The 144,179-nt window shown below is 41.4% G+C and overlaps 2 protein-coding genes across 2 annotated transcripts in view; both read right to left on the bottom strand.

The window, feature by feature from the left end:
- Positions 1-22,487, bottom strand: part of LOC113981706 (F-BAR domain only protein 2-like) — a 240,011-nt gene extending 217,524 nt beyond the window's left edge. The window contains exons 1-2 of the mRNA XM_027709262.1: positions 21,963-22,487; positions 19,865-19,956 (exon numbers count right to left, since the gene is read on the bottom strand). Coding sequence (XP_027565063.1) covers positions 19,865-19,956; positions 21,963-22,487 — 617 coding nt within the window. The remainder of the gene's footprint in view (positions 1-19,864; positions 19,957-21,962) is intronic.
- A 17,469-nt stretch (positions 22,488-39,956) lies between these two features.
- On the bottom strand, positions 39,957-127,250 carry LOC113981708 (transportin-1-like). Its single transcript, XM_027709263.1, has 24 exons — positions 127,128-127,250; positions 123,568-123,643; positions 111,417-111,566; positions 85,777-85,883; positions 85,113-85,246; positions 82,633-82,714; positions 81,793-81,915; positions 74,341-74,459; positions 69,347-69,407; positions 68,514-68,682; positions 66,176-66,328; positions 64,815-65,040; positions 63,712-63,883; positions 62,159-62,245; positions 61,273-61,380; positions 60,902-61,060; positions 60,719-60,806; positions 59,702-59,800; positions 59,395-59,490; positions 56,504-56,579; positions 55,544-55,643; positions 54,014-54,088; positions 44,420-44,562; positions 39,957-40,044 (listed from the first exon to the last, which is right to left on the bottom strand). Exons 1-23 carry the CDS (start codon positions 127,230-127,232, stop codon positions 44,455-44,457), a joined length of 2,673 nt encoding a protein of 890 aa, XP_027565064.1. The 5' UTR covers positions 127,233-127,250; the 3' UTR covers positions 39,957-40,044; positions 44,420-44,454.
- Between the last annotated feature and the right edge of the window lie 16,929 nt (positions 127,251-144,179).

Below are 144,179 nucleotides of genomic sequence, written 5' to 3'. Positions count from 1 at the left end.
ACTGTATGTTTCCAGAAGGTGTGGCAAAAGCATTCTTAAACATTATGTTGATGTGACCTTGTCCTGGTTTCAGCTGGGAGAGTTAATTTCTTCTCGGTTACTGGTACAGTGCTGTGTTTTGGATTCAGTAGAGAATAATGTTGATAACACACTGATGTTTTGGTGGTTGCTAAGTCGTGTTTATCCTAAGTCAAGGCAACAAAATCAAATATGTTTGTAATGAAAACATTGAAAAAGCCAAACTGAATGCTTACTGAGCAATCATATTTGTTATGATCTGATTATTAAAAGATGCCTCTGTCTGAATTAAGGTGCAAATGAGACCATATGCCAAAGTCAATAGTACGGATTTTAATTACAATAAATGTGAGGTAGAGAGATAGAAAGAAATAGGAAAGGGGAGGGAGAGAGAGATCAAGCAGAGATATTCACCACCCGGGGATCTAGATTGCATCCCATTGGTCCTTCTTCTTCTGGTCTTCTCAGTGGTCGGGGTCTCAGAGTCGTTGTTCTGGGGTGTCACCTTTATATATCCCAAGTTCCAGGTATCCACAGGGCATAGATGCCGTTCCCATAACTTGGGATGGCATGTGTATAAGCAGTTGCTTCCTTTCCCACAGTTTGCCACAGTGGGAATTTTTGTCTGGATGCATTAACTAGGGTGAGCTAACCAGACTTCACCTCCAATAGGCCTGGAATTAGTGCCTTCCTGTTGCAAGTTCCTCTCTTCTGTGCTTATCTCAACTTCCTGCTGTGGTGGCTTATCTTATGGCAAGTTCCTTCTGTAGCCTTGACAGTTTAAGGCAATTGTCATCCTTAAGTGTCTTACACCACCTTGTGGCTTAAACACTGTCTTCCAGGGACTTTTACTCAGTTCATGGGTTGTCCACGGGGGTGATGCGTACATAGAAAAGACAGAGGAGAAAAGACAGGAACAGCAGAAGAAATTACACAAGTAATCATACAGTGTACAATAGCTATCCCAATCATTAAAAATACAAATCCAATTGCAATCATCAATCCATTTCTCACTAGCCACTGCCCCCACCCCATGAGTCCCGAGGATCAAAATACGGACATCAGCCAGGAACTGGGGCTTACTCCTTGAGGCCAATCTTTGGGTTGGAGTGATTGGAAAAGTTCTGATGTTTGATCAGCGATTTCTTTAATTTTAACTTGGGCTTCTTCAATTGATAATGTTGCATTGTGAATGGTAATATTACAGTAAGATTTTACATTCCACATACCCCTTGTTCCTTTAATAATAACATATCTAACACCAACTGATTTTGTAAAGCCATTTTCAACACTTGATGGACTTGCAAGTTAAGCTCTCTGAATGCATACCTGGTCCAATTATGTACCTGCCATGTAATATTTTCCAAGGCCCATTGGTGTTGTGTGCTAACTATAGAAGGCGTAAAAATTATTTTAAACCCCAAAGCTACCTTTTGCCCCATCGTATAATAATCACATATATTATTGATCCATTCTTGGCTTTGTTCAGGAGAACTTAGATTCCAATGTATCCTTCCTGCTAATGAATAATGAAAGACGCAATTTGGGCAAATGGATGGGATTACTATCCCGCACCTTAGTGAGTTAGGAACATCCCCAAGTGGTGCAGTATAGCTGCTTGTCTTGCAGGTCCAGGTGTCTATTAAGTACATTTGGGGCTTGAAATTAGCCATAGAATTACACCATGAAAAATTAACTTTTAGTACATACGGTGCTTTGCTACCTTAATAGGTGATTGACAAGGAGTCCTATTAGTTAGGGGTTTTGGAATTCAATACATCCCTGGTAATAGTATCTTCAACTAGGCTACCTATGCATACAAGGTACTTATACAAAATACAAAAAGTTCTCATAAAGAAGGTTCTTATGCAAACACATCCTTATATCGGGCCCATACTCTATTCTCCAGGAGATAGAGTACAGCTAAGTTGTGATTTAATCCTGACACAAAACAATAACTGTGGCTTTACTGTTGGTGGGGTCATAAATGAAAATTCCCTTTCAAATTTAGTTGTATTATCCTAGGTTGCTTTTTTCCTTCTTTTTTTGAATTTCAGTAGGCAAATTGCCCTAATCACATTCCTTTACAGTTGCTGCCACAGTAAATTGCACCCACAACTGAGAAGTATGTGTGGTGTGATATTTGAGTTTTGAGATGTAACAAGAACTAATAGTTTTTGCAGCGGAATGTACCATAGAAACTACATATAGCTGAGCCAAGTGATTTAAAGGAACTAACCAAGCAAAGTAAAGAAACAATGAAGAAGGTAACTGAGGCAGCCAGCCAAGCAACATTAAGTTACTCTATAACCAGGTGTATTGTCTTAAAGAAGTTCATAGGCAGTCCCTTAAAACTTTGGGGGGCTCCAGACACAGATGACCACTAGAGATCCTCAGTGAAGCCTTTCAGAGACCTTATAAGGATATGTATATATGCTAATAGGTGTTGGGTAATGTCATGAATATGTAACAGGAATGTGGGGAATGAAAAATGAATAATCATGTAATGTTGACATATAAGCTGTAGTGAAAATCCCTCTGCATGCACTTTGGCAAACTGATTCCCAGGGCACCCGGCATGCTGTGATCATGCAGCGTGTCGTAATAAAGAATGCCTGCCTCCTAAAACTCACAAATTGAGACTCAGAGGTTTCTTTTAAGAGTCGATTTTAGGCAACAGGTGTAGAATGTATTATAGTTACCATATTGATTAGAATAGACAAAAGAAGTGAGGTAAAGTTAAAATACTCTCTTAGGACATGTGGTAGAAAACCCAATAGTTCATCAGACATGTTCAAGTGGGAATACAAGTCTCTAAATTAATTTGGAATGCCTAATGATTGATGACATATTTGGTTCCAAAAATGGTTACAGGTGGAGTTGCTTAAGAGTTGGTAAAAGGCTTTTCTGTATTTTATCCATGTCCCACTGCAATCAATGGCTGTCCCTCCTTCTGGTTTAGGAAGGGGGACTCAACCATTTCCCATGTAGCCTTTTGTTTTGTTAAGATTATTTAAAAATTTAGCCAAATCATAATAAGTCTAAAGCCTTCTGAAGCAGAACTAGGAAGGTTAATACATATTTGTATGATTCCAAATATGAAAAAAATTCTTGTACCAATTCCCAGGCTAAACTTGATTGAATTTTCTAATTCTCAATTGGTTGAAACAAAATTATACATCCATAAGACAAAAGTAAAAGCTTTTCCCATGCCATTCTTTTTTTTTCTAGTAAAAAGACAAAATGAACTCAGCACAAATCAAACTAACAATACATAAAATGGTCTGTCTTATATAACCCAATGTCCTGGTTAGAACGGCTGGGACCAATTCATCACTGGATGGGTGCAACCCAGAACTGTGTATTCTATAGCCTTCCATGCCATTTCCCCAGAAACTGTTGTCAGTGGAGGCCTGCGAGGTGGGGGGATGTTCCTGTCCTCATACCCTTTTATGGAATTCCACGCTCTGATACCCTTTTATGGAATTCCCCGCTCTGAGGGAGGGACTGAGCATTATCATGCCCTTTTATGGAATTCCCTACTCTGAGGGAGGGACTGAGCACTCTCACCTGAACTGGAGAGTATATAACTGGGAGTTTCAGAACCTTGCCACCTCTCGTGGGATCCAGAGGAAGACTGCAGACCACTGCCTTCAACTAGACTGCAGACCACCGCCTTCAACCAGACTGAGACCACCACCCTCAACTGGACTGCAATCACCACTTCTGACCAGACTGCAGCAGCTCTCCCACCAGCAGGTTTATCCCCTCTCCCTTTGCTTTGGACTCGGGGGTGGGCCAAGGTACACCACTTTTGTTCATACCCCAGGGTGCCGGGTTATACATTTGGGTTTTGTGGGTTAAAACCAATTGTCTGTCTGTATACTTGTACTTATTGCATTATTTTAATAAATTGTTATTCTGACTTATAAATCTCTCTTTTGAATTGAGTTCATTTTCCCTTGCTGGTTAACTTTTAAACCAGCACACCCTACCAATATTTTTGTCTCCTAACAAGTCGCTCTTGATGACAACACAAACAAATCATAAACATTAATAAATTGATAATACAAGCAATTATGGGGGCAGTTAAAAGTTCCATTGGTTCCACGCAGCTCGATCTCACCTGTTGGCAGGTTCCTATAACATGAAAAGTGAAAATTCAGCCTACTACAGACCGATTATTAAAAAGAGGGAGCAATCCATCTCTGTTGATTCAGTGCCTGTGTCTACCACAAAAGTAACCAAAATGTTGAAAGGGCCTAAGGGAAAAATGATTATTACATCTTTTGGCTGTTTTCTGTGAGTTTTCTCATGTAAATCCACTGGCAGTTACCCCACTCAACTGGTTCCTTTGATCTTCACTGGGGGGGGGTACTAGCATCTTTCCTAGAAAAAGAAAACAACACAAGCTCCAAAAGGAATTTCTCTGGACAAGTTACCCCTTAGCGGCTCAAATTGTTTAACAGCTTGGACTTGATATTTCTCAGGTGGAATCTCAACCTTATTTCATCAAATGCTTGCGGCACTGCTGTTGTTGCTTCCCCCATCTATTTAGGAGGGGTCTCCTCTGGTTAGCACAGTGTGGGTTAAAGGCGCATTCAATTGCCTGTAATAAAGTGGCCAGATAAGAGAATTAGAAAGGGAGTGTGAGACCACCTCATCACTGCTAAAGCACGCAAATGCTTGTATTGTGGCTGTTAGGTTTGCAATATTTGATACTGAAGCTGTTAGTGGAGCCAAATCAGCTATAACTTCAGAAATTCCATTTTGCGCTGCAGCAAAAATCCAGCACTGTGATACACAAGCAATTCTTGAATCAGGTAGTGCAGTGTCAGGATTTCTTTTAGGGTTAAGATTAGTCAACTTCCACTTCTCACCCAGGAGCCATAAATTAACCTCAGCAGTTCGGCTGATACCGAAAAGTGGCAGAAACAGACTTCTTAACACCAATTTGTAGATGTTAAAAAGGGCATTCTTCTTTATTCAGCATGCTGGATATTCAGAGGATAGCTCCTCTAATCGAACATGCCAAATGACAGATGGACAGGGCTTTTTATTACACATAGTATTTACATATTCATTAGATATTCTCCCTTACTTTATACATATTCATTAGCTTGTTTACATAGTCACACCCCTATTGGAAGTCCTTCTTTGGTCTTTCAGGGTCTTCTTCATTGTCTTGACCTCAGTTCTGAGCAGGTACAGCATCATTGTGTTCCACCACTCAAAACTGTTATGTTTGTTCTTTATTTTATCTTGTTTGGGTACACAGAGCTTAGTTTACTTCCTGTGTGTTTGAGTACACCCCTTATCTAATTCTCTAGGACTTCTCTAAGATTATATTGTTCCTTATTTGGGCACTCCAGGATACTGTGAGTAAAGTTTCTATTTCTTCTATCATGGCAGATAACAATTGATCAGTTTACTCCAGTGATTTTAACTCTTTGTCCTATGGGAAGTACACCCTGCTTCTTGGCATCCCACTGCATGAATACTGAATGGATTTCAATCTTGTCTGATTTATGGCCAAACTGATATCTTGATCACCGTATATGGCACCATTTTAGTAGCAGTTTGCTGACCCTGAATATCATTTGTGGTTTCAGTTTTAATTAAGGGTTGTAATGTTAGTTCCATATCATCAGATGTTAATGCAGATGTTAAGTTTTGCTCTTTATCACAGCAACAGACTCGTTCACCGTCTCTTAACTTCACCACTGAACAAAAGAAGTTTGAGTTTCAGGACTGTGTTTCTGAGAATATTACGGGCTCTACATCCTGCAATTCTTTCCATAAGATTCTGTCTCATGCGCATTTCTAAGCTCTGCCTGAAGCTTTCCAACATGATCATGCTCAGCAACAAGCAGCCTCTCTGCCTACATTTTTTTTCCTTTTCCTCATTTAACTGAAAGTACAATTCTTTCACCAAATCTTGTAAAGATAGTATTTTTTCATCTTCAGATTTCTGAGTAACCAATCGCTCATTATCCCAATTTTCTTGTGCCAACTGAAACCCTGGGGTAGAGGGGCAACTAAAAAATTTATCAAGGAATGACAACAAAATATTTTCTTTATACTGGCCACTCAGGATAGCCATTTTCTCCAAAAGTTCCCACAGAGAGAACCACATAACCTCCCTCAGAGGGAAGCTGTGACAAAGTTTCCAAAAGTTCCCACAGAAGGAGTCACAAGATTTCCCTCAGACAGAAATGTAGTATTGTCAAAGGCACTTAGGGTCAGAGAACAGCATCCCACTTCTGACACCAAAATAATGTTATGATCTGTTTATAAAGGGATGCCTCTGCCTGAATTAAGGTACAAACGAGACTATATGCCAAAGTCAATAGTATGGATTTAATTTAACAGTAAATGTGAGGTAGAGACAAAGAAATAGGAAAGGGGAGGGAGAGAGAGAGATATCAAGCAGAAGATAGTCACCACCCTGTGGATCCAGCGGTGTCCTATTGTTCCTTCTTCTCAGGAGTGGAGGTCCCAGAGTCATTCTTCTGGGGTATCACCTTTATACAGTCCAAGTTCCAGATATCCATGGGGTGTAGATGCCGTTCCCATAACTTGGGATGGCATGTGTATAAGCAGTTGCTTCCTTTCCCACAGTTTGCCACAGTGGGAATTTTTATCTGGATGTATTAACTAGGATGTGCTGAACAAGACCTCACCTCAAATAGGCCTGGAATTAGTGCCTTCCTGTTGCAAGTTCCTCTCTTCTGTCCTTATCTCAAGTTCCCGCTGTGGTGGCTCATGTTATGGCAAGTTCCTTCTGTGGCCTTGACAATGTTTAAAGCAATTGTGATCTTTAAGTCTCGTACAACATTAAAGAAAATGGGGTCTTGTCTAGTCTTTTTTGCTGTTTTTTAAAGTCCTTTACACAGTGATGCTAGAGTTTGAAAAACACAGTCAGATAATGTGCAATAAAGTGTATTATGTTCTACTGTGTATATACCATGTAAAATTATTTTTAAAGTTCCAATACATTCTGATTTTTCGTGGATAAACTCTTCCCTACATTGTTTCATTATATTTTCCTGCACTCAAACCTACATTTTTACATGTCTTTTGGAGATTCAAAATCCAAGGGTCCACATAGATTTCCTCCTTAGAGCCTATGCTGGGGCAATTGCTGTGTAACAGCAGTCACATAAAACGTATCATGGCAGTGGGTCCCCTGCAAGTCCTTCCCTCATCCTTGCCCTCCTATTATTAAGGTTAAGATTTACACTATTTTAACTTTCCATCCTAAATCAATACTCAGTATGCAGTGTCAACTTAGATTTAGAAGCATCCATCCTGGATTTGAGCAATTACTGTAATTTTATTTCTTGATAATCCAAAAGCTTGAAGCAATTTCTTTCCTGCTTTGTTATACTTTTATTCGGGGGTAGAAGAGGAAAAAAAGAGAGATGACAAATTTATCCTTCTCTCAAGTTATTATGACTATAACCATTTCTTGGTGAGGCAGATGTTTTTATTTGTCCTTCACAGAAACACTTTCCAAGGTTTGGAATTCTTGTTTACTGCACAGCAACAAGCACATATGTACATACACCCATGTCCTGGTTTCAACTGGGATAGGGTTAATTTCTTCTCAGTAGTTGGTACAGTGCTGTGTTTTGGATTCAGTACCAGAATAATGTTGATAACACACTGATGTTTTGGTGGTTGCTAAGTCATGTTTATTTTAAGTCAAGGAATTTTTTTCTTTTTGTGTCTCATGTTCTGCCAGTGAGGAGGTGCACAAAAGAAAAAAACTGGGAGGGAGCACAGCCAGGACAGGTGACCTGACATGGCCGAAAGGGATATTCTGCATCATAGAACGCTATGCCCAGTATATAAACTGGGAGAGGTACCCACAAGTATATGGGAGTTACCCAGTGGTGTATGTATTCAGCATTGCAGGCATCTCTGTGCTTTGGGAATCATCTACTGGGAACGACTAATATTCACACTTTTGGCCTTTTCTCCTCAGAAAAACAACCTATGGGGCAGATACGTTCCTACATCTTTCTTCCTTCCTTCTTTCCTTCCTTCTCCTCCAGGCTGAGTGTAAGGTGATAGACCAGTTTAAGGCCACATTGACAGTCCTGAGTGGTTACTGGAAAGACCCTGGCACCTGGAGGGGGCATTCCCAGAAACCCATTGTAAGATGATAAGGCTACACAAAAAGGGACAAAGAGACTCGTGATGGCTTCCCGAAAGACCCCAGCACCTAGGTGAGACTTCCCAGCAACAGACTGATAGGATCAAGAAAGGATGGAATGGTATGGAGATAGCATGGCCTTTCTTCGAAAACATCCTACCTGATGGGAACTCAGGAAGTCAACCCTTAGGCCTATATCATCTGTCTATCACCCCAAAAATTAGTTTATTGACTATAGTCACTCAAATTGCCGAAGAAAAAAAGTATAAAAAGGGATCAGACACCAGCAAAAATCGGGGAGAAGTTCCATCATTTCTGCGGGGGTAACTGACTATGAGAAATAAATAATCTGGTTTTATTATAAGCAAAATGAATTTAGTGGAAAACAAAGGTGGTGGGATTTTCTTTTCTTTCATTTAATTCCAAGGGGTTTTTTTTTAGGCGCATTGTGAAAGCTATAAGGTGGAAGACCCTGTCTGGGCCTGATGCCAGGGAAACTTTGTGGCTGGGAATAGGGAAAGTATAAAAATAAAAATGTACTCTCGGCCACGTGGCCAGCCTTTGTGTGCAGAGAGACCCCTCTGTACAAATGTACAGAGGGGTACGTCACCAATCAATCAGGAGGGAGGGTAACACCTCCTCCTGAGTCTGAGAAATTACCTTTTAAGGTAAAATACCTGTCACCTACTGAATATGTAATAGCTTATGTAATGAAGAGGGTACAAAAAGGCGCGTTTTTCAAATGGCGGGGTGCTTTCCAGGCCCATGTGACAGGATTGCACCCAGCGCTGCAATAAAGAATTTCTTGCTGCAATTTTCCTTGTCCTGCAGGTATTTTTTGCCATTTTCTTAAATTACAAGCAAGGATTTTTCCTACACGATGGGCTGCCTTTTCTCCTTCCACTCCTCAGGACCCTGCAGGGTGAGCAAACATTTTTACATTTTACTTTGTTTATTTTACTTTGCTTTCACCTTTCCTTATATCTTGCCTTCCCCTTTACCCTATAGATACTAATTATACTTTGCTTTACCTTATAGATAGCAATTTTCCCTATACGTTATAGACCACTAATTTTCCCTATACCTTATAGACTACCGTGTACTTTATTGCCTTAGATCGCGTACTCTGACTTGTTGTATGTGGTTTCCCTTAAAGTGTGTATTTCTTGGTCTTGGTGAGTTAAAGTGTGTGCTAGTGAGAAGTGGCTATATTCTTTCCTTTTTGCTTTGTGTTAGCGAGTGCGTTTAGATTTTGTCCTAGTCTTTGTAAATTGGTCTGTCATGGGGGAGGGTTGCTTGAGTTTTGTATTAAGGTGTTATAGTGATCTATTGCTTCTTAGGGAGTTGTGTTGTTTTTTGGAGAGCATGCTTCTGGTTTGAGGTTTTATTAGTTGAGTGGAATATCACCGACAACGCGAATCCTATAAGTTGTCACAGGTTTGTATTAATAAAAGTTATTTCGTGAGCTGCTAAGAGTTAGTCTGGTTTTTTTGTTTTTTTTCGGTGCTGGCAGGCTCGTCGACAGTGTAATAACTCGTAGGAGAAACTTGCTGAGAAGATTCTCCATTGCTATTAAGTGCAGTCCCCATAAATAGGGTATCAAAAGTCCTGTCCATCTTGGTGAATCTGTCAAGCGAAGGGTCTCCCCCCTAAGGAGATGCTGACTGACTGTTTTCGGACTTTAAAGGCTTTGAACTCCCAGAAGGGGGACACTAATAGACAAAAAATATATTAATACAGGTGGGACAGAAAATCCTTTATTTCTGCTCCTTTTCTCGTGATACTGAGGACAGTAGTGTTTGAGAATTTTAAAGATTTTGAATATCCTTTGAATACCCTTGAAACAAACCTGGTCCTTTTGCTAGGAAACAGCATGTTGCTGCATATGGTTCAGGTCTTGTTTAAGGTCAGACAGTTAATTAAGAACACCACCCAGAGATCTACCCCGAGGCTGGATAGTTCGGAGTAGCGGGTTGTGTGGGATAGTATGGGAGAGTACCTAGGCCAGTGGGCACCTCCAATGTGTTTGCATCTTACCCCCAAACAAGTGCAGAATCCAGAAAAACTAGTAAAATATTTTAAAAAGGTGTGCTATCACTCTTACAATCCCAGAGAGACACAAATCACTGCAACATGTTGGGCCCTGGCCCAGGCCTATTGAGCCATGTTCAACATTGCTCAGTACCCTCCAGAGGAAAAGAAGGTCTCCAAATCTGAGTATGAGAGGACAACAGGCCCTGCAACTGCTCCAACCACTGTGACAGACACTGTGGCAGCTTAAACCCCAGAGAGAGGCACTGCCACCGAAACAGAGAATCAACATGTGATGGTGTCAATTGCCCCTGTACAGAAGTAGAAGAAATGTACAAAAAAGTCACCCAGTAAAAAACCTGCAGCAAAGACAGTCAAGGAGGACAAGGAGGTCGGAGAAGGTGGAGAGGATGAAGAAGCAGGGTCATCACAAGGGCCATTTTCAGTGCCATTATGAAGACCATCACAGAAACAGGAAGAAAAGACAGTAGAGACAAGCACGATCCCTATCCCTGAGTGAGCTGCAGGAGATACGAAAATATTTTAGCTGTCATCTACTTGAGCATATTACCACCTGGCTGCTCCGGTGCTGGGACAACGGTGTCGGTGGACAGAAATTGTGTGAACAATTTCTATTGCATTTCTGCGACCTTTGCCTTGGCACGGCTGGGTGCAGATAGTAAAAAATACTACGCCACTAATATGGCTGCAGGCCTTGTGCCAAGGTGAAGGAGGAGTTCTTTTGGCAGGAAAACAAGTTTTATGGACACCTGCTGTGGTCCAATTAGTACTGTACAACACAGTATGTTTTCCTTATGTATCCAATGTAGCCTGGGAAAGAATCACGTCTGTGTGTCATAAGCAGTATATAAGCTGTCTTTCTTCTAATAAAGCTGACATTTTGCCGGTCACATTGACCTGTGAGCATTCTGTTCATACCCCTCTGCCGATACAACGGGGCTAACAGTTTGGAATTAGAGGGTAAGGAAGCCAGGCAGCTGCGATCACTTGCTAAGGAACCTGGCATTGACAAAGTGATGGGAAAAAAGACACAAGCCCTTAGCCTCTGGAGGCGGCTCCTGTCAAGTGTGAGGGAAAGGTATCCCTATAAAGACGATATTCCATGTCACCCAGGCAAATGGACTGCAGTAGAGAAAGGTATCCAATACCTGAGGGAATTGGTCATGTGAGAAATGAGATATTATGACCCGGAAAATGCGCAGTTCCCCACAGATCCAGATGAAGTCCAATGTCTATGACCCATGTGGTGGAAATTTATACAGAGCACACCAACGGCACATGCCAATCCCTTGGTGACATTAATTTGGAAAGATGATGTGCCACCAACAGTGGGTGATGCAATTTGGCAACTGCAGGAATATGAAGACAGTATTTCTTCCTCCCTCATCTTGGCTGTGAAGAAACTGTCCCAGGAGTTCCAGCAATCCAGAGAGGATCTGTCCTACTCCCCACCTGTACAGGCCAGTATCTCAGCACTTGACCACAGGATTTCTCTTTCAGGGTACCCTGTGGTTCTACCTGTGGGACCACAGAGAGGACATGAGGAAGTGGGATGGAAAACCCTAGAGTCATGGAAACTGCTGAAGGAATAGGTGAATTGAGCCAGGTTGCAGAGGTGAAAGCCATCCAGTTGGCCTTAGGCATTGCTAAATGAGAAAAAGGACCAGTACTTTATCTCTACACTTACTCATGGATGGTGGCAAATTCCCTGTGGGGGTGGTTGTAACAATGGAAGCAGAGTAACTGGTAGCATAGAGGTAACCCCATTCGGGCTGCTGCATTGTGGGCAAGATATTGATGCCCAGGTGGAGAACCTGGTTGGGAAGGTACATCACGTAGATGCTCATGTACCCAAGAGTCAGGCCACTGAATAACATTGGAACAACAAGCAGGTGGATCAGGCTGCTAGGATTGAAGTGGCTCAGGTGGGTTTGGACTGGCAACATAAGGGGGAATTATTTCTAGCTCGGTGGGCCCATGACAACTCGGGAAAGCAAGGAAGAGATGCAACATACAGATGGGCTCTTGATCGAGGGGTGGACTTAACCACGGACACTAACACACCAGTTATCCATGCATGTGAAATGTGCTGCAATTAAGAAGGGCAAGCAGGTAAAGTCCCTCTGGTACAAAGGACAATGGCTGAAATATAAGCATGGAGAGTCCTGGCAGATTGACTATCACATTTCCCCAAACCCGTGACAGCAAGTGCCATGTGCTTACAACCACTGAACCACAAAATATGCTGAGTTGGAAGAGACCTACAAGAATCATCAAGTTGAATTCCTGGCCCTGCACAGGACCATCCCCAAGAGTCACACCATGTGTTTGACAGTATCGTCCAAATGCTTCTTGAACTCTGGCAAGCTTGGTGCTGTGATCACTGCCCTGGGGAGCCTGTTCCAGTGCTCAACCACCCTCTGGGTGAAGAACCTTTCCCTAATACCTAACCTAAACCTCCCCTGACACATCTTCAGGCCATTCCCTTGAGTTCTGTCACTGGTTACCACAGAGAAGAGATCATTGTGTGCCCCTCCTCTTCCCCTCATGAGGAAGTTGTAGACTTTGATGAGGTCTCCCCTCAGTCTCCTCTACTCCAGGCTGAACAGACCTCAGCCGTTCCTCATACGGCTTCCCCTCAAGGCCCATCACCATCTTCATTGCCCTCCTTTGGACACTCTCTAATAGCTCAATATCTTTCCTATATTGTGGTGCCCAAAACTGCACACAATATTCAGGGTGAGGCTGCACCAGTGCAAAGTAGAGCAGGACAATCCCCTCTCTCAGCCAGCTGGCGATGCTTTGCCTGATGTACCCCAGGACATGGTTGGCCCTCCTGGCTGCCAAGGCACACTGCTGACTCATATTCAACTTGCCGTCGACCAGGACCTCCAGGTCCCTTTCCGCAGCACTGCTTTCCAGCATCTCATTCCCCAGTCTGTATATACATCCAGGGTTGGTGATTGCCCAGTCCTCTAATTTGTCAAGGTCTCTCTGCAGGGCCTCCCTGCCTTCGAGGGAGTGAACAGCTCCTCTGAGTTTTGTGTCATCTGCAAACTTGCTTAGTAACTCTTCCAGTCCTGCATCCAAGTCATTTATGAAGATGTTGAAGAGATCAGGGCCTAAGATGGAGCCCTGTGGAACCTTACTAGTGATAGGTCGCCAGTCTGATGTTCCCCCATTCGCTATAACCCTTTGTGCTGGACCCGTGAGCCAGTTGCTCACCCACCACATGATGGCTTTATCCATCTGTGTGCTGGATATTTTGTCCAGAAGGATACTGTGAGAGACAGTATCGAAAGCTTTACTGAAATCCAAAAAGATTACATCTACTGGCTTCACTTGATCAACTAGGTGGGTTACCTTGATGGTGGAAGCAACCACTGGATGGCTGGAAACATACCTTGTGTCCCATGCTACCACCTGGAACACTATCCTGGGCCTTGAAACACAAGTCTTATGGTGACACAGTACTCCAGAAAGAATTGAGTCAGACAAGGGAACTAATTTTCGAAACAACCTCACAGACACTTAGGCCAAAAAACATGGCATTTTGTGGGTGTTTCACATTCCCTATTGTGCACCAGCCTCTAGAAAGATCGAACAATGTAACGGACTGTTAAAGACTACACTGAGAGCAATGGATGCTGGGACCTTCAAACATTGGGATACACATTTAGCAAAGACCACCTGATTAGTCAACACCAGAGGATCTACCAATCGGGCTGGCCCTGCCCAATCAAAACTTTTACCTACTGTAGAGGGGGATAAAGTTCCTGCAATGCACATTAAAAGCATGCTGGAGAAAACAGTCTGGGTTATTCCTGCCTCAGGCAAAGGTAAACCCATCTGTGGGACTGCTTTTGCTCAAGGACCCAGGTGCACTTAGTGGGTAACGCAAGAGGATGAGGAAGTCCAGTGTGTGCCTCAAGGGGATTTGATTTTGGGTGAGAATAGCCAATGAATTAAATTGTATGATGTTAATAACTATCTAACACCGTGTATTACGACCTCTATGGTGGCTACGTGTGTATCACCTCCCTGAGCACCTCACAGCATCGATCTTAACCACAAGCATTCTGGGGATCTGAGCCTGACTTCCCTCTGATCGTTGCACTTCCACCAATGACGAATGAACTTTGATAAAACTGAACAAGCAGCAGTACTGGAATCAGAACTGTCTCAAATGTGCAGCATGCAACAATCCAACACCTCACACCATCTTTCCTGCTTGAAAGACTGTTACCAAGGATGGAGGACAAAGTCATGGACTAAATGAATTCAACAAACATTTTTGTGGACATTTTATGAACATTTGACAGAGGTGTTCCATAGACTAAGGGAATGATGTCTGCATGTATATCTATCAAAATAGATACATAGAGAAGGTGATGGGGCACTGGGAAGTGTGAGACCCGGCATTATGTAAATGGCATGGAATAAGGGGTGGATATTGTCCTGGTTTCAGCTGGGATAGAGTTCATTTCTTCTCAGTAGCTGGTATAGTGCTGTGTTTGGAATGGGAAAAATGTTGTTAATCCACTGACGTTTTGATTATTGCTAAATCATAGTTAGCCTAAATCAAGGAATTTATTTTTTTTTGTGTCTCATGCTCTGCCAATGAGGAGGTGCACAAAAGAAAAACTGGGAAGGAGAATAGCCAGGACAGGCGACCTGAAATGGGCAAAAGGATATTCCACACCATAGAACGTCATGCTCAGTATATAAACTGGGGGGAGTTACCCAGAATGGGGGTTGATCTGGGTTCGGGGTCTGGCATCTGTCCACGGATGGTGACCAATTATATTGTGCATAATTTGTTTCTTTCCTTTCCCTTTTATTATAATTATCATTGGTTACTATCATTATATTTTACTTTGTTTCCCCTTATTAAACTGTTCTTATCTCAACCTACAAGTTTTACTTTTGATTCTCCTCCCCATTCCACCGGGGGGGGGGTTTGAGTGAGCAGCTGCATGGTGCTTAGTGGCCATTGGGCTTAAACTACAATGGAGAAAACTTTTTTTAATTACTATGATGAGCAATATATTTTGATTAATTATCAGCAGCTTCTAACGAATTTTTTGTAGATTTGAGAACTCAATGCTTTTTTTTTTTTAACACAAGATTTTTTACCAAAATCCACACCTTTCTTTGCAGCAATCTCCACAAAACTGGAGTTCCCTAACTTACTACATATTATCCTCATACAACAATTCAAAAGATTAACAAGCAAAACACACTGTTGCTGACCAGTCTGGCATGTATATCTACATTTGTTTTATCAACTGACTTCCCAGAGCATTCTGATGTACTGGTAACACGGTATGAACATCTGAGTAAATTAATTTTCACTGATTTGAAAATCTGTATTTGGAGTCTGTTAAGCATTTAAATTGAAATGAATATGTGCATTGTTAATTTCTTCTGATCAAGGACTTTCTTTTTTATGATGCTTATAAACAACTGGTGCAAAAAAATGTTTGAAAGACTTCTGCAGAAAAGCCAACAATACCTATTCAGTTCCTAGTTGAGCACAGTGGTTTCTTACACATAAACATTTTAGGTGCTAAATGCACACAAGACAGTTTACCTACAAAATCTTCCAAGTATTTAAATAAAAAAACAAAACAACAACAAGAACAAAAAAACACTGCAGGGGAATCCCAGTCTTCTTATATGTTAACTCCTTTTAACTCCTAAAACATAATTTCTACATGCTTTATCAAGAATAGAACAAAGATACCTATATTTTAGCAGACAGATATTCTGCCCCAACATTGAGCAGATTGCCTGTCACAAAATTCACTCTTTCAGGAGGCATATCTGAACCTTCTAGAAAGCAATAACTACTGACTAAGTCTTTCCCAATTACGGTAGCAGAATATCTGGACAAAAGGCACTAAAGAACTATAGATCCAAATGTTCCTCAGTTCTTTTAGTACTAGACTACTAACAAACACTCAAAAATGAAAAAGTGAAACACCACAGTTAAAAACTGAATTGGTATTGATTAACTGAACACAGCCAAAGGGGAAACCTGCTCCTTCTAGGGATATCCAGGGGGTTTTTTTCAGATTTCATACAGACGTCCTTTGTGCTTAAGTAGTCTGTACATCCAAATATACTCAACTATCTTTCCTCTCTTGTATGCCACTCCCTTAAAATAAAGCAAATATTTTGGTTATTCTTCTGGAGACTTCAGCAATGCTGACTGACCAGCTGACAACTGTATATACTGTTTGACAGTACTCCAATGTTTTGTAAGTATAATCACTAACTCAGATGTGTCTTCTTTACCCAGCAAGCAATTTTCAGTTTACACTCTCCTCTATCTCCATATCTGAATAAAACTGGCCAATATGTTCAGAAGGAATGGAAGGGCAGATATGAAGAAATTGCAAATATACGCAAGTTTAGTTTTCATAGAGAAGAGCTCAGAAAACGAGGTTTAAGTAGTGCATAAAAACACTAGATCTAGGAGATTCCTCATTGCTCATCCACTTACATATTTCTAGCAGAAAAGAATACTGCACAATAATATTCAGACTACAGGAGGGGAGCAGATAACTGTGAGCAATATCTCTTCATTTCTTTGCAATAAACAAAAATGCAAAACAATACGGTCAAGACAATCAGACTGTTGCAAAACACTGTTCAAGCACTGCCCAATATAAACTCTTTGAGATCAAGAATTTGACCCACATGAATAAATGTGTGCTACTGAATCATATTTATTTTCTGGGAAATAAGACTGACATACTGCAATAACCTCACAATGGTAGTGGAAGGATGTCACTGCCTAGATATGGACACCAAATATTAAAATTCCATCTATTTCTTTGAAACTACAAACTATATGCCACAAGGTACCACTAGCTTAGACTGAGATTGATCAGCAATGCAACCTTAACTTGAAAAGAAGCATATATTTGCCATTCAAATTTTTTTTTTTTATGGCAGCCTGGCATACCTAGATGGATAAAGCAGAGCTGAAGACACAACGGAACAGATCGGATATCACGTTTAATATCTGATGGAGAGAAGTTCACTGGAAAGGACTGAACTTATTGCTGCAGGTCTGCATCACAGAGATATTTTCCAATTCCAGGGCAAGTTGTTCTTAAGGAAGTATACTGAAGCCTTGTCAAATAAATTAAAATTTAGTACTAAGATTCTAGTGAGTCTCAGTGTGTTAACTAGAACTAAAATTTTTCATATATTTGACAAAAAATGCTGTAGATAAGATGGTTGATGGCTGGCTGAAAATCTCTGGCATGTCCTGATCTATTCACAAGAAGAAAAACTACATTTCTTGATCTCTCAGAAGCTTCAGCTAAAACACTTCTAATATGTGGAGAAAGGTCCACATATCTATTGATTGTAAAGGCACATCTCATTTAAAATTTCATTTGAAGAAACTGATGGAATGAAAAATAAACTAGAATGCCACATTCTTTTTGCTAGTAATTTTGCATAGAATGAACTGTCAAGTTTTATTTATGTCACGATAATAAAACAGAATCCAAGACAGATAGAGAATCAAGTTATTTTTACCCATTTATATAAGACCTTTAACCTCAGGATCAGTATTAATAAAATGGAGCATGCCCAAAGAATACAATGTAACGGAGATAAGAAGAGTGAGCAAGCAAACTTCTGATCTAAATATGGAGATGAATCAAAACACAATGGATATAAAACTAATAAAATTACATGTGTCCAGGTGATGTACAGCTTAAGTCTATGACTTATTACTACATATATATATTTTAAAAAAAGACTGATTCCAAGAATTAAAGCAGGTTTCAAAGGAAAGATCCAGGCATACACAAAGATAACACAAGGCAAAGTTTTTTAACAGTCAATATTAAAAGCAGTTTAAAAAAAATATACCATTTTTAGCAGCCTGTAAAGCCCTAAACATTTCATACTAAGCATCAAGAGCATAATGTCCCTCAACTAAATCCGGACACCTGTCTGGCTTCATAATGTGTTCTCTGGAATCATGATGCCTCAGAGCTTTTTGGATTTTTTAACTTTTGTAGATTTCAGAAGTAGTTGTGTAGTAAATGTACATTTTAATGTAGCTGTACTGTATCCCTTACCCTTAACATAGCAGTTTACACATACCCAACCCTGTTACCCCATTTCATATCAATCCCTCTAAATTCCGTTAGTGTGTTTAGTCTTCTTTTCAAGGTAGAATTGCAGAAAAACACCTCTGTTTAAGAACATCGCACCCTAGGCCTGGACCAGGAGTTATCACACAGACGCAGCAACCTTCAAGCCCAGAACTTTGGAGGAACTCCAAGGACTGTACGTGCTTTGAAGAAGATGAAGATGTGGAAGAAGGGGTCCCACACGCCCCCAGACACAGAGGCGTATTGGGGGGCAGAACCAGGGGGTGGATAGATCTGGGATTGGATGGACCTTATTATAAAATCAAAAAACCACTGTCTGGGTGCGCGTGCATCATGTGTATTCCCCTGGGCCTGAGGTCTGATTAAAGAACCCGTTTTTTTTATATTGTCTTATACACTAAATTGGCCTGGAGTCTTTTTCTCCGCGGTCTCTTTAGGCAACACAGGGATTCTTGAAACAACATTCCTTGGTTTGTGTTGTTCTTCCAATAGGAGACTGCCCATCACAAAGGGCCTCTGGAATTCACCTATTTCACTTAGTGGAAAGATTTTTGTCGTTGTCTCCATTTCAACTCACTTAGAAACTATGCAAATGTCAGTGTCACTGAGTACCTGCAGGACCCATGATGGTTACATTTTGTGGAAATTTTTTTTAAAAATTCTTCATTGAGGTCTATTTTGGGCTAAAACTGAAATTTTGATGAAAAATTTCAGAAAACAAAAGCTGGTTATTTTGACAGCTTTTACTGCAAGAAACATTCACTGAAACAGGTCCTCAATTAGCCTCTTGCAAGTTTTTTCCATCCAACATCTGGTATCAGTAACTAAATAAGACAAAATTCTGAAGCAGACGTATCATTAATTTCATCCAGAACAGAAATTCTTACGTTCAAAGTAGCAGCAGCAGTCATCTTCTATAAAGAACATCTATTTAGGAAGTTGTCACATTTGCAGATTTCAGTTCTGTCCTTTCCATACCATAAAGAACAACCTGGGTTATTTTCTGCAAATTATTTTCTTGTCCATAGATATCACTCCCTTTTCTTTAACCAACCTAGTTCCTCAATACCTTAATCAAGAAGGATAATTTTTAAGATCATACTAGAACTTGCTAATACCCTAATTCTATATCTGTGGTCAAATTTTTTCTACTTAACTTATTGCTTTTCTTCCAAACACAATGAAAAATTGTGATTAATTTAAATAAACTGATGGGCACCTACTGTGACATTTCTGGCTTTTTACTAGTTTTTTAATTCAAACCTAAAAATTAGAAGCTTGTTATTAGAAATCACTGTTCAGTGACTTAGGAATCACTATTCAGTTCTCAGCGAATGGAATAAACCTAAATGTTCTCATAGGACATGAGATTTTAAAATGCTTGCCAATTTTTGTTTTGCGTGTTACTGTAATATACATAACGATAAACTTAAATAAAAATCACAAAAGGTATATTAAAGAAGCAGGATTAGCAAGGATGAATACTTACCTTTCTCTTATAAAGTCTGCCAAGTCTTTTGTTGACAAATGTCCATGTTTCATGTTGTGATAGAGGACATCAAAGCCATTGTTCCTTTCCCCCTAAAGATTAATAACAAAAAGAAAACAGAACTATGAAACATAACGTTAAAACAATTACAGAACAAAATATAGAACCTATGCATTTTAATAACTGATCAAGTTTCATGAAGTAAATGATTTCTAATGCTTCGGCTTTTTACCAGTTGCTATTAGTTCCCTTCAATCCCTTATATGTAAAACAAACTACCCTTTGAATGACAACTCTTTGATCACATATTTCTAGACTATATTTAAAGCCATTTATTCTCTAGATTTCTATGGGTGTTCTTTCACTTCTCATCTTATTTAATGCATGCTTAACACTATCTTCCCTCTTCATTCCCTCATATTTTTCATTATTTCCCATGAAGTAAAATTCCCACCTCCTCAATTCTTCATATATCAGGGATATTTCTCTCGTTTTTGTAAAACTGGTAAAAATCACTAACTTCTTCCTTCTCATAGGTAACTTCCCTTTGTCTATTCTTTAGTTTTAAAGCTTAAAACACTTTCCAATCAGTAAGGCATATCTCACAATTAAAACTGAGACACTGCCCTAAAAACTGATTAATAAACTCAGCCAGCTTATCATCTCTGGCACCATGGTGACCTTCCCCCCCCAAACAGAAGAAAGCAACAATAAATGAAAGGAAGGCGAGGCAAGCCACGGCATAACAACATTGCTACTATAAGAGTTTTCCTGTCAAACTATCCATTCCTCTCCTGCCCATCTCTTCCCCAATGACCTGAGGCATCATGGGCCCACCGAGCCAGAAATAATTCACCCTTATGTTGCCAGTCCAGATCCACCTGAGACACTTTAATCTTGGCAGCTCGATCCACCTGTCCATTGTTGCCATGTTTGTCAGTAGCCCCATTCTTGGATACGTGTGCATCTACATGACATACTTTTACAGCCAACTTCTCTACCTGGGCAGTGATGTGTTGCCACAATTCAGCAATATTGATGGTGGCACCACTTTGTGGTTTTGGACTCCAGTTCGTACTGAAGTTCCAGCATGTCCAGCACAGCAGCACTTAGTGGTGGTGTGACTTTGTTCAGGCCATGATAATCTACTGTCAGTCTCCACTCTCCATTGGACTTGCGCACTGCTCATATAGGACTATTAAAGTGAGTCTTGCTGACCACTCCCTGGCTCTCCAGTTCACAAATCATCTCATGGATGGGGGTCACAGAGTCCTAGTTGGTGCGGTATTGTTGATGGCACACTGTGGTGGTAGCAATCGGTACCTGTTGTTCTTTGACCCTCAGCAGAGGTTTCTTTTGAGAGGCCAGGCAAGGTATTCAACAGTCTAATTTCCTCTGTCTCCACAGCAGCTATCTCAAAAGCCCAACAATGGCCTTTTGGGTCCTTGAAATACCCTCTCCTGAGGTAATCTATGCCAAGGATACACAGGGCCTCTGGGCCGATCACAAAGGGGTGTTTTTGCCATTCATTCCCAGTCAGGCTCGCTTCAGCTTCCAGTACAGTCAGTTGTTGGGATCCTCCTGTCACCCCAGAAATAGAGATGGATTCTGCCCCTACATATCTTGATGGCATCAGGGTACATTGTGCGCCAGTGTCAACTAAAGCCTTATACTCTTGTAGGTCTGATGTGCCAGGCCATTGGATCCACACAGTCCAACAGATCCGACTGTCTCTTTCCTCCACCTGTCTGGAGGCAGGGCCCCTCTAGTTCTGGTCATAGTACTTGTTGCTCACTTCTCGTAAATATGAATTGGAACTCCCTTCAAGAGGATCAAAAGGAACATCAGCCCTCCTGTTCTGTCTGAGGACTTGCCCACTGGAAACTGGAGTGGCATTTATCCTTGAAGAATTTCCTGTTGTGGTTCTTCCTTTCAACTCACATGCCCATGCTGCTAGGGCAGAGGTGGGTTTTCTATCCCACTTCCTCATGTCCTCTCTGTGGTCATGCAGGTAAAAAAAGTGGTTAGCTTGTGGTGTGTACCCTCTCTCTCAAGCAGAGGAGCACTTGCTCCCAACAGCAGAGACTCTGGTCCATACTGACGGGGCATGGGACATTTCCTCTCTAGCTTGCTCGAGCCTTTTGAATCTGTCTGCAGTCTTGGACAGTCTTTCCACAGCCGAGGCCCAGATCAATAGGGAGGAAAAAAAGATGATCTTCATATTGCCAGAATCAGGTTCCTGAAGCACTGTTTGTTCTTCTTTCATTGACACCAATGCCAATGAGTTGGCATACAATGATGGCATACTCCGTACAAACTTCCACCACATGGATTGTGTACACTGGACTTCATCTGGATCTACAGGGGACTGCTCATTATTTGAATCCCTATAGATTACCTCCAGTGCAGCTAATTCTCTCACATACTGGATACCTTTCTCCATGGCGTTCCACCTGCCTGGATGCACTGCTAGGTCATCCTTGAGAGAATACTTTTCCCTCACACTTGACAGGAGCTGCCTCCAGAGGCTGAGAGTTTCTGTCCTCTTCCCAATCCCCTTGCCAATGCCCACATCCTGGGACAGGGATCCCAGTTGCTTGGCTTCACTACCATCTAGTTTCATATTGTGGGCCACGATATCCCAGCATCAGAGCAGCCAGATGCTGGTTATTAAAATTATTAGAAATGCCTCTGCCCGAATTAAGGTGCAAATGAGACCAGATGCCAAAGTCAATAATATGGATTTTATTTACCAGTAAATGTGAGGTAGAGAAAGGTAGAGATAGAAAGAAATAGGAAAAGGAGGGGGGGAAGAAAGAGAGTGACAAAGAGATTAAAATAGAAAATGTATCACCACTCTATGGAACTCGGTGGCATCCTGTGGGGTCCTGTTCGGCTGGTCTTCTTGGTGGCGAGGGTCTCACAAAACATAGAGTCCAATGGATTAATATACATTCAGGAGATGCCCAGGAACCTCCCTGGGGGGGAAGGGGGGAGTAAGCTTTGCAGTCTCTAGTGACAGGTTCCAGATTTGTTGCATAACTTGGATCACGTGCAGTCCTCTGGTGGTGGAAGGCCTCAGGAATTCGGGGGAGGAGAGAGGGGGAGCACTTTGGGGGTCTTTGATGGTTTATGACCCCTTCTCAGCTGCCTCTCACGTGAATGTCCCGCATGTACGTGGTCTTCCTAGAGCAGGGGGGTTTACTCCTTTGGTTTGGTGTGGAGAGATTTCACCATCATACACCCAAAACTCCTCCACCACCGATGACCCTTGTTTACTTCTCCTCACACCTGAGATAATTTGACAATAGTCTTATCTCAAGTTCCCCATCCCAGTCCAAATTCCAGTCAGGAGGCATCTTCATCTTCGGGAGGTGGGGGTGCTTCAGTGGTCCCAGAGAGGTAGCTGGTTCTTTGCAGTTTGACAAAAAGTCTATGATTTTGACAATGTTTAAGACATTCAGTCTATCACACCAGATCACCAGGGGGCTCACCCAGATGACAGTTGAAATCTTTTTGCATATCTCGAAGTTCACCTGGGGATCGGGTGATTATCTCTGGCCCTGCCTCTTCCTCCTGTTGTGAGGGCCCTGCTTCCTGTTCATCTCTCATTATGCAAACTGATTTGGTCTTGGATTTCTTCTTCTATATAGGGGTGAGCGCTACTGGTGAGTTGTTCCTCTGGTTCAGCTGCAGTTTGAGTGGTCAAGATGCCTGTTGGTCTGCTTTCCTCCTCCTCCCCCTGAGGGTGCTGTCTAGTGATGAGCAGTGTCCAATAAATAGTAGCCAGGGCCCAGCACGTTGCATAACTTCGTGCCTCTCTGGAACTAACACAGCATTTTTCTCCCACATATTTTATCACTTTAACAGGGTCCTGTAGTTGTTCAGGGGTGAACTTCCAAACCATTGGAGCAGAGAATTTCGCCAAAAACTGGCCCATGTCCTCCCACATTCCATGCCACTATCCTCCCTCAGAGCCGATCTCTGAAAGGCCTTTCTAGAAATCTCTTTGGCAACTCTAAACATGGTGTGGACTGCACTGAGGAGACCTGGCAGACTTAGCAATAAGAACATACTTTCCTTAACATCCAAAGGGAATTCAAAATTCTCAAAAGCTGTTGTAACAGGCCCGAAGGAGGAAAAGGGGGTGAAAAGCTGGGGAAAAACATCTTCCCCTGTTCCCCCCACAGGCTGGGTACTATTATTAATGGACTCCCAAAGGTCACGCCTGAGGTAAGGGTAGGAGAACACCACTGAATACACATCCCAAATGACCCTCACTGCCCTTTGATGTTATCATGTCATAAGCTGATATCACACAGTACAGCAACAAAGCAATCCTGATTCCCCTCCCTGCTCTGAAAAAGAACATCGGGAGGAGCACATATGGGAACATATACAGGGTTAGGTACCACACCCAGATAACAGACCAAGCAACATTGTGACCAGTGGCTTTGTACCTAATACAGCAAATGCTTAGATCAAATTTGTTTCCAACCTGCTCTGGGCAGATCTGTTGTTATCTCAACCCTTCATGCCACACATTGGGTGCCAAATAAGGCTGTTGTGGTTTAGGAATGGTACTCCCCAATTCAGTGCTCCCAATGAGACTCTCCAAACCACTCTGCTGCTCGCTTGTGACCGCTCTGCTCTTCACCCTGCGGTGGGAGAAGAGAACTGGAGGCACAAAAGGCAAAGATCACAGGTTGAGATAAGAACAATTTACTGAAAACAGCAATGAGATAAGAAAACAAACAGTAGCAGCAACAATACTAATAACAGAAGTGTACAAAAGAGACAGTTATTCACACACAAAATGCTCACTGCAGAGCCCTACCAGACCACAGTCATGCTACCCCAACCAGCAGAGACCCCTTCTCCCTGGAAGAGACTCCCTTCTCCCACCCCCAGCAATGACGTGAGGTGGTATAGAATAATCTGTGTCCCACCCATGCCCTCTCCTGGCTACTGCAAAAATTAATCCAGTCCTGGCCAGAACCAAGACATAAGTGCAGTCAACCTTACCAATATCAGGCTCCACCTATGAGTACAAGCACCTGGATTTCAAAATTGTTCAGTTATTTACAAGTTATAAGATCAGGAGTACTGATGATTAACCTGATAACAGTTCTATAAATTACATTAACTTCTGCTTGTATTTGAAAACATATACATACCTACGTCAAAGTATAGTATCTCAGTGCAGAGAGCATACATTTTTCTGCCATATGGACTATCCACAACTACATCATTTAGTAGTTAATTTCATGAAGAGTAGTTCAAACAATTCATACACTGAGCAGCAGTTAAGACTATTTGAGATAAAGACAGAGATGCATGCTGCAGCTGAGAGGAAAAAAGGTAATTTAAGTTACAAAAAACAAGTAATGTATCATCTACATGCACATCAGCCATCACCACTCTGTGTTTTTTTAACCTCAACACTGCTCCTCCCGATATACATTGTATGAAACTGTACATGCAAATTGTATGTCTAGCTAACTTTTCTTTATTATTTGTTTTTATCTGCTCCTTCCTTATGGCAACAGTAATAGCTGGGATCACAAAAAGCCCAATACCAGCCTAGTTAAAAATAAAAACCATTAGGAAAAATCTCCCTAACTATTGTACCAATTAGTCTTTATAGCATGAAATTGTATGAACTTAAGATACATATAGTTTACGTTGTATACCGCATAGTCATGGTTAAGTAAGCATGACTAAAGGACACCAGCTCATTGCAAGGAGAAGGATGACAGCCCGAAGAATAAAGGGTAAAATGCCATATGTTGAGGATGATCTCATCATTACTCAACAGAAAACAACTGTAAAACTGTGTGTGAAAATGCAAAATGTAAGCAGTTCCCTCCCCATATAGGTTCCATGTAATTACTTTGAAGTTCATTAGCAGTTTTCTCCTTTTTCTTTAGAGCTAACAAAAGAGCTCTTCTGTTCTTGTTGAGGTTTCCCCTTTTACACTGCTGTAAGAGAGCTCTTCTGTACATATAGTAGAGACATCTCCTGACAGCAAATCATAAGAGGAAACAAGATTTCAAATACAAGTAAACACTTCACTTGCATAAACCTACAATGAGGCATTACTGACCAACTTTGCAGACAAAATAAATTGTCATGGAAAGAGAGGGCAGACAGTCCTTCCATTTTCCTTCATTGAGAACTAACTGTAATAATTTTCTCATGGAAATTAAAGTAACCCTGTCAGCAACTGTGAAATCAGAGTTAAGCATTTCCACAACTTTTACGTAACAGGAAACAGATTACAGAAACTGTTTTACTAAACTACTTAAAAGATTTTGGAAAATTTTAAGAATAAGTTTGTGTTGCATATAAAAGATGATTCTGAATTTAAAACTTATATTTGGTAAAATAGTCTGGAATTTCTGGGCAATCTGTAGCAGTATTTATTCTCCATGTTTCTAATTTAATTATATAAGTGAAAGCTCAGTGTACCTTAGACCAAAACCATCCAAGATTAACATCTATTCATGTAAAAAGCTAATACTCTCTAGTATAGCAACCTCATTTTACCCAAGGTAAACAAGTGTTTCTCAACTATTAAGGTGATTCTAAAATTCACGAGTTGTTAGATGCATACTACTTCTTGAGCTGGTGTGAGAAGGTGGACAGCTGCAAATACTGATTGCACAGAAAAACAGAGTAGATAAAACAATAAAAGGAACATGCAGTTCTCCAACACATTGTGATTTTCATAGAATCCCAGAAAGGTTTAGGTTGGAAGGGACCTTGAAGACCATCTAGTTCCAACTCCCTGCCACATGCAGGGACACCTTCCACTAGACCAGGTTGCTCAGAGCCCCATCCAGCCTGGCCTTGAACACTTCCAGGGATGGGGCATCCACAGCTTCTCTGGGCAATCTGTTCCAATGCCTCACCACTCTCACAGTAAAGAATTTCTTCCTAACATCTAATCTAACCCTGCCTTGTGTCAGTGTGAAGATATTATTCCCCTTTGTCCTGTCACTCCAGACCCTTGTGAAGAGTCCCTCTCCAGCTCTCTTGGAGCCCCTTTAGGCACTAGAAGATGCTACTCTTCTCCAGGCTGAACAACCCCAACTCTCTCAGTCTGTCTCCATAGTAGAGGTGCTCCAGCCCTCTGATCAGCTTCATGGCCCTTGGTCTTTGGTCAGACTGCAAAAGTTTAATGAGAGAAGTTCAGGCAGTTTGGTGTTTCCCCCCCAAGTTCAGCAAGTAAAGAAAAATTTGACAATAAGTGAATTACCATCATTTCAACCTATGCTTTTATAATGTGCATTAGCACTGGTTAAGCATTCGCAATCATCCTTCACCCCTATTCAACCCTTTAATCAGCATGTTACACTGAAGAAAGCAGACTGATAAATAATTTATAATCAAGTATAGTTTTTAAGTCATAACCTGCTTAATCCTCTTTTTAAAATAGCCTACCAAGCCCACAACTTATTCTCCAGGAAACAGGCAGACAAATATTCCAACTGCAATGTTTGGAAGTGGCAATAATCATAAAAAGTTTAGGTTCCTAATTTACTTCAAAGTGTCATAAAATGAAAACTGGATGATCTCCAAATTAACTTTCCAAACCCTAGTTCAACCTTATAGCTGCTTACAGCAAGCATGATATATCAATAAAATGTGACCAAAAAAGCCATCCCCTCTTGTTAAATGAACACTAAATAGGAAATGTCTAGAAAAGAATTAATGTGAGAAATAGTTACTTGCTTCAGTTTCTGGGGTGAGAATTGAAAAATTTGTATCCTTTAACCCTTGTTTTGGTCAGCTCCAGAGAAGCTGTCCTACAGCTAGATTTACACTTAAAAATACTACCCAAACTATTCTGTCAGATATGAAAAAACCACACACAGTCCTGGCCAACAGATCATGCATGCAAGAATACTAATACAGATAAATGATAATGGTATAAAAGTCCTTTTGGTAGAAAAAGTGTCTGTATCAAGAAAATTTTAGAGCTGTTCCAGAGTTGCACCAATATGCACAACTCCCTCATAAAGGTGAAATAAAGTATTTGCTGCAACTAGGTACAACTTTTTAACAACTACAAGATTTGATTTATGCTGCTTAAAAGATACCCTATTTATTAATTATTTACAAATTTTAGTGCAACAATAGAAACTGGGTGTACATTGCTGTAATTCTAAAATGAAAGTTTCAAATATTAACCAAAACCAATCTTCTCTTTACCCACAAACTTAGAAAGACATATACCAGTCATTATTGTTTGTTCATTTGTATTGTCGACTTCTTTTCATTTACCTAACTCCAGGTAAATTTAAACTCATTTTAGATGCTCTGATAAACATCACTGTCATTTTGTTTAAAACTGTTGCTGCTTGCTGCAGTTTCAAATAAGTAGCACATTTCATACTTTCCACCTAGGCAATTACTTAATGGACTCTGTATACATGAAAATATTCCTCTGATTAATGTTATGGTGTTATATTTTTGAAAGCTAGCTAACAGTAATTTTCAATTACCAAGTGTCTGAAAGAGCTACATAAAATTGAGAGCATCAAAATTTAAAAAAAATAGTCACCTGATGTTTACACTGGCAACATTTCTTCAGTTCTGAAAGTTTTGAGGAGTTTAAACACAAAAGCAACCTGGCAATTTCAGTTTTCTTCTTCCAGCTTCAATAAATTAAATAAATATCATCTCCAGAGAAGCTCTATGCATATGAAGGAAAACAGACATTTTATCTATATCTAGATAATTAAAAATATTTTTTGAACAAAAAGATGAAAAGTTGCCAACTCCTGCTAAATACACACAAAGGGAAGAGACTGAGCAAATATTGCGCAATAGCTCTCTTGAAACAGCATCCAACTGTATGCCAAGCAGAAGAGTAGCACTGTATAAACATGTGAATGGAACTCCAGGTGGAAACATGACAAGTTTCATTATCATTCATATCACATAAGTGCATATGAGAATGTGTCTTATGCTTGTTAGAGTGAGCTTGTTCACAAAGCTAAAGTAATTAACCCTGGACACAGCCACGTGTTACAAAAGAACTTGAAAAGAAAGGAATCTTCCTCACAACCATTTCTCAAAAATCTACAGGTAACACCAGCAATTAAAAAGACAAAATAAAAACAATTCATCAAAACCAATTTAAACACATATTTTTATATCCCAGAACTTCAAGACTTACCATGCACAGCATTACACAGAGACCAGTATCAGCTATATATAGAACTTCCAACAGTTGAACCAAATTAATCTACAACAATTATACTGACTGGCTTAGAAGTGGTTTAAAAGACTCACAATTAACAAGAGTATGCCTGCACCAGTCAGCTTTAAAAAAAAAAAAAATCAAACATGTCAAAGCTTATGCAACACTTCCCAAATAGTGCTAAGAAAACAGTAAGTCAAAGATAATGAATACTTTTTATTGTACTGTACCAGTATGAGTGTACTCAAAGTGACAAAACCTAGCTATGTATAATGGAAATAACTTACAAGAACCCTTACTTTAATATTTCAGACAAACTACAGTCACAACGAAAACAAGTTCCATTTCATGCAAGGATCAATAATCCAAATCCAGATTTTAAGTTTTTCCTCCATGTATAACTATCCAAGTAAAAATATAAATATTTGCACAGAAATTACTGACAAATTCTGTTTCTAAAATAGACTAGAAAGTCTGTAGTTTCTCTAGCTAGCTGCTGTTCAGGCTGTATCTTCTGTCATGCAGATAGAACTGAGTTGTCGGTACAGAAGTATAAAGCTCCGAGACGCAGTTTTGCTTCGACATGATATAACTGTAAATTGTTACAGTTAGTGCCGTTTCCACAAGCAACTGCATTGTATGGGAGGCTTAAGGAAGAGAGATCAGACTGCAGTAGAAGCTCTATCTACGCATCACAGTGGCTGCAAGTGTAAGACCCCCTACCGAATGGTGTCCCGCTCATATCTGCACATCCCTTGGGCCAGCAAACCCTCTCCGACATCGTTTCTCCCTAATGGGCCCCCGAGCACTGCGCGGGGCAGGGCGCTTCCCGCACGGCCCAGCCTGGCCGAGGAGGGGCTAGGCGCGGCAGGCGCAGGAGGCCACCGAAGGAGTCACAGAGTGCCGCGGAGTGAACAGCGGCCACCGTCCCTCCGCCGCACTCCCCGCTGCAAGGCCCAAACCCAGTCCCCAAGGTGACGCAAGAGTCGAGGTTGCTCCTGCGGAAAGTACGCCGGCTGCGCTGCGCTGCACTGCGCCCTGCCCGTCCCACTCGTGACATGGAGGAACCGGCCTGCGACACTTCCTTACCCAGAAGCTCTCCGCGAAGTATGCCATCGTCACGCCGCCTCCACGGCCCTCAGCGAGCCTAGCCTCGGCCGCCGAGACGCAACGGAACAAACAGGCACCGCCACGGCGCACCACCCCTTCCCGTTACGATGGAACCGCCTCCTTCCACACAGCTTCGCCACCCCCAACCCCGCGCATGTACCCAGCTGCCGTCGGGCGCTGCGGCTCTTGCGCAGGCGCGTCGCATTCCCCCCTCTCCCCCCGGGTGGAGGAGCGGCGCGCGCATACCCAGAGAGTACCTGCCCCACCTCAGCTTAGAAGTGCTATCTCAGAAGTGAAGAAACCTTGAACTCTATAGAAATATGAATATACTTGCAGAAGGCAGACACAGAAATTTTGAGCAAAAATCCCTCTAAAATATTCTAAGGAAGGCTAGATGCATATGAAATATTTGACACCCAGGAGAATAGATTCATGCTGTTTGAAGTGGCTTCATAACCAAGCATCTTTCCATCGACATATGATCTTTCAAGGCATCTGATGACTACTAGCCACTTTATTAACAAAGTGTAGCTTACCCTCTCCAGTACCTCCTCTTACAGGATTTTACAGTTTCAGTGACAGGCTCCTAAAAACTATACACTTCATCTAAAGTCAAAGCGTCTGAAGAAACTATTGATTTCAAACCTTTATCATAGAATCAACCAACCAGGTTGGAAAAGACCTCTGAGATCATCAAGTCCAACCCTTGATCCAACACTGCCGTGGTTACTAGACCATGGCACTAAGTGCCACATTCACTCTCATCTTAAAAACCTCTAGGGATGGTGAATCCACCGCTTCCCTGGGCAGCCCATTCCAATGTCTGATTACTCTCTCCATAAAAAATTCTTCCTAATATCCAACCTAAACTTCCCCTGGCAGAGCTTAAGATCGTGCCCTCTTGTCCTACTGCTGGTTGCCTGGGAGAAGAGACCAATGCCCACTTGACTACAACCTCCTTTCAGGTAGTTTCTTTCTAGCAACATTCTCCCAAAGTTTCAGTATATGCAAAGTTTGCTTAGTTGCCAATGCCAAGACAGAGAAAATTTCTGGACTCCTTTCATAGTTAAAACTTCTTTAAAAGTCTCAAGACTGTTAGATCTGGATCTCTCTCTTTTGATAATAGGAATAGGCATGTGTGCTTTAATTTTAAACAATAACAACATGTTATAGGACAACATTCAAGAAAAACTATTTATGTACCTGTTTACTTGACATAAGTAAGAAGCCTGCATTATAATTATCTTAGCCTAATGGAAGATATGACTATACTACTTTTTGCAGCGTGTTGCTATCTGTAAGGATATATACCAGGGCAATGAGACAAAAGCTCCATGATCAGAGCTGAATCTTTGGAATTTTTTTCCATAGAAAATATAAAAATAACTTTCACATGGATGGATACTATGCTATGAAGGAAGAAGAGTCAGGTTCACTTCTACATTTAAGAGGAAGTTCTGATCTTCCACATTTTCAAAAGTATATAGTAATCCTTTATCTAATGCTACACCAAGATGTGAAGCAACTGCTCCAGTGCTGCAACAATCTACCATCACGCAAGTATCAAACCCATTCTCAGGTTTTCAACAACAGCTTTACACAAAAATCAGAGTGAAATGCAAAATCTTAGACTTGAACTTTAGGGCATTCTGCAGTATATATAACTACTTTGATAAAGGATGAAGATCAGGATCAGTAGTTATGTTCTTGTCACAATGGAATTGCCCACAAAAAATTAATTTCTGAGTTGGAAGGGACTCACAAGGACCATCAAGTCCAACTCCTGGCCCTGCACAGGATCATCCCCAAGAGTCACACCATGTGCCTGAAAGCACTGTCCAAACACTTCTTGAACTCTGTCAGGCTTGGTGCTGTGACCACTGCCCTGGGGAGCCTGTTCCAGTGCCCAACCACCTTCTGGGTGAAGAACCTTTCTCTTATATCCAACCTAAACCTCCCCTGACACATCTTCAGGCCATTCCCTTGAGTTCTGTCACTGGTCACCACAGAGAAGAGATCGGTGCCTGCCCCTCCGTTTACCCTCATGAGGAAGCTATAGACTGAAATGAGGTCTCCTCTCAGTCTCCTCTTCTCCAGGCTGAACAGACCAAGTGACCTCAGCTGCTCCTCATACAACTTCCCTTCAAGGCCTTTCACCATCTTTTTTGCCCTCCTTTGGACTCTCTCTAATAGCTTAATATCTTTCTTATATTGTGGAGCCCAAAACTGCACACAATATTCAAGGTGAAGCTGCACCAGTGCAGAGTAGAACGGGACAATCCCCTCCCTCGACCAGCTGGTGATGGTTTGCCTGATGCACCCCAGGATAAGGTTGGCCCTTTTGGCTGCCAGGGCACACTGTTGACCCCCCAGGTCCCTTTCTGCAGCACTGCTTTCCAGCATCTCATTCCCCAGTACATCCAGGGTTGCCCCATCCCAGGTGCAGAATCTGGCACTTTCCCTTGTTAAACTTCATACAACTGGTGATTAACCAGCCCTCTATTTTAATAATGAGCTCTACCAGCAACAAAGGGCTGCTCTTAAACTTTACCACCCTATATTCTGTATGCAGATCTTGAAGTAGCACATAGAGAAAAATCCTTACTAAGGACAGTCCTATTATGCACACTATTCCTTTGGAGACTGGGGTGGTTAAGAAAGTCCTAGATTACTGATTGCCTTGCTTAAAGTGCTGCTGGATATAAAAAGAGGAATATAATACATATATATAAAATATATAAAGAGGGAAAGCAACTTTTTACACAGGCAGATAGTGATAGGACAAGGGAGAATGGTTTTAAACTAAAAGAGATTTAGATTAGATGTTATGAAGAAATTCTTTACTCAGAGGGTGGTGAGGCACTGGAACAGGTTGCCCAGAGAAGCTGTGAATGCCCCATCCCTGGAAGTGTTCAAGGTCAGGCTGGATGGGGCTTGGAGCAACCTAGTCTAGTAAAAGGTGTCCCTGCCCACGTCAGGGGGATTGGAACTAGATGATCTTTAAGGTCCCTTCCAACATAAGCCATTCTATGATTCTATAACATTCTTTTCATTTATTTAAGATGCTAGTACTTACTCTATTCATCTTGTTTGTATGTAGAAGTAGTAATTAATCTCAGACTCAAATTTAGAAGTCATAGTTTAAGATCACGCTCTGAGTCAAGAGTCAAATATTTTGTTCAAGTCTCCCCTTGACAGCAGCATGCTCTATCACAAGTACCCTGCAACAGAACAGGAGTGGTGAGGGCTACTTGAATGAAGACAAAACCAAAACTACACCCCACCTTCCCAGTCACTGGTGTATTCATGTCTTATAGCCAACAGGAACTGATCTCTTTTTTAATCAACTTGGTCTCTACACACCTACACTGCTGTCAACAGCTATTCCATGGCTGCCTCCTCTTTCTGAAGACAGAAATTTAAGTCCTTAGTTAAGCAGGCTTTCAGCCAAGTATGCAGCAATTAATTTCTACTATACATTTTATTATGAATTTACTTAGTAGTTATATCATGATAATGTATTTTATTGAATTTGTTACAATACAGAAGCTCCCTGTGCTAGACATATGTAATTGTCTAGATTGTTTATATGTTATTGACCAACTGTAAATATTGGAAGTGAACATAAAACTGTCAAATCGACATGGGTAGATTTGGTACAGAGAGCTACTACAGTTAGTTTCATACTTTCATTTTAGAGACTCCTGTATCAGGAAGTTATATAAGTTAAAGAACAGACCTTTAAACAGTTTGCATTATCACCCCATAAAAGCTAGATAAAATTAGACTAAGACCATTGCAAGATTTGGTTCAAGGTCTTGAATCATTTTCATTTATTTTTAGTTTACTCCAATTTTTATTCAGATTATTGATAAACACAAAAAATGAGACTGACACCACAAGGCTCCAGCTAGAAGTGAGAACAAGATGACACCATACATCTACCAAACAAGTGAACAGCAGAGGAGGATGGCACCATAAATCACCAAACAAGGAGATAATGCAGGAACAAACTATTGATAAGACGAAACAAGGATTTGGCTTGGACTTCTGTGCTAACCTTAGTCAGATAACCAGCATAGCGAAATTCACACCCATAGGCAGTAGAAGCCCCTTACTCACCTAATCTCCTTCCCCATAAAGTATGCATGGTAAAATAAATGGGTACCGTGTCAGATTTAGCTAGCTAGCATCAGCTGTTTCAAACAAAAATAACAGTCAATGTAACATTTCTCAGTAGTAGAGCAGTATCACCCCACAAACATTAATTTCAGTTCAGGTAAACTTCCTATGTCTACATTTATCGGCCCCCAAGCAGCATAAAACATTTAAACTGATTTGACTTTAACTTATCCAAAGATCATTTTCATTCACAAAAAAATGAAAATCTTCTTTATTCAAGAGACTCCAGAAATTACATGTGTGAACCAGAAAAGTATCCTACAAAACACAAACTGAACATGACATTTTAATTTTTCATTAAAAATTGGAATGCAACATCTATCTTTTAACAACTTTATTTAGTCAAGCAGTGATTAGAATCCACATCTATTATGTCGCATCATACAAATGTAGATACAAAATTACTACAGTACAATATATATTCTCTGCATGATCCAAAATATTTGGTGGCCCCAAAAACTCTAAAATTCAGCATCTTATCAAAAATTAAAACAATATTCAATTTAAAATGAAGTTCTGTTAGCAAATAGGCAGACTTCAAGAAATATCACTCAATTTAGTACAGTTTGAGAGGTTGCAGGAGGATATGTTTGAAGGGTACATTCCAACATCGTGTCAGATACAGAAACATCAGTTTTAATCTTTCAAGCAAAACTCATACAACCTAAGTTGTCAGCAGAAAGATCAGTCATCTTTAATTTTAAATAATTTTCTATACTGCATCCAATTAAAAATTTTAGAAGTGTTTAGTATTAGTAAATCAGACATATATAGCTATCTATCTCTTCCCATGGAAAAGGAAAGCATTACACTGGAGGTTTCAACAGCCAAAGAAACCTGCTTATACCCTCTTTTTTTTCTAATCACTGCACTGTCCCCACAAAAATCACCCAGGCCTTCTCAGTTTTGTTGTTCACGCAAAGTAAGGAATTAATTACCTAAGGTGAAAGTAGCACAATAGAACCAGCTTATAGAAAAGTGACATTATACTATAAGCACTGAATTCTTTGAGATGTGGACTTGACTTACTTAAAAAGTATACTGTAACACCAGACAGGGATCCACCTTTTATAGAGATATTTTAACTTCCCTCACAAATACATTCAAGTAGGTATCCTTATTATTTTAGGAGAATATACTCTACAAGGCAAGCAACAAGAGTATTCACCTCAGAGTTTTCCATTTAAACTAATTACCTAAAACTGGCTTGCTCCAACCATCATGTGCAAAGAGCAAGCATCAGCAGTAGACAAAAAAAAAGTAGACTGATGGATGTGAGTCATTCTGGTGAACGCATAGGTGAGTGAAATACACAGCTACTGATCAAGCTTTATTTACTCAAGATGAGGTACTGGAAATACGTAATATATAACAAATATGTATACAAACTACATCAGCATCTACCTGAAGTAACTTCAGAATATTTTGCAATTTACAGCAGTTATTTCAGTGTAGAGCTTAACCTTTATATAAAAAAGTTACTCTTTAGACCCTATATAGAAGCTTTATGCATTTATGCTCATGAAAGAGAGAGCATTGAAGCAATTACTGTTAATTTGCAACTGTTTTCCTTGACAAAATCTGAAACAAAAGATTTCCAATACAATGTTACATTTAAAGCATTTTTCAAGTTGTTTGAATATGGATGCATTCTCCTCAAGGGAAGAATGTTTTTGCACCTTTATCTGTTAATACATTCTATATGAATAAAATAGGTGAAGCAAAAGTTATTATTGTTCAACAGTAGAAGGTTAATTTAGAGTAAGTTTAAGATAGAGGAGCTGCCTAATATGAAATACATAAACTGATATAATTAAGACATATTTGTGTTCTGGACAAAAAGGGTACAAGAGTATTCACCTGAGATAAAGCTAGTATTTGAAAATTTCTAAGTAGCAATGAGTTTCACTTGAGGAAAACTACTTGAAGCTTTAAAATATACATTTTACTATTATACAATATATGCAGTATAAGTAATTAAAATTGATGCTTACATAAAAGTCCTAAAAAAACCCCCACCAAATCCACAGTGTATCAATAATTTTAGTTACAAAACTTATGCTGCTTCATAACTTTTAAAAATTATAATTATTATGAATTTTAAACTCATTCTTCCAAAACTGATCTTTTGAGTACAATCTTTAAGAAGCAATAAACTAAAGCATAAGAATTAGCTTATTACAATTTAAATATATACATATTCACCAATTTAGAAAATAATCAAGCTTTGGAAAAAAATTTACAAAATTGATTATAATTGCTCACACTGCTTAGAATAATGAACTATTCTAATCAGTTTTTCCTAAATGAAAAGAGTTGCTTCCTGAATGTATAAAGAAAAAAAATTAGTATTGAACTTCTAATTTAACAGCAATTTAGAACTGCCAAAAAGATGCATTTTATAAGGATTTTAAATACCCTTTCTGTTATCAACTTAGGTTGATCAGCATCTTTTCTTCACTCTGAATCCTTCAAAAAGGGAAACTTAAAACAGGAAAAAGGCATATATAAAACCAGTAAACACTGACCTCCTGAGGCTCCTACAACAAAAGTATTCAAGTAGAAAATCTATACCGTTACTTAGCAGCGGCTATTTTTGTAGTTTAGCACACTAACAGCACTTTATTCAGTGTGTAAGGAGCAAATGAAGCTGTGCTTTTAGCATGCCAAGAGGCAGAAACACTGGAATGTAACAAACTCACAATTCTACCAATATAAACATTCAGTCAACATTCAAAAACTGTCAAGACTTTACCACAAGAATTAAAATGCTTTTTATATATCCCATGATGCAATAATTGAATTATAACTGTTAATGCTGATTCAGAACTTTTCTTGCCTCAGATTAAACCCTAAATGGCTTCTGCAAATCTCTGCACTATATTATGCATTAGGAATATGGTTTATTTGCTTTAAAATATACCACAAGAGAACTTACTGATACAACAGACAATTTTGTCAGTACTGTTTATTTCTGCCGTATTTTACTTGCTGTTATACCAGATCAGTTCACATCTGTACAAATACCTATTAAAATACTATGCATAAAAGTGGCATCCTAAGCTAATCTAAGGTGAAGTGGTTTTATTTGGTTAAAGGGCCTTTCTGAAATTTAAAAAGTTTAGTTAAACCCAGATTCTAGCTGTAATGCTACAGTATTATTTGGGTAGGTTTTCTATTCTACAATTTGTTTTATTGTCATTTCTCTGAAACTGTTCTCTAATATTTAAACACACTCAAAATTATAGCCAATTTGTGTCTAAAATAATATCCTACTCATTTTTTTCTTCTTCCAGAATTTGGTTTCAAAGTGGTTTTAGTGACTAAAACCATTACTAATTTTCTTCAGGGCTATTAGTTAAGAAAAAATTTTGTATTTGCTACCAAAGCAATGTAATTTGAAAGGAAGTTATCACATGCAATTTTGACCAAATTGAATAAATACTATATTATTAGCATTACTGAATGTACTTTATACAGTACATGTTCAAACTATTCTTCAGGCATAATCCATTCATATTTGCAAAGCCACAAAAACCAAAAAAGGATGGGGTGAAGAACGGGACACATTTAAAATGTGCATGCATAAAAAAAACCCCAAAACTCTCTAAACAGCATTTATAAGTCCACACTCACACAGCTCAAACTTCAGTGCAATGGCTAAATCATTTAACACTCAAAGAACAGAACCATGCAAAGAGCAGCAAGTTCTTAAAAGACAAAAACCACACAAAAACTGCACAGACAAAACCCCAAAACCCCCACAAACAAACCACATAACACCAAAAAACCCATCCCAAACTGTTTTCCAATATCCAATTTTGCAATGTAAAGGTGTGAAAAGAAATCTATAAAAAGGCTGTTACAGCTTAGTTTTATTTTGCAGGTTAATTATGCAGCACTTGAAAAATGGAAAGGTGCGGTTTCACCTCTGACCAGCACAGTTAAGTCTCTCCATTTTCCTTTATCATCATGGGATATTCTTTAAGCAATCTAAATTATAATAAAGACTTGCCATTTTCAGATGAACACAAGATCAAGTGTACCAGTTAGGATTTCACATTTACAGTACCTAAGAAAATACACATGGAAAGAAAAGTAAAGGATTAACTTAACAAAGATTTATTCACAGGAATACATGTAAGTAGAGAAAAAAAAGAAAAAAAAACATCAACAGAAAAGCTAAACAAATGAAATGAAGAGGATCCAAACCAACTTTCACTCTTTAGCTTTAAACTTGCACCCTTGTGCATTTAATTACATCACAAAGGGCCACCAACATGTGCCAATACATTGTAGATGCCCTGCATTACATCCACTAACTTAAACATCTCTAAGATCATGCTGTGAACAAAAGTAAAGCATAAAAGGTAATACATTGAGTGGGAATAAAAGCAAATATAGTAATCGTCAACAACTTCTACAATTGTCTTTACGTCCCAACTAACATTTATGCAGCCTTTAACGGGTCTTACCATGTAACTCATTTTTAGAGATTCTGCTAAAAATCACTAGCATATAACCATGCAGAAAGCACATCACACTGACAGCACAGAGGCTAATATTTTGCACAGTTATATCAGCTTTTCACATTGTGCAGGTTACACACAATATGATATGAATATTAATCTTAAGAGATCCTAAAAAGGTATTTCAAGGCCTAATTTTGAACTACAGAACTTTATAACTATATTCTTAAAAAAAAAGATCCACAAAATCTCAGCAAAAGAATTTTAAATGCAGGGCTATATTGAATTGGTAAACTGCAACATAAGACTGGGGCAATATAGGTAAATGAATACCAATTTCACTCTATGTGATGCAAGCGTGCTACTTTCCCACTAATTTAAATTACTTCTGATCACTATGAGCCAGAATGCATGCCCGGACCTTAAACTGCATGTTAAGAATAATGCCTTACTCTAGAAATTAAATCTAATTAAGTACAATAACCAAATGATGATACTTTAATTTTTTTTAAATGCAAAAATTAAGATGTCAATCTTTCCTTTGGTGTGTCCCTCCCTTACCCCAAAAATGAAAGGAGTGACTCATTTGGCAGCTTGCAGGTTACTTCATTTCATCCAGATTAACCTCTTTTAATTTACGACAGGGTTTCTATACCGTATACTGCAAGTGCCTGCTCCTAATACTGATACAAGCTGCATTTTAATTTGTTTAGTTATTCATTAACATGCAAATTATCTAGGAATCCCATTAAGCAGGATGAAACAATGTAGAAAATCCTTACTTTTAAAAGAAAAACATAAAAGAAAAAAGAAAGCCTTTTACTGCTTGTGACCTCCATTTGTAGGTTTCTTTTATTGTGCGTAAAATAGTTTTCCTCTTTATGTATCCCTATAGTTGAATTATATGGTTCTTATTTTGGTACAATTCCCCACAACAGTTCAGAATGTGCTGTTTTGTTAATAACTTTTTTTCTTCTTCACATCCAGTGCAGAGTTGTAATAGGAGATTATTTCCACCCACAAAGGCTCCAGATGTTAAAACATTTCCCAACATCGACTTAATACAGTGACAGCAACACCTCCCTCCCACCCCTCCCAGTAGGGTTGGGACTGTACTGTATTCCCTACTGGTTCACCCTTCCCCCCAGTAAAGGGTAACGATTTCCCTGGGTGCAGAGGCTCCCTCATAGTCTCCCAGACTGAAGGACCTGTAAAAGAAAAGACAGAGGTATAGTTAAATCTTACCTTGAACCTTAACTGACAGATCAGTGCATAAACAAAGAGCTTTTTGCCTTTTTTAAGTGGTAGGTGCCAACCTTTAACGTAAAACCAAATTTCTGCCTAGATTTTCCCTTTTAAGTTTGCTTAAGAAAAGAGCCCATTTATACCAGATAAATTAATGAAACAACACCGTATACTTTAAAGCTACACTGACAATTCCACTACTGTGACTAAGCTTAAAGATAAAAGCAGTCCTATACATTCTAACAAGCTTTTACGTTTTTAGTACAAGATTATGAGGTAGTTTGAGAAAGAATATTAAACATACCTTCTACTAACATAACATTTTCACTTTTAGGTGGATTAAACAAGATAGTTTGTACTGAGGATACACTATGGCTGAGACTAATTGACAATTTAACCTCTTTGGATTCCTCTCCATTAGGATGATTACCCCACTAATTTCAGAACTAAAATTCCATAATTTATAAATATATAATGTTTGAAATTGGTTTATTTTTAATCCATTGTTCAGATCAAAAATGTAAATCAAACTATTTCTTATGTCACTGTCTGACAAATCCTAGGCTGGCTTTTTAAACAGATTTGCATGATTCACTCACATAATTTCAGCACAAAAATCCTAGAGCAAGTATCAAATTTATATAAAGACTGAATGAATGAACTTAATTTGCTCCCTTTTTCTGGGTAGTATAATAATCTCTTCACAGTATCACACTACATGTGAAAACTTTGATTTATACATTGTGCACAAAGAGCATACAAAGCAAGGTGGTATAAGAATACAAGTATTCTAGAATGCACAGTCACAGTTCTTTTCTGAAGTTGAATCATTCTCCAGCCAGAACTATAACAATTGTGAATTGGTGCATAAAGTGGAACATGGCAATATTAAACACATCAGCACCCACAAAACATAAAGCTCTATAGCCAGGAGAGTTACAGATTATATACAGCACCAGGCCTACTGACACCTGACAGGATGCATTTTTCTCAGAGGGAAAAGGGGTTTTGCACAGGAGCTAGTTGGGCTCCTTGATAGAGCTTTAAACTACATTGGAAGGGGGAAAGGGACAAAACCAGGCTTGCCAGTGATAAGCAATGGAATGGCATGCCAAAATTTGAGGGACTAAATGCTGGTGGCATCCTTCAATCAGCTCCACAAGGTGTTGGCTACAATGAACCACACTTGAAATGTTTCTATAGCAACACGTGCAACTTGAGGAACAAGCAAGAGGAGCTCAAAGCCTTGGTCTAGTCCCTGAGATATGGCATCATGTCCTAGTTTTGGCCAGGACAGGGTTAATTTTTTACAGTAGCTGGGAGGGGCACATGGCCAGACCCTAATGCTATTTGATACCATTTCAAGTCACTTGCAAGGGGCAGGAGTAAGGGACTCACTCTCTCTCCTTTCAAGTCAGGGAGAAAGTATGGTGGGTGAAAAGGTCCAGTACTGGTTTACTTTTCATGTAAATTGTTTCTTTGTCTTATACCTTTTGTTATTAATATTGTTGCTGTTACTGTTCGTTTTCATATCTCATTGCTGTTTCCAGTAAATTGTGCTTATCTCAACCTGTGGTTGTGTGGTTAAGGAGAGTCTCCATGGGGGCACTGAACTGGGGAGTACTATTCCTAAACCATGACACATTGGCATAAGCAAAACCTGGTGGGATGAGTCCTGTGACTGGAGTGCCATGTTGGATGGTTACAGGCTCTTTAGGAGAGATAGGCAGGGAAGGCCAGGTGGGGTGTGGCATTGTATGTAATGGAAGGGCTGGAGTGTATGGAGCTTGCAGGTGTGTCTGGGATTGCCCTGACCCAGGTGTAGGACCTTACACTTTCTTGAACTTCATGAGGTTTGCATTGGCCCACCTGTTAAGAGTCCGGATTTGTATCTCACTGAGTTGTTTGATTGATGGGTAGAATCAACCATCTTGTCTGTGTGTGTGTGTCAGGGGAGGGGCCATGGTTGGGCCTGCAGCCTCATGGCAGTAAGGCACATGGTAAGGCCTGCAGCCAATATGGCTGAATCTATGGAGCGCACATGGCATGTGAGCCACATGGCTGGGCTGTCAATCAAGGAAGGCCTGCCAGGTAGCCCACCCACACCACAACCCCCGGAGCCTCTGATTGGCTACAGCACCCCTCACTTAGGCTAGGAGGACACTGAATGGTCAGTGAACTGCCTGGAGGGAGTGGCCATGGTAGCCAAACTCTATAAACAGAGACACACAAGGTCTCTATCTTGCCTGCTCTCCTGGAACCTGCCAACATGTGACCTCTTGGTGATAACTATATTTTTCTTTCCTCTTTCTCTCTTTATTCTTTCTTCTCTTAATCTCTCTTATCTTCCTTTACTCTTTTTTTCCTCTTGTGGGTAACTTAAAACCTATTGAGTGGTATTTCACTTAAGTTGTGGGTTGGTGTTTGCTGGGTGCAAAGAAAGTTCCCTACTCCACAGAAATGCCTGCTGGCTTGTAAAACCCTTGCGGGGGTATAGAGGCACGTGGACAATGAGCCGTTGACCACAACTTTTTGTGTGCAGCCATCCAGGCAGTTCTTTATCCAGAATGGTCCATCCATCAAATCCATGTCTCTCCAATTTGGAGACAAGGATGTCGTGCAGGACAGTGGCAAACACTTTGCATAAGTCCAGGCAGATGGTGTCAGTTGCTTTGCCCCCATCCACCAATGCAGTAGCATTACTTTGGGAATTAATGAAAAACACATGAAGGACAACATAGTCAACGGTCACAGCCAACATGGCTTCAAGAGCAGAAAGTCCTGCTTGTCAAACTTAATTTCCTTTTATTACAAGGTAATCCACCTAGTTAACCAAGGGAAGACAGTTTGGGATTTCAGTAAGGCTTTCAATACTGTCTCTCACAGGATCCTTCTGGACAAAATGTCCAGCACACAGCTAGATAAACAGGTCGTGTGATGGGTGAGCAACTGGCTCACGGGTTGGGCACAAAGAGTAATAGTGAATGGGCTATCATTAGGCTGGCAAGCGGTCACTAGTGGGGTTCCACAGGGTTCCCTCTTAGGCCCATTTCTCTTCAACATCTTCATAAATAACTTGGACGCAGGACTCAAAGGGATGCTAAGCAACTTTGCAGACGATACAAAGCTGGGAGGAGCTGTTGACTCCCTCGATGGCAGGGAGGTCCTTCAGAGAGACCTTGACAAATGAGAGGGCTGGGCAATCACCAACCTTATGGAGTTTAACAAAGACAAGTGCCAGACTCTGCACCTGGGACAGGGCAACCCTGGATGTACGTACAGACTGGGGAATGAGAGGCTGAAGAGCAACACCGTGGAAAGGGGTCTGAGGGTCCCCATCAATGGAAAGTTGAATATGAGTCAGCAGTGTGCCCTGGCAGCCAGGACGGCCAACCGTGTCCTGGGCAAAGCATCACCAGCCCATCAAGGGAAGTGATTGTCCTGCTCTATTCTGCACTGGTGCGGCCTCATCGTGAGTACTGTGTGCAGTTTTGGGTGCCACAATATAAGAAAGATATTAAGCTATTAGAGTCCAAAGGAGGGCAATGAAGATGATGAAGGACCTAGAGGGGAAGCTGTATGAGAGCAGCTCATTCAGCCTCCTCATGAGGGGAAGCAAAGGGGCAGGCTCCAATCTCTTCTCTCTGGTGACCAGTGATAGGATCCAAGGTAATGGCAGGAAGCTGTGTCAGGGGAGGTTTAAGTTGGATATTAGGAAAAAGATTCTTCCCCCAGAGGGTGGTCAGGCACTGGAAAAGGCTCCTCAGAGAAGTGGTCACAGCACCAAGCCTGACAGAGTTCAAGAAGTGTTTGGACAATGCTCTCAGGCACATGGTGGGATTCCTGGGGTGGTCCTGTGCAGGGCCAGGAGTTGGACTCAATGATCCTTGTGGGTCCCTTCCAACTCAGCATATTCTATCATTCTATGATTGCATAACATTTTTTATTCAATGCAAAGGTCATATAGTATGTGGTTATGAATGTATTTAACTTCTCATGGCTAAAGTGTCTTAACAAATTTGCTTTCCTATCCTAGGCAAATATGCCTGGCGTAGACCACATCTGTCATCTACTAATACATAAGACATAAGGGAACCTGTAACTTTAGTATGATGGCTTGAGGATTATAATAATCATTTTGCTTATTAAACCTAAAAAAGCACTTTGTTACACCTACATTTCCAACCTTATCTTGATACATTACTGTGTGTAGAGAAAGATAGTGGTTCCAACATATCTGAAAAATTTTAGCCTAGTGAATTAATTATGTTGCATATAATGTAAACAGTGAGGAAGACTTATACAGCTCTGTTTAGCAAGGAAGATTAGTGTGCTTACCTCTAATTATGGGACTGCAGCTAAAGTGCATAAGGTTAAACTCCATAGTAAGCTGCAAGGCGCTCCTTTAAGGGAAGAGGAAACTGGTCAGAGAAACGCCTCCAATTCTCATCCCCAACTTGATTTTTAAATCCATGAAGAATCTACAAATGAGACGGGAGAGAGAAATCAAGATAATCATTAAACAGCAGATACATGATCATTATTTACTAGCAGCATATGCAGTAATCCACAAATTGCTGGATTGTGCATCTGTCCATTTGAATTCCTCAGTTTAATATTTAAATGTTACTAAGAAAAAAAGGAAGTCCAGGGGAACTTCCTAGCCTGCTTCAGCCTTTGAACTAATACCCATTGCTGGTCCTCCATGTGAGTGGTGATGCAGTCACAACACAGAGTCCAAGGGTGATCAAAAGAGACCTTAAGTCTTTGGGACAATTGGTGAGGGAAGCAGGAGCACAAGTTATTTTTTCCTCTGTTCTTCCAGTTGAAGGCAGTGACATTGGAAGAAACAGATGGACCCAGTCTGTACATGGCTCTGTGGCTGCTGTCACCACCAAAATTTTGGTTTCTTTAATAATGGGATGGCCTACATGGCACCAGGCTTGATGGATTCAGACAGGATTCCCCTCTGTCTTTGGTCAAGGGCTAGCAGGGCTTATTGATAGGGCTTTAAACTAGATATGACAGGGGAGGGGGATATCATCAGGTTTAAGGGTGATAAGGTAAGGGATGATATGCCATCTCACTCATACCAGTCAGATGCTAGAGCAAGCAAGAGATGCCCAGAGCCTAGAGGGGGATCAAACGTCAGCAGGACAGAACCTGAAGGGCAGCACCAAGGAATTCCAGCCACTCCAGACAGAAAGTCGGCTTCACTGGGGGCCCAACTTAAATGCCTCTATGCAAATGTACACAGCATGGGGAAAAAACAGGAGGAACTAGAGACATCCGCACACCTGCAGGGCTATGATCTTATTGGCATCACAGAGAAATGGTGGAATGATTCCTATGACTGGAGTGCTGGAATGGAAGGATACAGGTTCTTTAGGAAGAACAGGGTAGATGAGAAGGGGGTGTTGCCCTCTATGTCAATGACCAGCTGGAGTGCATGGAGCTCCACCTGGGATGCATGGAGCTCTGCCTGGGGATGGATGAGGAGGTGACTGAGAGCTTGTGGGTCAGGATTAAAGGGAGGGCAGGGACAGGTGACATTACAGTATGAGTCTGCTACAGGCCACTCAACCAGGAAGACCAAGCAGATGAGGCCGTCTACAGACAGATAAGAGCAGCCTCATGTTCACAAGCTCTGATCCTCATGGGTGACTTCAACCACCTCAACATCTGTTGGAGGGACAACACAGCAGGGCACAGGCAATCCAGGAGATTCCTGGAATGTGTTGATGACAACTTCTTTCTCCAAGTGATAGAGGAGCCCATGAGGAGAGGTGCTATGCTGGACCTTGTTCTTGCCAACAAGGAGGGACTGGTGGGAAACACGAAGCTCTAGAGCAGCCTGGGCTGCAGTGACCATGAAGCTCTGAAGTTCAAGGTCCTTGGGACATCAAGGAGGGTGCAAAACAAGCTCACTACCCTGGACTTCAGGAGATCTGACTTTGGCCTCTTCAGGGATCTGCTTGGTAGAGTGCCGTGGGATAGAACCCTGGATGGAAAAGGGGCCCAAGAGAGCTGGATGATATTCAAGGATGGTCTCCTCCAGGCTCAAGAGCAATTCATTGCTACAAAGAGGAAATCAGGGAAGAACACTTGTGTGGATGAAACAGGAGCTCCTGGACAAACTTAAACACAAACAGGTAGCTTACAGAGAGTAGAAACAGGGAAAGGTAGCCTGGGAGAAATACAGAGAGATTGTCTGAGCAGACAAGGATCAGATTAGGATAGCTAAAGCCCTGATAGAATTAAACCTGGCCAAAGACATCGAGGGTAACAAAGCAAGCTTCTTTAGGTACATCAGAGATAAAAGATCATCATCATGGCTAGGCTTCGCGAATGAAGATTTGGGAAGGGCTCTACCCACATTTGTTACAAGCGCGCTGGTGGCTAAAAAGGCCAATACGAGATAGACACGTCCGGTTGCAAAAGGCACAGCAGAAGGACTGCTTGGGTGGTATATTCTGCAAGACACGATTCTTTCTGCGTTGTCTATTCTCCTCAAGAGTGATCCTGCGTGCTTTCTCAAAAGCATCAGCAGCGTTATAGATAGTGTGTCTCCAGACCTCCTGATTGGAGGTCAGAGTAGACCAGTTATGTTGATCAATATGGCCAAGGCTGAGATGTTGTTTTAGGGAGTCCTTGTATCTTCTCTTCGGGGCTCCTCTCTTGCGGCAGCCGGTGGCAAGTTCACCATAAAGCAGGATCTTAGGGAGGCAGTAGTCCTTCATCCTTGAGACGTGTCCTGCCCAACGCAGCTGTGTTCTCAGCAACATGGCCTCAATACTTGTAACTGCTGCTTGTTCTAGAACAGATGTATTAGTCACATAATCTGACCAGTGGATGTTTAGGATTGTACGGAGGCAGCGTTGATGGATGCGTTCTAAGAGTCGCAGGTGGTGGCGGTAGATGACCCATGATTCGGATCCATATGAAAGAGTAGACAGCACAATGGCTCTGTAAACACTGATCTTTGTACTTTTCTTCAGGTGTTTATTTCGCCAAACTCTTTTATGTTTTCCAAAAGCACTATATGCCTTTGCTAACCTGTTGTCTATCTCTCTGTCAATCTTACCATCCGAGGAGATGAGGCTACCTAGGTAATTAAACTGCTGGACTGATTTGAGCTCTGATTCGCCAATGGTGATATGGGGATGATGGAAGACTTCCTGAGGTGCAGGTTGATAGAGAACTTCTGTCTTCTTTAAGCTGACTTCCAGTCCAAAAAGCTCAACAGCATCTGCAAAGCAGGATGTTAAATGCTGCAGAGCTGCTTCTGTGTGGGCGACAAGGGCGGCGTCATCAGCATAAAGCAGCTCCCGGACAAGATGGTTTAAGGTCTTAGTATGGGCCTTCAGTCACCTTAGGTTAAATAGGCTTCCATCAGTACGATATCGAATGTAGATACCATCCTGATCATCGAGGTCTGCCGTGGCCCTTTGGAGCATCATGCTGAAAAAGATTGTGAATAGGGCTGGTGCAAGAACACAGCCTTGTTTCACACCATTGGTTATTAGAAAGGGCTCAGAAAGTGCATCGCCATATCTGACTTGGCCGTGCTGATCCTCATGAAGTGAGATGATAATTTTAAGGAACTTGGGGGGAACATCCTAAATGTTCCAAAATCTGCCATAGACTTTTTCTGCTCACTGTATCGAAAGCCTTGGTGAGATCAACAAAGGTTACATAGAGACCTTTGTTCTGTTCCCTACACTTCTCTTGCAGTTGTCTGAGAACAAATACCATGTCTGTGGTACTCCTGTTAGCTCTGAAACCACATTGGCTTTTAGGTAGAATTCCTTCTGCTATAGCGGGTATTAGTCTGTTCAAAAGTATTCTTGCCAGGATTTTGCCAGCAATGGAGAGCAGAGTAATACCATGGTAATTTGAACAGTCTGATTTAATTCCTTTCTTCTTATACACGATGATGATGACTCCATCACGAAGTTCTGATGGTAGTTCGCCTAGTTCCCAACAGCGCACCACAAACTCGTGAAATTTAGCATGGAGTGCTTGGCCCCCATGTTTCCAGACTTCGGGTGGAATTCCATCAACCCCAGCTGCATTGCCGATTTTCACCTGCTGTATGGCCTTCAGAGTTTCTTCCAAAGTGGGGGCAATATCCAATTCATTCTTCACTGGCTGTTGTGTGATGGACTGAATTGCTGAGTCTTGAACTACACGGTTGGTACTGAAAAGAGTCTGAAAATGTTCAGACCATCGATTCAGAATGGAGGTTTTATCTGTCAGAAGCATTTGACCATCTGCACTGAGTAGAGGGCTTTAGACTTGGTATGTAGGCCCGTATGCTGTTTTCAGGGCCTCATAGAATCCTCTGTGATCACCCGTGTCTGCGCATAATTGAGTTTTTTCAGCTAGATTGATCCACCACTTGTTTTGGATCTCACGGAGTTTCTGTTGGAGCTTGCTGCATGCAAGATGAAAGGCTGCTTTTCTTACATGACAGGATGGCAGTGCAAGGTGTGCTTGGTGAGCAGATCTCTTCTTCCTCAACAATTCCTGGATCTCTTGATTGTTTTCATCAAACCAGTCCTTGTTCTTCTTGAAGGAGAACCCTATGGATTCTTCAGAGGACTGCAGGATGCTGTTTTTAATACAGTGCCAAAAGAAAAACTGTGGAAAACGTGGGTCCTCTCAGAAAGGATACAGGAGACCTGGTTACCCAGGACATGGAGAAGGCTGAGGTACTCAATGACTTTTTTGCCTCAGTCTTCACCAACAAGCATTCCAGCCACACTGCCCAAGTTGCAAAAGGTGGAAACAGGGATTGAGACTGAGTTCAAGACCATTTAAGGGAACCTGAAGGTGCACAAGTCCATTGGACCTGACGAGATACATCCATGGGTCCTGAGGGAATTGGCAGAGGAAGTGGCTAAGCCATTGTCCATCCTATTTGAGAAGTCATGGCAGTCCAGTGACGTTTCCAATGTCTGGAAAACGGGAAACATAAACCCCATTTTTTAAAAGGGGACTATGGAAGACCTACGGAACTACAGGCCGGTCAGTCTCACCTCGGTGCCAGGCAGGATCATGGAGCAGATCCTTCTGGAAACTATGTTAAGTCACATGGAAAATAAGGAGGTGATTGGAGACAGCCACCACGGCTTCACTAAAGGCAAATCATGCCTCACAAATTTGGTGGCCTTATATGATGAGGTTACAGCAGTGGTGGTTGAGATTAGATATAAGGAAGAAATTCTTTATTGTGAGGGTTGTGAGACACTGGAGCAGGTTGCCCAGAGAAGCTGTGGATGCCCCATCCCTGGAAGTGTTTAAGGCCAAGTTGGACAGGGCTTCGAGCAACCTGGTCTAGTGGAAGGTGTCTCTGTCCATGGCAGTGGGGTTGGAACTACATGATCTTTAAGGTCCCTTCCAACCCAAAACCATTCTATGCCTGGGTCAGGGCATTCCCAAGCACAAGTATAGGCTGGGCAGAGAATGGATCCAGACTAGCACTGGGGAGGACATGGGGGTGTTTGTGGATGAAAAGCTTGACATGACCCAGCAATGTGTGCTTGCAGCCCAGAAAGCAAACCGCATCCTGGGCTGCATCCAAAGAGGCATGGCCAGCAGGTCAAGGGAGGGGATTCTCCCCCTCTACTCCACTCTACTGAGACCCAACCTGAGTACTGTTCAGCTCTGGGGCCCTGTAGTGGGTTTCTGTGGCTGGGTTTTGGTAGCAGGGGGGGGGGCTACAGGGGTGGCTTCTGTTAGAAGCTGCTAGAAGCTTCCCCTGTCCCGTGGAGCCAATGCCAGCCGGCTCCAGGACAGACTTCCTGATGATGGCCAAGGCCAAGCCAATCAGGAGTAATATTAACGCCTCTGTGATAACATATTTAAGAAAAGAAGGCTGTTGTGCAGAAGAATTCCAACCAGGGAAGAGCGGAGTGAGAACGTGGGCATGACAAGGTAGACACCAAGGACAGTGCAGAAGGAGGGGGAGGAGCGCTCCAGGTGCCAGAGCAGAGGCCCCTGCAGCCCGTGGTGAAGACCATGGTGAAGCAGGCTGTTCCCCTGCAGCCCATGGAGGACCATCAGGGTGCAGAGACCCACCTGCAGCCCATGGAGGAGCCCATGCTGGAGCAGGTGGATGCTTGAAGGAGGGTGCGACCCTGTGGGAGGCCCAAGATGGAGCAGGTCCTGCCAGAGACCTGCAGTCCGTGGAGAGGGAAGCCCATGCTGGAGCAGGTTTTTCCCGGGCAGGACTTGTGGCCCCTGTGGGGGACCCACGTCGGTACAGCTTATCCATGAAGGACTGCACCCCATGAAGGAGTGACCCACGGGACAGCAGTTTGGGAAGAACTGCTGCCTGAGGGATGGACTCATGTTGGAGAGGTCCATCAAGGACTGTCTCCCGTGGGAGGGACCCCATGGGAGCAGGGGAAGAACTCCTCTCTCTGAGCAGCGGCAGAAACAACAACTGACCATAACCCCCATTCCCTGTCCCCCTGCACAGCTGAGAGGGAGGAGGGAGAACATAGAAGGAAGGAGGGGTGGGGGGAAGGTATTTTTAAGACTGTTTTATTTCTCACTCTTTGGCTCTTATCCTGTTAGTAATAAATTAAAGTACTATCCCCACTTTGAGTCTGTTTTGCTCGTGAAGGTAATCAGTAACTGACCTCGCCCAGTTCTTATCTCTACTCATGAATCCTTAGCTTTTTTTTTTTCTCTCTTCTCTCTCCTCTGTCCAGTTGCAGAGGGAGAGTGAGAGAGTGGCTTTAGTGGGTACCTGACATCTGGCCAGGGTCAACCCACTACAGGCCCACAACACAAAAAAGATGTTGACCTGTTGAAACAAGTCCAGAGGAAGCCACTAATCTGATCACTGGGCTGGAGCACCTCTGCTATGGAGACGTGCTGAGAGAGTTGGGGTTGTTCAGCCTGGAGAAATGAAGGCTCCAAGGAGACCTTATAGCACCTTCCAGTACCTAAAGGGGGCTTATAAGAGAACTGGAGAGGGACTTTTCACAAGGGCATTGAGTGATAGGACAAGGGGGAATGGTTTCAAACTGAAAGAGGGCAGGTTTAGATTAGATGCTGTGAGGGTGGTAAGACTGGAACAGGTTGCCCAGAGAGGTTGAGGACTCCCCATCCCTAGAGGTGTTCAAGGCCAGGTTGGATGGGGCATTTGAGCAACCTGGTCTAGTGGAAGGTGTGCCTGCCCATGGCAGGGGGGTTGGAACTACAAAAAAAACCAAAAACATTTCAGTTAAGGGTGACATATACAATATAGCTACCCACACAGATTAGCATAAAAAATATAAATATATCTTCTATATAAATATGCATGTGTGTGTATGTAGTTTTAATGACTATGGTGACAACCTAGAGTTAGGCTAAACATTATGTCAATTGACACAGTTTATATGTTAAGATTACTGTGTTCACATTTATTTTTTTAAACATGTAATATGTTCTGGGAGGAAAGATGAGCCAGAACCACTGCCAGCATTTGACAGAACAAATGCCTATAAATTTCTTGCAAAAACGAAAGCATCCTGTGAGAGCTGTGTTTTTTCCATGGAACCTGTAGACAACTATTACTAAAAAGGAAGCTATTAAAATCTTTTGTGTTTTGAAAGAACAGAGCTCCACAGCATAAGATGGGAAGACGGGAAAAAAATAATCAAATCCAGGTTTCAGCCTGGACCCTCCAATGTAATAAATTAACTGAAAGCTACAAAAATTGAATGATACTGTCAAAAACATCTTAGTATTTTAGCTCGAAAACAGCAGGTTAAAAGGCAAACATACAAAGGAATAAAAGCAGATTAAATGGCTCCTCCTAATAGAAAATAGTCTAGAGTCTCTAAAGTTTTGGTTTGTTTTTCTTTTTTAAACTCAAGGATACTTAATTGTGGAACAGTCTGTCATGAAAACATCCTCACAAAAAAGGCAATGCCAAAGTTAAAGCTCATGGTACTGAGCTCAACACAATTTTCTAAGCAGAGCTGTTCTTAAACAGCATGAAGCAATAATAACATTACAGTGTCACGAGTTAATTTATTGCTTTTCTCCCTGAAAGGGACATTCCACAGGCAGAGTCACCTCTTTCCTAACCAAAAGAGTCTGATTAGCCAGCTGCCAAGAAACTACCAAAAAAATCTAAGAATGTTCAGGTACAACAAAAGGAACACTTTAAAAAAATCTTACAGGACAGTTTTAGCAAGTGAGCTTCAGCTACAGTCTTCAGATATCTTGCTTTTATAAATCATGATACAGTTCTTTGGGTATGTATTGGATCTCAACACTGGGAGCTCATGTACCTGTGCTCTTGGAAGGGGTATTTTCTCTCTTAGCTCTAGTGCTCCAAAACCAACAAACAAACCAACCAACCCAACTACCCCAAAACCCAAACACTGGACAATGCACTAGCAAAAAAAAGGCCTCGTGGGACTACAAATTTTTTTTCCCATTATTTCTAAAAGGCATAATTATTGTTGGAAAATATGTAACTGGACTACAGTAATCATGTATTCAACTAGCATAAAAACTCACTCCGATAAGGAAATAATCTAAAAAATTTGTATGTCATCACTTGAAGAAAGCTTTGTCTCTGTCCTTGCATGGCAAAAAGCACAAAAAATACACTTAAGAAAGCAAGGATGTCCTTATGCCAAGTAACCAAGAAACAGTGTCTAGTTAGAATGCATTAGATCCCATGTGGATATCCTGGAAAGAATCTGAAAAAGAGGAGCGTAGCTTATTGAAGCAAGTATTGAATGCTGAAGGACCAGGACAGTAACATGTACTGAAACTGCTTTGGACAACCACCACAGACAGCATCCTGGACTTTCTTTTAAGCTTGTATTTCTTGTTTTTTTCTGCCGATGCCAGAATACTCACAGTCATGCATTTCCTGACACTGATGTTCCTTCAAAGCCTCTCAGATAATTGTTCTCCTGACTAGGACAGCGAGATTTTTGTCTTTGCTCCTCAAGATGGGATTCAAATGTTCTAGTCCATTCTGATGTGCACACCTGGCATTACTTGAAGAGGAAGTGCCAATACTGACCCATGATCCATGTATGTACTTAGAAATATGCTCCATTCTAGCTTTAAGAGCACTGTCAACTTTTGACATACATCCTTCCTAAAACCAGAGATTTCACTTTACAACATATGAGGAAAACCACACTACTGAACAGTAACAGCTGTAACTGAAATAAGTTTATTTTATTCTGGTTTTTAACTGAAGACACTAGTGTCAAAACACAATATATTACTTTCTGTGTGTGTGTGTTTTTTTTAATTTTACACAAGACAAACAGTCTTTTTGCTTAAATTATATTGACACTTTGTCTAGGGACGCGTTCTTGGCTATCACTGTTCATTAGTTTCTTGAAGACTTGCTTATCCAAGAGGGTTAAGCAGTCCCAAAAACTTATTTGCAGCCGAAGCAAGATAAACAGATCAGGATTCTACTGGAATATTTTTCGTTTTCATTTTTCTAGATATTTCTAAAAAAAAATATGCGTCTTGGGGTGGGGGGCAGGTCTTAAACCACACAGATCTCATTTTCTAGAAAAGAAAAAAAAAAACAGAAAAAAAAGTCTTCTATCTTGTATAAAACCCCCTGTTCTTCCAAATGCAGTCAAAATGTAGGAGGCCGGACATTATGAAAAGCTCTTTGAGGATGATTATCCTTTCAAATAAGATCTCAAGTGAGCTTTTCAATGCTTTTAAAACGAAAATCGGAATAACCTGAAAGCATGTAAGAAAATATAGATCAAAAACCTTTTATTATTTATATGATGTTTTGTTTGAAAGTTTATGACTTTGCAAGAAAGCATTCATGACCACAAATACAGTAAATGCTAATAATGGAAATAAAAACAAGAAAGAAACAAAGGATCCAAAGCAACCAAAGTTCAGATATACTGTCAATATTAGAAACATTACCTTACAGAACATGTCTCGGAGATCATCTTTTGGGTTAATCCATGATGCAACAGCATCGCAAAAAAAAATAAAGTCCTATAAGAATTAACAATCACATAGGTTAGAAACCTTAAATTTATATGTCTGAAAACAATGCTCAATGTTCATTCTATGAACTATGCAGGGTATTTGATCCTAATTCACAACTGCTTCTGGTTTTAGGCCTTTATTTTCCAGTTAATTCAGACAATAATGGTAAGTTATTGTATGCTTAAGTGTATGGAAACAGAAATGGCTGAGCGTAGGAATACCTTTGTTTAATCAGATTTTTTATTAAATTGAACCACAGTTAAAAAAAACCCCAAACAACAAACAACTCCTCCCCTCCCATACCACATTTGTTTAACTAATTCTTTCAGTACACATTCTGAGTTTGAGATCCAATCACCTTAATAACAATGGACAAACTCATGACCATACTTGCAACTTACTCTCATGTACTTTCAGTTAGGAAAAAAAGCTGTTGTATTTCTTTAAGTAGAGCCAGAAGTTGTTTCTGGGATACACGGAATGTTTATCATACTGGTTCAAAACTAAAGCCACTCCAAAATCATTATGTTTAGTTCATCTGCTATTATGCATTACCTCCTACTATACCATTAAAACATCAATCTTAATGATGAAGTTGATAATGCACATGTTTTTGGATAGGAACTGAGGATCACAACTACATAGGAGGAGAGCTGGGATAATGAAAAGAGACCTTAATTACTCCCTCCCTTTAAGCTGTGTGAAAGAACAGACAGCAGAAGGAAATGCTAAGTACAAAATAAGGGATAAGTGAAATGAACTGTAAAATTCAAAACAAGATAGAGGTTCAATTCTTGTGTTTCAGGGAGAAGGATTCCAGGCAGAGGAGAGGGAAATTCACTTTCATTTTCCTCTTAGAAAATATTACCTTTGTATAGCTTTACTTTGGAGCTGCAGAGACTAAAGAGCAAATCATATTCTATTCTTGAGATGTACCATTTATTTTAAAGAGATGCATCGTCCTTGTCGTATTGACTATTTAAGCAATATATCCAAAGTTCAAAGAGAATCTTCCCTACCCAAGTTTTAAGAATGAAGGGGTGGTTATTGTTTTTGTTCTGTTTCTTTTTTAAAAGCCTAGATTGTATCTGAAAAATAGGGTTTAGCATATCAACTTTTGCCTTGTATCCTCAACATAAAAAAGACTGATAGAAGTATCAAAGTACAGTTAATCAAAGTTCATTATTTACATATTCCTTGTAAGTAAAAGACAAAAAATGAATTTAACAATACTGTCTTTTCCTTTCCATAAGTGATAATTACTGAAGCAGAAATTCTGAAGTATCATGATATGTATCATTTGAAATATAAACATTTCGGTCTCGATGTCTAAAAAGCAGTTACAGCACATACTACAGGGAATCAATATCAAGCTACATTTTTTCATACTCCATATACAGCTTTCACTAAATTTCACATGAGTAAAGAAAAAAGAAGTTAAGATCTATTTATGTATCTTACTTGGACTACTCCACTGGGGTTGACTGAGATCATGGTACATATCCCACGGAATGCTGAATCCTTTTCCTCATTGTCTCTTATGTTTCGCAGAGAGGTGCACCTAGTAAGTTGGAGAGCAAAACTTAGCTAATTCTATTACTTTTTCATTCAATCAAGTCAGGACTAGATTACAGCATTTGATGGAATAAGTCACACTGATAAAATTATCTGAAACTATTTTGAACACTTAGAAAGATACTTGTTGCACACAGTCTTTACTAGTATATTCCCATTAGGTATCATCTACAGAATCTTGCTTTCCTGTTGTACTATATACAGTTAGAAAGTGTGACCTGTATTCTATTAAATACAAAAGAAACATGTATATAAAATATTTATAGAAACTATCATTATTAGAAGTGAACATTATATCAGATACCACTTAAAGAACAGTTATTTAACCTTTACAGCAGCAAGCAAGCTATTTTATACATAACAAGTCTAGAAACATATTCCTTACAGCAATTCAAGCCTCCGACTGAATTTTAAGTAATGCACAGTTTAAATTTTACAGTATTTGCATGCATTGTATTATCATTCTCATGGATTTTAAAATGCTCTTTCATAGTCAAGCTTTAACACGCAAGCATGTGACAATCTTATCCCATGCATAAATTAGTCGTTAGCCACAACATAAAGAATACATGACAGTGCTACTAAAAACTCACAAACCTGATAGGACAAGATTAGTCACATGGTTGGCAATGATTAAGGATTGAGATTTTGTAACCAACTGAAAATATATCTAAAAGTGAGATAGAAGAAAAAGAAAGGAGAGAAAGGGAAGGAAGGAAGAGAGGGAGGAAGGAAAGAAAGAACGAAAGAGAAAGAAAGAAAGAGAACAAAAGAGAAAGAAAGAAAGAAAGAAAGAAAGAAAAGAAAGAAGAAAAATGAATTAAAAAAAAATTGAATAATACACACCAGGGTCTTATAAACTGCTGTAGCATGGGGGCCACCTCTTGAGGACAAACGAAACCAAGACGACCAATTGTTATTGCTAAGGTAATGCAATCACGGTTATACACCACCAAACGCCAACCAAGACATGAGCAAATGAGGGGGGAGGAGAAAAAAATAAAGAAAAAAACAACAAATAACTCAGAAACAGAAGGAAACAGAATCTGTATATGATAGTAAACATTAGATTTCACCAGTGCTATTAATTACCACCCCTTGAATAAGAGGCAGCAACATACATGGTATACTCTCCAGGGTAAAAGAAAAATTAAAGAAGTAAATGAGAGAACACCAAAAAACACAATTTAAAATGCAAATGCTTTTTTGATCTAAGCAGTCATTCTGCCCTCTTCACTAAATTTACCTACCATACACTTCAAAGTTTTTAATAAAAAGTACTATTATGAATACTATTGACAGAAAGGAATTAACCATTTTCAGTTTTAGTATCAAGTAGTGCTAAATACTTTATTTTTCCAATATTTAGAATTCAAGATTTTAATAGGTCTACTATCTATCAGTAAAAATATATTTATAAACACTTTTACATTGAATACATTGTGGTCTATCTAATAAACACTAAATAGATTAAACACTCTCGAAGAGCCCCAAATATTTGCTTTCTTCATAATCTTGTAGAGAAATTAAAGGGGTTGCTAGCTCACAGCAACTGACTGGAGAAAAATAATTTTTTAATCCCAATATTTCTCCTGTTCAGAAAAACTTCCTCATAAAACTTGTATAAGAATCTGACTTCTGATACAAAAGCATAAGGACACATGAAAAGCAAAACTGCTTCTCTGAATGATTAGGTAGTCTGGTCCTTGGTTCTGAGGGCCAGACTGAAGAAAATATCATCATGCAAGTGTGTTTTAATGATGTTTGCTCAACTCACAAAAGATTAATCTTTAGAAAAAAGAGAAGGTGGGAAATAATGTATCAGGATTACTTGAAGCAAAATACATGAATAATACTAAAATCCATCAGATTTATATGAAGCAGAGAAAGGAAACCTATGTTTGAGGGACATACTATGCAACACTAATTAACAAGCATTTGTGAACAGTTTCATGAAACATGCAATAAAGCAGATGATGCTTTCTCCAATAAAAGTTTAGTGTAGGATACACTAGCAGTTTGAAATGTACCCATTCCATGAAAGCTGCAGCTCACTGGTAATGTACTATTTTGCCCAGACATTACTTGATTTCAATATGCAGTGTCAAATTTTTGGCAGATCTAACATAAAACTGCATTTGAAGTGATACTTTCAAATGAAAATGCACTTTTAAGGTTTACCTGTAAATTCTCACAGGTAGAGTCTGTACAAAGAATAGTAATTTCTGTCAAAGCTTAACTTTTTGGCATGTACTCATTATTTTCTATGCAACTACTTTTACTTAAGCTGGTCTCATATGTTTCCATAAGAGAAGTGTTTTCATAGCTCATTACATAACAACCTAGAGCAGAAAACAGTAATACCCTTGCACGTACCAATGGCATGCAGCACAATATTCCACAACAAACTTAAAAGTATACCAACCACACTCACAATTTATTTGTAGTTATGCATCTGCATTTAAAGTAACTATTAAGATACAAAAAAAAAATTAATGTTTGGATACTTAAAAAAATTCTCTAGCAGTGATGGAAGTAAACTTTTAGGTACTGGATGTTTCTCAGCTACAGATATTACACATCCATCAGCGCAGACAAAGAGGGTTGGGGCAGGGGGAAAGAAAATTAATTTTGCTATACTATTCCATGGTGCATTTCATAACAAGTAATTAGTGTGAAAATTATCTTTTCAAAAAGCAGCACCTATAATATGCCAGACAACTAGGCAATTTTTCCTTCAAGTTCACCTTCCATACTAAATAAGGGGATGGGGTGTAGAGAATACTGAAGGAAAAATATGCATAGAAAGAAATCCCAATTTATCTCATACTTAGCTCAAGGCCAAATGTAACTAGCACTGAATTTGCATCATTTTCAATTATGTCCAGTATAATGACTAAACTATCATCTTTTCTTACAAGACAGTTTTCAAACAGAAAAAAAGTAAAAAGATTCTCAATCAGTAAAATAGTAAATCAGAAAATTGTTAAATTATTAATAAAGTTTTGATGAAGTATGGAAGGTGCTCTTCAAACCAGAACATGCCCTCTATAAATGCAAAAGAACCAGTCTCAGAAATTCCAGTTCAATAAGGCATTTGGGGACTGCTCCCAATTCAGAAGGCAAAGCAGCTGGCCAGAACATAGAAACGGACATGCCACTGTTAAGATTTCTTTTCAGAAATTTGTTATTAAGTGATCAGGTAATAAAATTATACAGAATTTCAGTTATGTTGTGGTTAAAACTGCCATCACAGATCTATATTTTTGTGCATATTACTACACATTAATATTTTTTTTAAAAGCGCATTACTGCAAATCCAACGAGTTAATTATTTCTTATATATATGCCAATTACATTTGTTTCAAACACTAGACATAGATACAGTACACATGTGTAAGGACACACATATATTAAAATCAGTGTAAAGCCACTTTAAGTGTTACTGCATACATTTGTCATATTGTATCCATAAATAAAATTGGAAGAATACTTAAATAGACGATAAATAAATATAACATGTTATAAAGGTGAGAAAGTAATAACTTTAATAATCTAGATATATGACATGTTTTTCTGCAAGACTGAGACTTGTAAGAACTTCTGCAAAACAGTTGTTTTTGCTTATAAAAGCCAAATACATAGCAATAAAAAAAATTCTATTCGATTTTTTAAAATCATTATAGAAAAAAACCCCTCTAATTCCCTTCACCATAAATGGTTCAATTTTTGGATACCTGTGTTCTCTAACAATGTCTTTGGTGTGTTGGGTCTGTTAATTATTTCTACAAGCTGGTGCAACACCATTGGAATATAAGGCTGCATCTCTATACCTGAAACAGCCAAAAAGAAACATTCAGAAGAAAATGACCATTAATATACACAATTTATTTAGATCTGGTACCTTGAACTTACTGTCAAGGACAAGAATGTAAAACTTAATTTAAATTTTTCACATGAAAGCATCACTAAAAATAATAAAAAAACCCCAACCCAGACAAACCATTCTAAATATGCAAATATTCAAAGAAAAAAAAATCTTACCCATCTGGATGGAGATTTCTCCAATAGCCCAGGTGGCATTGTTACATACAGAAATGAATTCAGGGTTTAGATTTGTTCCCAAAATGGGCATGAAATCAGCTAGAAAGAACAACATTTTAAAATCTCATCACACAATACAACCATCTTGTTCCTTTATTGTAAGGTCACGAGGGGAAAGAGGTTTTTTTAAAATCATTTAAGCATATTTAAATTCTTGTAAAGCATTACACCTGAATTAATAAGAGCTGTATTTTTGCTATATATCAGATTAATCTAAGCAGATCAATGCAAATCTTTTCAAACTATGATTTAAAAATATTTTGAATAGATTTTACATTTATGTAACTCTAAAACCCTTTTTTAATCCCCTTCCCAGGAGTGGGGAAAAAAAAGTACACCTGGATAGCTATGTATTTAGCTGTGCTAAAAAAAAAAAGAATGACCAACCCCCTCTCCCCCCAAAACAAACACAAAACAAAACAAACACACAAAAACAAAAAAACACCAAACACAACACCAATCCCCCCCCCAAAAAACCAACAGCCAATAAAATGAAGCCTAGAAAGAAAATCACAACCTTGATTAAAATGTATTTGGCAGATGTTATAATCTATCTTTGTGGCTAATATTTCACTAAAATTTAAATTCCAAGCCTATCCAAGCATTCATGGATTCTAGTAGAACAAAAAAACCCACAAATTCTAGAATTTACTAAAGAAAGCAACTGTTCTAATTGAAGTACATCTGTTTTGCTGTATTCCAGCAAAACAGGAAGCATGTTACATTATAAAAATCAAGAAGCAAAATCAACTTTTGCACTGTATACAAAAAAAACAACACATCTTTAACACACAATTCAAAGGAGAAAAGACTACAGACCCTTGCTAATAAAAGAAAATGAAAACTTACAACACCATGACAGGGCAAGCCACAAAAAAGGGAACTTAACAATGGCTAAATAAGCCTCTTATCAGTTTGTAGAACAAGTTAAGTATTTAATATGTAAAAGAAACATACCGATGCAAGGCTTAACATGCTGAAAACACGCCTTTGTCAGATCACCTAACAATGCAAAGGAACTCTGCCGTACCTCAGGCATTTTATCCTAAAGAGAGGAAGAAAAAAACCTGACAATTCTAGAAGTGTTTCTGATTCTTTTAAGAAAGAAAATTCTTGGATTAAACAGGTTTCTCATCTCACCTGCATGCATTGGTACATTAGTGTCAGGATATTGCTGCAAGCCACTAGCTGTTCAATGTTGCCTCCAAGTCCTTCAGCTAAACCACTGAGTAAATCAAGAGCCACAATCATGAAATCTTTATCTGGAGCCTCATATTGGTCTGGCTGAGCATTGTGCAACTGCAACAAATAATTATGCATTTTCAAAATAAGTATTAGATTTTCTCAGGGGTATGCATAAAAGTAAAAACAAACAGTTTCAGAACTGCAGCTTCATTTAAATATTCAACAGTTAATACTACTAATCTCCCTGCAAACCCCTAACTTTACATAGTTAATACATTGGTTTAAGGAGATATTCAGAAAACATTGGAATAGCAATAGAAAAATACCATGGCTTGTGCAAGAGTCTTCTGCACCAGATTTACGCAACGCTGGTACACAGGCTCACAGTACGGAAGAAAGCCAGATTGCAAGGCAGTAGCAACTGACGACAGGCACTGGAATAAAATAAAGAAGAAAAAAAAAGCAAGAGAGACACTAACTTTCCTCACCTCCCCCAAGTACCTTTTACTTGTGTGAGGTAAATTAAAAGCCTTTTAAGTATACCCACAAGTAACTGATTAAGTAAAACCAACCTGGAAAGGTAGTACCGATTAGCTGAGACAAGGCAACTGTCAGCTAATTCTTACTCTCTCCTACATATGTCAATTGAGAAAACTTCTCAGGAGCAGAATCTTCTTTGAGATGGCCAAGACAGTTTATATGAAGGCTACTATAATTCAGCTAGCACTTACACTAAACTTCAGTATCAGTATCCTGACAATGTATAAGCCCTAACATTATCCAAGAATTATGAAACTAATTTCTCTAGAAGTGTTTTCCTGCTTCACACTTGGAAAGTACAGAGAATAGACTACATTGTCTGGTTCATAACTTCAGCCTGTTGGTAATTGTTTTAATGGAGGGACAAAGAGAGAAAAAGGAGAAAGAGAAGACAAGAACAACAGGGATGGAACAATTAAAAAAAAAAAAAAAATCCCAAAGAAAACAATCAAGAATGGCAGGAAAAAAATAAATCTTAAAGATTTCTGCTAAAATTAATGACATTTCCTCAGTCACAAAATTTTCTCACTTATTGTTGTAACATTTTCTCCATAATGGGAAATACCTAACACTGACAGCTTTCATAGTCACACTTCCTAGTAGGAGTATCCTTAGTAAAAGGTGTAATTCCCAAAAGAAGTTGATAAAACACATTCAAATTTTAACATTTACCTCTAATAAAGGGAAGAGATCTTTATCTTCATCCTTCAACATATTCCACTTCTGGATTAATGGAGGCATTAGCATCTGAATATATTCCTGTTTAAGATGAAAATGCATCAGCTACTGAAACACTCAATTGCATGCTAGTTTATTTCAAAGCTAGAAAATTGATATATTTTACTTTTTCAGCAAAAGAAAATTGATATACTGTAATTCAATCATTGTTGCAATATGTAGAAGTAGTTTAATATTAGAACTTAAAATTTATGTCTTAAGATTTTTTGCTGAGGCACATAAGTACCTTTGCAGAACAAATCTTTCCCTCCAGCTTTGGCTCCAGTCTAGCAACTTTTAATAGCTGCCTGGGTTATTACAAATCTATAGGATTGACTCAGGGGCTACAGAAAACATTTTTACCAGCAATGCAATCTGGCTGTGCATCTGCCACCTGCTTTTCTCAACCATCTCCCATTGCCTTGATGCCACAACCCTATCCCCCCAAGTTCCTGAAACCTCTTCCTCAATCAACTATCCATCCATAAAGAAAGTAATTTTCTATCCCTCCAGAAGGGCACATTTAGCAATTCCATATAAAATGTTGCATTTTCCCTACCACTGATGTCACAGTCATAAGGACATTAAGCAAGGCATCCCTGTAGTACTGTTGCTTCCAGAAAGTATCCAGAGACAACAGATGCTGCCAGCTAATGCTATGTCCAAAGATACAATATTCTAAGTGACTGAAGAAAGTCCCACCATCACCAGGAGCTCCCATTTAGCTTCCTCCTGGTGCTGTCAAAAGTCAAGCTGGCCAGGGCCAGAGAGAGATTGGAAAAGATGTCCTTTGATAGTGTGGAGTCTTGAATGGCAAGTAAAATGCCATGGCAAGAACCCAAATTGTTTTATCCTAGTTTGTCTATGTCATGTGAAGCACTATAAAGAAATAAAGCAAATTTAAACAGCCATCATAAGATGCATGTGACATGTATGTATATCCTATTAATGAACATGCACACTACAAAAACCCCACTACATCTGTCTGTGTTATCATTGCTTTGCCCAAAGGATTCTGTGTTTTTAGATATAAAATGCACATCAGTCCCACTCTTGGATAAAGCAATTTCTAATGATGATGTGCTTTGATGCATTGGAAAGGCACTCAGAGCAGCTTAGCTATACTGAATGAAAGTGGTTACAAACAAAACAAAAAAAAGTCATTAGAAATTAGCACACATATTCCACCAATTTCTTTAAAGTCCCATTTCATATCTCTATTGATATATATATCCTTTGAGATGAAAAATTATGAGAATGAGGGGAAAAAAAGTCACAATAAAGAAAAGCAAATTTCCTAAGCCACCAAACACACAATTATTTATTCAAAATGGGGAATATTTGTGTAGTGGGAAAATTACATACAGTCTGTGTATTTTACATGTAAATATTTACTATTATTGAACCCAGAATTTATGTTTTATAACATATAAAGCACACTACAAAACCCACCAAACCAGCTTTTCATTATGTGATGAGTGTTTCTACAGACCATAAGGTATACTCACTGGTTTATTTAGATGATGTCCTACAGAATCTGCTAGAGTTCCTATAGCATCATAAAGAATGAGCAGGTTTTTATGCTGGTATTTACTAAATGCGAAGACCAAAGTGTCAAGTATATATGCAAGATAAGGAACAAGCTCTGTACAAGCCTCCTCTTCTAGAGTAGCAAAGGCACTGAATGATAAAAAACCCCCACCATAAATAGAAAAGTCAGTATCTTGGAAAGAACAAAACAAGACCACCCCAAAATGCCCCACACTACCCATTCCTGTTTAAACGTAGAACTGTATTTAGTCTTTAAATTCATCCAAGGTATGTTTTCAAAATGGTATTACTGAGAAACCCAATCTATTTTGATTGACCACAACGACACACAGTGGTGAGCAAAATTTAAAAATATTCCGTTAAAAACCTTTTATGTATATATGCTACAGATCTAATCCTGCTTTATGAAGAAACTTTCTTGGCAGTCTACTGTGTACACTCTTGCCCCACACAAACTGACATGTAAAAGCTTTATTTGCTGAGCTTCCTGCACAAGAGGTGTACCCATTCCATTAATGGTGTGTCCATTTTTTTAAATATCAGCAGACAAGGAAGAGAAGGGAATCTTATCTCCAAGGATTTCCTTTCAAGAGAAAGGGAATATCCCTTGAAATAATTGTAATGCAAATGTTTTGGTAATCCTGAGTTAAACATAAACATTGCTAATGCAATGATAGTATAGTTTTCCAATATTGACCTCATTCATAGGCCTATAAAAGCCAGATTTCTGGTCAGTGAAACCTCAAATATTGAAAAAAAAACAGGTGTCACATGCAGATAATTTCTTTTACTGCAATAGATTGTTTAGTTTGATTATTCATATATTCTAAAAACAAACTGGACAAGAGAAAGACAAATTGTCTGTTTTGATTTTACTACAACTCAGAGTTATTTGTGATGACTTCAGAAGAAGTTGAACCTACTCCAATTTAAAAGGAAAAAAATAAAATACATTAAGAGCTAGAAATGAAGTTATACATTCATCAATAAAGGAATTAAAATATTTTCCCATGAAAAAGCAGTGTCATGGATAGTACTTTTTGTTTAAGCTTTGGCTCACCTGCAGGCAGCTTCTTGTACTCTCTTGTTGCTATCCAGAATGCGCTTTAGCAACTCAGTCATTAATGGCTTCAAGTATGTGTCTGGGGGTTGACTAACTACCCAGTGTGCATAGCGACTAAGAGTCCAGCAAGTAATGGAGCGCACAAGAGCCTTTTTATTAGAAAGGCACTGAATAAGGTGAGGGATCAGCTCAGGAAGATATGGAATCATACCCTGCATGCAGCCTAGAAAGAAAAATATAGCTATTACAGTAGGAAAATTAGAAAACATAATAGAACTTTTTGTTATTTCCTAGAAGGGACATATTTTCATCCTCTATTATGTAGTAATACATTTTACCAATATACAAAGCAAGTCTACCTAATTTATGTTGTCCTAAAAAGAAACCACACCATAAACAGTAATTAAAATCCCCAATGAAATTTACATTCATTCCAACTACATTTCTACTTCAGTGCTTCCCCAATCCCCATAAATTCTGCTTTATTAAATGGAGTATAGCAAGAACATCCAAATAAAATTAGTTTATAAAGCTCGGAAGTCTTATGCCAGCCTACTCAGAGTGACCAAGACAACAAGTAGAGAAAGATTAGGCCTTGATAACAAATCATCATATCATTAAAAAAGATTCCTTAAGAAATTTAATTTTCTTCTTGTTTTCTCCTAATATCACACCAATACTGATGCAAATAAAAGCTACACACTTCAAGTCATCAAGGGCAGTAATACACTGAGATTTGCCAGAAGTACTAGCTTTTACCTTGCTTGACTTGAAATCAAAACCAATAAAAAATGCTTTCTAGCAACAAAGAAAATATATGTTCGCTAGGCACTGTAAGAAAAGATAGATAATCCAGGCATGGACCCAAACATATTCCTTCAGTTTGCAAAATGGATAGAGATGATGAAAATACAGGCAAAAAGCCAAGATTGTAAGTAAATACAAAGAAATGGAAGTTATCACATTTAAATCAGAGAACCATCCACAAAAAGCAGCTCAGGGCACTGAAGTCACAGGTCTGGTCTTCTCCATTTCTGAAAACACTGAATGAAATGTAAATATTCCTGTTGTATCAAATCAAGGTAGTACTTCATGAGAGACCAATAAATATATGCTACAGTTAAGAAAGAGAGGAATAAAAGAAATTATCTAAGTTATTTAAGCCTTTGCAAAATGCAGATTTGAAAATTAAACAAGTAACTGCAGTCATCAACTAGTAGATGTAGAGATTAATCACTAAAAACAAATCAGCTAAGGATGTATACTTGTTTACACAAGTAAATTCACCCTGAAAGGATGACAGAGCTGCTTTAGAACCAATCAAAAATTCAGCAACCTGATATGCACTATTGCCTTACCTTCAGCAATTGCTCCAAGAACAAGGATACCAGATTCTTTAACTACCCATTCGGGATGGAAAAGCAATTCCTTCAAAAGGGGCAAGATGTGTGGCAGAAGTTCATCACGAAATACATTAGCCAGGACATCTAGAGCAGCAGCAGAACATTTCCCTGAAGGGAATTAACAGTGTTAATCTGCTTATTATATTACTATTATACAAGCAGTTGTAGTTAGACAGTATGATCCTCATTTTAACTTTGAGCTGGCAGGGCATCAGGAGGAAAGATACTTTTATTTCATTACAATACACAGGGATCCATTGTGCTCTGGTACAAAGCCACAGCTCTTAGAAAGCCAGTTCTGCAGCATTTTTATAGCTACTAATAGGACTTATACATTAGGGATATTAAAATACTCACTGACAGGAAACACACCATGTAAAAATCCTAAACTGGATCTAAACTAGTGGGCCCAAACAAGACACATAATTTTTCAGCTGGAAGATAGTAACTACTAGAATAGATAACAAATAGAAAATTTTTTTTTACTCTGCTTCTAGATGATGTCCAACAAGCTTGAATAAAACCAAACATGAGCCCTCAACTCAGAGCAGATCTTCACTGAAAAACAATAACAAACAGTACAGACTCCCAGAGACTAGCACCTTAGAAAAAGGTTCTTCACCCAGAGGGTGGTTGGGTACTGGAACAGGCTCCCCAGGAAAGTGGTTACAGCATCAAGCCTGACAGAGTTCAAGAAGCATTTGGATGATACTCTCAGGCACGTGGTATTACTCTTGGGGATGGTCCTGTGAAGGGTTAAGAGTTGGACTTGATGATCCTTCTGGGTCCCTTCCAACTCCGCATATTCTGTGATTCTATGATTCTGTTTCAGCTTTCTACTAGAAGAAAAAAAAATGGGCTTCCATATTTAGTTACCAGGTCTCATTAGTAACCAATGCTGCTGTCAGGATGTGCTGATGTTTCTTCTTTGTTCAAATTGGAAATCAAATATAGAACACTGGATAATAAACAGGGCACACAATTCTGAAATTCAGATAATCTGAATTCTCTCAAGTCCAGATGACATACATGAAAACAGATTTCTTAACTATTCTGTTCTCTCTCTTTCCTAGTCAGCTTTAGTTTCCTCATCTTCTTAACCAAAACTGTGGACCACAGAGCACCCTCTGTCATTTCAGCTATGTTTTCCGGAAAATATTGATTTAATTCTGGAATTTCTACACACAATGACTACAAGAACAACATTATGAATTTAAAACTATAAAAAGATACTTTACAAAGGAAACATATTTGTGCTTTTTGTCTTCTAAAATAATAATTACAATAATAATAACATTAAAAGTTTAGATATGTCTCAAAGTTGTTTGATCCATAAGCTTCAAGGTACATTCATCTGTACAACATCTGAACTACTGGTAATGGTTGCCAGTAGTATCATGTTCAAATGGAGGGAAAAAAAATCCACACACAAACCAGATTTAGAGGGAAGACTGAAGTAAAAGAAAGCATTATTAAGCTGAGAACAATGTGTAAGATTGTATTGGGTCTGGCTGAGCTGGAGTTCGTTTCCCCATAGCAGCACTCACAGTGCTGTGCTTTGCATTGGTAGCTAGAAGGGTGTTGATAACACACCAGTGTTTTGGCTACTGCTGAGCAGTGCTGGCACAGCATCAGCGCTGTCTCTCCAACATTCCCCCCATCAGTAGGCTGGGGGTGGGCAAGATCCTGGGAGGGGACACAAGTAGGCCAGCTGACTCAAACTGAACAAAGTTCCATACTATATGATGTCAGCTCAGATATAAAAGTTAAGGAAAGGAGGAGGAAGGGGGGGCATTCATTATTTGCAGTGTTTGCCTTCCGGAGCAACTGTTATGCATGCTGAAGCCCTGCTTCCTGGGAAGTAGCTGAACATCGCTTGCGGATGGGAAGTAGAGAATAAACCTATTTTGTTTTCCTCTTTGCATCCAGCCAAGGTCAACCCACCACAAAGACTTTTTTAAAAAACGGTGATACATGTTTTCTATTATCTTGTAGAATTAAAATTCAAAATCCAAAACTTCTGTCGAATTGCATCCAGTAGATGTTTTCAGCTCTATTGGTCATATTCAAAATAAGTTTAAAGGTGGCTAGATTTTTCAATACAGTTATATAGCCAAAACATCACCTGAAAGACTCCCCCTCTGCCCCAATCACCAATTATATCAGCAGATAGTTCTTTTTCTATTCAAAAGCAAAGCTTCAGTATTTCTATACACAAACTTCTCTTTTTACTGTTTCTTGTATTATGCAAGTAGCTATATTTTAAAACATTTTACACATTACTTTGACATACTTAAATTCCAGTCAGAAAGAGTATCATCATCATCAAGATCATTGTCATCATCATCATCTTCTTCAATACGATCTTCTTCATGTTGCTGAGCTACTGTCCGTGAACGATGAAAACGAGGTCTTATGTCCTGTTCACTATCTGGAATAGCTTCATCTTCTTCAACATCTCCCTGCCAAAAAATGTTTTATCAGATAAACTAGTGCAACTATATTGCTCAAGGAACTAAGAATGTAGTGTCAATTTTAGTTCAATATATTTATAAACGTGAAAGATTCACATCCCACTTGTGCTGCCCTGCTAACTAAAAATGCCATTGTTCCTGCATTCTGCTACAGTATTTACCAGAAAAAAATCAGGAAAATAGAAGCAACAGAGGTAATCTCACAGAAAAACACAAAGTACCCTTCTTGTAAAGAAATTACTCTTGATGGGAAGGAATTAGAAGGAAGAAAAGATAGAGAAATTCAAGTACACGGACACATTCTAAAATGTTGTGATGGAAAAAGCTGTGTAGTTCAAGCTAGAAGGGCATTAAAATTAATTCTGATAATTTCTTTTCAGGATGCTTTGCTGCAGTAATTGATGGGTAAAAGTATCCCAGCTCTGCCAAAGCTGGGTGGAAGGGGAGAGGGGCAAAGCAGGAAAGCCCACAGATTATTTTCCAACAAACATGGCAGCAGTTGCATTTTGTTTTTGGAACAGCATACCTTGCCCCCAAAAGCTCCATTGAACAGATGGCAGACCAGATCTGGCCTACCAGCTCAACCATTCTGATTTACAAGTCAGAAGTTAACCAGATATTCTTACTGAGTAGAAAAGAAAGGAATGCTTACCTTTAACAGAATAATATCAATCTCTGAATATTTCATACCATTTACCAGCACAGGTATCAGTCTACAAAGAAATATTGATACATGTCAAGAAGGAAGACCCTGGTAACTACAGGCCTGTCAGTCTCACTTCAGCACCTGGTAAAATTATGGGGAAAGTTATTCTGGGACTTATTGAAAAACATTTGAGAGACAACGCAGTCACTGGTCACAGCCATGGGTTCACGAGGGGAAAGTCCTGTTTAACCAATTTAATTTCCTTTTACAACAAGGTCACCCATCTAACTGACCAAGGGACACCAGTAGATGTGAGGTTTTTTTGATTTTTAGCAAAGCCATCAATACTGTCTCTCACAGTATCATACTGCACAAAATGTCCAGCACATAAGTCCATAATAGATTGGGTGAACAATTGGCTAATGGGTCAGGTTTAAAGAGTTGTAGTAAATGGGGTCACATCAGGCTGGCAACTGGTCACCAGTGGGATTCCCCAGGGCTCAATTCTAGGGCCAGAGCTCTTTAATGTTTTTATAAATGATCTGGAAGTAGGAATCAAACGTATGGTAAGTAAGTTTGCCAATGATTAGACTAAACTAGGAGCTGTTGACTCCCTAGAGGCAGAGAGGTCCTGCAGAGAAACCTCAACAAATGAGAGGGCTGGGCAATCACCAACCTTATGGAGTTTAACAAAGACAAGTGCCAGAATTTGCACCTGGGACAGGGCAACCCTGGATGTATGGACAAACTAGGGAATGAGAGGCTAGAGACCAGTGCCGCGGAAAGGGACCTGAGAGTCCTGGTTGATGGCATAGTCATATGATTTAGTGTTAGATAGTTCTGTGAGGAGCAGGGAGTTGGACTTGATGATCCTTATGGGTCCCTTCCAACTCAAGAGATTCTATGATTCTATGATGTCAAAATAACACATAAATAAAGCAAGCTGGTTTTCAGTTACCTGGTCCATAATTTTGGCTGTAACCATACTCTCCCCAACAACACAAACAAACAACCCCAGACAAAAACTTAGCCTGATAACAAAAGTTAGTACCTTAACCATACTCCATTTCATGAGGTTCATTAATACTTTGTCATCTGAAAAAGTGTTAATTTCTAACTAGAGGTAGCCAGATGGCACAACTGTGTTTTACATTTTAAAAACAGGATATTCTTCCATATGATTAAATCTATTTTGAAGTCCCTTTCAGAAATTAAGTCAAATTCTTTTCAGTAAGAATTCACACTTCCAAAATATGCTTGATAAACAAGTTATTAAGTTGGTTCTTGTATACTATTCGTCACTTTACTAACCTGTGGCTGAAGACTCTACCTCACTACTCTTAAGGATGGAAGTCTACCTACATTGAGCTCTCCTATCCTTTTGTGATTACTTCAAGTACCACCCCTTAAGACAAGTCCTTGACATTGCAGAGATCTTGACATTAGTCAAGTCATTAGTCTATATTAGAACTTTACTTAGTTATTAAACTGGTTATGGCCATGGGTCTCCAATGGTATTGATGTATGGCAAAAAAAAAAAAAAAGTACCAGGGGAAAAAAGTCAAGTATTTTATATATAAACACATTCGCTACAAAAATAAATCCATAAAAACAAATATATGTATTAGAAGCCAAATCAAGATAATACTGAAATTACCATGGACTGACCGAGCACCAGCAACAGACTTAATCTCTCTATATTCTACAGCTGAGGAGTATTGTTTCTGAAGGTATTCAGGCCAGCAATAATATTCATGCATCTCAATGGCAATATGCACTAAACAAAAATTTCCCTCAAATTACAACTGGAAACTGGCATTAACCTGTGTATAGGCACAGAGGCAAGAGGCAACCACACCAACACTCTGTGGAGCAAGAGAGATTGATTTTAGTCATGGGGGGATTGTGGTGGTGCACACACACCCCACCCCCCCATCCTCGGGCCTGCTCTACAACCTCAGAAGCTCCACACAAGTCTTGACTGAACCAGTTGAGCGCTGAAGCACCCCTTTACCATACCAGTTGGGCACTGAAGCATCCCTGACTGTGCCAGGAGCTCTTGCATGATATAGGTGGGAATTACACTGACCATATCAGGAACATCATCTGCTTGACCAAGGTGGGGAACAAAGGAAAGGCAGTTATTCTTGTTAGCCTTGGTAAATTATTTACCTCAATCGTAGCCCGAGTGAAACAGTATCATTGTTACTGGACTTTCTGGGAAAAAAGACCAGCAGTTACTGACCTGGGTCATGGCTAGGATGGAAACATACTGATGACTAAAGCCAACTCTCTTGCGACCCTATAAACAGCGGTCCTAAGTGAGGCCCTTTGAGCTCTCCTGGACCACAACGGGCTATGACCAGCAACCTCCCTCTGAGTGAGACACCTCTCAGAGCTCTCAAACCCTCGAGTTTGTGATACTTGAAGGACCATCACTGACAACAAGGCCTAGGCTGATATCCCCCCCACTATCTCCATGCTCCTCCAGGTGCAACCCTTGCCTGTTGGGAAATGCAAAGGGATTTGACTGAGTATTTCACTGAACCTGAGGGGAATTGTTGATAGGTACATTTACACACATAGAAATAGGTGTACACATGGTTTTACCTGTGTGCATGTGAATTGATTATGGTATGAATGCTGTTATTGTGAATCTATAATTAAGTCACTGTTATAACTGTAATAAATCCTACTGAATTAATTTTTAAATGCTAAATTAGTCAATGATTAAGTGCTGCTAAGCCCTTCTGCACCCTTATCTTTTGTATCCATATCCTTTGCACCCTTACCCCCTTTTGCATTCCCAGTCTTCATGTAAATCATTCTAAATTGATTCTAATCTGATTTTCCTATGTATGCTTCGTCTATGTAGTAAGTAATAGAGTGAGCCTTGCCATCGAACTCTGTTAAAGTCACACTTTCACAAATACATATTAAAACCTGCTTTTTGCCAATACCTTTGATGGTGACTTTGAGCAGCTGAAATTACTCGTTCACAACAATTACCTTCTGAACTTTCAATAAAAGAATAGTGAGTATTTGGATTAACACCTATTACTTGGCATTTCCGCAACATACTTCATGAAGTATGAAGGAGCTATATATTTTATAAAAAAGCCTACAGGATCAAAATGGAACAAGATACTAAACAAACAGGTTTTTAGATCTTGTCCCACTTAATCTAATATAAAAGAATTATCATCAAGAACTGGCAAATTTATATAGCTCCCTAGTCAAAAAGGACTCACCAACAAAGTTGCTTTCAACAAATATGACATTGAAAGATAAGAGATATGTAATGTTACTCTTATCTGTTTTACTATAAATATAAAAGCTCCTTAAAAAACCCACAAAAACTGAGGATGAAGCTGTTGCAATGTCAATGGTCATGGTGATGCCTAAAATGGAAGAAAAAACTCTCCAAACAATATTAGTATAGATAAGGTAGAGAGCAATTCTTTAATGAAAGAGGCCAGAAGAGTTTTACAATTTATACTGAGAAGGTGACTAGTATTAATATATGTGTTGGGAGGGAGGGAGGTAGAATCAAGAACTGTGCTATTATTCTTTTTTATTTTGAGTTATAAGAGTAGGATTTATTAAAAACATTTTAAAACTTCAAAGTAATTTCTCATAACACTGATTCTTCTGTTTTCAAATCCTATTCCTGTACTGCTACAGCAGGTGTTTTAATCTCAATTCTCTGTTTTCTAAATGCTTATGAAAACTGAAATTTGGAAACCCCTTCCCTTTTTTCTTTTAATTGCTTTACATCTAAAATGGTCATTTTTGTTGCAAATAATGTGTCTCATCTCTCAACATTTTAACTGGAAGAGCAGAATCACAGACAGAACTGCTCTAGCATTTTCTAAAACCTTCCATGCATATGTCAAAAAAGGGTCTCCATTTATTGGGAACACTGAAGAATTTGTTTCCTATTGCAAAAGTCTTTAGATTAGTCTGGAAATAAGTTATTGGCACTGTTGCAGACATGTAGATGTTTAAATCTCAAATATGGATATTCAATTCCTGTTCAATCAAGTATCTACATTTTAAGGCTTAGGAAAACTTTTTGAAACTTAGAAAAAAGTTTTTGAAGCTTAAAAAACTACTGTCAGTCTGAAGAAGCATGAAGAAAAACACTATACATGCTTTCAAGTTTAAATTGCCATGGCAATTGATATGAAATTGATTCCAAAATCTAAATGACCATGTCATTTTGTTATGTTCTTCATAAAGATGGGGAACCCCTGGCATGACTATGCACATAGAAGCATTGCACAGAAATGCTAGTTGTCAAGACAACGTGTTCATGGTAATAATATAATGGCCAGTCTTCGCGAACGAAGATTTTGGGAAAGGTCTTTTACCTTTCCAGCCTGCGCAATGGATTTTTTAGGTGAGACACAGCATGCGCTGAACTGAGCCCACCCTTTAATCCTAAGGTTCATCTGCCGGGGCCAAGCAAGCTTGGACAATGGCAGTGAGGTCCTCAGGACGTAGGTTTGTTTAGAGTGACCTTCTCATAGATGGATGGCCTCACAGGGCTAACGAGTTCCATCTGCCCGGGGGACTGGGGAATCGAACCTGGGTCGCAGCAGTGAGAGTCCTGCATGCTAACCACTAGGCCACCAGGGGTCCACGTGTTCATGGTACACCAGATATTACAGGTAATGTCACATGAAGATATTTGTTTAAGCTTAAGCGCATGATATACCTTTATATCAATCTGATACTTAACAGGCTGTTAAGGTTGAGGTAGAGCACCAGTGATACAGTTTAGGTTGCTTCTGGAGCCAAGTCTGAAATCCTCAGAAGTCTTTTCAGTGACCTCTGTGCTACAGCCATTTTTAATATGCACAAGAACTAGCTACAAGAAACTCCTCCTAAGCATACAGCAAGCTAGATACGATCTCTATAAGAGTAACCAGGAAAAAGTCAACTGAAGTTTAAAGATGACTATTGCAAAATAACTAGTTCTAATTCTTAATACTTACTTAGTAAGATGTCGACATAATACATCTTTACAAATTGGCTGTTCAGCCAAAGTCAGCCAAAACTCGCAAGCCTCCAAAGCAACATTTTCATCTTGGTCCTGGGTCCTTTGAAGCATATACTACACAAAAAAAAAGCCAATCTTGTATAAGTTTTAATTGAAGAAGCTATCAACATTGCAAAGCATGTTTACAAAAACAGACTATGCTCCCAGAGTAATTTTGTTTCTTTGGGGCAAGGGGAAGAAACAGATATAAGAGACTACTTAAGGCTATGGTGAGAATAAGCCAAGAGACATTTCTCAATGCTAGATGATTCGGATTCTAAGATTTTCACTGTTTAAGTGAGAACATTATTACCAAGAAACTATAGAGACCCATGATAGTAAACAGTTTCCTGAGAATAGTTGTTTTTTTCTTCAATTATTATTTTAACACTCCCCCCCTTTCTCTTTTTGAATAAAACTTACTTTTGAATAAAACACTTAGAAAGATGGAAATACTTTTTATATCCAGTGCCATAAAAAAGCTTCCCTTTAAAATCTTGATTACCTGACTGGATGCAATTAAGTAGAACCCATAACAGGGGAAAAAAAGTCTCACTTTTTTCTAGCATGAATGGTAATTCAGAGATTCAGTATCAAATCTTTAGGCTTGCTGTTAAAATTTAATCCCCCTTAAACAAAAAATAATCAAATACCCGCATAAACAGAAAGGCTAAGTATACCACAGATACATCAGTTTTTTGTACATGACTGCCAAAGCAATTTAGGGAAGACGCTTGCAACTTCCCAAATAGTAATTTCTGCATTCTTCCATGCCAGCTCTTATTTCTGAAACAGTTGGTTCTTCCACTCATTTTAGAAGCCTCATGGAAGTCCATGCAGCTACGTTTCCTCACACATTCATTTAAAACAAGCAAAAGAAATCCTCCTTCAGAATTACCATTTTGTTCTCAAAATTAAATAGGATGGGACAACCTATATTATCCTTATGCATTTCAGGGATCCAAGATTTGCAACAAACATATCCCTTCCTACAGAACTGTATTCCTACAGGGTTGCATCAAAAGAAGCATGGTCAGCAGGTTGAGGGAGGCGATTCTCCCCCATCACTCCGCTCTGGTGAGACCCCACCTGGAGTATTGCATCCAACTCTGGGGGCCCCAACACAAGAAAACCATGGGCCTGTTGGAACAAGTCCAGCAGAGGCCACTAAGATGTTCAGAGAGCTGGAGCAACTCTCTTATGTGGAAAGGCTGAGAGAGTTGGGGTTGTTCAGCCTGGAGAAGAGAAGGATTCGAGGAGACCTTCTAGCACCTTTCAGTACCTAAAGGGGCTCCAAGAGAGCTGGAGAGGGACATTTTACAAGGGCATGGAGTGACAGGACAAGGGGAAATGGCTTCAAACTGACAGAGGGCAGGGTTACATTAGATATTAGGCAGAAATTCTTCACTGTGAGGGTGGTGAGGCACTGGATCACGTTGCCCAGAGAGGTTGTGGACTCCCCATCCATGGAAGTGTTCAAGGCCAGGTTGGATGGAGCTCTGAGCAACCTGGTCTAGTGAAAGGTGTCCTTGCACGTGGCAGGAGGCTTGTAACTAGATGATCTTTGAGGCCCCTTCCAACACAAACCATTCTATGATTCTATGAACTGCACGAAATCGTGTCATTATTGTGATTAAGAACTGACAGCAGCAAAAATACTGCTCTATTCTGACTTAGGAACAGATTACAGCTTGGAAAAGTTGAAAAATGTCCTATCCATTCCAAGCAAGGTTCATTAACGCAACTGAAGTGATTTGGCATTTTTCTCTAGAGGGCTTGAAAATCCACACTTTTCTTGTGTCCAGTTATTTGTCACAAAGACAAACCAGAATGACAAAAAGTAATTTCTGTTTCAAGGTGCTCCTCACACTGTCATTTTCTCTTTAAGCATGTATTATAATATATGCTCCATGAAGTTAGATAGCAGTAGATTGAAAAGGCTACTTATATTCAGTGGTATAAGATAGGCATCTACGCAGCATGGAAATCAGAGAGAGGTTTGGGTTGGAAGGGACCTCAAAGATTATGTAGTTCCAACCCCCCTGCCATGGACAGGGACACCTTCCACTAGACCAGGTTGCTCAAAGCCCCATCCAGCCTGGCCTTGAACATTTCCAGGGATGGTGTCATATGTTTGCTTGTTTTAAAGAAAAAATCCGGCTGGGAATTTTTTCCCCCGTCCCACTGTGAAAGAAAGATGTTGTCGAGAGAGGGGGAGGGGGTAGCTAGAGTGATTCACACACACAAAAGAACTAGCCAGCAGCCCCACATTCCAAGCTAATGGGCCTCAGAAGACTGTGGGGGGAGGTGAGTTTTTCTCCTCAGGAAATTGCATCCTTTTTTACCTTTTTTTCTGAGACTCGGGGAGTATGCAGGGTGGAGAAGCAAGCTCCAGGTTCAGTTTGGTTTTTTTTCCTCCTCGGCCGGGTCGCCGGTTCTTCGGGCCCTGAGGGAGGTCCCAATTTCGCCTCCGACCCCTCGCGTACTGTTTTGCCCACGGCCTGTGTACCCCCCCCGGAGCTGCCAAGGATCCGGAAGCTGATAGCAACTTGTGAGTTTTTTCCCTTTCTTCCTGGGTTTCCCTGCCCCTCGTTGGACAGACTGACATCCCTGTCCCTTGCTAGCTGCCGCTTTCGTGGCTGAGGGTGGGGGACACACCTTGGGGTCTTGAACCACCTGGCACAGCTGAGATCCGCCATCTGCCACGTGGGGTTCGTCAACAGCGCCCCCTGCCGACCACCACAGAGCAACTGCAGGCTCTGCTCCTCCAGAGATCCAACAGCGCCCCCTGCTGGTCGTGCTTAGAATTGCGCCAAAAGGAGTAAAGAACTGTTTTTGGGTGGGAATTTGGGTGCAGGATTGTTGTTTGTTTTTGTTCTTTTGGTGTGCTACCTATACACATATATCCTTTAATAAAAGGCTGTTAATTTTTTGTTTCTTTCTCCACATTTCCTCGACTGGAGCCTCTTAATTTCAGATTTACAATTGGTTAGAGGGGGAAGCTTGGTCTTCCTCATAAGTCACCCTCCTTAGCAAACACTTCTGTCTCGTTCAACTGAGACAGATGGGGCATCCACAACATTGCTGGGCAACCTGTGCCAGTGCCTCACCACCCTCACAGGGAAGAATTGCTTCCTAATATCCAATCTAACCCTACTCTCTAACAGTTTAAAACCACTGTCCCTTGTCCTGTCACTACAACTCTTGATAGAGTTCTTCCCCATCTTTCCTGTAGGCCCCCATAATAACAGTGATACTAGTAGCAAAGCAAACTGTGGGAAATATTATTTGAAGGCTTTTAGGCTTTTTTAGTATTTCCCAGAATATTCCGAGTTGGAAGGGACCCACAAGGATCATCGAGTCCAACTCTGAAGTGAATGGCCCATATGGAGATTGAACTCACAACCTTGGTGTTATTAGCACCATGCTCTAACCAACTGAGCTAATCTCAGGGTTGTTCTTGTGCCATACTTCAATAAGTACTTTCAATGATAAGCTAAAAAATTCTACTGACTTTAGGCAGTGGAAATAGTTGCTTCATAACAAAAAATTACAAAATAGCATAGGAATATTATTCAGAACTGCTTTGCATACTCTGTAACAATGTTGTGTTAGTCTTGCTATGTCAAACTATTGAAACAGGAGCCAGACCTAAAAGAGTTAACTGAGATATCTTGGCCCGCAAAGAAACCCCAAAACCTGTGTTGCTAGAAGAACATTTTAGGAGCACTGGTTAATATCATGTTCTGTTCTGCTCACTGGACCAAAGGCCTTATTATAGAAAGAATAGGAGTAGTACACACACAGTAATAAATTAGGTAAACTAGACGTTTCAATAAGATCTAGAAGGCCCAGAGCCAGGATTTTGCAAGCTTGAAGAATTCAGGTCACCTAATCGAAGAGGTCAAATTGAGGAAGACCTCCATGGCGACCACCAGAGGGATGAAGGCTTGAGGAGAAGACCCCCACAGTAGAAGACTGTGCATGTCTGGAAAGACTCCGCCCAGAGACTAGCCTACTTATTAATATGTATAATAAATGATGTAACCATGTATCAAAAGTGTTTAAAATAGCTTGCTTTTGCACTTTCAAGTTGAGCAAGTTTGTCCAGCGTGAGCTGGTTTGCTCCCAACGTTGAATAAACAAATACCTTGCTGCTTAAAGATAAAAAAAGACTCTGAGCAGTTTTTCAGACCGAGTTTTTTGGAATCACTATCAAGAAAAGAAGAGCGTGATGCACAAAGCATTAAGACATCATTTGAGCAGTAACAGACATCTATCTGAAAGCAACAGGACGCACACAATCTTATTACTTCAGCAACAAGCTGAGTTTCTGTGTTATAACTTCATACTATCAACATCATTAATTAGAAGTAATCGCATTATGCATTGTTGAGGGAGGAAGGGGTTGAAAACAGAAAACTGGCAAGGAGAAAAGAGAATAAGTTGGTTTTAGAATTGTTTTCGCCCAAAGACCAATCTTGCAGCTGGGAATTGCTAAGAATATTGCTTCAGTGTGGGAATCTTCACACCCTGTGTTTCCTTTTGGTTGTTTTCTGTCTGTTGAAAGAAATGGAATTCTCTCGAGGAAGATGACAGAATGTTGTTAAAAACTTAAAAGCATTCTTTCCCGAAGGCTTGGGGGGAAGGGAGATAAGAGAGAAAGTTTAGAACTGTAAAAACAGCCTTGTGAGCCACTTGCGCATGCATCAGGCCTTTGATATGTAAGACAAAGCCCAGACCCGGCTGGTGCTTTTTGCCCCTGCTACACTTTGCGCTTTTTGCCCCTGCTACATTTTGACTTAGCAGTGTGTGTGTCCCTGCAAATGATGGAATAAATCTATTCTTCACACTTCAGCTGTGAGTCATGGTCATCTTGGTTAACCTGCATCTATCAATTCTTACAATTGTACTACAAAAAGTCAGGACTTCTATTGACAAAAATCTTAGCACCCACGTGTCTGGCTAAATATGCTCTATGAACATACAAGTGCAATCTAATAACTGAAATCTGTTAGGTCAGTCTATTCCTGACATATCCTGTTGTCATGTTCTCAGAGAAAGAAAAGAGAAAAAAAAAACCACAGAAAAATACATATCTGCTTCTTCTCACCTGGAAGTACACACTCAAAAAACCTACTGAAATCCAAATTCAACCATCCCTGTATCCTCCAGGAACTTGTCAAGAAAGTTAATACTAAACCTGTCTGGTTCAAAAGCATGATGCTGGCCAAGACTTTCTGTCTTAGAATCACAACTGAATCATTATTATTCTTAACTACTTTAAAAGTGATTCTTCATAAGTATAAAAAACCCTATCATGTGGATAATGTTTCGCTTTTTAAGAATTCCTTCAGTTAGATCAGCCACCATCAGCAACATTCAAGCTTCAAAGGAGCAAAACCAGACTCATTTGAATGTTGAACATTCTGGGATATTCTGGAATATTACATTAGCACATACCAATATGTATACAGAACTGGGGAAGTCAATAATAGTACACAGTAGTCCCAAAACTGGGGGGGGAAGAGGGGGAGGGGAGGAAGTATAAACTTTGTTATAGAGCAAAAATTCACTACTACTTTCTTTTATAGAGAAGATGCCTTTTAAGTCTTCCCAACGAAAAAAGGGATACAGTGAGGATACAATATTGGATCTTCTGGTTGCTGACATCATTTCTACCTGCAAAGTCCACAAGTTCCTTACTGATTTGTTTGCTGACAACCCCAAGTTGTGTGGTGTGGTCAACACTAGAGGGAAGGGATGTCATCCAGAGGGACCTGGACAGGCTTAAGAGGTAGGCCCATGCAAACCTCATGAAGTTCAACAAGGCCAAGTGTAAGGTCCTGCACCTGGGTCGGGGCAATCCCAAGCACAAATACAGGCTGGGTGGAGAATGGATTGAGAGTAGCCCAGGGAAGAAGGATATGGAACTGCTGGAGCAAGTCCAGCAGAGGCCACAAAGATGCTCAGAGGGCTGGAGCATCTCTGCTATGGAGACAGGCTGAGAGAGCTGGGGATATTCAGCCTGGAGAAGAGAAGGCTCCAGGGTGACCATAGAGCACCTTACAGTAATTAAAGGGGCTCCAAGAGAGCTAGAGAGGGACTTCTGACAAGGGCCTGGAGTGAATGGCTTCACACTGACAGCGAGCAGGGTTAGATTAGATATTAGGAAGAAATTCTTGACTGCGAGAGTGATGAGGCATTGGATCACGTTGCCCAGAGAAGTGGTGGATGCCCCATCCCTGGAAGTGTTCAAGGACAGGTTGGATGGAGCTTTGAGCAACCTGGTCTAGTGGAAGGTGTCCCTGCCCATGGCAGGGGGCTTGTAATTAGATGATCTTTAAGGTCCCTTCCAACCCAAACCTTTCTAGGATTCTATGATCATAGGAGGGTGAAGAGCCAAAGAAGTTATCACTTGCTGACAATATAATCTCCAAAACTTTATTCTATCTCTCAAAAATAACCCCAAACCAGACCAAACAAAAGAAAAAAAATACCTCAAGTACCAACAATCCCTAATTGTCCTGTGTTACATGAGAAGATATCTGCCAGGGTTGGTGTCATGGAATTCCAGACAACACTAGACAGATGTTACAGGTAATCTCAATTTTATGCCTCTCTAATGCCTTTGTCCAGGAGTAAAAAAAAAAAAACAAAAAAAAACAACTTAGCACCTTCTTCATTTTGTCTGGATTTAGCTCATATGGAATTTGACACTAGGTTATGACCCGCTTGTTCATATATGTGCATGAGAAAGATACTGATCTTTGCTATATTTCCAATCTAGCAAGTAGCGTATGTAAAGACTGCCTAGAAGCTGCCAGTATTTCCCAGAAATATGGAAATTACAACTCAGTTGAGCAGACAAGTACTAGTTGATTGGTCCTCTGGTAGGCAAGTCTGCACTAATCTAGAATGATAAAGGAACTATCAAATGACACCAACCTGTAAAACTGAATGCAATGGCAGGCAGCTTTTTTAGTAGCTCAAAGAGCATCTCAGATATATAAAATTACATTCCTTATCCTTGCTGTGGTCAAAAGATCCAAAAAGGTGACAGCTTCAATGTGTAAACTGCAACAGTATCAGCACCAGACCTAAGATTTTTAACATGATCTTCTCACTTGTGGTCAGACAATGCCTGGCTGCTCCATGGTATAGCTGATCCTGGCCATTTCAGGATTAAGTAACTTAATGAAGAATGAACAACTGCCATACGCATTGTCTGTCAAATACAATGTCATGTTGGCAATTAGCTAAAAAGAAACTTTTGCAACCTCAAGCATATAATGAAGAGTAGGTAAGCGCAAGAGTAACATACCTATTCTGATGTATGCTTTTAATTTGCTATTATTTATGCAATCCCAAACATGTTTCAGTATGCAATTTGGGAAATAAGACTCACCTCAACTATACTAATCATATGAGGAAGCAGGCGATCCATTCGAACTTCCAGCAACATTACCAGAGCACGACAAACATTTTTGCGTACTTCAGGCTCCTCATCACCAGCCAGTGCAAAAAGATTCTATTGGAAAGTAATACCAGTTGAAAAGCTTCAATTGATCTAGTTCAACTTGTATTTAAATTGGCATTATTGGCAAACTAAAGTATGCAAACATGTACTTCTGTACCCTCCCACCTCACACCTCAGAAAATCGTATTATTTCCTAAACACACGGTTTAGTAAATGAACTCTTCGAACTTTCAGTGTGTATTGTTACCCAGTGTTTTGGTCATATGTACATTAGACACAAGAACATTATTCCCTGAATTTTTTTTCCCTAAACATTAATGAAGTTCTGAAGCTAGAAAATGCCTTCAGTACATAACAGCAGCAAATAAAATACTCTGGATAACCCAAAATATTATCCTTCTAATCCACATTCAGTAGTAGTATTCAGAGACCCATAATCTAGACTCAGTGACATGATGATCCCTGTACTGAACTCTCAATCACAGGGAAGTGACAGATTGCTGTCAGTACCTCTATGCAAGAAGTTTCCTCTATTTATGAAAAGGAAGCATTTTTCAAAGTACTAATTTCTTGTGCTGGGAGAGTTCTTAGATTATTCTGAGCATAAACATGCAGAATCACCTTCAACCCACGGGGATTGAAGCTAAGAATGGGAAGCCATCAATGTGGAGTTTGGGGGTAGTGGTGGTTGTAAAACATTATTCAAAGCTCTTGATAAATTAGATATGTTATTTGACTTAACCCCCCGAACCAAGAATTCACACTCACCTCAATAAAAGAATCTATGTGCAACATAAGAGCTTGAGTTCTGCTGATGATGAATTGATTGACACACGCAACAGCATGAGACCTACAAATGGAACAGTTAAAATATGTTTTTCATGACTTAAACATTTTCTAAACTGCACATAGGCATCAAAAACATTAGGAAGTAAATCACACTGTCCAAGCATTTTCTAGAGGCAAGAGGGAACAAATCTGCACATCAATATTGTTACCAAGAAAAATTACTAAACCACATTTTTAAGTACCACCTCCAATATATATAATAAATAATTTTAAATTAAGTATTCAGTAAATAAAAAACATAGCAGGATGACTATACCTGGCACATTCATTCCAAACAGTATGCAAGGTTGTTCTTTTTCATAATAATCATAATATATTATTATGATTATTAATTTTCTCTGATAGTAACAATTCCATACAAGTCAACATGGTGACATTTTAGCATGCCCTTCTTCATTATTAAGTATCCTCTTCATTATTAAGTATCCAACTGCCTTGGCAAGATTTTTATAATTTAATGAGACCAATATGCATCAGTAATATAGTTGTAGCTTAGAACAAATACACACTTGCATTAGGATATATAATAAAACACTTGTGGTAGAAACAAACTGAAAGTGAAGAACTGGTTCTTCTATTTCACTTCATGCAAAGCCACTGCTTACAAGTCTTTTTCATTCTCAGAGATACAAAAGCCAAATTATATAAGTAAAGGCACAAGATAAAGCTACCTTTAAAAGCCTCTGAAGATCCATTCAAGTATTTTTACTAACATAACTCCAAATATCTAGTCTGTTCAGACATTTCTTGGAAGAAAGTCTCATAAAACAGTGTTCAAAAGTTGTCTCGACAGATTTAAATACTGTTAATATTTAAATACTGTTAAATACTAATAGTATTTTACTGACACTACAAATATTCTTCATACTTCAGTGCTATGTACTGAAACCAGGCCACAGATCAGCAGGTGATCTGCTTTAAAGATGAAACTGGTTTAACTATCTCAATGCCAAAGCTTATCTTTCTACAAGTGCTAGTTCATGCTTCATTATATATTTTACTTAGTGTGCATCTATTTTAGGTGAGTTTTTAAATCTTATTTAAATCCTATCAAGATATATTCCTAGTTATGCTCTTTCTTCTAATCTTCACCATCTACTACTGCTGGCAATAATTGAACCCTCCAAGTCGTAAAATCTTTCAATATAATTTTCAAACAGGAGACAAAAAACACATTTCAGAGAATCACACAAGAATGGTTGAGGTTGGAAGGGTCCTCTGTAGGTCAGCTGCTCAAATAGGGCCACCTACTGCTGGTTGCAGAGGACCACATCACGATGGCTTTTGAATATCTCCAAGGATGGGGACTCTACCATCTCTCTGGGTAATCTGTGCCAGTGCTTGGTCATCCTCACAGTAAAAAAAGTGCTTCCCAATGTTCAGAGGGAACCTTCTGTGTCTGTCTGTGCCCATTGCTGCATGTCCTGTCACTGGACACAAATGAAAAGAGGCTGGCTCTGTCTTCTTTGAACCCTCCCTTCAGGTATTTACACACATGGATGATGTCACCCATGAGCCTTCTCTTCTCCAGGCTAAACAGTCCCAGCTCTCTCAGTCTTTCCTCATAGGAGAGATGCTCCAGTCCCTTCATCATCTTTGTGGCCCTTCACTAGACTCTCTCCAGTAGTTCCATGTCTCTCTTGTACTTGGGAGCCCAGAACTGGACACAGTTCTACAGGTGTGGCCTCACCTGGAGGGTGAGGGGAAGAATCACCTCCCATGCTGGTAACACTCCAGCCCAGGATACCATTCACCTTGTTTGTGGCAAGGGCACATTGTTGGCTTATTTCAGGGTAAAAGCTACTGTTCTTGTTGATAAATATTAGCAATAACAAGTTAAATTTGGAATTTTTCTTCTATTCTATACTTCTGTTACTTTGGAAAGATTAATACTGTATTAAAGTAAAAAGATGTTGAACCCATTTAATTTTATCTAGCTGAAAGATAGAGTTTTATAAGTTTTGGTGCAGTTAAAGCAGAAAAATATTTTTCTGCAAGAACTCAGAAACTATTATCAGCAAATAATTTTTTACTCTCCCATTGCTGCAGTCATAACAAAATGAATGCAAGACAGTTGTTTCTAATCAGAATATGAAATTTTAACCACAGCATTGAAATTTTCATAATAATATGCAAAATATTAAAAAAAAATATTTTCAAAGTCAGAAAGATTATAGATTTGGAAGATGTATAAAGAGGCGAGGTTGATTTATTAACTAAACAGATAAGTGTGGAAATTACTGATGCATGAAATTTCTGTGCCTTCGCTTCTCACATTTGCATATGCAGGATTGTTTAAAAAAACTAAGCATGTTTTAAACTGATCTACAAAATATCAACCTTGCTGCTCATGTAAAAAATTTTTTAACAGATAACTTTAGTATAACACCTACACCTACCTTATTTTTGGACTGCTGTGTTTGAAGAATTGCAAGAATTTAGGTATCATGATATTGAGTGGTCGGTCCAATACATCACTATCTAAAATTTCAGCAGAGTCTTCACATATCTTCTGAAGAGCACCAAATGCACCCTGTTTAAAAACAAACAAAACCCAAAAACAACAAAAAAAATCTGTTCTTTTACATTTTGAAGAAAGTAACATTTCAGGTTTCGTACCGAACATAATTTTAGCAAAAGACCACAGTAAATGTAGCTAATTAACAAAGTAAATGTAGTTGACTAAATATGGAGTTAAATTAAAATAACCTTAAAGACTTTTTATTTAAGCACTTTATACTATCATCTGTAACATCTCAAGCTGGATGAGTCTATAACAGGTAAGTGGTAATTTTAATTTTAACATTCAATGCTCATTTATTTATTCATATTATTAAAAATGCTTAAAAGCAAGATTTTTAAAAAATCAGACAAGACTTTTTCTCTTCATAGTTTAAAACAGGCTGGTATTTATTTATTTTCCTTCATAAACACTGAACAAAAAAGATTATATATGTGCATATACACACATACAAAATACTATACATATATATAGTATCTATGAAGAGAGACAAAAAATATTCAAATTTAAATAATAATCCATTTCAAAATAAGCCTCCTTACCTCACAGGTATTGTAATCTTCAGAATCCAACAGGCTGCAAAGCTTTGGTAAGAGGTCAGGCCAATTCTGTAATTCCCCTTTTGAAGCAATGGTTGTTATCAGAATGCCTAAATGAATCAGAGGAATAAAGGAAATGAGATCTCATATATCTTTACAGGTTTCACACCAATTTTTCTCATTTTACTCTTCTCAAAGATCTAAGGAGTTAAGAAATGTCTTGTTTTATTAAGAGCTGGCCAACATAAAAAGAGGAAGTACATTTAATTACAAATGGTATTTAAAGGGCTTTGAAATGCAAAGGCAGGTTGATCCTTCCTGCTATCATGAAGGGCTCAGATGTGAGAAGTCAAGCACAAAGTAATTCCAGTTAAGGTAATAATCATGTCCAAATACTCCAAGGAAGGTTCTGCTCTACGTTTACTAAAAACTGTACAAATCTTGACCTCCAGTAAACATAGAGTAATATCCAGCTCAAGTCACTCCCTCTTTATTATGATACAAAGGCATGAACACTGAAAGATGTCATTCTAAAAATTATAACCCATTGCTAAATTATGCGTTCACAACTTTACTGTTTACACAAAACATTAAGAGCACGTGCTGATGTCCAGGTGTTAGAAAGATAAATTAACTTCTTGGTAGAATTGCTTTGTTAAGGTTTAGGGCTGGACATGCTTCAGTGATCTCAGACCTAGGGGGAGGTTAACAAAGCTTGGGAAGAAGGATGTACCACTCATAGTGGACACAAAGAATGCAGAATTTATGGGCCACAAGGACATCTGGCAGAACTCCCAAGATAAGGAAGAAACTAATAAAGCCAGCTCAGCAACTGTACAGAAATCAGCTCCAACTGGGTAAAAGATAATTCTGGCAGGGGAAGATTGCAACCACTGACTCATGGACCAACGACCCAAGAAACCCACTGACCCAAAAGAAGAGGAAGACTGAACATGCGGACTAATTAGCATGGGAAGTGAGAGAATCATTAAGCAATAGAAGATAGAATACTAATTAATAAGAGAACTATGTAACTTGTAGCCAGTGAGCATTAATGCCTTTGTTAAAATGTATAAATAGTTTAAGGTTTTGATGATTGGGGAGCCAGCCTTTTGTGGGTTACCACTCAGCTCCCTACTTTGCACCAACTAGAATAAAAAAATAGAAATACCTCACCTCAGTGTGTGAATTGGTGCTGTGCACAGGGCAGCAAGCCCACACTCAGGACAACAATTCTAAGACATACCTACTAAGAGCTTACACACTATGGCAGGTCATCCAGTGATCAGCTGTAAGGGTTGGCTGATTCAGATCCAGCAAATAGAGAGGATGGCCCAGAGAGTCACTTCCATTTTCAACACTGTAGTGGGTTTCTGTGGCTGGGTTTTGGTAGCAGGGGGGGCTACAGGGGTGGCTTCTGTTAGAAGCTGCTAGAAGCTTCCCCTGTCCCATGGAGCCAATGCCAGCCGGCTCCAGGACGGACTTCCTGCTGCTGGCCAAGGCCAAGCCAATCAGGAGTAATGGTAATGCCTCTGTGATAACATATTTAAGAAAAGAAGGTTGTTGCACAGAAAGAATTCCAGCCAGGGAAGAGCGGAGTGAGAACATGGGAACAACAAGGTAGACACCAAGGTCAGTGCAGAAGGAGGGGGAGGAGGTGCTCCAGGTGCTGGAGCTGTGGCCCCTGCAGCCTATGGTGCAGACCATGGTGAAGCAGGCTGTCCCCCTGCAGCCCATGGAGGACCATCAGGGTGCAGAGACCCACCTGCAGCCCATGGAGGAGCCCATGCTGGAGCAGGTGGATGCATAAAGGAGGCTGTGACCCTGTGGGAGGCCCAGGATGGAGAAGGGTCCTGCCAGAGACCTGCAGCCCGTGGAGAGGGAAGCCCATGCTGGAGCAGGTTTTTCCCGGGTAGGACTTGTGGCCCCTGTGGGGGACCCACGTCGGTACAGCTCATTCGTGAAGGACTGCACCCCATGGAGGAGTGACCCAAGGGACAGCAATTTGGGAAGAACTGTTGCCCGAGGGATGGACTCACCCTGGAGAGGTCCATCAAGGACTGTCTCCCGTGGGAGGGACCCCATGGGAGCAGGGGAAGGACTGCTCTCTGAGCAGCGGCAGAAACAACAACTGACCATAACCCCCATTCCCCATCCCACTGCACCGCTGGGGGGGGAGGGAGAACATGGAAGGAGGGGTGGGGGGGAAGGTGTTTTTAAGAGTGTTTTATTTCTCACTCTTTGGCTTTTATCCTGTTAGTAATAAATTTAAGTACTAGCCCCACTTTGAGTCTGTTTTGCCTGTGAAGGTAATCAGTAAGTGACCTCTCCCAGCTCTTACCTCTACTCATGAATCCTTAGCTGTTTTTTTGTCCTCTCTCCTCTGTCCAGTTGCAGAGGGACAGTGAGAGAGCAGCTTTAGTGGGTACCTGGTATCTGGCCAGGGTCAAATAGCCCAGGAAAAACTAATTAGGTGACAAGAATGGGGAAAGCTGCTTATAAAATTGGACTGACTATGAGTCCATTTTGCCTCAACTAGTAATCTCCCAAGTGACAAGTGATGAAAAAAAGCTTTCCTAAGCTTTTTCATTGAGCTAATCACCCTATATCCTTTTTCTTTGGAATAAAATGTTAAAACTGTTATTAAATATACAAGAATACAGGACCATATTACCTCCTAAATAGATGCATTTATTTCCTGGTGTTATAGGTTATAATCTGAGAGAGGAATTTTTCTTTCCCTGCTTCCCTGTAAGAGAAACAGAGTTCAAACAGGGAAGGGGGAAGGGGAGGTCATTAGCTTTACAAAAGATTTAGCCCGCTGAGCTACATTCTTAGCTAATGGCCCATTTTCGAAGGCTGGCTCTGCTCGGAGGGGAGACAGGCTGTCTGCTGGGTTCTTTTTGGAGTACGGAGACAGGGTCTGTGTGCAGGGTCTGTGTGCGGAGCATTTGGAGAGAAGGTCTGGAAGCCTGTTTGTCTGACTGCCCGTCCCGGTCAGCCCGGACTGCTGACTTCAGCTTGGCCTGGGAGCTGTCTCTTGTCCCCAGCCCGGACCTGCTGTGTTTCATTGGAGAGTCTCTGTGCTCGCTGGGAGAAAAGGAGGAGCTTTTGGGGCACCATCAACTGAGAACCACAGTGAGTCCTGTTGGGGGTGAACTGCCTTCCTTACCCCTTCCTTCCATTGAGGGTAGGGTCCCCCATCTTCTTTTCGGCTCCTCCCGCGACCCGAGACCAACCCCCCAGACCCCTCTTCCCGCGTGGTGACCTCCAGAGCCCAACAGCGCCCCCTGCCGACCTCCACAGCAAACTGCAGGCTCTGCACCTCCAGAGCCCAACAGCGCCCTCTGCCGACCACAACAGAGAACTGCAGGCCCTGCACCTTCAGCGATCCAACAGCTCCCCCTGCAGGCCACGATTAGGACTGCGCTAAAGGACAGAGAAGTATCCACTCAGACCCTTTTTTTCTAGGACTACTGTCTAGTTTGGTTTTTTTGTGTTCTGTTACTGTTTTTGCTAACATACATATATCTTTTATTAAAGGGTTGTTATCTCTTCTGTTTTCCACACTTCCTTGATTAAAGCCCCGTAATTTTTTAATTCACAATTGCTGAGACAGAGGAGTTTGTTTTGTCCCATAACTCATCCTCTTTAGCAAACCTTCCAGTCTCTTCAAACTGAGACACCTGGTAAGTTTGTGGGTCTTCAACATATGCAACTATTTTTTGAAGTTGAATCCATATTTCAGTGTTGGCACAAGGGTTTTTAAAACCTGTACCGCACAGCACAGAGAAGTTCCACAACGTTACTCATTTCACAATTAAAATAGAGAAAGCCTAAGTAAGGATACAACAATGCGCAGTTATCATTATGTCTCCAATCACAGTTCTAAAATAGACGCTATTGCCATCTTTATTGTCCTCAGTAAGGTGACTTCTGAGAAAGAGATTAATAAGCCTGCTTCCAATCATGGTCAAAAGGTATCAGCTTTTGTCTGGTTATCAGGTGCCAGAGACCACAAAGGCTGCGTTACTTCTTCCCTGATGCTATTTTGATGTACTTGCTCATCTTCCTCTCAGATTCCAGAGATCTTATTTGTGATTGGCTCATTAAATTGTCAGTGCTTCAACAGCAATAATATCACAGAATCACAGAATATGCTGAGTTGTAAGGGACCCACAGGGATCATTAAGTCCAACTCCTGGCCTTGTACAGGACCATCCCCAATAGTCACACCGTGTGCCCAAGAGCATTGTCCAAACGCTTCTTGAACTCTGTCAGGCTTGGTGCTGTGACCACTTCCCTGGGAAACCTGTTCCAGTGCCCAACCGCCCTCTGGGTGAAGAACCTCTTTCTAATATCTAACCTAAACCTCCCCTGATACAACTTCAGACCATTCCCTCAGGTCCTGTCATTGGTCACAAGAGAGGAGATCAGTGCCTGCTCCTCCTCTTCCCCTCACGAGGAAGTTGTAGACTGCGATGATGTCTCCCCTCAGTGTCCTCTTCTCTAGGCTGAACAGACCAAGTGACCTCAGCCACTCCTCATACAGCTTCCCCTCAAGGCCTTTCGCCATCTTTGCTGTCCTCCTTTGGACACTCTCTAATAGCTTAATATCTTTCTTATATTGCGGTGACAAAAACTACAAACAGTATTCAAGGTGAGGCCGCACCAGTGCAGAGTAGAACAGGACAATCCCCTCCCTTGACCGGCTGGCGATGCTGTGACTGATGCCCCCCTGGACACAGTTGGCCCTGATGAGTCATATTCAACCTGCCATCAACCAGGACCCCTAGGTCCCTTTCTGTGACACTGCTTTCCAGCATCTCATTCCCCAGTCTGCACGTACACCCAGGGTTGCCCCATCCCAGGTGCAGAATATAGCACTCTCCTTTGTTGAACTTCATATGGTTGGTGATTGCATATCTATGGTGGTTTGACCCTGGCTGGATGCCAGGTACCCACCAAAACTGCTCTGTCGCTCTCCTCCTCAACTGGACAGGGGAGAGAAAATATAACAAAAAGTTCATGAGTTAAGGACCAGAAGAGATCACTCACCCATTACCGTCACAGGCAAAACAGACTCCAACTGGGAAAATTAGTTGAATGTATTAACAATCAAAACCAGAGCAGGATAATGAGAAGTAAAACAAATCCTAAAAAACACCTTTCCCCCATCCCTCCCTCCTTCCCGGGCTTAACTTTATTCTCAGTTCTCTACCTCCTGTATGCAGCAGCACAGGGAGATGGGAATGGGGGTTATGGTCAGTTCATCAAACGTTGTTTCTGCCACTGCTTCCTCCTCGGGGAGACTAGTCCTTCCCCTGCTTCAGCATAGGTTTCCTCCCACAGGAGACAGTCCTCCACAAACTGAAATGAGTCCTTCCCATAGGCTGCAGTCCTTCACAAACTGCTCCAGCGTGAGTCCTTTCCATGGGGTGCAGTCCTTAAGGAATAGGCTGCTCCAGCATGGATCCTCCATGGGGTCACAAGTCCTGCCAGCAAACCTGCTCCAGCATGGGCTTCCCTCTCCATGAGGCCACAGGTGCTGCCAGGAGCCTTCTCTAGCACAGGCTTCCCACAGGGTCACAGCCCTCTTTCAGGCATCCACCTGCTCTGGCATGGGTCTCCTCCACAGGCTGCAGGTGGATCTCTGCATCCCCATGGACCTCAATAGGCTGCAGGGGGACAGCCTGCTTCACCACAGTCTGCACCACAGGCTGAAGGGGAATCTCAGATCCAGCACCTGGAGCACCTCCTCTCCCTCCTTCTCCACTGATCTTGGTGTCTACAGAGTCCTTTCACATATTTTCACCCCTCTCTTCTCTGGCTGCAATTACATCTGTGCAATAACTCTTTTTTTTCCCTTCTTAAATGTTACCCTAGAGGCATTACTGCTATCGCTGATTGTCTCAGCCTTGGCCAGCAGCAGGTCTGTCTTGGAGCCAACTGGCATTGGCTCTGTAGGACATGGGGGAAGCTTCTAGCAGTTTCTCAAAGAAGCCACCCCTGTAGCCCCACCTGCTAGTAAAACCTGGCCATGCAAACCCTTTACAGCATCCTAAAGAGCAGCTATGACTAACAAAGGCCAACTCATATGCTAACAAGGCAGCATAGGCAGGTAGCAATATTTTTACACCTAGTTAGTATGAAGAGACCAGTGAGTACTGGACCAACCTCACTATTAAGACACAAGCCTACATGGATCCAATACTTAATTACTTCACATAGGAGGGTGAAAAAATAATAAATAGCGACTCTTACTATGTAAGCATACAATTAATCAGTTGGTATGCATCTTCAGAGTTCAAATATGCTTGAATAATCTTTGTAAGGACCACTCGAAGCTCAACAGTAATTGAGCTACGAATTCAAAAATGTTTCCTCAAATCAAACAATAAAATACTCAAAACCAAAATGCTCAAAACACAGCCTGCAACCGGCCGCCTCCCCTAGCTGTCACCACCACCAAACCACCCTAAGAGAGCAATCCAATCAGAGCTGTTATATATTCTCCTGAGGGAATTGGCTGATGCAGTTGCCAAGCCACTCTCCTTGATATTTGAAAAGTCATGGCAGTCAGGTGAAGTCCCAGGTGACTGGAAAAGGAGAAACATTGTACCCATCTTTAAAAAGGATGGAAAGGAAGACCCAGGGAAGTACTGACCTGTCAGCCTCACCTCTGTGCCTGGGAAGATCCTGGAACAGATCCTCCTAGAAACTATGCTAAGGCACACGGAGGACAGGAAGGTGATTCGAGACAGCCATCACAGCTTCACCAAGGGCAAGTCCTGCGTAACCAACCTAGTGGCCTTCTATGAATAACTACATTAGTGGACAAGGGAAGGGCTATGGACGTCCTCTACCTGGACTTCTGTAAAGCCTTTGACATGGTCTCCCATAACATCCTTCTCTCTAAATTGAAGAGAGAGTTGGATTTGATGGATGGACTGTTTGGTGGATAAGGAATTGGTTGGACAGTCGCATCCAGAGAGTTGTGGTCAACTGCTCAGTGTCATGAGGAACATCAGTGACAAGTGGTGTCCCTCAGGGGTCTGTATTGAGACCAGTGCTATTCAGTGTCTTCATTAATGACATAGACAAAGGGATCGAGTGCACCATCAGCAAGTTTGCAGATGACACCAAACTAAGTGGTGCAGTTGACACGCCTGAAGGAGGGGATGACATCCAGAGGGACCGAGACAAGCACAAGAAGTGGGCCCATGGGAACCTCATAAGGTTCAGTAAGACCAAGTGCAAGGTGCTGCACCTGGGTCGGGGCAACTCCCAGACTGGGGAATGACCAGATAGAGAGCAGCCCTTCCGAGAAGGACTTGGGAGTGCTGGTGGATGAGAGGCTGGACATGAGCCAGCAGTGTGTGCTTGCAACCCAGAAAGCCAATCATATTCTGGGCTGCATCAAAAGCAGCATGGCCAACAGGTTGAGGGAGGTGATTCTGCCCCTCTACTCTGCTCTGGTGAGACTCCACCTGGAGTACTGCATCCAGCTCTGGGGGCCCCAGCAATGGAAGGACATCAACCTTTTGGAGTGAAACAGGAACCAGGCCTAAAAAAGTTAACTGAGATATCTTGGCCTGTTTAGAAACCCCAATACTTGTTTTGCTAGAAGAACATTTTAGGAGCACTGGTTAATATCATGTTCTGTTCTGCTCACTGGACCAAAGGCCTTATTATAGAAAGAATAGGAGTAGTACACGCACACAGTAATAAATTAGGTAAACTAGACGTTTGAATAAGATCTAGAAGGCCCAGAGCCAGGATTTTGCAAGCTTGAAGAATTCAGGTCACCTAATCGAAGAGGTCAAATTGAGGAAGACATCCATAGCGACCACCAGAGAGATGAAGGCTTGAGGAGAAGACCCCTACAGTAGAAGACTGCGCATGTCTGGAAAGACTCCACCCAGAGACTAGCCTACTTATTAATATGTATGTTAAATGATGTAACCATGTATTTAAAGCGTATAAAATAGCTTGCTTTTGCACTTTCAAGTTGAGCAAGTTTGTCCAGCGCGAGCTGGCTTGCTCCCAACGTTGAATAAACAAATACCTTGCTGCTTAAAGATAAAAAAAGTCTCTGAGCAGTTCTTCATATCGGATTTTTCAGATTCAGGAGCGAGTCCAGAGGAGGCCACCAAGTTGATTAGACAGATGGAACACCTCTCCTATGTGGAAAGGCTGAGAGTATTGTTCAACCTGGAGAAGAGAAGACTCCAGGTTGACCTTATAGCAGCCTTCCAGTACCTGAAGGGAGCCTACAAGAGAGCTGGAGAGGGACTTTTTACAAGAGCATGGAGTGACAGGACAAGAGGGAATGGCTTGAAACTGACAGAGGGCATGGTTAGATTAGATATTAGGAAGAAATTCTGGACTGTGAGAGTGATGAGGCACTGGTAGAGGTTACCCAGAGAAGTGGTGGATGCCCCATCCATGGAAGTGTTCAAGGCCAGGCTAGCTGGGGCTCTAAGCCACCAGGTCTAGTGGAAGGTGTTTCTGCCCATGGCAGAGGGGTTGGAACTACATGATCTTTTTGGTCCCTTCATACTCAAACCATTCTGTGATTCTATGATATTCTTATATACTTCAGTCATCTCCATTGTACTTCCCCGACAACTTCTTTGATCAATCAATCAAGCACAACTTTCTACAACCTTAAATCACTACTGTCCTTAAGGAAATGGAGCATAAATATAGTTCACAGCAACACAAATTCACAAGGGATGAGACAGCAGGAAAAAGCAAAGAGATGCATATTTTCCTCTACTCCAAAGTCCTTAACCCAGGTGCCTGGAGAAAGAATCCTATAGAAAGAGTAAAGGATTCTAAAGGAGCAAACACTGGTAGATTATTTGTCCTGGTATCATCTGGGAAAGAGTTCATTTTCTTCTCAGTAGGTGGTACAGTGCTGTATTTTGGATTCAGTATGAGAATAATGCTGATAACACACTGATGTTTTGGTTGTTGCTGAGCAGTGCTTACCCTGAGTCAAGGGATTTTCAGTGTCTCATGCTCTGCCAGTGGGGAGCTGCACAAGAAGCTGGGAGGGAGCACAGCTGGGACAGCTGACCCGAACTGGCCAAAGGGATATTCCACACTATAGAATGTCATGCTCAGCATGTGAACTGGGTGGAGGTGGCTGTGAGGGGCTAATTGCTGCTCAGGGATGTGCTGGGCATCAGTCAGCAGGTGGTGAGCAACTCTATTGTGCATCACTTGTTTCTCTTAGCTTCTGTTACTCTCTCTCCCTCTCATGACAATTATTATAAGTATTATTAGTATATATTTATTATTAATATTATATTGATGCCTTAGAATTTTTAAGATCTTTAGCAAATATGGATTTTAGTATAGCTGTAAAGTTTCTCACACTTTAGAATAGTAGTTGACAGTTACCAAACCTATTCTTATGCTTCATATCAAATTTTCTAAATTCTTTAGGTTTGTTTAATGTTCTTCTCAAGGAAAGGGACTCTTGCAAGCACATCTTCTTTAAGGCATATGCACCTGGACTGGAACAACAAGATATCATTGTAGCCAAAGCAACCTTGAAGGCCCAGATGACCCTCAGTGGTCTGGGGTGAAGGCTTCAAACCTGTAGCTGTCATCAATATTTTGTTTCAATGAATATGTATAAAGTAAGTGAGAATATCTAATGAATATGTAAACAGTATGTCTAATAAAAAGCCCTGTCTATCTGTCATTTGGCACATTCAGTTAGAGGAGCTATCCTCCAAGTGTCCAGTGCACTGAATAAAGAATCCCTGCTTTTTAATAACTACAAATTGGTGTTAAGGAGTTTGGTTTTGCTGCTTTTTGGTATCATTTTTGGCAACCCAGATGGGACCCTCTGCCTGATCTGCCGTGGATCCAAGGGATTTCTGGATCTTCACTCCAGCACCAGGACTTTCCTGGAGAAGACCACAGATCCCCGGACCAGTCTGGGACACGGGTAACATCCCATTCGATAATAAATCATTCTTTTTGGAAATTCTGCCCATATAAGACATGTGGATCTTCTAGCGCATTGGGTGGGTTATTTGGTATTCCAGAATTTGGTATCTGGCTTTCTTTTATTGATCAATATCTGTTTTGTATTTGTTTCTGTATTGTAACATTTTGGGTCTACATTTCAGAGATGAGTAGTGGACAATCTAAAGGGAGCACTTTGAAAAAGTCCCCACTTGGCTGCATTTTGTGACACTGGAGGAAGATTGGCAGACCCCCTGGGGAACAGCTACCAGGGAGAATTGAATTAAGTATTGTAATCAAAGGCAGCCATTATATAAGCTAGACTCTGGAGAAAAGTGGCCACAAAATGGAACATTAAAATACAATACATTGTTACAGTTAATGTTTTCAAGACGGGAACAGAAGTGGGATGAGGTTATGTATGCCGATAAGTTTTTCACTTTGTGGAACCATCTGGAATGGCAGAAAGATTGTGGTGTGAATCCAGTCTCCTCAGATCCCTTAGTGTTAGCCCTTGAAAAGGAGAATCAAGGGAAAGGGTTAAAGCACTATTGTTCAATGTGTAGCATAGGAAAAACATCTCCCTGATAAGGAGGATGACTTAAATCTTATGGTTAGCCCCACTCGCAGGATGGGTGGGGGAACAGATAATCAAGCTGTAGAAACTGATCTTGCAAGAGAAGAGGCAGATTTAGCACGTCTAGAAGAAAAGATGGAGAGAACGATAGAAAGAATGTGTGAAACAGAAGAGAGTTTCAGTCCAGTTGCAGGAAGAACTAGAGCTAAACAAGGAGGGGTGGTAGTGGCCCCCCTACATCAGGCGGTAGGTACAGATGGTCCAGTTATGGTAAAAGTGTCATTTTCAATAACAGACCTTAATAACTGGAAATCGATGGCGGGCACTTACAGAGATTACCTAGACAAAATAGCAAATTCATTTGAAATTATGATTAAAACCCAGGATCCAGACCGGAAGGATATTGATACTATGTTAGAAATGTTTGATAGTACGGAGAAAGAAATAGTTGTTAAAACTAGTAGGAGGTTTGAGGAAAAGCAGATTTTAACAGGCAATGTACAGGGTACATTGGATGTTAACTTTCCCACTGCAGATCCTGAATAGGATCCTAACATCCCTATTTGTAGAGAAAGGTTAAATAGATACCAGCAATGGATATTATATGGAATTAAACACGCCATGCCAAAGGCAATTAACATGTCAAAATTATTTGAAATTAAGCAGGATCGCAGGGAATCACCTACTGATTTTTTAAATCATCTGAAAGAAACAGCACAAAAATATATTAATATCAGTCCTGAAACAGAGGAGGGAAGGACTCAACTAGCCCCTATATTTGTGGGGCACTTCACAGATGACATTAGGAGGAAATTACAAAAAGCTAAAGGACAAGATCAGTATCATTTAGGGACATTGTTGGATATTGCCTGGGCTGTTTATTGGAACAGGGAAAATCAGCAGGAAGCAACTAAGCAGAAAGCAATTGCAGTTATGGAAGGAATCTCTAAGGGAATAGTGCCCCTAGGGAGAGAAGGAGGATGAGGATGTGGACAGCCTACCTTGAACTCCCCCAGGGAGACTTGGTGTCAGTCAATGTGCATACTGTAAGAAAGATGGACACTGGAAATGGGATTGTCCACAAATGAAACTTAAGAACCCTCTGAACCCTCTCATGGCCATCACCGATAATGACTATGGGGGACTGGAGGGTTCTTCCCCAGCAGAACCTCTGATTACAGCTAAGCTAGGGAATGAAGAAGTAGAATTTTTAGTAGATATGGGAGCTAATTACTCTGTGTTAAATACAGTAAAAGGAAACTTAAGTAACAATTCTGTAACAATTGTTGGTGCGACAGGGAATCGCGAAGCTTGGTCATTTTTTAAGCCCATTGATTTTAAATTAGGAAAACAGTGGATGACACCAGTTTCTGTATTCATCTAATTCACCAAAGCCTCTCCTTGGGAGAGATCGATTGGAAAAATTAAATGCTGAGATCAAATTTAAAAATGGAAAAATACAGGTTATTATTCTGGAGTCTAATTACGTGGAAGCTTCTGTTTTTGCATTGCAGTCTCCAAAAGCAGAAGTGATCCATCTGCAAAAATCACTTGAGGATGCAGTGATTCCGATAATATGGGCTGGAGAGGTGCCCAGGCAATCCAAAAGAGTAGAACCCATGAGAATTAAATTGAAACCTGGACTGGGATCAGTAAGGCAAAACCAATACCCTTTGCAAATAGAAAGTCATAAGGGATTATTACCCCTTGTAGAAAAATTTATGAAATTTGGCTTGTTAAAAGAATGTGATTTTGCCAGTCAAGAAGGCAAATGGAAGGGATTACTGGTTGGTATAGGACCTTAGAGCTATAAATAAAATAGTAGAAGGTATACATCCAGTAGTAGTGAATCCTTACACCTTGCTAACTACCCTAAATGAAAGTTTAAAGTGGTTTACAGTATGATATTTGAAAGATGCCTTTTTCTGTATCCCTCTGAGTTCTGAAAGTCAAGAGCTTTTTGCTTTCGAATGGGAAAATCCAAACACAGGGAGGAAAACTCAGCTGACTTGGACAATCCTCCCACAATATTTGGAAATCAATTGGCAAAAGAACTAGAGGACCGGAGAAATCAAAACCCTACTGGAGCCTTATTACAGTATGTAGATGACATTTTGATAGTCACTGAAGCTAAACAGCAATGTTGGGATCAGACTGTGGCACTATTGAATTTCCTTGGACTGAGTGGATACAGGGTATCCAAAACCAAAGCACAAGTAGTCCAGACCACAGTAACCTACCTGGGTTTCGAAATTCTCCAAGGACAATGGAGGTTGGGACAGGAATAGAAAGAAGCAATCTGTCAACTCCCACAGCCACAAATGGTAGGAGAATTGCGTGCATTTCTTGGAATGGCTGGATGGTGTCGACTGTGGATCAGCAATTATGGGTTGGTAGTGAAGCCACTGGTATGAGCTCTTAAAGACAGCTCAGAAGGAATTTATAGTCTGGACTGATAATTCACTAGCTGCCTTTTTGCAGCTCAACCGAGCCCTTATGCGGGTCCCTGCTTTGGGACTTCCAGATTGAACGTGCCCATTTGAACTATTCACCTATGAAAGACAAAATGTAGCACTGGGCTTATTGTCACAGTTTCTGGGTGATCAAAGGAGGGCCGTGGCCTACTTGTCAAAACAGCTAGATAATGTCAGTCAAGGCTGGCCTAGTTGTTTGAGGGCAGTGGCAGCTACTGTTCTCTTGATCCAGGAAGCTCAAAAACTGACTTCAGGACTAAGTATTGTTGTTTATGTACCACATATAGTGCAGTCAGTACACGAGCAGAGAGGGGGCCACTGGCTATCTCCTAGCCGGATGTTAAAATACCAGGTAGTCTTGCTGGAGCAATTTGGAAAGAGAGAAGACTCCTGATAGCACAAGGAACGCCAATCAAAAATGGCAAACAAATCTCGGACTTACTTGAAAGTATCTAGAGACCAGCAGAGGTTGCTGTCATGCATTGCAGAGCACACCAAGGGGGTAAGACCAAACCAGAATTGGGGAATCATTTAGCTGATAAAGCTGCCAAAGAGGCTGCAGAAAAAGGTTTGTTAGAGAATAAAGTTTTGCCTTTAATATCTCTAACAGAGCTATCTCTCCCAGTAGAAAAACCTGAGTATAGTGCTAAGGATTGTCAACTAATTGATACCTTAGAAGCAAAATTTGATCAACAAGGCTGGGCAGTTAATCCAACCGGGCAAATAATAGTCCCCTGTCCTAGTTAGAACAGCTGGGACCAATTCATCACGGGATGGGTGTAACCCAAACCTGTGTATTCTATAGCCTTCCATGCCATTTCCCAGAAACTGTTATCAATAGAGCATTTACACCCTCTGCCCAGAGCAGCCTGACTCCTCAGGCGATAAACTAGGCATTAAGAGGCCTGCGAGATAGGAAGATGTTCCTGTCCTCACACCCTTTTGTGGAAGTCCCCGCCCTGAGGGAAGGACTGAGCATTCCTGCCTGAACTGGAGAATATATAAACTTGGAGTTTTGGAACCTTTTTACCACTCGTGGGATCCAGAGGAAGACTGCAGCTCACCGCTCTCAACCAGACTGAGACCACCACTCTCAACTGGACTGCAATCACCACTTTTGACCAGACTGCAACAGCTCTCCCACCAGCAGGTTTTTCCCCTCTCCCTTTACTTTGGACTCAGGGGGGCCCAAGGAACACTACTTTGTTCATGCCCCAGGGTGCTGGGTTATACATTTGGGTTTTGTGGTTTAAAACCAATTGTTTGTCTGTATAATTGTACTTATTGTATTATTTTATTAAATTGTTATTCTGACTTATAATCTCTCTTTTGAGTTGAGTTCATTTCCCCTGTTGGTTAACTTTTAAACCAGCACATCCCCAAACCAGTCTTGCATGAACTAGTGGACCGGGAACATGAGGTCACTCATTGGAATGGAGAAAAATTATTGAAACATTTACATAAGCCGGCTATAGGTCCAAAAATGACACAAATTGTACAAGCAGGTAGCCAGCAATGTGGCATGTGTAAGAGAAATAATCCAAGCATGGCCAATAAAGTAGTGATAGGAGCTATAAAATCTGGAAATGTTCCAGGTAAATATTGGCAGATTGATTTCACCTGATTGCCCAGAAAAGGAGGGTATAAACATCTCCTAGTCTTGGTAGATACCTTCTCTGGGTGGCCAGAACTTTTCCTTGTCCCACCAACCAGGCTAGGGAAGTGACTAAAATACTGCTAAATCACATAATACCTAGATTTGGGGTGCCTTTGGGAATATCATCAGAGAGAGGTTCCCACTTTATCGCAGAAGTGGCACAACAAGTCAGGAAAGCCTTGGGAATAGCTTGGGATCTTCATACCCCTTATAGGTCCCAGGCTAGTGGCAAAATAAAGCAAATGAATTATGCAATTAAATTGCAAATAGGTAAAATAAGCCAAGAAACTTCCCTGACATGGGTCCAAGCTTTGCCTATTGCTCTACTTCGAATTAGAATTCAACCACGGGGCTCCAGCAAAATAAGCCCCTACGAGCTGCTATATGGCCGACACTACTAAGTACCACACATTCCTGAAAACATAAATGTAAAGGGAAAATTTGATCTGAATAATTACCTCATTTCTCTTAGTAAAACCCTACAGGATTTTCAGCAAGCAGTGGTAATCTCAAGGCCAACATGACTGGACACACCAGCGCACGAGTTTCAACCAGGAGACTGGGTCTACTTGAAAGACTGGGAAATTGCTTCACTCCAACCAAAGTGGAAAGGCCCTTTTCAAGTACTATTGACAACTTTTACTGTATTAAAACTAGATGGAGTAAAATCATGGATACATTATTCCAGAACTAAAAAGGCCGAAGCCCCTTGGGTAATTGATCGGTTGTCTGAGAAGAAACAAAATGCTCAAGTCTTGTTCTGCTATCCTGACAATAGTTAATTCAGTCTTGACTTGGGAGCAAAATTTACATCTAGTTTTATTAAAAAATGTGACCCAAGTGTTGCATAAAAGTGATTGCTGGGTGTGCACTCATTTACCTGAAAACACAATGAAGCCATTAACCATTTATGCATTTCCAATACCAGGAGAAATTAATACTAGTCACTTGCTAAACACTTCCTGTAACACACAGATAATATAGAAATGCCAAAAATAATGTTTCATCATTGTTTCTGCCTGTCAAAACTTCCTACCAAAAATTCTCTGTCAGCTTTCTGCCAGAAGTTCTCACCAGAGCTTCCTGCTGGAGTTTTCCTGCCAAAAGATCCTGCTATTGTTTATGGTTATCATATCTCTTCGAACGTCTGAATAGGGCTACGTGCCAAGAAACCACGTACGACCTCCTTTGAACACTATAAAAGTTGAGGAAAAATTTGGGAAAAAAAGGGGAGAGCAAAGGGAGAGAGAACTGGTTACTGTAGCCGACAATCTCTCCCCACCTCCCCCTCACCTTTCCTCTGCCACCACATGCTGCCTTACCTGCCACCGGAGACTGGAACTCTGCCAGGCTGGAGAGGACTGAGACCCACCGTGCCACATGCGTGAGTTATATCTTATCCTTCTACCCTTATCATATTTCTGTGGGCCAAAAGGTGCGGCTGAACGGGACCCTGCACAGTTTGGGACACGGCGCGGTGAAACCACACATCCTGGCTGCATTCCAGAGAACTAAAGCTGTTAAGACACACACCCACACACCCACACCCACACACACACCCCGAAGCTAAAGAGATAACATCGAAAAGCAGCAGAGACAGAGGAAAAAAAAAAAGCAGAAATTGCTTCTCCCCCCCACACACCAGCTTGGCGGAAAGGTAGTTTGGTGGTATCTTTTCTCTGCTTCTAGAACTAATCTTAGCCTTTTTTAACCTTTTCTTATTTTTTCCTCTTTCTCTTTGCATCTCTTAGCAATTAATAAAATCAGTTTTGGTATCAACAGATAACTTGTATGAGTTTTAATTTTGCTCAAGGGAATATTCAAATCTGAAGTTCTTTCTGCAACATTTAAGCAGATTGTAACATTTCTTTATTGGCGCCACGTGACAGGATTCCCTTGAAGCAAAACTGTTCATTCCAAAACCTGATAATTTTTAATTTTTGTGATCGATCATTTTGTGATAGACAAACAGAGTAAGGTACCTTCCTTTTTGACTTTATGACTGTGTGACTTTAGGACTTTGACTTTACAAGTTATTTTTCAGTTTTTGTTTTGTTTTTGAAGTTAATGTGCACACTGTAACTTAGTGCTTTCTGGGGAGAAAGGGGTGAAATTTTGGAAATTAACTTTTATGAGGGGCCCTCTGGATAAGCTCACCCTGCTTTTGTTTGTAATGTAACTTTTAAGAGGTAACTCTCCAGAGGAAGGAGCAAGACTTTGGGAAATTTGCTGTAACTTTCAAGGGGTGCTCTCTGGGGAAGATCACTCCGAACTTGTAACGTAACTTTTAAGAGGGGCCTTTCCAGGGAGAGGAGTGAAGAACTTCGGAAATTTGCTGTAACTTTCAAGAGGTAACCCCTGGAGACGTATTCACTCCAAATTTGTGGTAACATGGAAGATAATGTGCAAGCGCTTACTAATCTATTAGATGAATTTGGTGCCAGGCCATCTCCTCCGGGAATGGAACGGGCACAAGGTAATTGGTATAATATTCAAGCAATTGTTGATCGAATCTCTACCCTGCAGGCAGGGGCGAGAAAAGGTAAAGGAAAACCTATCGTTTGTTCAGTATTAGGTGCAGCTGTAATAACTGCAATTAACAACAAAGAACAGCAGCTAAAAGCTCACATGGAAGTTGAAACCTCACTGCAAGACTTGGTTAAATCTCTGCAGATGCAGCTGGAGGAACAAGAGGCTACTGTCAATGTCCTCCAGGAAGAGATAAGGAATGAAAGGGCTACAGCCCATGTGCTCCGAGAGGAGCTGTATGCAAGATGAATGAGAGAAGGAAAAAAAAAGTCAGAGCTGGAGTCATCTAAAGAAACATACCCCCTCTCTGACTTAAAGCCTTTGCGTGACCAAGTGGAAAAGCTGTCAGTGTCGCTCCATCCCCTAATTAAAACAGAATACACATGAGGGCTTGGATGACGATACACCTCAAATAACTACACAAGAAGTTCCTTATACAGCAACTGAATTAGCTAAGTTAAAAAAGTAATATAGCAGAACCCCTAAAGAATCTGAGACTGAGTATGCTTGGAGAGTCTCTCTTACTGGGGGTGACCAAATTTTGTTATCAGAAAAAGAGGCTGAAGGTTTTTGGGGAGCCGGAGTTTTCCTGACCACAGGAGATAATCGTGCACCCTGGTCCCTTACCCAAAGAGCAGCCTATTGGGCCAGTGGACTCAACCCCCTAGAAAGGGGAGATCCCCTGGCTATGGTGGGAAATGTTAATCAGATTGTGGAAAGTGTGCAAAAGGCTGCTTGTTTACAAATGAAGTATGATAGGGAATTAACACCAAGATGTGAATCCCCTATGTTGCTGCCTGTAGACCATGAAAGAATGATTCCCCTTATCCGAGGTCTCCCTGAGGCTATGAAATCCATTGGCATTCAGCTAAAAGGACAAATAGAAAGCCTCACCAAAGGGGAAAGAACTGCAGCCACCTTAGAAGCAGCTTTAACTCCCAGTTACCATGGAGAAAATAAGATTTGGACCTGGGGGGAGGTAGCACAGGAATTAATTATTATGGAAGAAAATATGGTCCAGTACCTTCAATTACTACTGATCAATTCGGTGCACAGAATGCAAAACAAGTATTCCTCCAGCAAGCCTCCAAAAGGTAACATTCTCCCCTGGACAAGGAGGACCCACTAACACTGGAGGACACAGGGAAAAAAGGAATACCCTGTGGATTGCGGGTTTGCAAAAAGGAATCCCAAAATCCCTAATGGATGGCCAACCCATGGATAAATTAGAGATATTAATTCAAGAATGGCCAGCAAAGGAGGGATCCCTGAAAGCTGTCCCTGCTACAGCCCCTCCCCTGGAGGGATCACAGAAAGGGGAGGTGACGGGAAACTCCTCTCTTCGTCCTCAGTAGGTAAGCCGGGGGATGAAGGTTGGTTTTACATTAGACGGCTTACCAAAAATTCCAAGGGAGATTTGTTAATAACCTGTCCTATTGGTCCCCGCAAAACCCCTGTAACTTTTTTAGTAGATACTGGCACTTAAGTGTCTGCCCTGAAAATTGAAGATGCATCTGCATGTGGAATCACTCCCTCACGTAAAGGCATATTTGTTGTGGATGCTTTCAGAAACATACAACCCCAGATAACAGCAAAGGTAAGATGCTGGTTACCAGGGGAGGAGAAAGCAGTTGAAACCCTAATGATTTTGGGTAAACTTCCTGCCAATTTACTGGGGCTAGACCTCCTGAAGGGAAGGTCTTGGACTGATGAGGAAGGAAACAAATGGGCTTTTGGAAAAGAAATCCCACATCTGTGTTTACTAAGTCCTGCCCCTGTTCTTCCTCCTTCCCTAGTAACCAATGTCAAACCTTACCCCTTACCCTTGGGAGCCAGAGAAGGAATCACTCCAGTTATTGGAGATTTAAAAGAAAGAGGAATAGTGATTGCAACACATTCTCCTTACAATTCTCCTATATGACCCGTCCATAAGCCAAATGGTAATTGGAGGCTAACGGTAGACTACCGATGTCTTAATGAGAATATGGGGCCCCTTACTGCAGCAGTCCCAAATATAGCTGAGTTAATAGCTACCATCCAAGAACAAGCCCATCAAATTATGGCCACTACTGATATCAAAGACATGGGTTTTATGGTTCCCCTGCAGGAACAGGATCAAGAGCACTTTGCTTTCATGTGGGAGGGCCAGCATCACACTTTTACCCGTCTCCCACAAGGATTTAAACACTCACCCACTCTAGCACATCATGCACTGGCACAGGAGCTGTCACTCATTCCTCCTGCACCAGGAGTAAAAGTATACCAATATATTGATGATATTTTAGTAGCAGGAAATGAAATTGCACCTGTGCAAACAACCCAAACAGACATTATCAGGCATCTTGAGTCCCTGGACTTACATATCCCTCCTGAAAAGGTACAACCTCCTTCACAAGAAGTAAAATTCCTGGGAATTTGGTGGAAGGGAAGAATGGTTTGTATTCCCCCAGATACACTTACCTGCCTAGACCAACTTGAAACACCAGAGAATAAAAAGGATTTGCAGCACGCTTTAGGCCTGCTGATTTTTTGGAGAAAACACATCCCTGATTTTTCAATAATTGCACGGCCCTTACATGATTTGTTGCGGAAAAAAGCAAGGTGGAATTGGACCCCCCTTCACGATGAAGCCCTACAACTCCTGATTTTTGAGGCCAACACATACCACTCACTAGGCCCCACACACCCTACCGATCCAGTACAAATTGAGTGGGGATTTGCAAGCTCCGGACTGTCCATACACTTATGGCAGAAAGGACCTGATGGTCCCACCAGGCCTATAGGGTTTTATTCATGCAGTTTCAAAGATGCTGAAAAACTATATTCTATCTGGGAAAAGGGCTTATTTGTGGTGAGCACTGCTTTTCATGAAACAGAAAAAATTGTCCGTCAGCAATCTAATTTTAAGGGGACCCTTTAAAGTCATCAAGCCTGTTTTGACAGGAACCCCACCCCCTGATGGGGTGGCCCAGCTAGCTACTGTTCAGAAATTATATGCTCAAATTGAACATTATTGCACCATTCAGGTAACAGAAGGAGCTCACAAAAATCTTCCCTTACAAGATGAGGTAACTTTAAATAGCACAGCTGATTCTCCACCCTCTGTGATTCAAGTTGCACCCCCATACTCAGAGCAATTGCAGAATGTGTGGTTTACTGATGCATCAGCTAAGCGGGAAGGTAAAGTTTGGAAATATCGTGCTGTAGCTTTACAGGTACATACAGGAGACAAAATAGTAACCGAAGGAGAAGGCAGTGCACAGGTAGGAGAATTAGTAGCAGTTTGGAGTGTATTTAACCATGAAGCTGAAACCTCTGACTCTGTATATGTTTACACTGATTCTTTTGCTGTGTTCAAAGGGTGTACTGAGTGGCTCCCCTTCTGGGAAAAAAATTACTGGGAAGTGAATAGAGCTCCTGTTTGGCAAAAAGAGAAATGGCAAGAAATTCTTGCTATAGCAAAGAAAGGGAATTTTTTAGTTGGATGGGTAGCCTCTCACCAGGAAAATGAAACTCCAGCTAGCCGCTGGAGCAACAAAGTAGATGAACTGGCCAGATTAGCCCCTCTAAGTGTAAAAACTCCCACAGAGAACTGGGACAAACTGTTAGTGGTTGCATTTAAAGAGACAGCACACAGGAGCACAAGACCTATACAGAGAAGCAGGAAGCAGGGGATGGCCAGTAACTCGAGAGATGTGCCACACCTGCATATCCTCATGTGAACAGTGCAGAACTCGACTCGAGCGTCACCCTTTAGAACAATCCCCCTTACATATAAGAGACAGAAAAGGGCTGTGGGACACATGGCAGATAGATTATATTGGACCCTTTCGAAAGTCTGAGGGAAAACAGTATGTGTTAGTAGGAGTGGAAGTTAGGTCAGGATTAGTGCAAGCAGAAGCTTTCCCTTGGGCAACCAGTACAAACGCTCTAGAAGCTCTGAAAATGTGGTTCAGTTTTTTCCCAAAACCTGTATCTATCCAATCAGACAACGGGTCACACTTCACAGCTGCCATTGTCCAGGAGTGGGCCAAGGAAGAAGGAATCCAGTGAATATTTCACACACCATATTATCCACAAGCAAATGGCATAGTGGAAAGAACAAATGGCCTGCTTAAACGATTTCTAAAACATCAGAAATCCAATTGGACTGAACAACTACGGAATGCTGTAAAAATGGTGAATGATCAGTGGGGAGTAAATGGCTGTCCCATCCCAGACTCATGGCTTTTTATCCACAGCCTCCCTCTCTGATACCAGCAACATCAAAGCCTGAGAGTAATCAAAAACCCTCTCACCTTCCTGGACAACCTGTATTAGTGGAACTACCTTCTGTAGGAGCTGTACCAATGGTACTCGCCACTCCCTTGAACATATACACCTGGAAAGCAAAAGATGCTTATGGCAAAGAACACAAAATAAGCTCTCAGTGAATTGTTCCTACATTTTAATGTTGGGCCTAAAAGGGGTCGGACAGACCTTTTTCTTTTCTTTTACAAGTAACTGTTCAACGGAGAAAAGTATTCAGAACTGTGAATGAATAACCTCATATTTGGACTATGGTTCAGTTTACTGGTAACTGTAGTTATAATTTGTTAGCTATGCTTGTATGGTTATTTACCTTGTACATGTGCTCAGCAGAACAGACTGTTAAAAGTGAAAATCAAAGGAACCTCGCCTGGGAACTAGTCAAAGGGTTTGCGAAAATATGGAATCATACCGATCAAGGTATATGTGTAACTTTACCCGAGTCTGCTGAACAAGGATTGCGATTTTTTATGGTACCATTGAATTTATCTTTTGTTTTTAACATGGCTAGTGTGACAGCCCCATTACCCCTACCTGAAAAGTGGACAAACAAGACCAACAAAGACCAAATACTCTGGAAAGGTATTCCTATAGTGCATGGCCTTTACCAAACTTACACCCCACCTCCTAATATGACTCAGGACTGGATGTCACACCGCAAATATTGTAAAACTATACATCCAAAAGTAAATGTAACCATCTTATCTCAAATTGAATCCCGTCACCCATCTATTAGATCAAGTAAAGGTGAATTTAAACCTGGAATGATAACCTTTGGGGAATATAATGATAGACAACCCTGCCTTATTTACTCATGGGACCCACTCTTTGACCCATTATACACACCAGATATATAAGAAAGTAAATATGCCACAGTTTTTAGTCCTTCCTGGTGTGTACAACTTCCTAATACAAAAAATATAACTCAAATTAACCAGAAAAACTTAATGTGGGCATGGTCTGTACAAGCATTTTTTGAATCCAAATTTACAGAACCTAAATTTACCGTGCCTCAAGTAGAAGATAGTCCTTTATTCAATTGCTCAAAGGTTATAATATGCAAAGAAGGACCAGGAGATCCTCCAGAAACGTGGTTTTTGCTTAGAATTAGAACACTGATAAGGGACATGAGTACTTGTTGGAGATACCCCTCTAAAGGCTGGAGAAATCAGGATGAATCCTGTAACTCAACCTACAAATATCTTCCATATCACGGCAGCTTTTAATAGTGCTATACTGCTATAGATGCTTCAATATTGCTATGATGCTTTAATAGTGCTGTATTGCTATAGAATGATAACAAACACTCAAAACGGCAACACACTCTTGAAACAAAATTGTTCCAAAGTAAACCCTACATATATATGTTTACAAACACCGATTATTCAGTGTAGTTTCACTCTAATCCACCCCAAGGGATTTATTAATAAGAACTTGGGTTACCCTCCCCTTCTGGGGCAGGTCGCAACACCTAGAAATAAGTAAAAATAACACAAATATCCATGTTATGGAAGAGGTGTACTAAAATACAGTATTTAGGAAATCAGAAAAACATTCAACAAAAACACTTGTAGGTGATATTCTGATCGCCACACTTTATCTATGTTTTCTGAAAGAAGCTATTTAAAAAACATAAACTCATTATGTTAATGTATGTAACATCTGTTGTAATGATTCCCTGAAGAGGTGTGCATTTGGGGGAGCAAAGAGGAAATCAGCTAACAGAAGTGTTTCACTGATGTAAGTGGAGTGCTGAAATAGTTCTGAAGTCAGACCTTTACATTATTCCTGGTTTTAGGTATAAAAATTGGCAGCAAGCTGAATTTTAGTAGATTCAAGTAAACTTATGTTCAGTCACATTTAAAGAGATACGAGCTGAATTGCTAAATCAGTTTTAAGAGAACAGGAAGGAAAAATATATTTGTATCTTCACACAGAAGATTAATATCAGAATCAAAACATGGTGTAGTTGTGGCAATTATCAGAAGCAAACAATTTTAGGAGTTTAATAACTCTCACTAGTGCAGCTCTCACTTGTATCAGTAACATTTTCAGTGTGCAAAAGACAGCAATAAGAGTAAACTATGAGAAATAAATAACCTGGTTTTATTATAAGCAAATGAATTTAGTAGGAAGATGGAAGGAGGTGGGGTTTTGTGTTTTTTTTTAACCAAGGTGTTTTTGAGCCGTACTGCGGAGGCTGTAAGGTGGATGGTCCTGTCTGGACCTGACGTCAGGGAACCTTTCACAGCCGGGAATAGGGAAAATGCATAAATAAAGATGTATCCTCTCTGCCATGTGGCAGCCTATTGTGTACAGGGGGACCCGTCTGTACAGGTCCAGGGGGGTTGTATCAGGGGTTACTGTATCAGGGTGAATTTATGCTGATACTTTTGGTCTGTGTTTGGCCCCGCCACCTGTGAAAGTTTTGCTCTTTCCCTGCCAAGTTTACTGAGAAAACAGTAGCTTCGTCCTTGGAGAGAGAGTTTCTTGTATAAACTATATTAATTGGCGTTCTGTGATTGGTAATTGTCCTCCAGGGTTGCTTGAAGGAGAGATTGAGGAGAAGGAGGATGAAGGCTCGACCCTCGACTCAATTAGGAAAGACCCTCAAAGCATACTGCGCGTGTGTTAGGGGATTTCCGAAGTTCTCACGCATGTGCAGAAGAGATGCACTTACATAACCAGGGGGTGGGATGGAGGGCCTCTGGCTGGGCGGTGATGGCCAAACCTGCGGAGGTTGTGGTCACTCAATTGTATAAAAGCAGATAGCTCTTTCTTGGAGTGGAGCTAGCTTCACACCAAGGACAACGTTGCCTTTTGGCAGGGACGCCTGCCAGTTTGTGAACATACTGACTCTCCAAGGATGCAGCTTCTGCTATGGGTAATTATAGGCATGCTAGGTCGGTAAGATAATTTTATGGGCAACAGCTGGGTAACTGGGGAGGTCATGCTGGGGGCTTATTTCTCTCCTCCTTCATCCCTTTTGGGTTTGTTCCGTTTTGTTGGCCACCTCTTGGTAATAAATATCAGTTTTGTTGAGCTTGCAACAGTGTCATGGTTTTCAAGCTTCAGTATGTTCGAACCCCTCCCTAATACAGTTACTTACGCTGATACTTTTGGTCTGTGTTCAGCCCAGCCACCTGTAAAAATTTTGTTCTTTCCCTGCCAAGTTATGAGAAAACAAGCACTGATAAAATGGGAACTTTGTCCTTGAAGGGAGTTTTTGTATAAACTATAATTGGTGTTCTGTGATTGGCTAATCATTCTCCATAGTCGCTTGAAGGAGAAATTGAAGACTATAGTGATGAAGGACGCTCCCAGACTCATTTGGAAAAGATCCCCCTGAGTGCAGTACGCAGGTGCAGGGAAAGCCACACGTGCGCAGAAGAGATGCACTTACATAACCAAGGGGGTGGGACGGAGGGCCTCTGGCTGGGCAGTGATGGCCACACCTGCCTAGGTTGAGGTCACTCAGTTAATTGTATAAAAGCAGATAGCACTTTCTTGGAGGAGAGCTAGCTTCACATCAAGGACAACGTTGCCTTTGGCGGGGACGCCTGCCAATTTGTGAACTTACTGACTTTCCAAGGATGCAGCTTCTGCTATTGGTAATTATAGGCATTCTAGGCCGTTGAGATAACTTTATGGGCAACAGCTGGGTGACTGGGGGAGGTCATGCTAGGGGCTTATTTCTCTCCTCCTTCCTCCCTTTTGGGTTTGTTCGTTTTGTTGGCCACCTCTTGGTAATAAATATCAGTTTTGTTGAGCTTCCAATGGTGTCATGGTTTCAAGATTTCAGTATGCTCAAATCCTCCCTAATACAGGGGTATGTCACAATCAATCAAGGGAAAGGGTAACACACCCTCCCGGGTCAGAAAAATTACCTTTTAAGGTAAAAAACCGGCGGTCAATGAATAGGTAACAGCTTATGTAACCGAAAGAATACAAAAGGCGCGATTTTCAAACGGTTGGTGTGCTTCCAGATGCGAGTGGCCTTGGAACACATAGCACGCTGCAATAAAAAGATTCTTGATACATTTTCTTTGTCCTACAGGTATTTTTGCCATCTTTAAAATCTAAAGGAAGGATTTTTCCAACATAAACTTACCTACAGTAGCTCTAATTAAGGGGGAGGAATCACCAATGTTGTTCAAACATTCACTTTTAATGAAGTCGGTTACTCCATTTGGAAAGTTGTGAAAATGTGCTTTAACATTATTCTTCAAGATGAGACCACTCAAGGAACGTGTTGGCTCATCTGCAACAGAAAATAATTACATTTATAACTTCGATCAGCTCATAGGATAAAGTGAATTTCCAGAACAATGCAACAAGATCAAAGTTTACAATGATAGATATTAATCTTTATTTCCTTATCTCTCTTTCCAAATACACCCATCAATTTACATAGCAAAGTTTTTTAGTTTCAGAGTTCACTCATGAGCAGACTCATGTTTAGTTCTTCAACCAAGGGCATGAGTAACTTGGTATTACTTTTGAAACATGCTGAAAGTGAGATGTGGATGTTCTACATAGAAAGGATTAGTTTATAGTATAAGAAAATTTAAATTTACAGTCTACAGCAATCCTAATCAGCACATGAAGCTAATTTTAATCAGCATTTTAGCCTTTGGTCAGTTGTGCACCCCCAGCCTACTCACTGGTGGGTTGGTATGAGAAGCAGAAAAGGCCTTGGCTCTGTGTAAGCTCTGCTCAGCAATAATAAAAACATCTCTATTATCATCACTGTCTCCAGCACAAATCCAAAACACAGTCCCATATTGTAAAAAAAATTAACTCTACCTCAGCCAAAACCAGAAAAGAAGACCTGATTTTGGCAAAAAGTAAGGATGTTCAAAGTTCATTTGCACCAAGAGTTACAATTTACACACAGATCTGTTCTAGGCCTTAAAAACCATTAACATCTCAAAAGAAATATAAGCAAAAAAAGAGATATAACTTTCAAATATAAAGTATTTTAAAACTAAAAGTTACTGCATCACAACACAAGGACTCTTAGCATACTCATGATGATTGACTGAGGGCCATTAAAAATACTTTCTATTGTAATCAATGCTAGTTGAACAGAAATGACACTTTTCAAAAGAGGGGCTATAGTTAAAATTAATTTTAATCCACTGATTATGAGTTCCAAAACCAGAATGCTGTATATAAGCATAAAAACAAGATTAAAAAGTATATTTCACTCTTCCTAAAGAAGCATTAATTTTCATGCTCTGTAACTATAAATGTATTGATTTACAAACATAGTTTTTACATAGAATTCAGTAACTTCAAAAACCAGGAATCCATCCTATGCATATATATTTAAAAGAATTCTATAACTTCGCCTTTAATACAGGTTTTAAATACCCACCAACTTCTAAAAAATGTAAATATTAAAGTTCTTCCACTTGCACAGCACTGCATTTCAAAGGCCAACAACTTTTCTGGGAGAATGGACTTATGATTTTAAATAAAAATATTAAAAACTAGATGAGCAGACGTCTCTCAACTACAGAATCTGGTTATGAGATGTGACAAGTATTACTATCACTATTACATGGCAAGTCAAATGAAGTAATTCTATCATTTTGTTTAAAATTTTTAAGATGTCAAGAACAAGAATTAAGAAAGATTTGGCTGCAATTCAGAAGCAAACCCAAATTCTACATCAGGTAATTCTCGATGATGTCTCACTGGGCTTTGGAGGCATCCTTCACAAACTTACTTCATGGTTACCGAACTGGACCTGGAGAAAACAACTGTTTATATTAGTGATATACATAGTTAGTATTTGTGTAATAGCTCATTGCATGAATCGATGCTGTAGGTGTTGGTCATCCCTTTGGTATAATGCTAGGTATAAGTGGTAGAGATTGGACAAGATTGAGTTTTGTCCATCTCTAAAGGGGGGACTGATGCCTCAGAGCTTTTTTTGGATTTTTTAACTTCTATAGATTTTAGAAATAGTTGTGTAGTAAATGTAGATTTTAATGTAGCTGCATTATATCCCTTACCCTTTATCAATCCCTCTAAATTCCGTTAGCATGTTTAGTCTTCTTTTCAAGGTAGAATTGTAGAAAAGCACCCTAGGCCTGGACCAGGAGATATTGCCCAGACACAGCAACCTTCAAGCCCAGAACTCTGGAGGAACTCCAAGGACTGTATGTGCTAAGAAGAAGATGAAGATGAGGAAGAAGGGGTCCCACATGCCCCCAGACCCAATTCCCGAAGGGGCGTGTCAGGGGACAGAACAGGGCAGAACCGGGGGTGGACAGATCTGGGATTGGATGGACCTTATTATAAAATCATAGAACCACTGTCTGGGTGCTCTCTGAATTCAAAGTAAAATCTCTCCATTCATTATTACACCAATTTAATATGTCCAATTACGATTTCCTTGCATATCTATAATCCACTGATAGATATGCACATATCCAAGAAATCCAGTCTTCCATAAGCAGTAATTAAGAATAAGGGCTATTGGGGACCTGGTGTTTTCTTAACCACAGGAAATAAAAGAGCTCCCTGGTCCCTCACCCAAAAAGCCACCTACTGGGCTGGAGGGCTGAGTCCCCTGGAGAGAGGTGATCCAATTGCCAAGGTAACTTCTATGGATCAATTGACTGAAAGTGTCCAAAAGGCTGCCTGTCTCCAATTAATGCATCAACACATATTGGAACCTGATCAAGGTTTCCCAATGACCATGCAAGTGGATCCAGACCGCTTGACCCCACTAATACACAGTTCTCCCAGAATCATTAAAGAATCTGGGAATTCACTTGCAAGATCAAATCCACTCTGCTGTAGCTGATGGCAGTGAACACTCCACCCTCGACCAGACATTCTCAGGCAGACCAAGGGGAAAAATGTGGACATGGGGGGAAGGTTACCCAGAAACTGATTAGTTATGGCAGATGTTTTGGACCCCCTAACCCAGCACCTTCTAAATCTAAGTCCAAGACTGCAATCTGCCAGGCTGAGTGGCAAAGTACTGCTGCTGCTCACCAGGGAAAGGAGGTGAGAAAACCCCTCCCCAGGGGAGCACAACATCAAAAGGAACAAACACTAGCAAAAGGGGAAAGACATGCCCTCTGGATTAAAGGCATACAGAAGGGCATTTCCTGAAACCTTATGGATAACCAGTCTAACACAAATTTGAAGGCATTAGTTGAAAACTGGGCAAATTCTCCATCCAAGGCAAACCCTCCGCCATCCACAGGTTCCCCCAAGTCTGTGCCTTCCATTCCACCTATTGGGACACCTTAGAAGGCTCACAGAAAGCTTATCTGGGGAGAGGATGACAACCTTTCCTATAGGTCTCCATACTTACTTGACACAGGGGCACAGATATCTGCTTTGCACACTGATGATGCTGTGCGGTGTGGCATTGTGTCTGATAAAAAAGGACTAATAGTGGCAGATGCATTTGGTAACCTGCAGCCACAACCAGCCGCTAAACTAAAGTGTTGGCTACTGGGAGAAGTCAGCATCACTGAGACATTAATGGTCATTGGTCCATTCCCTGTTAATTTGCTAGGCTTAGACATCTTAAAGGGCAAGTCCTGGACCAATGACAAGGGCAAGCACTGGACTTTTGGTTCAGATTTTTCATTACTTCACCTGCTGCAAGCTGCCCCCCTCTGCCTCCTTGAAAGGTAACTAATATAAAACCATATCCTTTGCCTTTGGGGGCCAGAGAAGGTGTGGTGGTTTGAAAAACCTTTTCTTTGGGGTAGCAATGGTTTGCCCCACTGATAATACTGGACCAATCAAAGGTTCATATGCGCCCTACGGAAATTACCTACCCACAGAAATGGAAGAGAAGGTGGTGAAGATAGTTTAGAAGGTAGGTAGCCATGATTTGAGCCAGGAGGAAGCAGGGGGCCAGTGAGCCCCTCGGCCCCCAGCCCCAGCTGAGGCTACGGGAGACCCGGTATAGTGTCAAAGCTGGACCGGGTCCCGTAATCAAGAGCTGGAAGAGTTTCCTTACTGTCAGCAGCAGCAGAAGACATTGAAAGCGACAGTGGAGCAGCCCTGAACAGAGACAATGGTGGCTGAAAGCCAAAAAGATAGCCAGTAGCAGCGAGATAATGTGAAGCCGGCTGAGAGATGCAGAGATGTTCCTGCAGGAGGGAGAACCAGCAACAAAACAGAAAAACTCAGCAGAGCTGTTTTGGGGTAAGACTGTATCACTTTCCCAAAACTCAGAGACCTCCTGAAGGGGAGGGGTGGGCTTCCAAACCCATAGGGAGTCCTGAAATGCAACAGCAGCTGGAGAGAGAGAGAGAAAGGAGCTGAAAAACCCGGAGTCGTCCTGAGAGCTGAGCCAGGACGGAATGCGGAGGAGGTGCCCATGCCCTCTGCTGCTGCTGCTGCTGCTGCTTCTATCATGCTGGCGAGCTGAGACAGAGCAAAAGAGCTTTGGTAAGACTGAACTGAAAGCTGCCTTCAATGTTCTAACCCAAGAGGAGTGAAGATCTACAAGGAGATCCCCCAAAGGCTCGGGCTCGGAATTTCCACAAAGTAAGAACAAAAATCCTGACTGCCATACTTAAATCTGCTGCCTTGGGAAACTGAAGGACACTAACCAGTGCCACAAAAAAACTGAAACGAAGGAACTGCGGCCTGTGCAGTGACAGAAAGACTTTTCTCTTTTTCTTCTTGGACTTTTATTGAAGAAAAGGAGAAATTTAATTTAATGTAAATATATATGTGTGTGTAAATAAACCTTTGTAAATATTTTCCCCTTCCCCCAATAACGAATAGTTGTGTTTTGTCTGAAAACTCTCCACATGAGGTGAAAAAGATATCAAGTCCATACCATCACTAAACCCTCTCACAGGGGCAAATTGTGGGAGGGGGGCTAGAATTTGGAAATTGGATTCTTGGGAGTTTCAAACTACCACAGAAGGGATTTCCCCAGTAATATCGGACTTAAGGGAAGATGGGATAATTGTTCCCACTCATTCCCCCTACAACTCTCCTGTACGGCCCATAAAAAAGCCAAATGGGAAATGATGACTGACTGTGGATTACAGGAAATTAAATGCCAATACAGTGCCTTTGACAGCAGCAGTGTCTAACATTGCCTAATTGATTGCCACAATACAGGAACAAGCTCATCCAATTTTAACCACCACTGATGTTAAAGATATGTTCTTTATGGTCCCACTTCAGGAAAATGACCAAGAATGTTTTGCTTTTATTTGGGAGGAATACAATACACGTTTACTCAATTACCACAAGGTTATCGCCACTCTCCCACACTGGCACATTATGCCCTGGCCCAAGAAGTGTCTATAATCGCAATAGACGAGGCAGTAAGGACCTATCAAAATATCAGTGATGTACTAATCGGAGGTCCAGACACAGACAGGGTAGGAAATACTCCGAACTGCATTATTAAAGAAGCACCACCATATAATGAGCTACCAGAAAACAAAAGAGGCTATGCTCTATTTACTGATGGATCTTGACATGTGGTAGGAAACCATCAGAGGTGGAAAGCTGCTTTGTGGAGTCCCACACAATGGGTCATTGAAGGTGCTGAAGGAGAGGGCGAGTCAAGCCAATTTGCAGAAATGAAAGCCACCCAACTAGCCCTAAAGATTGCTGAACAAGAAAAGTGGTTTGTGCTATACCTCTATACTGATTCCTGGATAGTGGCTAACACCCTATGAGGGTGGCTACAGCAATGGAAGAAGGACAATTGGCATCGCAGGGGTAAACCCATCTGGGCTGCTGCATTGTGGCAGGACATCACTGCACGGGTGGAAAACATGACTCTGAAGGTGCGTCATGTCAATGTTCACATGTCCAAAAGTCACGCCACTGAAGAACATCAGAACAATGAGCAGGTGGATAAGGCTGCCAAGATTGGAATAGTCCAGGTAGACTTGGACTGGGAGCAGAAGGGCGAGCTATTTATAGCCCAATGGACCCATGAAACATCAGGACATCTATGAAGAGATGCGACATACAGATGGGCTCGTGATCAAGGGGTGGACCTGACCACGGAGGCCATCACACAGGTTATTCATGAATGTGAAACGTGTGCGGCAATTAAGTGAGCCATGCGAGTAAAATCTCCCTGGAATAGAGGGTGGTGGTTGGGTTTGTAGTATGATGAGGCCTGGCAAATTGACTACATTGGACCACTGCCACAAACACTCCAAGGCAAGAGCTACATACTCACCATGGTGGAGGCAACAACTGGTTGGTTGGAAACTTATCCTGTAAACCAGGCCACTGCTCGAAACACCATCTTAGGCCTCGAGAGGCACATTCTGTGGCAACATGGGACCCCAGAAAGAATTGAATCAGATAATGGGACTTACTTTCAAAATAATCTTATAAGCTCTTGGGCAAAGAAACGTAGCATCGAGTAGATCTATCACATCCCTTATCACCCACAAGCCTCTGGGAAGATTGAGAGGTATAATGGACTGCTGAAGACTATGTTAAGAGCATTAGGTAATGGGACATGGAAGCATTGGGAGGTAAATTTAGCTGAAGTCACTTGGCTGGTCAACACTAGGGGATCTGCCAACCGCCCTGGTCTTGCCCAAACAAAACCCCTACATGCTGTGGGAGGGGATAAAGTCCCCGTACTACACATGGGGAAGTGTCTTGGGAAGTCGGTGTGGGTTTCTCCTCCCATGGGAAAAGGCAAACCCATACATGGGATTGTCTTTGCTCAGGGACCAGGATGTACCTGGTGGGGAATGCCAGAAGATGGGGAGACCCAGTGTGTGCCTCAAGGAGATCTAACCTTAGGGGAAAAATAATCTGTGGGGTAAGTTGTATGTTGCAGGAAGTAAAGTAGCAGGACAATGAAGAGTGAATTCTGTGAGGAGCAAGAAGAGTGTGACAATGACCCGAGCCAGGCTGGTGTTGGTGCCCAACGATCGATTGTGTTGCTTCTCCTGTCCTGAGTATCCATCCCAATGGAATGGAGCCCAAGATCTGGAGGGGTAGAAGAAGGTCATAAAACGAGATATGTGCAGGCGCGGCAGATAGTCAGATATGGGATCTGAGTATGACATAAATGGTATGGAATAATGGGTGGAGATTGTATTGGGTCTGGCTGAGATGGTGTTCATTTCCCCACAGTAGCCCTCACAGTACTGTGCTTTGCATTGGTAGCTAGAAGGGTGTTGATAACACACCGGTGTTTTGGCTACTGCTGAGCACAGCATCAGCACTGTAACATTCATTCCCCAGTTGAGGGCAAGATTCTGGGAGGGGACACAAGTAGGCCAGCTGACCCAAAGTAACCAAAGGGATATTCCATACCATATGACGTCAGCTCAGATATAAAAGCTAAGGTAAGGAGCAGGAAGGCAGGCATTCATTGTCTCCAATGGCTGCCTGCTGAGGAACCGTTACGCGTGCTGAAGCTCTGCTTCTGGGAAGTGGTCGGCCATCACTGCTGATGGGAAGTAGAGAATAAACCTTGTTATCTTTCACTTTGCTTTTGCACATGCAAGATTTTGCTTTGCTTCTGCTTTAATAAACTGCCTTATCTCAACCCACGAGTTGTTTTCCATCTTACTCTCTCCCCTCTCTGGCTGGGGAGGGGAGTGATAGAGTGGCTGGGTGGGCACCTGGCATCCAGCCAAGGTCAACCCACCACAAGGTGGTACCTCCAAAAGAACAACTCTGGGACCCCCACCACCGAGAAGACCAGGATGAAGAAGGAACAGCAGGACACTGCAGGGATTCACATGGTGGTGCTATCTTTTGCTTAATGTCTCTCTCTCACTCTCTTTCTCTTCCCGCCCCCTCCCTATTTCTCTCTCTACCTCACATTTACTGTTGAATAAAATCCATACTGTTGACTTTGGCATATGGTCTCGTTTGCACCTTAATTAGGGCATAGGCATCCCTTTATAAATGCATCATAACATTCCCACATTAGGATTGGGTTAAGCATCAGTCACTAGAATACAATCCAAGATCAGGATCACAAGGACTTTGTATAGCTGCAACAGGATAGATAACTATGGCTATATGGGCCAGCAGAAAGCAATGAGGAATACCGAGCATTAATCTCAACATATGTTCCCATTAGCCTAGGTTCCGCCAAGAGCCCAGCAACACTCCTAAAGGACAGGTCAAAAGAAGCCAAACTCAAAACTTTACAAAAACTGTGTCCAACTTATCCTTCTTAGACAAGAGATAGAGGACATGGTTAAAGGTAGATCTGAGAAAGGACATATGTTTTGGCATTAACCATCTGACGGTCTGAATATAGGCATAAACATTGTAGAAATAGTCTGAAGAGATTACAAAGTCACAGTTTATCTTTAGAGTTCAATAGAGAAATGCTACAAGGTGTCAACACAGTAGTCTCTGCTGATGCAAGCATCATCTCAGTGCACGCTGATACAGCCTTGAATCAACAAAATATTATGGCAAGATTATGATAGTCATCACACTCAATACTCCCTAACTGACAAGTTGAATTTCCAAAGACTGGAGAATATTCTTGATGAATGACAACGGCTATCATCTTTTGATCATTTAGCATATGCCACATCCACCTCTCATTCACAAAGTTCAGGATGCTGTGTGAGATAGCACGTGCGGGATGGAGAGGTGGTTGGTGTCAGCTGGAGGCTGAAAGAGGTGTAATTCCAGGTTAAAAATAATAAGAAAGTCCCAGAATTGTCCTACTGTAGTGGCTTTTTGTGGAAATGTCTTTAGTAGCAGATGGGCTGCAGGAGTGGCTTCTGTGAGAAGACACCAGAAGCTGTCCCCATGTCCAACAGAGCCAGTTCCAGCCAGCTCCAAGATAAACCCGCTGCTGGCCAAGGCTGATCCCATCAGCGATGGTGGTAGCACCTCTGGGATAACAGATTTATCAAGGGGTAAAAACTGCTGCGCAACAGCAGGCAGAAGATAGAGCAGTGAGAATATGCGAGAGAAACAACTCTGCAGATACCAAGGTCAGTGAAGAAGGAGGGGGAGGAGGCGCTCCAGGTGCTGGAGCCCATGGTGCAGACCATGGTGAAGCAGGCTGTCCCCTTGCAGCCCATGGAGGTCCATGGGGGAGCAGAGATCCACCTGCAGCCCATGGAGGATCCCACACCAGAGCAGCTGGATGTGCCTGAAGGAAGCTGTGACCCCATGGAGAGCTCACACTGGAGTAGGTTCCTGGCAAGACTTGTGGCCCTGTGGAGAGAGGAGCCCACATGGGAGCAGGTTTGCTGGCAGGACCTGCGAGCCCGTGGAAGGGATCCACACTGGAACAGTTCATGGAGGACTGTCTCCCATGGGAGGGACCCCATGCTGGAGCAGAAGAATGTGAGAAGGAAGGAGTGGCAGAGACAGTGTGATGAACTGACCACAACCCCCATTTCCCATGTCCCTGCACTGCTCAAGGGGAGGAGGTAGAGAAGCTAGGAGTGAAGTCGAACCTGGGAAGAAGAGAGGGGTGGATGGAAGGTGTTTTAAGATTTGTTCTTATTTCTCATTATCCTGCTCTGGTGTTAATTGGTAATAAATTCATTAAATTTGCTCAACTTGAGTCTGTTTTGCCTGTGACAGTAATTACTGAGTGATGTCTCCCTGTCCTTATCTCGACCCATGAGCCTTTTTTCATATATTCTCTCCCTTGTTCAGTTAAGGAGCAGGCACCTGGCATCCAGCCAAGGTCAACCCACCACAAACATATGAAATATAGAAAGTGATCTGAGAAGTAGCAGCACCAACACGCACACACTCCAGAAAATAACTCATTAACAAATGAAGAGAGGCCTATAGGATTCTGAGTTCAGATCAGGGGACATTAAAAAAAACCAAAACAAACCCAAAATAAAACCCCCAAAAAACTAAAGCAGGGCAGTGCTACTATGTTATACGTCAGGTTTTATGCCTACCAAACCAAAAAGGAACAGCTACAGTAACAGAGCATCTAAATGATAATTTTAATTTACAAAGAAATTAGTAAAAACGAACTTCTTTCATTACCATATTTTTCAGTTAATCTGAACTAAGGAAGATCTCCTAGCACCATGCCTCCTGGGAAGTACCTTCTAGATTCCTATACCTCAATCTTTAATGGCTTGGAATCATATTTTATTCTATCAGCTTGCCTACTATCTTACTTCCTGAACCTCTGCCAGTAAGGAACTGCATAAGAAGCTGGGGTAAGCATGGTCAGGACAGCTGACCTGAACTGGCCAAAGGGATATTCCACACCATAGAATGTCATGCCCAGTATAAAAACGGGAGGAAAAGCTGGCCAAGAGCCGCTGCTCGGAAACTGACTGAGCATTGGTTGGTGAGTGATGAGCAATTGCATTGCACATCACTTGCTTTGTGTATTCTAATTATTTTATCATTATTATTATTTTCTTCCTTTTCTGTCCCAATAAACTGTCTTTATCTCAGCTCACCAGTTTGAGTTTCCCTATTCTCTCCCCCATCCTGCGGAGGAGAAGGGGGGAAGCAAGCAGCTGTGTGGTGCTTAGTTGCTGGCTGGGGTTACGTTACAACAATGGTATAAAGCATATTAACAATTAAAGTATGATAGCATACTCATTAACAACTAAAAATTGAATACTTTATATCTACATTAGCACCTTGCTCAAAGATTTAATATGCTGGCCGATTCAGGTCTTCAAAGTGCTCTCTCAAACTTGAAGCATTCCCCCAAGGCCTTAAAGATTATCAGATTTCCTACATAGGATGCATAAAAACATTTGGATATATTCCAGCCTTCAAATATTAAAATATACTTTCTTCCTCCTCCCTCTTTCATTTTTCCTGAAGTAAGCTTACAGCACAACCAAAACACGAGTTCAAACATAATATATATGTTCTTGATAATGCTCTAAATGTTACAGGGCCCACATGTAAGTAAAATCTAATTTAAAGTGAAAAAAGCAAGCATTCAAAAACTCAGAGGTCAAGCATTAGAAGGCAGAAAAAGCACTAGTAGCAGGACACTAAGGAAAAAACCAACTCCCCCCCAAATCAAACACATTAAGTACAACCAAACATGAAGACACATGCCCAAACATGTCTCTTTCACTGGCAAAGACCTCAGAAATCTGTAGCTGTAGTACACTGGAAAGGAAGTCTTTCACACATCCTGATCATTACTAAGGAACTACCTGAATTTACCAACCGGAAGAGGCTACACAGTATGCCATAAACAGTTTGTACTAACGTCCATTAAAATAAGCCAACAGTAAGTAACTACATTTTATTAGAATTAAGATTTCAGAATGAAGATTCTACAGACATAATATTTGGACAACTCTAGTCTGTGATTGTCCTGGTTTCAGGTAGGGTAGAGTTAATTTCTTCTCAGTAGCTGTTACAGTGCTGTGTTTTGGATTCAGTATGAGAAAGGTGTTGATAACACACTGATGTTTTGGTTTTTTGCTAAGTCGTGTTTATCCTAAGTCAAGGACGTTTTTTCTTGTCTCATGTTCTGCCAATGAGGAGGTACACAAAAGAAACTGGGAGGGAGCATAACTGGGACAGGTGACCTGAACTGGCCAAAGGGATATTCCACAACATAGAAAGTCATGCCCAGTATATAAACTGCGTAGAGTTATCCAGAAGGGCGGTCGATATGGGTTTGGGAAGGGGGGTCTGGCATAGGTCAGTGGGTGGTGAGCAATTGCATTGTGCATCACTTGTTTTTCCCTTTTAATTATCATTATTATTAGCATTTACCATTATTACAATATTTTTTGATTATTAAACTGTTCTTATCTCAACCTACAAGTTTTACTTTGATTCTCCTTCCCATTCCACTGGGGCGGGGGGGGCGGGAAGGGGGGTTGAATGAGTGACTACCTGGTGCTTAATTTCCAGCTGGGCTTAAACCATGACAGTGATCTTCAAAATATTTAACAGATTGATTACTAGGAAGATCAGTCACAACTGGATTTAGCAGCATATTTTATAACATGTATAGTCATGATTCATCACCATGAAGTGCAAAGTTATTCCACAATTTCACTATAGTCTGATAGAAGTATGATCTTCCCACATTATTTTTAAGATTTCATTGGACATTTAGAATGGAATCTATTTCAAGACTGAAACTACAAGCACCAACATGTTATCAGATCTTTTTCCACAAAGATTCCCAAGAGGATAAAAAGTTCTTCTACATGACTATGGAGATCAACACACCAGCACACTGAGTATAGAAATCAGCTCCCTTTTTCTTTCAAGCAAAATAAAATAAAATTAAAAAAAATAAACTAGACAATGTCTCAAAAATTTACCTTCAGACTTCAACTTTGTAAGAACAAAAATCAGGTAGTTGTTGAAATCTGGATACTGATTGAGTTGTTCTAGTTTCTGAAGAGAAAAACTGTTAAGGAAATTAAAATCACACACAGCATTTATAGCTTTCTGAATACTATGATTGAGTTATGCACTACTGCATCATTTCAAAATGCTATAAGCTCACAACATACAGAGTATGAACATTCTGAAAACAATTGCTGTAATTTTCATACTGAAGCAGTAGCTTTTTAGTTTTGTTGAAATCTTAGAAAAGAATCCAGGAACAGACACAGAAATCCCCACCCTCCCAAAATCCCCTATGTTCCTCTGTACAGTTTTAGATGTCAATATTTACACTTAAAAGCCAGTAAAACCTAAGGAATCCACTGAGACACAATCACATAATGCCATTTTTTTTCTCCACAATAAATAAAAGCATTTCAGCATTAAAATACAACAGCTATGATGATTTTGATAAGTTACTCACTTTAATATTAGTCATATACCTTTTTTATGATGCTAACTAGCCACAGTCTGAGCTTTCAGCTATGAGAAGCTGTTTAATTGTAAATGCCCAGATATTTGTACAAAGAAGTTCATGTTTATCCATGGTCTCTTTAAAACAAAAATACTGTACACAAACCAATTTTCTAGAGCGACACTTCTCTGAATAAGTATCTTACTAGCAATACCAGCCTCTTCACTATGTTCTCTGGGGCAACTGCAAGAAGAATTATTATGTTTCTGAACAGTTAGAAGGTACGTAGCTGTTTTTATAAAATTTGTCATTACTTTTGCCTCAAATTTTTAAGTATTCTGCCACTGCTTGGCTAGAACAGCAATCTGGCATTCTCCTTGTATCCTGTTCTCACACCCTGGTATTAATTACTATTATGCTCAACAATATTTTAAATCATAAGCATGCAGTGCCAGCTTTAAGTTACTAAACCTACTAGATATCATCAGTATGGCAAACAATGAAGACATTTAACAAAAAATTATTTTTAGAAGTAGTAAGATGATTTGCTTCATAGGCATTTACTTTACTTGCTGTACAGCTAAATCTCTAAATATTCAAAGTTGCTAAACCCTAGCCAAATATATTTATGTTGACATTGATGGCCCTTCCAATGATCAATGGCCAGTGTCTCAATCACAAACTTAAAAAACTTCATTTTTAGATATTTAGGCTTCTTATATCAAGCAGTCTAGAGAAACCTGCCCTCTTTCCACTTAATAAGACAGTAAAGTGTACTTATCACAGCCACAAGCTCCTTTGCTGTGAAACACACGAGATGAAAGGTAAACAGGATGGTCACAGCAAGTGAAAAATAATACAGAACATTCTACATGGCTCCTAGAAATGAATAAACACATATCCAAAGACTGTTGCCAAAGATGCCATGCCAAAGAGCTCTTTCAGAAACAGACAAGATTTAGGGTAGCATATTTCAAAATTTTTTTTCTTCTTCTCCCTCTAATTGATCTAGGAATCAAAGAATAGCTTATAGGCCATATTTTCTCATCATTTTCTTCACCCACTTGAACTTTTTCCTTTTTTATTCCAAGAAACATCTATATCTTCATTTGAAAAATGTTTGAAAGCCTTACCAATTCATAATTTGTTAACAAAGGGTTTGGGCTAACTTATGCTCCTCACTTTATTACATTTCAGTTCTAAACACCTAAATATGCCAAAATTGTGTCACAAAGAGCATGAGAGTCAACACATTGATAATCTTATTTTAAAAAATTATGGACTGGAAGCACTTCAAATTTGAAACCATTTATCGCCATCCTAATTAGACATACTACTAAAGTAGGATTCCACAATACAACAGTCATCACAAATTTTTGTGGAAACAATCTCAAAGGAGACTTTTTTTTTTAATTATAGGACATGGTCTATCCAGTTGTATTAGAACATTTTCCCAAACTGATAATACAGCGGTAAAAATGTGCCACTTATCTAACCTTTACAGGCCAGCATATGAGGATCTCCTTGAAAGCACAGGTATTTCAGCACAGCAGTGAGTTACAACTGCCATTTAAGAATTTCAAACATCAGTTAACAGCATTTTTGTTCAGTAAATTTTTATTCATCTTCAAGATAGACAGCATCGCCTATATTGTCCATCCTACACATACACTGCTATTTTTCAAAAACAAACCAGATGCCATTATTTGAAGCAGACATTTAAAATGTAATTTTACATGAAAGCTATACTATAATCACTGCTGCTATAAACACTTTTGTATTTGAAATACTAAAGAAGAGCACCTGTTTAAGTTTGGGGCATTATCAGAACACTTAGCCACTTCTGTATATCATTTTTCAAAGGAAGCAATAGCATCTTAAGAATCTGAAACATAGCTGCAAAACCAAGGTGAAAACTACCTCCACCTTTCAGGTAAGAACAGAAGCTTTCCAAGGTTTGACCACATCTGCTAAGAAAGCCTAGAAGTCAAGCAAATTTGGCTTCAAGCTAAACTCCTAACATAACATACATACATATTCTTACCTATGTAAATAAGTTCTGTTGCCTTCTGTGAAGACCTTCAAGCAAATGCCTTAAATAAAAAGGGATCAAGATGCTAAACTCATATTTTTCAAAGGACAATATCCTTTCAGGACTTCTAAATATTTTAAAGTACCTCTATAGTTAGCTCAAGGAGCAGGAGACAGTAGATGAGAGCTTTTCAAGACTTATGCGTCTATTAGTCTTAATGTACAATTTTCCTCTCTTGACACCCAAACAACACTAATACAAAATGCACTGCAAAGCTGCACAAGACACATACAGTAGATTTCACTCTTCTTGTGAAACGTAAAAAGCCTAACGAACAGTATTTCAGGCTCAGGATTCTAGGCAGGCAGAAACATCCTCACAACGTAGCAAAATACAGTGTCAGAGCCAGCAAGCCAATGAGAGCATGCAGCCAGCGGCTCCATCAGGAACATTCCTCCCACCAGCTACGGCTTTCGCAGTGAATCCCAGCGCCGGTTAGTTTAGGAAGCCCCTGATCGTCCCTACTTTGCCGCCGGGGCGACAGGTACCTCGCGCCGCATTATCAACTCAGCTTGGAGACAGAGGCCCCCGCTCCCCCGCCCCAGCCCTCTAGGTGGGATCCGCCGAGGATGAGGGCTAGGTGCTGGCAGCGGCCCAGCGTGGGGTAATCTGGAAAAGCAGCAGATACCGAAGCAGCCACACGGAAACCAGGGCTTAAAAAGAAAAAAACCGAACCTTAGCTCCGGGCTCGCAACATGTCCCCGGACACTCGGCAGGGGAAAATGGCCTCGCGGCCCATAGGCCGCCTCGGCGGTTCAAACGCCGCGCCACGGCCACCCGCTCAAGCGGTGGCTCAGCCCACAGTGTTCGCTGTGGCGGCTCCCCAGGCAGGTCCAGCCGCCGCCTGCCTGCCTGCCACAGCGCCGGCCTGCGGCCGCGCTGCCCCTAAACGGTGCCCCCAGCCTCCCCAGCGGTCGCCCGGACCGCCGCGGCCCCGCTCTGCCTGCCCCACCCGCCCGCGCGGCGTAGGCCTCGACCAAGGATACTTGTTGCACGGCTCTCTGCGTGGTGGTGTCCGGGGACTGGGATTCCTTGAGCAGCTGCAGGATCTGTAGAAGCCCCTGTTCGTCAGGCTTCCACTCATGCTCCATCTTGGCTTGCTGAAAAAACACCAAACAAGAGGCCACGATTAGCGGCGCGGCAGGCCCCGGGAGGGAGGGAGGGAGGAAGGGAGAAGCAAGCAAGCAAGATAGCTAGCTAGCTAGCTGCGTGACGACCGGCCCGCTCTTACCCGAGCCCGGCCCCACAGATGGACAGCACTAACCTGCCCCTGTACGCGGACTGAGTCACGGAGAATTTGCGCTCTGGCCGTAAGAGCCACCTCGCGTCCTCCTGGGTCCTAGCGCCGAGCACGCCCCGCCCGCCCGAGCCGCCTCGGGCGCGCCGGCACCGCCGTCAGCCGTTCCCTAGTGCATTCCACACCGTCAGGAGCCTGGGGGCGACAAAACGCGAGCCCCTCAATTCCGGGCGGCGGAAAACCGGGCGCCTCGTCCACAGCCCTTCCCCACCACCACCCGAAACAAGAGAGAAAGCTCCAGCAGCCCCGACAGGCAAAGGGCGAAACAAAGCCCCAGCCCGGCCTCCTCGGGAGAGCTGCGGCCCCGCACCCGCTGCGCCTGGCAGCCCACGGAGAAGTGGGGATGCGAATGCAGACCCAAGAGTTAGGAACGTGGTACCTGCTTTGCTGTCTGCTTTACTTCTACATGATTTAGTTTAATGATGGATAGATTTCATAAGTTCTCGATTTCACGTGTAAAGAGGGAATAAGACCAACTATGCAAGAAGGGGGAAAAGAAACTCAAAAGAAACTACTTTCAATACCTAGTGTATCTTATCCTTAGCCTCAAAATACATCAGAGGAAATCTCAGGTCAAAATTAGCAATTTTTGTGTATATAGAATAGAATAGTTCAGTTGGAAGGGACCTACAACGATTTTAGAAAAAAATTTCTTCACGGAAATGGTTGTCAGGCATTGGAACAGGCTGCCCAGGGAAGTGGTGGAGTCACCATCCCTGGAGGGATTTAAAAGGCTTGTAGATGGCCTTGGCAGTGCTGGAATAATGAGTGCACTTGATGATCTAAAGGCTTTTTCCAACCTAAACAATTATATTCTATGATCATCTAGTCCAACTGCCTGACAGCTTCAGGGCTGACCAAAAGTTAAAGCATGTTATTAAGGGCATTGACCTAATGCCTCAAATGCTGACAGGCTTGGGGCATCGACTGCCTCTCTAGGAAGCCTGTTCCAGTGTTTGACCACCCTCTCGGTAAAGAAATGCTTCCTCAGGTCCAGTCTGAACTTCCCCTGGAACAGCTATGAACCATTCCCACCCATCCTGTCACTGGATCCCAGGCAGAAGAGCTCAGCACCTCCCTCTCCACTTCCCCTTCTCAGGAAGCTGCGGAGAGCCATGAGGTCACCCCTCAGCCTCCTTTTCTCCAAACTAGACAAACCCAGAGTTCTCAGCTACTCCTCACAGGACATGCCTTCCAGCCCTTTCACCAGCCTTGTTGTCCTTCTCTGGACACATTCAAGGACCTTCACATCCTTCTTTAATGGTGGACCCACAACTGCACACAGCACTCAAGGTGAGGCAGCACCAATGTTGAATAGAGTGGGATTATCACCTCTTGACTGGCTGGTTCTACTGTGTTTGATGCCCCCCAGGATGCATTTTGCCCTCTTGGCTGCCAAGGCCCACTGCTGACTCATACCGAGACTGCTGCCGATGAGCACCCCCAGATCCTTTTCTGCAGGGCTGCTCTCCAGCCACTTCTCTCCCAGTTGAGCCTGGTGTTACTCCATCCCAGGCGCAGAATCCAGCATTTGGAGTGCTTACATTTCATGCCATTCATTAATGATTTCCCAATGTTTTTATATATATAAATACATTTGCATTACATACATATTATATATGTATATATCATATATATGCTACTGGGCAAAATAAGAACATACACTGATTAAAACTGGTCTAAAATATGAAAATGAAAAACAGTAATTACTTAGCCTTTTACAATCTTATTTTTAGTCACTGTGTTTGCAATCATCCTGCTTACATCCCCCTTCAACTGAAAACTTCCTGCTTCCTCTCCTGCAGCACAGTACTCAATATGAGTGCCACACATATGCTGCACATCACAGCCTTAACAACTGTTCAAAGGCACTGAGGACAGGAAACATTAGTGGTTCCTAACAGTGTGGCCCAGGTAATTTGCTGTGTGGTTCTTTATCTCCCCTCCTCAATGCTTTCAATTAAATCCATATTTAAGTTACAGTCAACTGTCCAGTCTCAGGTGCTAACATGTGTCCCAGAGACAAGTGTCTCCAGGTGCTAGGAAGTGTCCTGGGAGAGTAAAGGCTTGCCACCAGTTAATGGGAAAGGACAGGCACAAAAGTTTATATAAGGTTTCTGTGAGCAGTCCCTCTAGTACAGAAAAGTGTCAAGCAAAGGATCTGGGTTAGCCAGGCTCAGGCCATTAAAACCTATGCTCGTGGCTCACAACAATATGGGCAGAAGAGTTCTCCATACTGATGCTTGCACAGATGGAGCAGATGGAAGGTGAGGTCCAGCAAATCAAGGAAGGGCTAATTTGGGTCTCATTACCCTAACCACTGCCTTGCCAGGAAAGCTGTAGAAATTTGATTATCTTTGAGACTTTTGGACCACTGTCAAATTTGGTTGAAATTGATTAGAGCTTCAAAAGTTACTATTCAGAAATTATGACACAAGGATTACATCCGTCTAATTTTATCAGGAAACCAAGTGCACTAGACAAAAATAAGATTAAATATAGAAAACAAGGGAATAGAACCAGAAAGGAAGGTTGAGACAGAACAGGAAAAAGCAGGAAGAGAAGCAGGCCATAGATCCATAACTAAGAAAAACTGACATAGGTTTCCTTTCCATGAACATGACCAGAATTAAATCCCAGAAAGATCTTTCTGCAGTGGAAAAGAGAGAAAAAAGCCTGGAAACAAACAGGACCCCATGGGAGCAGGGAAAGGACTCCTCTCTCTGAGCAACAGCAAAAACAACTGACTATAACCCCCATTCCCCATCCCCCTGCACCGCTGGGAGGGAGGAGGGAGAACATGCAAGGAAGGAGGGGTGGGGGGAAGGTGTTTTTAAGATTATTTTACTTCTCACTCTTTTGCTCTGATCTTGTTAGTAATAAATTCAATTAATATCCCCACTTTGAGTCTGTTTTGCCCGTGATGGTGATCAGTAAGTGACCTCTCCCAGCTCTTATCTCAACTCATGAATCCTTCATTGTTTTTTTTCTCTCCTCTCAAGTTGCATAGGGGAGTCAGAGAGCGGCTTTAGTGGGTACCTGGCATCCAGCCAGGGTCAACCCACTACATTAGGAGAGACAAACCAGGAAGGTGCAGTGATGGAATTGCCCTCTATGTGAGGCTACACTTGGAATGTATCAAGCTCTGTCTTGAGGTGGATGACAGTCAAGAGCTTATGGGTTAGGATAAAAGGGCAGATGAGTAAGAGTGACACCGCTGTGGGTATTTGCTACAGGCCAACTGATCAGGAGGCCTTCTACAGACAGCTTGATGCAGCCTCACAGTCTCAGGCCCTGGTTCTTGTGGAGGACTTTAACTATCCTGACATCTGCTGGAGAAGCAACACAGCAAAGCGCAAACAGTCCAGGAGGTTCCTGAAAAGCATTGATGACAACTTCCTGTCACAGGTAGTGGAGGATCCCACAAGGAATGGTGTGCTGTTCGACCTCATACTAACAAACAGGGAAGGCCTTGTTGGAGATGTGAAGGTTGGGAGCAGCCTTGGCTGCAGTGACCATGAGATTGTGGAGTTCAGTATTGGGTGAGGAGAAAGCAGGGCAGCAAGTAAGATTGTAACCATGGACTTCAGGAGAGCTAACTTTAGCCTCCTTAGGGATCTTGGAAGAATGCCATGGGAACAGGCCATGCAGGGAAGAGGGGTCCAAGAGAGGTGGTCAATATTCAAGGATCACTTCCTCCAGGCTCAAGAACAATGCATCTTGATGCGCAAGAAATTGGGCAAAGGGGGCAAGAGACCTGCCTGGATGAACAAGGAACTCCTGTCATTACTCAAGCACAAGCAGGAAATGCACAGGAGATGGAAGCAGGGTCAGGCCACTTGGAGTGAATTTAAAGAGGTGATCAGAGTAGGTAGAAATGAGACAAGGAAGGCCAAGGCCTAGAATTAAATCTGGCCGAGGATGTCAAGGAAAACAAGAAGGGCTTCTTCCAATACATCAATAACAAAAGGAAAACAAAGGATAATGTGGGCCCATTAGTAAATGGAGAGGGGTCCCTGGTAACAGAGGACGCAGACAAGGCAGTTACTGAATGCCGTCCTTGTATTGGTCTTCACTGACAAGACCAGCCCTCAGGGATCTCTGACCCAGGAGACCAGGGCAAAGAAATGTTGGAAGGAAAACATTCCCTTGGTCAAGGAGGATTGGGTCAGAGAACACCTAGGCAAACTTGACATCCACAAGTCCATGGGCCCTGACAGGATGCATCCATGAGTGCTGAGGGAGCTGGTGGACACCATAGTGAGGCCATTCACAATCATCTTTGAAAGGCCGTGGCAATCAGAACTGGAAGAAAGCAAATGTCACTCCGGTCTTCAAAAAGGGCAAGAAGGAGGACCCAGGGAACTATTGACCAGTCAGCCTCACCTCAATCCCTGGAAAGGTGATTGGAGCATCTCATTCTGGAGGCCATCTCTATCCACATGGAGGACGAGAAGGTGATCAAGAGTAGTCAGCATGGATTCACTAAAGGGAAATCATGCTTGACCAACCTGATTGCTTTCTATGATGAAACAACTATTTGGATGGATGAGGGGAGAGCAGTGAGTATTGTCTACCTCGACTTCATCAAGGCTTTCGACACTGTCTCTCACAACATCCTCATAGACAAACTCAGGAAGTGTGGACTAGATGAGCGGACAGTGAGGTGGATTGAGAACTGGCTGAATGGCAGATCCCAGAGGATTGTAATCAGTGGCACAGAGGCCTGTCACTAGTGGTGTCCCCCAAGGTTCAATACTGGGCCCAGTATTGTTTAACTTATTCATTAATGACTTGGATGAAGGGGCAGAGTGCCTCCTCAGCAAGTTCACTGAGAACACAAAGCTGGGGGGAGTAGCCAATGTGGCAGGAGGGCCTACGCTAATAAGGCCTAGAATCCGGTCAGAGAATGCAAACAATGCAAGCTATCTGTGGTAAGTTACCGGTGTGTGCTAGTTTAAAAGTTAACCAACAGGGGAAATGAACTCAACTCAAAAGAGAGATTATAAGTCAGAATAACAATTTATTAAAATAATACAATAAGTACGATTATACAGACAGACAATTGGTTTTAAACCACAAAACCCAAATGTATAACCCAGCACCCTGGGGCATGAACAAAAGTGGTGTTCCTTGTATCCCCCCCGAGTCCAAAGTAAAGGGAGAGGGGAAAAACCTGCTGGTGGGAGAGCTGTTGCATTCTGGTCAAAAAGTGGTGATTGCAGTCCAGTCGAGGGTGGTGGTCTCAGTCTGGTTGAGAGCGGTGAGCTGCAGTCTTCCTCTGGATCCCATGAGTGGTAAAAAGGTTCCAAAACTCCAAGTTTATATATTCTCCAGTTCAGGCAGGAATGCTCAGTCCTTCCCTCAGGGCAGGGACTTCCACAAAAGGGTGTGAGGACAGGAACATCTTCCTATCTCGCAGGCCTCTTAATGCCTAGTTTATCGCCTGAGGAGTCAGGCTGCTCTGGGCAGAGGGTGTAAATGCTCTATTGATAACAGTTTCTGGGAAATGGTATGGAATGCTATAGAATACATAGGTTTGGGTTACACCCATCCCGTGATGAATTGGTCCCAGCTGTTCTAACTAGGACACGGTGGCACCATGGTAATGTTTTCAGTGTTGAATTATGCTAAAACCAGCCTGGTTCACCAAACTTCAAACACACATCCTGCTTTTTGAAGTAGGATTTGACAGATAAGATGGTGACTGGCCTGTAAATTTGTGACTAGCAGTCAATCACTTTATACTATAAAAGTCCAGTCCAAATTTCATACAGTCAGGTTCTTCTAACATAACCCTTCTTGGAGTGTATGTGTGGAGATTCTTCCCTTGGGTGGGGACGCCCCCCAAGGATACTCCCTGAGGTTGAGAGAGATTTCCCCACAAGCGTTGGTATGGGTGAGTTACATCAAATCTCTACTTAATAATTATTTTCTTTTTGCCACCTTTAATATAATTGCTTCAGTAATTGCTTTAATATAGTGTGCTATCCTATCTTATACTATACTACTAGTAGTTTTAGAGTTTATACTGTGTAGTAAATAATTCTGATTAAAATCTTTTGTCTGATCATTTGTAATAATAAATGATTAATTTTATATACATTTTCTCAGTTTGCCATCATTAAAACCTGCAGGACATAAGTGGTTCAATCACACCTCTATAATTCCTTAAATTTAAACCATTGACAAAATCTGAGGCTAAGATTGGATCCAACTGCACCTAGGCTCCTCTCTGAGTAGTTTAGAAAGCAAGGGAGTCCTTTCTGCATCTCATGACTCAACGGCAGGGCTTCTTTAATAAATTTTGTCTAAGCCTTCCACTCTCACCCACGACAGCCAATACCCCAGAAGGCTGTGAAGCCCTTCAGAAGGACCTTGACAGGTTGGAAAGATGGGCAGAGAAGAACCATATGAAATTCAACAAAGGCCAATGCAGGGTCCCTGCATCTGGGGAAGAATAACCCCAGGCACTAGTACAGGCTGGGGGTGACCTGCTGGAAGGCAGCTCTGCGGAGAAGGACAACAAACTGTCCAAGGGTCCTGGTGGACAACAAACTGTCCATGAGCCATCAGCGTGCCCTTGTGGCCAAGAAGGCCAATGGTATCCTGGGCTGCATTAGGAAGAGCATTGCTAGCAGGTTGCGGGAGGTGATCCTGCCCCTCTACTCAGCCATGGTGGGGCCACATCCAGAGTGCTGTGTCCAGTTCTGGGCTCCCCAGTATAAGAGAGACATGGAGCTCCTGGAGTGGGTCGAACAGAAGGCAACAAAGATGATTAAGGGACTGGAGAATCTCTTATGAGGAAAGGCTGAGGGAACTGGACTTGTTCAGCCTCAAGAAGAGACAACTGAGGGGGGACCTCATCAATGTCTATAAGTATCTGAAGGGAGGGTGTCAAGAGGATGGAGCCAGGCTCTTCTCAGTGGTGCCAAGCAATAGGACAAGAGGCAATGGGCAGAAACTGATGCACAGGAAGTTCCACCTGAACAAGAGGAAGAACTTCTTTACTGTGCAGGTGACCGAGCACTGGAACAGGTTGCTCAGAGAGGTTGTGGAATCTCCCTCACTGGAGACATTCAAGAACCATCTGGACACCATTCTATGCAATGTCCTCTAGGATAACCCTGCTTGAGCAGGGAGGTTGGACCAGATAACCCTGCTGGTGGTGCCTTCCAACCTGAACTGTTCTGTGATTCTCTGATTACTTTGAAGTTATTCTTATCCATCTCTAATCCTTAAAATTCTGTGAGGAAGTGGGAGAGGGGAAAATAATTTAACTGAGCGAGTCAAGAAAAAAAATCAGATTGAAAACAAAGACCATTATATAAAAAAATAGGAAATTGTTTCTTTCCGTATCCTTTGTCTTTGTTTCTTAGTACCCTCAAGCAAGAATCTTCTTGTGTAAAAAGGAAATAGGAATCAATGTTAAACTGAGTACCAGGCAGAAGCAAAAAAACTACTCATCAAAACATATGATGGCTTAGTTCAGCCCACTCAATCAGTAGAATGCACCAGAAATAAATTTGAAACATTGCCTCTCTCTCTCTCTCTATATATATATATATATGTTAAGAAGACAAATGTTCACTGAAGACACGAGTCTTGAACAAATGCTGAGGCTAATCTCTGATTTCTCTATTATCCAAGCTTCAAATGTCACGCACTATCCAGAATCCATTGGTACCACAACAGTGCATAATATTAAAAGATTATCAAAAATCCAGCAAACAAACTAATCTATATCTTTAATTTCTCTCTCCACAAACCTTGTCTTGTTCTACTCAAGTATCCACAAATAGCCCACAAATAAAATTTTTATCTTTGGTTTTGTTGCCAATACTTTCATCCCTTTACTTCTCAGAACGTTCCATTAGATCAGGCTGAAATGATGCATTACTAGCATTTTTCATACAAGGAAACAAAAGGAATGGCTAAAATATATAGCATTGCTATTTCATTCAAAATCCAGTATTTAGAGTACTAGCTCTGAATGCACAAGGCAGGCTTTAATTCTTGCTTCTTCCTAGGGTGATGAACTCAATTTTTTTCTGAATGTATCCTTACAGTGTACTCAGTACTATGTCTTTTAATCTCTCCTGTTGTTTTCCATTATATTATAAAAAATATTAATGAGAACTTGGATTAGAAATTTTCCTAATCAGCATCCTGTATAATAATTGACAGTTGATACTTAAAAGACAAATGTAGACAGCACAAATAGTTAGGAGACTTATAACAGAATACCCTCCCCAACCCTCCTGTAGTCCCAGTGCACTGAAAAGAGAAATAGGACACTGGTGCAAAACCCTCCCAGAGATTTGAACTAGTAGGAAGATGTCCCATCCCTCAAATGCCATAGCCTCCATAGCCTACCTTTGGGAAGTACAACTTATCGCTTCTAGCAGATTTGAACCTAGTTTTAAATAATTATTCTCTAATCAAAATTATTTCTCAAATCTGTCCTAATTACAGAATTGTTAGACAGTCTCAGCCACTTTATCATTTAGAAACTTTTTCCCTGTCTTTTACTACATTGACAATATTGGATTTGTATTTTTTTTCTTTTAAAGAGAATTCTAATGCACTCTCGGTGTAAACTCTCATTTCAGATGGACATGTGAATTAAGCTAAGCAGAATAAAAGCTCTTATAACACAGAATAAATGTGTCTGTGTGAAGGAGCTCATGCAGAATAGTTATACCTGCATTATTTTGCAATGCATCCTGCCTGTAGACGTGCCCTAAGCTTTGATTTAAACAAATACCGTTAGTCCTCACACCCAGCATATCAAATGAGAATCCATTCTAAAACATTTAGTGCAGTCTTCCTGAGTTCAGCCATACGACACAATATCATTATTTATTACATAATGACTTCATAGAATCATAGAAAGGTTTGGGTTGGAAGGGACCTCGAAGATCATCTAGTTCCAACCCCTCTGCCATGGGCAGGGACACCTTCCACTAGACCATGTTGCTCAAAGCCCTGTCCAACCTGGCCTTGAACACTTCCAGGGATGGGACAGCCACAGCTTCTCTGGGCAACCCATGCCAGTGCCTCACCACTCTCACAGTAAAGAATTTCTTCCTAATATCCAATCTAAATCAGCCCTTTCATTTTGAAGCTATTCCCCCTTGTCCTGTTGCTCCATACCCTTGTAAAAAGTCCCTCTCCAACTCTCCTGGAGGCCCTTTAGGTATTAGAAGGTGCTATAAAGTCTCCCCAGAGCCTTCTCTTCTCCAGGCTGAACAATCCCAACTCTTTCAGCCTGTCTCCATAGCAGAGGTGCTCCAGCCCTCTGAGCATCTTGATGGCCTCCTCTGGGCTTGCTCCAACATGTCCACATCCTTCTTATGTTGGGGACCCCAGAGCTGGATGCAGTACTCAGGTGGGTTCTCACAAGAGTGGAGTAGAGGGGGAGAATCACCTCTCTCAACCTGGTGGCCACACTGCTTTGGATGCAGCCCAGGACACGGTTAGTTTCTGGGCTGCAAGAGCACATTGCAGGCTCATGTCCAGTCTCTCATCCACCAGCATTCCCAAGTCCTTCTCCTCAGGGCTGCTCTCAATCCATTCTCCACCCAGCCTGTACTTGTGCTTGGGATTGCCCCAACCCTTGTTGAACTTCATGAGGTTCACACAGGCCCACCTTTCACTCCTGTTCAGGTCCCTCTGGATGACATCCCTTCCCTCCAGCGTGTCGACTGCTTCACACAGCTCAGTGTTGTTGGCAAACTTGCTGAGGGTGCAGTCAATCCCACTGCCCACATTGCCGACACAGATGTTAAACAGCACTGGTCCCAATACTGACCCCTGAGGATGCCACTCATCACTGGTCTCCATTTGGACATTGAGCTGTTGACCGCAACACTTTCCCTGTGACCATCCAGACAATTCCTTATCCACTGAGTGGTCCACCCATCAAATCCATGTCTCTCCAGTTTAGAGACCAGGTGGTCACCCCCCCCCTTGGAAAGAGCTCAGCTGTGGTTTCCTCTCGGCAGGGAGCGACATCCTCAGCACTCACCAGAAAGGATGTGGCAACACAGACAGAGCCCCCATGAAAACTTGCAGCCATTCAGGTCTCAGGCTACAAGGAGTGCCAGAGCCTGGCACTGATATTAGATGGCAGTAGAGACAACAGCTGAGTGAGGTGTGACCAGGTGAATTATATGCTCAGCCTGGTGGCAGAGCTAAGAGAAGAGGTAAAAATGTTAAGAAGCATCAGGGACTCTGAGGAGGAGACCAACTGGTGGACCTATGCTCTGGCCTCCCTGAGACAGGAGCAGACATCAGAAAGAAACCAAGATAAGAAGGGTTCTGTACCCTCCCCCAGCCAGGCAGAGGGCAGTAGATCAGAAGGAATAGGTGAATGGAGGCAAGTCGTTGCTTGGGGAAACAGGCGAAAGGCCCTCCTCGTCCACCTCACCCTCCCCGGTGCCTCTGTACAATAGGTATGAGGCTCTGGATGTTAAAGGACAATCAATGGATGATGAGGACAAAGGTCCCTTTCCACCAGAGGTGTTGCCAAGGTCAGAAAGGCCTACAACTTGTATCAAGACTGGTTCCACAAGGAAGAAAAGATGGGTTATTGTGGTAGGTGATTTGCTCCTAAGGGGAACAGAGCGTACAGTATGCTGGACGGACTCTTCTCTCAGTGTGAGGATAGAATACCGTTTTAGCCTGGAAGATTTTGTTATGAGGAAACAGTTTTCGCTTAGGAAGGCTTTCTGCCTAAAAGGTAACTCTTTCTCAAAGGTAGTTTCAATGCTTTCCCCCCCCCCCCCCCCCGCATAGCAAGAGAAGTTCTCAGCCTCTCTCTCTCCTACGCCAGAAAGATAGCCCTAACAGACATGTACAGAGGCCTTGGGAAGACTGGGGAGAAACAGAGAGGATAAAGAGGCCCTGAGAGGGTGAGAACTTGCCTTTTTTCCCTGGGGGCCTGGTGTGTGCAGCATCGTTAAGAAGTGGTCCTTGGATCTGAAATGAACCTTTTCTTAATCCTTCCACTGCCTTGGCATTCTTGGGAATACCTGCGTATGTTTTACCTTACACTCAGGAAAGTCTGCTGCCTCCCTGGGGCATGGGTTGAGGACATCACCAGGAAGCTTCCTAGCCTGGTGCAGCCTTCAGACTACTACCCACTACTGGTATTCCACATGGGAGATGATGAAGTCACAACATGTAGTCCAAGGGCAATCAAAAGGGACTTTAAGGCCTTGGAACGGTTAGTAAGGGATTCTGGAACACAGTTTATCTTGTCCTCTATCCTTCCAGTTGCAGGCAGTGACACTGGAAGAAACACACGGGTCCAGTCTATTAATACATGGCTCCATGGCTGGTGTCACCACCAAAATTTTGGGGTTTTTGACAATGAGATGGCCTACACAGCACTGGGCATGCTGGCATCAGATGGGATTCAGCTTTCTCAAAGGGGGAAGAGAGTCTTCACTCAGGAGCTAGTGGGGCTCATTGACAGAGCTTTCAACTAGATGTGATGGGGGAGGGAGATACCAGATTTGCCCTTGGCAAAGGTTAGAGGGAGGGAGTGCTAGTGAGGGCCTTTTACCAGTAACTCTGACATGTGCTGGCCACACTGGAGGAACTTGAAGTCTTACAGAGATGAGCCAGGGACTCGACAGGTAACAGAAGCCAACAAAAACACCAGAGAATTATTTGAAAGGAATTAAGGAATGTTCCTCTAGGAAGGCAATACAGCAGACGGCCCAGCTGAGGTGCCTTTACACCAATGCACAGGGCATGGGCAACAAAGAGGAGTTGGAAGTCACCATGCTGCTAGAAAGATACGACCTTGTTGCCATTACTGAAACTTGGTGGGACAAATCCCATGACTGGAGTGTGACGATGGATGGCTACAGGCTGTTCAGAAGAGACAGGGGAGGAAGGAGAGGGGTTGCCCTCTACATCAAGAGGTGGATTGAGTGTGAAGAGTTGTCTGAAGAACAGCCATGAGCAGGTCAAAAACCTGTGAGTAAGAGTCAGAGACTGAGGCAACAAAGGGAACCTTGTGATTGGTGTCTACTACAGGCCACCTGACCAAGGAGAGCCTATTGACAAAACCTTCTTGCTCCAGATACATGAGGCATCGTGCTCACAGGCTCTTGTCCTGATGGGGGACTTCAACCACCCCAACATCTGCTGGGAAAGTAGCGCGGTGAGCTGTACGCAATTCAGGAGACTCCTGGAATGCATGGAGGATAACTTCTTGAGCCAGGTAATAGACAGCCCTACCAGAGGGGATGAGATACTGGATCTAATGGTCAACAACGTACACGAGTTAATCAGGGGCATCAAGACTGGAGGCAGCCTGGGCTGCAGTGATCATGCACTGGTGGAGTTTGTAGTCGTGAGGGATATGGGTCAGGTAAGGAGTAAAGTTAGGCCCCTGAACTTTAGGAAAGCAGACTTCCTGCTCTTCAAGGAGACAGTCAATAGGATCCCCTGGGAGACTGCCCTCAGGGACAAGGAAGCAGAACAGAGCTGGCAGATTTTTAAGGACATCTTCCATGGAGTGCAAGACCTAGTGATTCCTAGGCATAAGAAATCAGACAAGGAAAGCAAGAGACCAGGGTGGCTGAGTAGGGAACTGCTGGTCAAATTAAAGGGCAAGAAGGAAATGCACAGGCAATGGAAGCAGGGACAGGTACCCTGGGAAGGGTATAAGGATGCAGTCCAGTTGTGTAGGGATGTGGTAAGGAAGGCCAAGGAAAACCTGGAGCTGAACTTGGAAAGGGATGCAAAGAATAACAGGAAGGGTTTCTACAGGTACATCAGCCAGAAAAGGAAGGTCAAAGAAGGCATACATTCCCCCCCATAAAAAAGGGTGGCAAACTGGTAACTATAGGCAAGACGGTTGAGGTACTCAACTTTTTTGCCTCAGTCTTCAATGGAAACCTCTCTTCCCACACCTCTTGAGTGGGTGGACAGCAAGATGAGGACTGGGGGAGCAAAGTGCTTCACACTGTAAGAGAAGATTAGGTTCATGACCACCTGTGGAACCTGACTGTACATAAGTCTATTGGACCTGATGAGATACATCCCAGAGTCCTGAGGGAATTGGCTGACGCGGTTGCCAATTCGCTCTCCATGATATTTGAAAAGTCATGGCAGTCAGGTGAAGTCCCAGGTGACCGGAAAAGGAGAAACATTGTACCCATCTTTAAAAAGGGTAGAAAGGAAGACCCAGGGAAGTACTGACCTGTCAGCCTCACCTCTGTGCCTGGGAAGATCCTGGAACAGATCCTCCTAGAAGCTACGTTAAGGCACATGTAGGACAGGGAGGTGATTTGAGACAGCCATCACAGCTTCACCAAGGGCAAGTCCTGCGTAACCAACCTAGTGGCCTTCTATGAATAACTACATTAGTGGACAAGGGAAGGGCTACGGACGTCCTCTACCTGGACTTCTGTAAAGCCTTTGACATGGTCTCCCATAACATCCTTCTCTCTAAATTGAAGAGAGAGTTGGATTTGATGGATGGACTGTTTGGTGGATAAGGAATTGGTTGGACAGTTGCATCCAGAGGGTAGTGGTCAATGGCACAGAGTCCTGATGGACATCAGTGACAAGTGATGTCCCTCAGGGGTCTGTATTGGGACCAGTGCTATTCAGTGTCTTCATTAATGACATAGACAAAGAGATTGAGTGCACCATCAGCAAGTTTGCAGATGACACCAAACTGTGCGGTTGACACTCCTGAAGGACAGGATAACATCCAGAGGGACCGGGACAAGCTCAAGAAGTGGGCCCACAGGAACCTCATAAGGTTCAGTAAGACCAAGTACAAGGTGCTGCACCTGGGCCGGGGCAACCCCTGGTTATCAATACAGGCTGGGGAATGAACCAAATTGAGAGCAGCCATTCCAAGAAGGACTTGAGAGTGTTGGTGGATGAGAGGTTGGACATGAGCCAGCAGTGTGTGCTTGCAACCCAGAAAGCCAATCGTATCCTGGGCTGCATCAAAAGCAGCATGGCCAGCAGGTTGAGGGAGGTGATTCTGCCCCTCTACACTGCTCTGGTGAGACTCCACCTGGACTACTGCATCCAGCTCTGGGGGCCCCAGCACAGGAAGGACATCGACCTGTTGGAGCGAGTCCAGAGGAGGCCACCAAGATGCTCAGAAGGCTGGAGCACCTCTGCTATGGAGACAGGCTGAAAGAGTTGGGATTGTTCAGCCTGGAGAAGAGAAGGCTCTGGGGTGACCTTATTGTGGCCTTCCAGTACCTAAAGGGCCTCCAGGAGAGCTGGAGAGGGACTTTTTACAAGGGCATAGAGTGATAGGACAAGAAGGAATGGCTTCACACTGACAGAGTTCCTGCCGGGGTTTTGAAGTTGTTAACTCACTTGTCTACCATTGGTTTCTGTGTTGCCATAGTTATTATATTGTCTCCTTGCATTGGCTAGCCAAATGGCCAATCCCCTCCTTTGCCTAGCAGCCCTTATAAGCTGCGGGAAATTTGAATAAAGCTCTCTTCACTGCTGGATTCCTTGCGTGCTACGTGGTCTCTGTCTCCTGGCTTAAGTACCTCCGCCGCCTGTCCCTGCCACGAGGGACGGGCGACAGGGGGGTGATCCCAGCCCTGAAAACCTTCACAGAGCGGCCAGCAGTGACCCCCCAGAAACCCCTCGAACAGCTACAAGTTCCGATTTAGATTGGATATTAGGAAGAAATTCTTTACTGTGAGAGTGGTGAGGCACTGGCATGGGTTGCCCAGAGAAGCTGTGGCTGTCCCATCCCTGGAAGTGTTCAAGGCCAGGTTGGACAGGGCTTTGAGCAACATGGTCTAGTGGAAGGTGTCCCTGCCCATGGCAGAGGGGTTGGAACTAGATGATCTTCGAGGTCCCTTACAGCCCAAACCTTTCTATGATTCTATGCACTTACAGTGTCTGGTTAAAAAAAAAAAAAAAAAAAAAGTAATGCATGACAATATAATTCTTACCGTATTCTTAGTTTTCACTCTCTTCACTCATTTCTACCCTTGGTTTTTAAAAAAGAAGTCTTATAACTACATCTATAATACCAGCTTTGAAGCAGTATTGAACCAAAGTAAAGGAATGCAAGCGATGCAAAAGGTAAAGCTATGTTACTGTTTCTACACAGAGAGATTGTTGTGTAGATGAACAATCAGGTAAAATTCCTTGGTAATTAATGCAGCCTTAAACAAATAGAATAGACATTAAAACCACTACCAGTCTGCATAGAATTTATCTCATTTTATTTCAAATGCAGCATTTTATGCCAAAAGAAGTGTCCTAGTTAGAACAGCTGGGACCAGTTCATCACTGTGTGGGTGTAACCCAAAACTGTGTATTCTATAGCCTTCCATGCCATTTCCCAGAAACTGTTATCAATAAACCATTTACACCATCTGCCCAGAGCACACCTGACTCCTCAGGCTATAAACTGGGTGTTAAGAGGCCTGCAAGATAGGAGGATGCTCCTGTCCTCACACCCATTGTGGAACTCCCTGCCCTGAGGGAGGTACTGAGCATTCCTGCCTGAACTGGAGGATATATATATAATCTTGGAGTCTTGGGACTTTTTTAACCACTCGTGGGATCCAGAGAAGGACTGTGACCACCACTCTCAACCAGACTGAGACCACCACTCTCAACCAGACTGAGACCACCACTCTCGACCGGACTGCAATCACCACTCTTGACCAGACTGCAACAGCTCTCCCACCAGCAGGTTTTTCCCTCTCCTTTTACTTTGGACTCAGGGGGCCCAACGAACACCACTCTGTTCATGCCCCAGGGTGCTGGGTTATACATTTGGGTTTTGTGGGTTAAAACCAATTGTTTGTCTGTATAATCGTATTTATTGTATTATTTTATTAAATTGTTATTCTGACTTATAATCTCTCTTTTGAGTTTAGTTCATTTCCCCTGCCGGTTTACCTTTAAACCAGCACAAGAAGAAATATTATAAACCAAAAATTAAATTAAAAGTAGATTATTTACTCATTTTAGAAAATTCAGATAAACCTAAGGAATTTGAACACGTAAAAATGTAATTTAATGAGGAATTTCATTGTCATTTTTACTTGAGTTGTAAGTTTTCAATATTTTAGGTGTTTAAATACTTTAATGTTGGTTTGTGAAAGATATCAGAATTGTATGTGAATCAGAGAGGGTCCCTAGCTGTGATAACTTGTTAGCCTAAATAGCATAAAGATGTTAAATAATTCCCTTAAAATGTGACCAATAAAGCAATTAATACAGAACAAATGTTTCAAAGTTTTTAAAGGTGGGGGTTTTTCCTTCCCTAAAGGTAAAAGGAATGTAAATAGTGGGGAAATTGTAATTTAAAATAATTAAATTTACCTTAGATGCACAGGTCATTTAATAACTTTAAGGCTATTTTAATAAAAACCTATTGCAAATAGTTTCACTATCTCTACTAAACGAATTTGCTGACATTCCACGCATCATCTTTGTGTTAAAATAATAGTGCAACCACTACATAAATTTAAAGTTATGAAGAGTTGAAACCACGTTCACAGATTAAATCATCTATAGACAAGAGAACAAATTATTGTCTCAATCCTATGTAATAGTTCTTATATATTATCATGATGTAGAATCTGGGCTGTTTTCCCTGCTAGTGATTCTATGGTCTTCGCCTCAAGGCTAAATTCACTGACCAGCAGCATTACAACATACTTTCTGCCCTTTCTCAGAGTTTATGTAGAAATTCTCCTTTGGTGCAACGTTC

This window comes from Neopelma chrysocephalum, unplaced genomic scaffold (assembly GCF_003984885.1).
Source record: "Neopelma chrysocephalum unplaced genomic scaffold, ASM398488v2 Primary Assembly neopelma1_96714, whole genome shotgun sequence".
Taxonomy (NCBI): domain Eukaryota; kingdom Metazoa; phylum Chordata; class Aves; order Passeriformes; family Pipridae; genus Neopelma; species Neopelma chrysocephalum.
This window is presented reverse-complemented; position numbering and strand designations above follow the sequence as displayed.

Bases quoted from the DNA above. Each gene is read 5' to 3' on its own strand.
- LOC113981708 (XM_027709263.1), bottom strand. From the start codon at position 127,232: ATGGAGCATGAGTGGAAGCCTGACGAACAGGGGCTTCTACAGATCCTG. The intron at 81,916-82,632 runs GTGAGTGTGAAT...ACTTTCCAATAG, and splicing joins ACATAGATTCTTTTATTGAG to AATCTTTTTGCACTGGCTGG. The intron at 66,329-68,513 runs GTATGTCAAAGT...AATTCCCTTCAG, and splicing joins TCTTTCTGACTGGAATTTAA to GGAAATGTTCTGCTGCTGCT.